Source organism: Rhyacophila brunnea, unplaced genomic scaffold, assembly GCF_057557595.1.
Source record: "Rhyacophila brunnea isolate RB1 unplaced genomic scaffold, BYU_Rbru_1.0 scaffold_23, whole genome shotgun sequence".
In the NCBI taxonomy this organism is placed as follows: domain Eukaryota; kingdom Metazoa; phylum Arthropoda; class Insecta; order Trichoptera; family Rhyacophilidae; genus Rhyacophila; species Rhyacophila brunnea.
The window spans coordinates 10,175,931-10,320,109 of record NW_028232893.1 but is presented as its reverse complement, the minus strand read 5'-3'; the positions used below and the strand labels follow the sequence as shown (position 1 = coordinate 10,320,109).

General features: G+C 34.2%; 5 protein-coding genes across 6 annotated transcripts; 2 read left to right on the top strand and 3 right to left on the bottom strand.

The window, feature by feature from the left end:
* Positions 1–84,992: 84,992 nt before the first annotated feature.
* LOC147069471 (uncharacterized) lies at positions 84,993–87,336 on the bottom strand. Its single transcript, XM_085950457.1, has 3 exons — positions 86,796–87,336; positions 85,816–85,910; positions 84,993–85,375 (listed from the first exon to the last, which is right to left on the bottom strand). Exons 1-3 carry the CDS (start codon positions 87,130–87,132, stop codon positions 85,028–85,030), a joined length of 780 nt encoding a protein of 259 aa, XP_085806583.1. The 5' UTR covers positions 87,133–87,336; the 3' UTR covers positions 84,993–85,027.
* Positions 87,337–93,561: 6,225 nt separating this feature from the next.
* LOC147069470 (uncharacterized) lies at positions 93,562–100,898 on the top strand. 2 transcript variants are annotated; one of them, XR_015071137.1, is made up of 6 exons: positions 93,562–93,714; positions 93,806–93,959; positions 95,403–95,600; positions 97,827–97,992; positions 98,490–99,501; positions 99,864–100,898. XR_015071137.1 is itself a non-coding variant. In XM_085950143.1 (5 exons), exons 1-5 carry the CDS (start codon positions 93,704–93,706, stop codon positions 99,158–99,160), a joined length of 1,200 nt encoding a protein of 399 aa, XP_085806269.1. In that variant the 5' UTR covers positions 93,562–93,703; the 3' UTR covers positions 99,161–100,791. The 2 variants fall into 2 exon arrangements, 1 of the variants encoding a protein (XP_085806269.1); XM_085950143.1 differs by having other exon boundaries at positions 98,490–100,791.
* LOC147069469 (cytosolic 10-formyltetrahydrofolate dehydrogenase-like) lies at positions 100,896–104,901 on the bottom strand. Its single transcript, XM_085950144.1, has 3 exons — positions 104,711–104,901; positions 103,442–103,641; positions 100,896–102,300 (listed from the first exon to the last, which is right to left on the bottom strand). The coding sequence occupies exons 1-3, from the start codon at positions 104,842–104,844 to the stop codon at positions 102,245–102,247; spliced, it is 390 nt and encodes a 129-aa protein (XP_085806270.1). The 5' UTR covers positions 104,845–104,901; the 3' UTR covers positions 100,896–102,244.
* Positions 104,902–105,570: 669 nt separating this feature from the next.
* LOC147069468 (uncharacterized) lies at positions 105,571–109,734 on the top strand. Its single transcript, XM_085950814.1, has 3 exons — positions 105,571–105,582; positions 106,669–106,834; positions 107,332–109,734. Exons 1-3 carry the CDS (start codon positions 105,571–105,573, stop codon positions 108,000–108,002), a joined length of 849 nt encoding a protein of 282 aa, XP_085806940.1. The 3' UTR covers positions 108,003–109,734.
* Positions 109,735–110,954: 1,220 nt separating this feature from the next.
* LOC147069467 (cytosolic 10-formyltetrahydrofolate dehydrogenase) lies at positions 110,955–142,183 on the bottom strand. Its single transcript, XM_085950891.1, has 15 exons — positions 142,014–142,183; positions 141,515–141,656; positions 136,578–136,675; positions 131,094–131,230; positions 127,252–127,403; positions 122,809–122,927; positions 120,378–120,656; positions 119,329–119,936; positions 118,461–118,788; positions 118,070–118,232; positions 116,442–116,560; positions 114,868–115,065; positions 113,553–113,725; positions 112,284–112,483; positions 110,955–111,142 (listed from the first exon to the last, which is right to left on the bottom strand). Exons 1-15 carry the CDS (start codon positions 142,038–142,040, stop codon positions 111,087–111,089), a joined length of 2,799 nt encoding a protein of 932 aa, XP_085807017.1. The 5' UTR covers positions 142,041–142,183; the 3' UTR covers positions 110,955–111,086.
* Positions 142,184–144,179: the final 1,996 nt, after the last annotated feature.

The window sequence follows — 144,179 nt, the reverse complement described above, 5'->3', positions numbered from 1 at the left end:
CTAAACATCGCGAACCCGACAAAAAATTACAGTCCTGTTAAATCATTGATGCATCCTACCAGTAAGCTGATTTCTTTAATGGAAAGATATTTTGGTTATTATTTAGGTAGCTATTTCTCTATATACCAAATGATTCTCCTTGATTTGCCGACCTTCAAGTAACTGCCGGCCCCAAGCGACGCTCAATCTGCCTACCCCCACGGGACGTCACTGCTTCAAATATACTAATATTGAAATAGCGTAAGTGCATAAAACGAGAGCAGTTCAGAACGAAGGATAAGTTTAGAATGACGTATTCTTGACACGTGTTTAAATTTATACCATATTCTTCCATACTCGAGATCAGTTGCTTGTTACTCCACACCTGTTAGGTATTTCAGTTCCTAATAATTCTTTGTTCGCTGTTTTTTGCTAACACTGTAGATACAAAGGAGTAGGTAAATCATTCAAAGACAATGACGAAGCATATTATAATTATTATTCGATTTAAATTTCACTGAATATAATATAACCAGCTAAAGTACCCGACTTTGCACAGGGTCGCTTCGTGGATACATTATTATCTTAGATATATACCAGTTTAAAAAATAATAATAAGTAAATTTTTTTTAAATATTAAAATATCTGTGTAATACAATATGGCAATATGGAAATAATTCTAATAGGAGTAAAGGTCAAACAAAAGAACACTAAATTAATAAAAGAAGTTAGATTGAAGAAGAAGAAGAATATGGTTTTTCTAATTCAGAAACCTTTGCGGGTGTGCACACAACGACTCACCAAAGTTCTATCGCAATCGGATGAATGGTATAGGAACCATACGAATAAAAGAAGATAGAATGAAGAAGAAGATGAAGAAGCGGGATAAATCTGAAATTCAAGACCCCCACCACGCACTCCGGCTTATCGGCCTCCATCTACTGTCCAAATTTAGTCGAAATCCGACTGCGTGTGTGGATTTAAAAACCGACACGACGGTACAAACAACATCAAAATATATTTTCGAAATTATAGTATAGATTTATAATATGAAAGCATAGGCATACTTTCCAATATAAAACCATAGAGAATAATGATTTAAAAAAAAACGATTACCCGGGCGATCTGCTTTTTGAAAATGTTCACAGATGTTACTACAGTCGCGAATAATATATTATGCGGCTACATATATATGTTGTTATAACATACAAAATGAAATGGGGAATCACCGCCAATTCGTTTTTGGACAAATGCCTTTGTAATCTGTTTGTAATGGAGAGGGTACACAAACTATACAAGTGCATATTATAACGTTCTTACTATGAAACATATGCAGTATAAAATGGACTTACATGTGTGTTTTTTTCATTTGTACCCTTGACCATTTTCGTGTCCGGAAACTTGTACGTATGCAGTTCTCCATATCACACTTCAAAGTGAAATGTTGTATCAGAAATATATGGTCGTATATTAAAGACCGTCCAACCTCTTTGTGTCGTATAGCACTGACATTAAATAAAACACGGTTCTTGTCGGTTTACGAGCAAACAAATTTTGAAAATAGCGGATATAATGGATTATTTTATCAGGTTAGGTTAAGTTAGTCTAGATTTTCATTCTTAAATTCATGAATTTTGCCAAAATCAGCTATGAAAATTGAATTAATGTTCATATTGAATCTAATAAAATTGGAGACCGTATAGTATAGCTGGTATAGTATAATATATATCTTTCCGATAAGAAAGCTCACGGCGAACTGTGCTACGGTGAAATGTTACAATGTACAATTCACATATAATAACCGTCCATTTTTGCTCAACGCATACGAAAAATACGACTTAAGTAGGTACATGTAAATTATAGATATTGCCTTTCGACGTATCATAGTTCACCGTGAGCCTTACCGGAAGGAGATGGCCGTATTAATAGCATTGAGTAAAAAATGACGCATTGTTAGTAACGCACTGCGGACTGTAATGTTCCAATTTTATTAAATTCAATAAGAACATTAATTTGATATTGATTAGTATCGAATATCGGATAATAATGCTGTTTTTATTATCAGATATTTGATACGTAGGTATGACTTACGGTATACTTACGAGCAACTACTTGCTAATATACTTTTGAAACATTCAGAATTTTAGATTTCAGATATGATTGTATTTTAAATTATTGACGTATCTACATATTATTTTCTTCAGTCTTCCTCATGTATTAAGGGCGGACGTGCTCAGCGTGGGTCAAAATGGAGCTTTTATTCTATGTTCAAAGCATGATCCTGGATATTCCTCAAACGTTGTAGATAATCTATTTATATAATTTTGAAGCATTATTATCCTTTATATTCATTTTAAACATTTGATGACTGCATAAAGTATTTTTATTACATAAAATAGTATTCTTTTAAACCTCTCGCTCTAATGTTTTAGAATATAGTCATATTTCAGTACATAAATGTGCAGTGATGTTAAGATTTTTTATATTTATTAATTTTTAAACGCATTTATAAAACCTTCAGTATAATTTATGTCGACATTAGAGCGAGAGGTTTAAAAGAATACTATTTTATGTAATAAAAATACTTTATGCAGTCATCAAATGTTTAAAATAAATATAAAGGATAATAAGGCTTCAAAATTATATAAATAGATTATCTACAACGTTTAAGGAATGTCCAAAATCATGCTTTGAAAGTAGAATAAAAGCTCCATTTTGACCTACGCTGAGCATGTCCCCCCTTAAGATGGTGTTTTTATTACGTGTTTGTTAAATGTTTTATTTAGAAATGAATTTGATCTCAATGCTATACAACTTGGGGGCGTGCCTATACGGTTATCGGTTTCCTGCACAGCATCTCACGGTGAACTATATATATATATTATCCGGACATGAAAATTATGACGCTTATCTTGCCATATTTGTACGATTGATTCTTCGTATGGATTATAACATTTTTAAACGATTTTTTTGTCAAGTTATGATACCTGTTAGAGTCATTTGCCAATCGTTTTCTTCTTCTTTCGATGACGCTACAACTGAAGTAAACCCTTGGAATTTTTCACCGCTTTTCTCCAGTCGGCAAGATACTCCCCATCACATCATCAACCATCGATGTTGTGAAGACATCCTGCGCTGTTTTTTACCCCCTTCTTATAACGCATCTGTAGCTACCCGACTGACACGTTCCCTGCTATCTGGCTCCCGGCGTACTGACTACTTACATACTATCAGGCATACCTACTTTGTACCTACATGGTTTGCCCGTTCAGTTTCAGGAATATAATGAAGGTGGAGAGACAAGTGGTCTTATAACTAGGAATTTCTTCTGATAATGGTAACCTGGTGACATACGATCCATTGAATTTATCAGTATATCTATATATATATATATATATGCAGTAGCGAAGGGTGGAGGTAAGCTCTTAAGATCCACCATAAACAGTGCACATTAAACTTTGTTAGTCATAAGTATTTGTTTTTATTGAACTAAGACTACAATTTACAAATGGTGTTGATTAGTTTTTAAAAATCAATTGAACCCTGCCAAACCAAACCATAATAGTTTTGGTATATTTTGGGCGATACGACAAAATTGTGCACACTTTTCATTCATACTTATTTATTTTCGTTGGATTAATAATACATAATATGTATTAGGTACAGATGCGTAAACCAAACCATAATCGATAAATAATATTCGTCTATCAATAAAATATCCAAAAGTATGTTTGGTTTAATGACATAATTTTAAATATTTAATAAATAAATAAATATTTTTTAACTATTATCTACTATGGTTTGGATTAGATAGGATTTCATTAAATTTAAAAAAAAAAAACTAAAAAACACTATCTATATAATATAAGTAGACTTAATTCAATGAAAACATACGTTTGACTGACAAAGTTTTGTGTGCACTATTTATGTCGGATCTTAACAGCCTACATCCACCCTTCGCCACTGTATATAGATATATAACCATCAACCCTTTCAAGATAATGAAAGGGAAATAAAGTTGTAACTCAGTGTGAGGCAAATATTCCATTTTGAAGAGGTCATTAGATTCACAGGGGTCCAATAATGTTTTCTATTATTATATTATATTTTCAATTTAAAAGTGTCCTCTTGAAAACGCACCATATTTTCACTGAGTATTTTATAATCAAGTGATACGATTTTTTCCTCTTATATTAACATTCAAGTAGGTACCTACAGCAAACGCATGGTGATTAAAATTTATATTTCAACTTATTTATTTCGTAAAATATCACAGCCTTACAGTTTTTGGCCAATACGCCATAATATATATCACCTATCTACTTCTTCATTTTCATGTCCATCACTGCTGAGGATCGTAAGTAGCTATTTAATTTACTATTTTTTTTCTGGTATCTCTTCAGAGGCATGCCAAGGGTGATTGCCACCCCCTATAGATAAAAATATATTGCCTTGAAGGAAATATGAAATATTGTATAATTGTTGTGTAATATTGTATAATTGATATCTTTGAGAGGGAAATATAGGGAGGAATTTTTGGGGCTCTTCAAGAAGATGGCATTTGGAGGTTATGGTATAATGAAGAACTGTACATACTTTATGAGGGCGAAAAGATTTCGTGGTGTATTAAAATGAAGAGACTGCGCTGGATAGGATACACGCATATAATGCTGGAAGAGATAACAGCAATTTTAGAATGCTCGACCAAAGGAACTTTAGAGTGTCAGAGCTGGATCGTCCAGGATAGATAAAGTTTTTAAAGGAGGCCATGACCCACCAAGGGGCTGTAGTGCCATAAATTATGATGATTATCATTTTTAGTATACTGTAGAACAGTGGTTCTCATGTGCGGCCACCAGCGCTTTACAGGATAATATTTCAAAAATGTATTTATAAAATTATGAAATTATGAATACACATGACTTGCCTTAAATTTCTTTTCACGCTCAAATGAGCCATAATGTGTTCTCGTGGTGAAGTTATGTGTGAAATAGTCCGTTTCTGGCTTTATTTTCTGCAAGTATACAATTTCACGCATTTGTTTAAATGTGGGACCAATTATGGCAAAAATTTCTTTATTAATATTGTCGATTTTTCCTACTACTGTTTACTGCGGAAGATCATTCAGTGTAATGCCGGGTCCACACTGGCAACATGTCACCGGCAACCTCGTTAAATTTTTCGATAAGTATGATAATTATCGTAAAATTTAACGAGGTTGCCGGCGACATGTTGCCAGTGTGGACCCGGCATAATGCACTTCATAAAAACAAATTTCGAAGCCAGTTGACAGATGTAAACTTAGAAACAGTCATGAGCTCGTATTGAAAAAAAGGAGTATTGAAGAATTTCCATTTGCATTATTTTTAAATAAATAGATCTGTACTAAAATGTTCAAATGTCTTTTTATAAATGGACTTGTCTATAAATAAATTTTTCAGTAATTAAATTTAGCTTTATTTTTTTCAATCACAACAAAAGTGAATTTTGGTGCGGCCACCAGACGTTTCCATAGAACTGTCAATGTTAATCGTGCGGCCACAGTTAAATATTACGTGAGAACCACTGTTGTAGAATATTCGATACCTACATAGTTCTGATATTGTCATTTTTTCAGACAAAGACTACCACATTATTTCAAGAAAAAAAATGATAGGTACAGACACTTAAAATGATCGTGATCGACAGGCCGCACATCCAAATTTCGCGAGTTATCTTACCCTGCTTTAAACTCAAATTACTTACAAGCCACTGTTGATTAATTTGCATCATTTAAAAAATTAAGCACACAATGACATCTGTTTGAATAATTATGAAATACTAAGCCACAAATCATCAGTATTATAGCGATTGTAGTAAGTAAAAGCTTTGCTCTACATTCAATGTGTGTTGTTAAAAACCTGCGGCATGTCATATACTGCCATAGTAATAATAATAGACATACAAAGGTTAGGTTAAAGCACAAAACAGATTATACATAGAATATCGATAGGCTATATTCAATCCGCCGCATCTTGATGCAGGGTTTTGAATGTGTGAGTGTCCTACGAAAATGAAGCATGCATTATTCACGTGCAATAGTGTGTGTAATACACCAACATTAAATGAGCGTAAATGCATAAACCGAGAGCAGTTTTCAGTATTATACGTAAAACCTATTCTTGACACGTGTGTAAGTTTAACCCGGATTCTTCCTTACTTGAGTCGGTTACCTGCTACAGCCTTACCCGTTATGTATTTCAGTTCCCATTATTTCTGAGTTCCCTGGGTTAAAGGGACGGACAATAATAATAATGGATCATTTAGAGATTTTGTATCGGCGTATCCTGGTATATTAGCAATAAGGAGGTATTATGACAATCCAATTAGCAACAATTAATTATTATTCTAAATTTGTATTTACTGGCAACATTTCAACCGGAAATAGGAAACGCGAAATGTCGTCCCGCCATAGGGCAAAAGGTAGATGAATAGGGATGTCCCTTGTAAATAATCGATGTTGAAACCGATGTCAGTCAATCACAATCAGCTGTTGTCAAACCGGCAGTGGCGAGTCGCGGAATGTCAATCAATGCATCTGTAATCGCTTCTGAATAAAAACACGAGCGTTTGCGGCTAACGCGAGGGGTTGGTATAATTGACGTGCTGAAAAAAAAATATTTTAATATTATTACAATAACTAGTAATAAATAAAGTATTTCTTTGATTCAACAAATAATTTACAAGATTTGAGAATGTAAGATTCTTCCTATTGAACGTAGATACATAATTTGAAAACACCTCAGGTACTCGAACCTACTACTCGTGACCCCCACGAGGGGGGGCGCTGACAGGGCTCTAGCCTGGGGGCCCGGGTTCATGAAGGGCCCGGCGTGGCGAGCCAATCACATAAGTGAGATAAACACATCACAAATTTGCTGTAATAGTAAAAAAAGTCATGATATTAATAATTAAAACTATTTGGTTGAACGATGCAATTTTTTACTGTGTGCCGATACTCGATAACTCCATCATTCAAATGGATGTACTCATACATATTAAATATATAAAAAATCGCTAAAAATACACCATTTGGATAACGCTACTGCAGCGCGTCACAATGACTTTACCCTTAGCGATAGGTAGGGGGGCCCGCTTTAGGATGTGGGGGCCATGCTACTACTAGAAAAATCTAGATGTTTTTTATATCATGTATATTCAGTTAGTCATTACTCATTACTAATTATAATATGACAACTTATTGAATTGCTGTCATCATCATCAGCCAGAGTTGATCCACTACTGGATGAAAACCTCCCCATAGCTCCCAGTACCGAAGGGTGGAGGTAGGCTGTTAAGGGGGAGAGGCACGCCAGCAGAGAACCTAGCGGAAAAATACGAAGCTTGCAATTTGAGTTCTTTTTTTGATAATTTACAATTTCAACTGTATTAATTAATAAATATGTATCTGAAAACATTAAAAAGATTTTTAATTTTTTTTTTAATTTAAAGATAATCTTACAATAATTGTAAAAAATGTAATTAAATTTGAATTCATTGCAGGGTCACATCTTATTATAACATTATATTTTATGGTCATATTTAGTTTATTAAGTTTTCAATTTTTCGTCGCTTAAATTTTTGACTAGATCATCGTTTTCCTGTCCTCATCAAGAACCGGGAACAAGAATAAAATCGCCACGTAGAAGCAGACATAACCAATATTCCAGACATAATTACAAGATGAAGGGGATGTGGGACTTGCCCGGGTGCCCTGATTCCATGGATTATCAAAAGTCAAGTTGTTAGTCATACGTATTTGTTTTTATTGAACTAAGAATACAATTTGCAGATGGTGCTGGTTAGGTTTTAAAATTTAAGCCCTACTCAACCAAACCATAATAGTTTTGGTATATTTTGGGCGATACATCAAGATTGTGGACAATTTTTTTATCCATACGTTTTCGTTGGATTAATAATACATATTACACATATTCATTTTTTCTTGGTTCATTTTTTTAGATTCATTAAGCCCTGCCTAAACCAAACTATAATAGATAAAAAAAATATTATTACAATTATAAAATATTCAAAGTTATATATGATTAAATTGCATAATTTTAGATATTTATAGGTATACGAGTATTTTTTACTATTATCTATTACTGCTTAGTTTTCACAGGGTTTAATTGAATTGAACCAACACTATCTGTATACTATAGTAGGTATTTTTAATGAAAACAAATGCGTATGACTGACAAAGTTTAGTGTGCACTATTTATGGCGGATCTTAACAGCTTACCTCCACCCTTCGCCAGTGCTTGATACTGAATATTGCATTCGTATAAAAGCTGGTGGCAGCCTCTACCTATGGAGATATAATTTTTTAACAATGATTCAATTCATAATATAGAACTATGGTGTAATCGAGACGTTGGATTTGCCTGCAATATAAAATTGTTCAAAATTATGTTTCACAGGTTAACGTGTCGCTACTGATAGCTCCTTCCACTCTTTTCGGCCCCTAATTCTTTGCTGCCACTTACATCCACCAAACTTTATGAGTGTGACGATCTTGTGGATTATAGGCATCCCCGTAGTCGTTCAGTGCCCATTGGGTAACACTGTATGACTACATTTTTCCAGCGGTTTTTCATCAGCTTGCTGACTTCTATCACATCGCGCATTCTTATGTGCCTCGCTATCTTTGAGCGTTATTCTCAACATGCATTATGTCCATATCATCTTGCGCTTCTCGTATTTTTACAACGTTTTTATTAGCTCGTATTCTTATTTGTCCGGTACAAATCTTGCAATCGATTTTTAACTAACTTTCCGACTAACTAGATATTTGAAACTTTAAGAATATATTAGAACACGATGCTAATGCATTCTTTTAATACTTTTAGCCATCTTTAAGCAGAATTCTGTTTTGTATGAAAAGTTATTTCGGAATAAATCTGCAATCCAATCCACTATTATTGGTTGCTAGAGTCCTAACAACTAAATTATTAATATATACGTGCGTTACTATGGAAATCAATGAGTGTTAAAATGACATTTCACTATTATTTCTATAAAATATTTTTTTTTTTGATCGTTTAAGCTAGTCAAGTCAAGTTTATATGATTCAACAGAAAATTTAAAAACGTTGTATATAAAAATTTCTTTTTATCTTGTAATTGTTTTATTTCTCTCTGATGGATCAGGGGTACATGTTTCACATCCATACGTGATCACTGGTAGCATATATTGGTTGAACACTATAAGCTTTAGTAAAGTTATAGTACATTAATTCATTTTATTAATCTCCCGTAAGACTGTACTTCGACTTATTAGACCCAGAGAATCGACCCAATATCAAGTGTGCTTCAAATTAATGAGTTATAAATTTTGTTTTGTACTGGAACATTCTAAAAAACTCTGGAATTAACTAACTCGAAGCTAACTCTAACCTAAACTAACTATACTGTGTCCACTATACACCAGTTCTTCGCAAATAAATAATTCTTTATAGACACTATTTGTGATAGTATTCTGCCACCCATTGAATATCGCAAATTCTCATATGGTGCAAACTCTTCATTAATGTACCTATATTTTCTATTACCATATTTATTTTTTACATTTAGATTATGAACGTTCCCCAGTGTAAAAACAATGCATGTGCTAACCCTCGCTTAAAGGTTAGCCCCACGGTATCTGTCAGCGCGGGACTTGCATGTTTTTAACATGACGATTAAAAGACAGCTTAGAAAGCTGAAACACCCCTTTACAAATTTCCACCCCTACTAGCTTAAGGGTTATTCTGTTATTACTTATGCATTGAATGATGATTTTTTCTGTTTGTCTGTCTTCTTCTTCGTATCGCGCCCTAACAGACTAGAGGTTGCCCACCATCAAGCCATCTTTACTCTATCATCTGCTCAGTGAGGCCCCGAGACAAAATGCCGCCTCTGGGCAGCGCCAAAATGCCGCCCCATTTTTTATAGAGTATTTTTTATCACCTGTGCACCTGTCGTTACTGGTCACTATGGACGTCGAAGGGCAACGGAAGTAAACTAGACATCGTGAACTCGAAAAAAAAATTACATTCCTGTTAAACTTTTTATGTTACTTAATACACAGTGAGCTGATTTTTTTAACGGAAAGATATTTTGTTTATTACTTAGTTTATATAGCTATTTCTATATTATCTTATCATCCTCTCATGAGTCCAATATGTAAGAAATGTGTTGTATGACATTACTAACAAAATATCAGACTAATTATTCCCAAATCTGCACGTGTCGTTTCTAGTCATCAAGGACGTCGAAGGGCAATGAAAGTAAACTAGATATCGCGAACCCGATAAAACCAGTGAGCTGATTTTTTCAATGGAAAAATATAAAGATATTTTCGTTCTTACTAAGTTTAAGTAACTTTTTCTATATATAAATATTGATTCTCCTCGATTTGCCGCCCTTCGAGTAACCGCCGCCCCCAAGCGACGCTCAATCTACCTACCTCCACGGGGCGTCATTGCCAGCAAGGGTGGCTGCCCTTCACTAAGGGAATAGTTCGGTGGAGCTGCCATAGTACAAACCGTTGAGGTTCTTAAGCCACAAAATGCGGCATCGTCCTCTGCTACGATGACAAATTAGAAAATACTGTACTTTTCCCTCTTATAATGTGGCCGAGGTACTGTAGTTTTTGTGTTTCAATTGTATATACGTATAACTTGTCGGTCCATTTCCGTTCAATTGAGAACATCTACATGTACGATCTACTATCCGGTTAGTCCAAGAAATTTTGAGGATGCGTGTACACAGCCACATCTCGAAAGCCTCAACTCCTCGTGACATCTCCTGGCATAGCATTCACACCTAGGTCGGCACCTTGCCCATGCGTGTTACTGCTTACTGTGTATCCGTGATTTTGTTATAATATCCTTCTGGCAGTGGCGAAGACTCCATTCTAGGCGATTATTTAAAGCCTACCATCTTAATAAAAATAGCTTATTGACGTATTTAAATATTGTATTGTGATATAAAAGAATGTATTATAAATATATACATATTACAGCACTATTTATCAAAGGATTAAGAAAAATATGCCACAGCGCGCCATCTCTCTTCAAATATTGTATGTATCGGATTATTCGACGAGGAATGCTGATGTTTTTTTTTTGTATGGACTTCATGTCACGTGACCTCAGCATTTCTATCGCAATGTATGCAATACGATAAGCTCGGATGGCTTAAAAAATGCGTATAATATTATTGTCTGCAGCTTTGTCTAAAATAATTAATAATTAGATTATGAAAAAAACTATGGCATTCAATCACATATAAATAAATACATGTAGGTAGGTAGATTGTTTTTAGAAATAAAAAAAAAATTATATATTTAATGATTTTTGGTGGGTATAAATATATAGTAAAATACATAATTTAAGCTCATCGCTCAACTTTATGTCGTCATTGAGCTATAGAAATTTCATCTAGTAATATCGTATTATCTTCTTATTTCCCGTAAAGATACCCGACCAGTGTGCTCTTTTTCTCTGATCTCCGCAGCCTACCTCTTTCTAAAATTCACCTTTCGACACTGCCTTCTGTACCTTAATATCAGCCAGGTAGGGGTTAAGGGGTAAGGAGTAAAGGGTTACGAATCATTAATCTAGATTGTAGAGTTTAGCCTCTTATATGGGAATACGGGTCGATTCGGTCATTACAAAACGAAAAATCAATAAAAACGAAGTCATTTATTTTCGCGAAGTTGGCAACATAGAAGTCACCAACTGAGTTTAGCAACCATAACGATAATAATATATGGTAGGTAGGTACAACACATTGTTAACTTCATTCTCTGATTATAGATACACGTCTTAAGGTAGGTACTACAAACTTGAATTGAAACGCTAAATTAGTTTATATATTAAGTTTATATCACACTCGCATTGACTTATTTATTGCCATATATAGGTATGTATATATAAAAAACCTACCCTTCACGATATCGAACCTGCAGCCCATCGATCAAAAGATTTAGCTATCGGATCACCAACAGGCATTGGGGATGCAGAAACAGCTGATCTCAGATAAAACAACCCTTCGCAGAACGTTACTTCTGTTGGGGTAGGTATTGTAGGTCAAGCCGTGAAGATTGAGATATGTCTAAGCGAAGTCAATGTTCAATAATAGAAAAAAAAGTTTAGTTTTCTTGAATATTTAATAGGTGTTAAAGAAAAGAAAAAATATATAGTAAAATGTTCTAGGCTTGAAGAACAGGCAAGCCAGGTTCAAGTTCTTCATGCCGACCAGATTCCGGCGACCTGGAAGGCCGCTAAATACAATCTACAGAGTGTATACGGCGGAGCTACGGGACGGAAGACTGGTGGCCGCGTGGTGTCCATATGCTCCAGTTAAGGGGCGGATATGGCCAAAGAAGAAGAAGAAGAAAATGTTCTATATTCATGCATATTCCTTTAATTTCCACGAACACTTAAAACAGCTAATCTTTTACATACATAGTTTTTTTTTTTTTTTGAATTATTAATAACCATATCCTTGCTTTTTCGTACAAGGTGGTTGTTAGTAATTTTTGAACAATCACAAACACCCAGGCTATGAGAAAAACACATAAATGTTTTTGTCATGACCGGGAATCGAACCCAGGAACTCTCGGGTGGAAGTCGAGCGCCTTACCCACTGCACCACGAGAGCCTAGTTACTTAGTTATATTAATTAACAACTGTTAATTCAATCTTCATGCGCGCACACAAAAAGTTTAAACTATTTAAGTGAGTGGAGTATTACGTCGTCCTCCTCTTCGTGTTGATCTCATGACTGAGGATCTTGACCCGGATGATTTGGCTGTGAAACAGCCCTCTCAACGGGTTGTCCCACTCATCTCGGCATTGTACGACACGCAAGGCCTGTGGCTACCGGAAAACCCTTGGCACTAATGAATTGGTGACACTATCTGAGAGCATCCAATGTTTGTTTTAATATTCTGATGCGGTATAATATTTAAAAGACAAAACGGCTTGAACGACATAAACGGACACTTATAATCCTAATAATTACCATAACCGTTCGGCCACACGCAATTGATAACTACTTGTGGGTGAGACAGGTTTTGACAGACGACCCTTGTAGTCCAATGCGTATTTCATCCGTAGGCTCCACGATCGATTCCCGGTGAGGTCACAATATATGTTATTTCTCAAAGAGTGGAATTTGTAATCGTTCCTCTTCTATCATTACACTACTTTTTCACTACACTACTATCATCGAGTCTGATGGACTGTTGTAGTGCTAAAAAGAAAAAGTGAAAAAGGCATTAATTTGTACGTGGGCACCCTTGGCTATACCTGCAAGCCAGGTGTAAATCGCTATAGATAAAGTGCGGGGTGTCTGGGTATGGTGAATGTATCCAAAAAGTGTCGGGGGGGGGGGGGGTAGCGACCAAAGCGGCTTTTAGTATCTGGAATAAATGTGGAGGTCAGTGGCAGCTGCTAGATTTTTTTAACCCCGCCGCCTTAAAGATCAATAATTAATTATTATTGATATTTTTTTACAAATGAATCCCCCCCATCAAACCATTCAGTTTTTCACTATTACCGTGTAGATATGATATAGCTCCGTGTCCTTAGTGACTAAATAAGGGGGTGTGAAAGGGACAATATAGCTTCAAACGTAGTCTGAATTTTGGCGCCAAAATGTGGTTAAGGTGTAATCCTTATTCATAAAACAAAATTAGAACAGAATTTCTTACATCGAGAAAGAAAATTTGCAAAACTACTGGTTTATAAAACTGTTCCAGTATCTTTGGTTAAACACAGTTAGCAACATCGCGATAATTAAATCACAAATAAGCGTTCATTGATGCCAGTTTTATAGGTCACGTCTTATGAACGACACTACAAATTATATTATTAAATGCAGTGTATGAGCACGCGATAACGCAGTTGTATGCACGTGCAATATTATTTTTATTCCATGCCAAGCGATGCAAATGCGTTTGCTATAATCGTTGCAGTCCTCTGATAAGAAATGTTACTGTTAACCTAAGTAAACTCCATATATCATCGCAAATTAGTTGTAATAATTACAAGATAAAAAGAACATTTTATATACAACGTTTTTAAATGTTCTGTTGAATCATATAAACTTGACTTGACTAGCTTAAACGATCAAAAAAAATTATTTGACAGAAATAATACCGAAATGTCATTTTGACACTCATATTGATTTCCATAGTAACGCACGTATATATTAATAATTTCCTAGCAACCAATAATAGTGGATTGGATTAGGGATTTCTTCCGAAATAAATTTTTATACAAAACAGAATTAACTGAAAATGAATTTAATTCTACTTAAAGATGGCTAGACGTATTTAAAAAAATGCATTGTCATCGTGTTCTGATGTATTCTAAAAGTTTCAAATATCTAGCTAGTCGTGAAGTTAATTAAAAATCGATTGCAATATTTGTACCAGACAAACAACCACCGGACAAATAAGAATACGACCTAATAAAAACGTTGTAAAAATGAGAGTAGATCACAAACAAGCCGAGATTTTCTTCTTCCTTGACCATATCCGCTGCTTCAAGAATAACTGTCACTTTCCAGTCTTCTTTAATCTTCCCAGGCCATCCCAGCATCCCGTATCTCCACCGTGTACTCTTTACAGGACGCCAGAATCCGGTTTGATCGAACCACAGACAAGCCAGGCTAAAATTCGATTGAGGTATATCATAGGTAAGGAGATAAATGTGATAAATGTAATATATTAAGTGATATGTTAGAATAGCGTCACTGATCTTATATAACGCGCTGCATGACAGGACTTGCGAGATGTGGCGATGGACTGAGGGTAATTGTGCGAGTGTGCTCGCTCTATGCTCCGATGTTGGAGCGTGATGGGATAATTTAAAAAGGTTCGATTTCTTGATTAATATTCAAAGAATAATATAAAATCAATTTATTATAATTAAACATATTTCATACGTATTATAAATTCTAAGTAGATAGGGGTGACAGTTTTTAAGCAAAAACATCGCGCCTTAAACAACCCCATTGTCCACAGAGAGTGGCCCGTTTAAAAATGTTTTGATTTTTGAGACCACTTGAAATTTATTTAAAACAATAGCCAGTGATCAACACTAGACCGCAAACAGAAGACGGACGCTACTGAAAGGGGAGCTATTTAAAATACTGATCAGTGGCGTACTGGAATGAGTTCATAAAAAAATATTTGACTACCTAATTAATGAAACATGCGTCAACGTTACAAGTAAGATAAAATACCGGAGTTGTATAATAATAGAGTAAAGGATGGTTTATTTATAAAATAGAAACACTTCAGGTTATAGTATTTATTCAGAGTTCTCAAAATTCACAGGAAATTAATCAACAATAACATAGAATACTTAAAACGGTACACGAAAATAGATTAACAAGATAACTCGCTCGACTAAATAACCAGATGAACTTACCAAATAATTAGCTCAGTTCAGGTAGGTATCACATTTGACAACTAGATTACCTCACTTAACACTAGAAACGAATCTCGATACTGTAAGGTGCCTAGTTTCAAAATAGAGGACCTGTATGATCGAAGGGATCAGAGCTAATCAGACTAAGCTGACTGGCTGTAAGATTCTGAGGAAAAATAAACATAACACATAGAAATCCTAATTCGTCTACATAGCACTTGCGACATTCAGTCAATGGGTAGCGCCATTTGTGGGTCTTTTTTAGAAGTCATTCCGCTACAAGTAATGTTAGTGCCCTGCACAGGGTGATTTTAATTCTGTTTTCTCTGTCTCAATGCTGACCAAACGCAAAATGGTGACAGAATAATAATTTACATAACAGCAACAAAAATATAATTAAATTCCGTTCTTTAGAAATATTTACGTTGTAATTGTTTATTCACTCTCGTCGGTGTTACCATTTTTAGTTGTATAATAAATAAAATCTCTTTTTTTAAGTTATTTTTACTATTTATTTTTTATTTTTGAAAGGTCACATTATATTAAAATATGGGAACTATTTTTACATCGGTTTTATTGTTTTACGTGTCGTTGTCAACTCTATCACGATACACTTAATATATATTTCGAACTGACATCTTATAAATAAATTTAATTAGTTTTACATCACTTGCAGATGGACTTCGTCTAATCGCACTGACTGTTCGGTGAAGTGTGTTTTTATTGTCAACCGAGACAGGTATTGGAACAGGTACCCAATGACATTAATATGGACGAAGCATCTAGAAAATAAAATGACACTCACTTTGTGTCGGGTCTGCCGGATGGCGAAATTCATATTTTAATATCGGTATCCTACGCTCAAATGAACATTCTGCTTGCAAGCGGTCTGGCGACACCGCTGGGTCTGCCCATACAAAATTTCTGACTGTCAGGTTTCGACTCCACCGTTATTATTGTGTTACAAAATGCCAATGTGCCTAGTTAAAAATTGTAAAAAAATCTACTTAACACTCCAAGAAAGATGGGATATCACTTTGCATGTGTTAGTATTACTTATTAGGTATTTATAAAATGCCATTTAAGATATTGATGAATGTTTATTCAATGCAATTGAATGACAGGAACCATTGGACAGCAGTCGCCTGTGATTCGCTGGGCTCACTTGCGTCTAATCTCCGAGAAGTCGTAAGTAACCGAGAATCTGTTTCTAACGCAATGAGTCATGACACTAATACGCCATTACAATAAAGGTTATATTACTATAAATTCTCGAAGCTTGTATCGCATAATGGAAACGGATACGTCAATGGTCACGTGACATCTACCTATACATCTGTGAATGACTTTCATGCACAATTTCTCGTGCGCGCCGGGTATGAAGTGAGTCGTCCATTTAATATGTCATCGATTGGACCTATTGCTACTGCACCGGTCAGCCTCTGCGAAATTTTCAGACGATGGTAAAGTCATATTTCAAAAAGGGCATCATGCAGATATCGAATTATCTTCTTATAGAGAGGCTGAACTATAATATACATATAATATGATATGAAATTTAAAGATTCAAAAAAAAAAGTCCAGCACTCGAAATGGACCGGAGCGCATTGTAACGCAGCATCGGCTCGTGAAATCCCTGAAATTATCGCTCCGTCTAGTGGAAAAATTAAACATTACGTCCCGGATCTTGAAATATTAAAAAGTACTAAATTAAATTGAATTATATGATAATACATACAATACAATATATTTAATTTTTTACGATAAGCGATTTTTACGATTAGCATAAAGAAACCACTTGTCTATCGCTTACATATTGTAATAGCCAGCGGCAATTTTAACTTTTGTTATTTACTACAATTTTTTACCTCTCCTATCTCCCATGGGTACTCTTAACCTAGTCAGGTAAATTGTATCAAACTATATTTGAGTGCATGGCGACCTCGGTCTTGGGTAACTGCTGCTGAGACATAAAAAAAGTTGCTCCACATCAAAATATCGTCACTGTTCTGGCAGAAAACACTAATTCGAAAAAATTACATATTGAGTTAGTACCAAAATGTTCCTTATTTCAAACTTTACCGTCTGGAAACCTTCTTAATAAATAAACAGTCTTTATTTTAAAGTCATTCTCATTACGATTCCTTAATAAACTCACATGATAGACCATTATTTCAAACATTTTAACAACTTCAAAGTCAAATTACTCAAAACTAGTATTCTCCAGTTAGTGTGTTCTGCCAGAACAGAGACGATATATAAAATTTATAATTATTAATATTTTATGAAAATTATCGAGTGCTCCGGATCGTATAATTTTCCATTTCAAGCACTGATTAAGTTTCATAATTTTCTTTATTCAATGAGCTTTTTCTACTGAGAATATTCTCTTTAAATACTATCGCTTACTCATAAGACACAAAAAATTTAAATAATAAGAGTTCATTTTATGTTAGATTTTAATAATAAAATAATTGTTAGTGGTTTGGAAAAACTTAACCGGCGTCACTGGTAAAAAAAATCAAAAATAGGGTGAAATGAGATGTTTTGATAAAGGTTGGACTTGGATGTCGAGTTGGTGTAAAAGTGGAGTACCTACCCACCATTGAAGACCTCACTTACAACATTTTTCATTCAAGGAAACGGTATGAGAACCGAACTGCCTGGTCTTTGTTTGGGCCAATTCAAATTGTATGTCATATATTATATAATGTAATATTTTATCAACCTGAGATGCATAAAATGTGGATTTACGTTAAATCAACATATTTTTTATTTTTCATACAATGGTATAGGTATACAATATAAATTCAATAATTATGTTTTATTAATAGTAAATACACATTTTAAATAATTTAATCACTGCTTTATCGTGGTTATCTGAATAAATTGATCTATTTTGAATAAAGTATACCTAGTATGGTATACTGTGTTCGTATATTTTTTTGACATGGCAAGAATTTAGTTTTGTGTGTTTACGAAAGTAAAATAGTATGTCAACGTTGTTAATAATACAATATGACGTATTTAATACTGCCATCTGTATAGTGGTTCATATTTGCGTATTTAATTTTCAAGTTCTCGGGGTGCTTGAAATGTGAAAGTGTTTATCCATTTTGTATACAGGTAGTACCTACCTATACTTTCATTTTCTAAGCACATATGCATGCAACACATTGATCCTCAGTAAAATAGAAAATAAGAAACTTAATATAGCATAGCGTGGTATGGAGATTTACATGTTGGGCATTACGTGTAAATAAAATAATGTATAAATTGACAAACAAGGGTACCCATGTATGCGATGTAATAGAGTTTAAAAAAACTCAAATGTAAATGGGCTGGACACATAGCATAAAAAAGAGACATTCGCTGGAGAAATCTAGTCTTCTAGTGATAGCCAAGAGGTAGAAAACGTTTGAAAGATTCGCAGTTTTAGAGGCCACTGGATCGACGTAATAATTAAGTAGGCACATGGTAGAGATTGTAGAAAAACGCACATGTTCGAGAGGAATGGGCTTACCTGAAAGAGGTATCTATCTATCCAGAGGTTTGCTCCACAGTAACGATGATAATAAACTATACTGTAGAAAACATTGCCGCGCAAATAATATATTTTATTCCGCTCAGCAAGTTAAAAAAAATAGTGGAACATAATCAAAATACCTTACGTACACTCTATGTCTCATTAGTGCGTAGCATTCTTGAATACAGATCTATTATTTGGAGTCCTTATGAAGTTTCCTAGAAGCTTATTTTAGAACGCGTCCAGAAGAAATTTCTTCCATTTTTTTATTTTAAAACATATAGGTAACTATTTACCTTTCGATAATTTGTCAAATGGTTATTTTACGACTGCCTTTCTGCAAGGCATGCTTACTTTCTACTCTCTTGAATCTCATCGGTCTCTTCTGCTCTTGAAACACTTTTGCCTGATATCGCGAGAGATGGTTTCCAGTCCTGGTGTCCTAATGAATTTCAATTAACATGCGCCTGTCGATTACCTACGTGGTCGCAGCCATGATTTATTTTGGATCGGAACCGTTTCCTCGTGTCACGCCTATCACGCACCATTAGCGAGGAGTGCAAGACTAGTCAATACGCTCCCCAAAGACGTAGACATTTTCAGTGACGAGCTAAATATTTTGTATTCGAAATTTTATTTTTAGTAGGTACCTACTTATAAAACTGTATGTTTTTCATTATTATTATTATATATTTTTTTTTCTCTTCTTCTCTCTTGTGAGTGTAATAGTCGTTATAATATAAATTACATGTTGTGAACGTCTTGAATTTAGATATGTTATGTCCACAATGTTTTGTTTTCTTAAATGAATAAACATTGATCGCAAAAATCACCAAAATATAAGACAAAATAGACCACATGCCTAAAAAGGTTGGACACCAATGGCGGAACAATATTAAACATCCCCAAACATAACTAATTTTCCATCAATTTCTAGCTGCATTTCCAATATAAAAGCAATTCCTTTGAAATCGCAGAAATCTAATTACTTGAAACAGATAATCCAATGGATGTGAAAACGTTTGAGGGCCATCCACTCAATGAACGAGCAGAATGGGGAGGGGGTCGAGGCTATCAAATATCCATTTATAAAGTCGACCAGTGTTTCGCAACATGTCGATTTTTTCATCACGCATAAATAGATAAATATCTGATGGGGTGATTGTAAGGGTTGCGAGGAGAAAGCTTTGGCTATACACAAACGGACTATTTACGTATCTAAACCTATCTAAGTATTTAGTATAACTGGCGAAGAATTCTTACTAAATTATCATTTAGCTTGAAATACAATTTCGGTACTGTTCGGTTATGAGGAATACAGCGGAAAACACATTTTGAAAATACCCGATATACTGGATTATTTGCTAGTTTGGGTTAGTTTAGGTTAGGTAAGGTTAGGTTAGGTTTGGTTAGGTTAACCTAACAAACAATCTAGTATATCGGGTATTTTAAAAATGTGTTTTCCGCTGTATTCATCATAACAGAACAGTACCACAATTTCTTATTGCTAGTTTCATTTAGTAGCGTGGTGTAATATAATATCCATGTCGATATCATATTAGTGTGCAGAACATTTAGGTTTTTTGTTATTTTCATAAAAACCGGAGCTTTTTTCAACATATTTTAATACAAGATATATAGAATGTATTAAAACTATCTAATTAATACGTATTCAAAAACTTTTCTTATATGTTCAAAAGAACATATGAATCGTATAGTATCGAATGTAGAACTGTCGCAAATATATCGAAATTTAACTACTTACCTATTTCAAATTATTCTTCTGACTATATCGAATATTCAAATCAAAATCATATCTGTGTGGTATAAAATTGTGATGGAAAATAGGGCTTGGTATCAGAATTAGAACTGTTCAATACTTTGGAAACAAAAATAGAACTGTTGAATTTGAATTGAATTTCTAATTTCTAAATGCAGAAACATATTTCATGCTATTATAACACTAAAAAACCCAACAAAACGTTTTTCGTCATTTTCTCGAAATGATGAATAACGCACAGATCTACTTTTGATACTATACGACTCATATTATACCTCTTTCTCTTTCTTTGACCATGTCCGATCCTAATATTCCTAATAGGATCATCTGGACCCCCACACAGTATCCGTAGGTCCATACTCTGACTCCAACCACAAATTGAAAAACTATATGTGTATTTGTCAGACCCAGGATTCAAACCTGGGACCCACAACGTTATAAGTCGACGCGTAAGCCGCTCGGCCATTGTAGGGTATTGATTTGATGTACTAGATACATTACAATTACAATTCAATTGCATGCTATGTCTGCTAGTCACAACAGTAAAGTAGATTTGATGTACTAGATACATTACAATTTTTGCTCTCAAGTGAACCATATTATATGGATATCTACAAAGCACCTATAGGTCAATATGAATATACTTTCAACCCTTGGCGCAAAGCATTGAATGAACGGGACTAAACACACATACCTGTGTGTCCCTGATAACTATCTTAAAAATAGAGACCATCAGTTGTTTATTCTCCCAAGGTGCAGAACCAACCTGCCACCGGTAATGCCAATTAGTAGGGCGATAACTATGTTCAACGAAATTGCTTCGGGTGTTGATAAATTCCACCTACGTGAGAATGAGTATAGGTGGACGTTGTTTTATAAATTCTTAAAATAGGGTCTGCTTAACTCATCCGGTGTACTTCCTTGTACCTATCTAATTTATATTTTTTGTTTTTACATATTTCTACTGTTTAATAACATACTATCTATCTCTTTTATACTGATCTATCTCTTTTTTATGTAATACTGTTTTATATTTCTTTGTTTCTAAATGTCATGTTGTGAACGTCTTAAACTTATAATTTTTAATGTCCACTATATGTTAAAAAATAAATAAATTGATATTGAAATTGAAAAACACAGATATTGTGCCAAATTATCATTAGAATTTTTCATAATATTATCATCCGATATTCCTTGCACGCAATTAACAATTCCTTGCTTGTATGGCGAACTGTGTAGGGGAAAGGTTACATTTCAGGACCCCGAGGACATATCCCGCGGGTGCCATAATAGAGGAAAGTAAATTTTTGGAACATGTGCGACCCTAGTTGCGATGGTAAATACATTTTTGAATCGATTTCGCGACGTGGGGAGAACTTTATCATAACGCACATCAGGCTTGTTATCGCACAAGTATCTGACTGATAGGGAATGAATTATGTCTATAAGATTTATTATTTTAATTTGTGATATCAGGTCAGATATACTGAGTTATGTTACTTAGTGACATTATAACAGGCAAGTAAATTCGTTTCGTATGCTTGGTCATACATTATTTAAATATAGGTAGGTAGTGAATTGACGAAGGGTAGACGTATGCTGTGGAGATCCAACATAAATAGTGCACACTAAAATTTTTCAGTCTTATTTATTTGTTTTCATTTGACTAATAATACAAATTGCACATGGTGTTGGTTAGTTTTTAAAATTCAATTAAACCCTGCATAACAATTTCAATGTAAAAATAACTATAAAGAACAGAATTTAATTATTTATTGATGTTATGTAAATTCACAGAACTGATTAATAAATCGAATTCCCATAGGCTATACCCCAATACACTACATTTTGACGCAGGGCTATGAAAATTAACCACACATTATAGACGTGCAATAGTGTGTGTTGCAACATTAAAATACATCAATATTGAATGAGCGTCAGTGCACAAACTAAGAGCAGTTGTCAGAATGAAGGACAAGTTTAGAATGACGTAGATATTTTTGAGAAATGTTTTAGTTTATCCCATATTCTTCCACAATTGAGATCGGTTGCCTGTTAATCCACACCCGTTACCATTATTTCTGAGTTCCCTGGTCATCATAAGGAAGTAAAAAATTCAACTCAGGCCATTTTTTATTTATGTTCTTTCTCATAATCTTTTCTATTTTCCTTATGTGATTTTTCAAAATAACGTACCTGGTTAAATAGTAATGTAAAGTATAAAAAATATATATTATATATATATATATATATGGGGAGGTTATCAGTGTGGGAGTCATGATATTGTGGAGGAAGAAGTCGTCAGATGGAGAGATGAGAAGTCGAGATTTGGTGGTTGCTCCGATGGATGGAGGAGCGAGTTTTATTCGAAGCGTAAACAGTTGGTACAAGAGTATGTTACAATGCTTATGATTATGATACTGCTCTGAGGTAAGAGTCTCGGTAGAATGAGATGTTGTGCGGAGCAATACAGAGACTGAGATACTAACAGACCGGGAACATATATTATGTTCGAGTGACATGTCCAATGAATAATTATCATCCGCTATTTATTGACGTACTCACAATCAAAATAATATCTTGAAAAGAATATCTACGAAATAATTATTATGATTGAGTCAGCTACTTATATGGAGTTTGCGTCATCGGATATAGCTGACTATGTGGAAAAATTGATATCGCGGAAACAATCATTGCATTCAGCTATCTACTGAGTTTGCCATAATTGGACACTATTTTATCACTATTTATATTATATTTTAAAATAAACCAAACAATTTATAAAACACAGAAAAGATTCAGTGTTTTATTTTAAAAAAATAAAAATGTATTCTTGCAGAAAGTTTCCCGTTTTTGCAACAATGTGACCTCCCTACCCAGTGGGTACCTATTCCAAATTATCCCGTAAATTTTGTGTACCTACCTCATTTGGGAAAACACCATTGTAAATATGCAATCTAAATTCAAGAGTCCTGCGCCCGGGAGACACGAGAGGTGCCATATTATTTCTGCACCCCTAGCGCCAATTCGGGAAAAGTTGCTTATATGGATTTTAAATTTTCACACTTTTTTCATTCTGTTCACATCAAATGGTTTGTGTGACTGAATCACGATTAATTTTAAATTAATATTGTACTGTTATACATTATCCCAAGTCACAGAGTAGGTTTTTTTTATAAGATATATAAATAACCATGCCCTTGCTTTTTCGTACGAGGTGGTTGGGAGGGTTAGTTGCATTTATGGATTACAATCCCAGGATCCCGAGCTATTTTTGATACCTATGAATCCCGGGATTGGTAAACATAATCCCGAAAATTTCGGGATTGATTTGTTTATCAATTTTTATGGAAAATAAAATAAAAACGAAAATATAACAGAAAAAATACTTTTAATAAATAACAAATAACTATATTAGAAATAAACTGAGTTTGAATAATATTTGATTTATACTCATATGTAAGTTGCCGATTCATTTTATTTTTTCACATAAATTAATAAAATGAGAAAGATTGCAAAAAAACAATGCTTCGCACTTTTAACAAAGTAATTCCACGATGATCTCATACGTTTTACGACAGTTTCATATTTGGCTGACTAATTAGATTTATGAAGCGGAAAGGCCATACACCACGATTTGCTTTACTATTTTAAATCTCGCTAACCCATTCATTAAGTCTTTACTATCAGAAACAGCAATCTCATATTAAATTCTAATTATTGTTTATATTACAATACTATTTACTCCATTAAACGTATGTATTTTCAAGATTGAACGTACACAATATTAACAATAAAAATGTATTATATAGTATAAATTATACTACATTTATTTTTGACCGATTTTATCAATGTTATTTGTAAATATAAAAAAAATATATTAACTATGGAAAAAATGCCAATCCCGGGATTGTCAAATTGTAATCCCGGGATCAGAATTTTGGCTCGGGATTGGATTCCCTAGTTGCATTGACGTGTGGCTAATTATGTTCCTCCATTTTAATTTTTATATTTTTTTATAGCCAGAATTAAATATTTTGTGTAGTGTTCTTGTGTTGTTCTATTGCTTAGTACTTCGTGAGGCTTTTGGAGGTCAATTTCATGATTATGCTGTCTACACAGAGTCCTGAGAGTCCATCGCTCCCTTTCTAGTATATGCCAGTCGTTGATGACATGCCACATAGTTTGTGATGTGTAGTCGTCACTTGGACAACAGTCATCGTCCCTCAATTTAAATCTTTTTAGATAGGCTCGCGCCGCTCCGTGGCCTGTTAGTATCTGTGTGAGCTCGTGTGATATTTTTATGTTCCTGGCAAGAGTGATTGCAGAGTTTATGTTTTGAATACATTTCTGCGTTATTGATCCTGTGGTTTCCATCCAGCTTCGAATAATAGGAACAAACCCTAGAATCTTCTGGATAAGAAGTCACACAGTCACCCGGGAACTAGGGAGCTGATAAATATGCTAAACAAGCCACAACCAACAAAAGACCTTCAACATACACACACGTCCCTCTTCTTTTCTTATTGTGCCATTTCCTAGCGGAGGTCGGCCACCATCAAGGCGATCTTATATTTGTCGTCTGCTACCCGGAACAGTTTAGTGGAGCTATACTCGTACCAATCACGGAGGTTCTTAAGCCACGAAATGCGGCGCCGTCCTCTGCTACGCTTCCCATTGATCTTTCCTTGAATGACAAGTTGGAGAATGCTGTATTTTTGTCCTTTCATAATGTGGCCGAGGTACTGTAGTTTCCTGGTTTTGATACTTCTCGGTCCTTCCCCATTCGATTGAGAACTTCAACATTTGTCACCCGGTCAGTCCAAGGAATTTTGAGGATGCGTCTATACAGCCACATCTCGAAAGCTTCAAGTCACCGTGACATCTCTTGGTTTAGCACTTCTCTCTAAGTTACGCAAAACAAAACCAAACTAAGACACAATAGAGCTATGGAAATACAGATACACAACATCTCAGAGTAGGTTATACCTACGAAATTTTGCAAGTTTATAAGGCTTAATAAAAAATATCAATGAAATAATATGTAGCAGTACCTACAGGACTTCATAAACACAAATGTAGGGAAGAGACGGTCATTGGACATTGGAGCTACGCTGGATATCACACACAAGACGTCAATAAACTAATTAAAATGATATCACGAAAAATGTATAAAAGAAACACGCACCTCGCGCCCTTTGTCTATTATTTTTAAATAATTGTAACGCGTATATCTTGTTCGCTGTATATGTACTCGTATTTCGGTTGAATAAACATTTTTTAACTTTCACGAAAGCTTATTTTTTCCCGATAATTTTCTCGCTACCTGACAATTACCTTTGAGACGATGGTTTTAAACGTAACAACTGTGAATACCACTCAGTAGTTGCACAGAAGTCCAGTCTTTGGTAAGGAGACGAAGAAAGGATAACACCATCAAACCACATCAGGTTCCTGTCAACCCAATCTACCTGTTTACTTTGCCTTCCTACCTGGTACGCCCAGTACGTCGACTAAATTCTACTGCATATGTAATTTCAGGAACGTAGCTATTAGCACAAATATTGGCACTAAAGGGGACACGAATCTATATTAAGATGATGAATAAAAATGATTCATGCCTTTCAGATACAGCGATGGCAATCATATTATATTCTAGGATAAGTACAGTGACGTAGCTAGGTAAAGTGCCACCCTTAAACAGAATTAGAATGCCATCCCCATTTATTACAACGTTTTTCTTAGGTCGTATTCTTATTTTTCCGGTGGTTGTATGTCCGGTACAAATCTTGCAATTGAATTTTAACTAACTTCCCGACTAGCTAGACATTTGAAACTTTTAAAATATATCACAACACGATGCCAATGCATTTTTTTAATACTTCTAGCCATCTTTAAGTAGATTTGAATTCATTTTTAGTTAATTCTGTTTTGTATGAAAAGTTATTTCGATACCATTATTGGTTGCAAGGGGGTCCTAGCAACTAAATTATTAAATAATATATACGTGTGTTACTATCGAAATCAATATGAAATGACATTTCATTATTCAGTATTTCTATCAAGTACAAAATTTTTTGATCGTTTAAGCTAGTCAAGTCAAGTTTATATGATTCAACAGAAAATTTAAAAACGTTGTATATAAAAAGTTCTTTTTGTCTTGTAATTATTTTTAGTTTCAAATTATCTACAAATTTTAAGGTTAGTTTAGGTTAGGTTGAATATTTACCAGTGACGAAGGGTGACTTTTGGAAAGAGCTGTAGAGAACTGAGAAAAAGAGTACACTTGTCATGTATACTAACGAGAAATAAGAAGGTAATACGATATTACTACTAATGAATATGTACCTACATACTAAACAATGACAACGATACACTAATTCATTGAAAGTTCAAAAAAATATTTAATTTGCACCTTGTCCAATCCTAAGAAGATTATGTAGCCATCCACAGAGGTATTGGTTTGTATTAACAGATTTTCGTTTTTACGAGAAACGGATGTTAGCCATTTCTTCAACATTAAGTATCTACTCTGACTCAAAATACACATTAAAAATTATATTTGCCAGACCTAGGATTCGAGCATGGGACCCACGGCATTATAAACCGACGCGTTAGCAGCTCGGCCATAATGGGAGTTTTACAATCTATAAAAACTATTCACAAACGTTTGTTTAAATGTTGTTAACAAAAAACCATGTTTTTATGACCATGTTTACGGATTTGTTAAATGTTTCATCGGAAGTAGCGATGAATGGTCTTTCCTCGATGGTCTCGAAGGGCACGTTGGCTGCAAAAATTTACACACCTTAATAATTATATAGTAGATAGTAGTACATACCTTATTTGTTGACAGAATCTGTCTCTGATATCTGTATATGTATATCTGATATAATAATTATTATTTTTTAGTATCTATCCATACGTTATGAAAAACTTGTAAGACATAAGCCTTAACGTTCAGTGGAGAGCTATCAGATACTATAATATTAATATATCGGTGTTTGTCTACGACTCTACGCCCTACGGATCGCAACCTGGACGTTAAAGAGTTGCCACTTGCAGGCTCTTACCATGCCCTCGGGGTAACTAGAACCAAAAAAAATATTAAGAAGTGGGAATATTCCGATGGTTATTCAAACTGTAAATGTGACGCTGAGGAAACTGCGGAACACGGCGTGATGGTCTGTTCGTACACTCCAAACCAGCAGCAGCATCGATGATAATATGTTTGAAGCCAATGACGCGCCCATCACTGTGGCCAAGGCATGGTTGAGAAGAGTCTAGACTCTAGAGTACTCTAGAGTGCATCTCTAGCAGTGCTACGACAAGAGAAGTAGGTATACCAAATATGTATTAGTTTCATCAAACTGAATAGGTACTCGACTTTCTGGAGCTCTAGACAGAGTGATCCGGCATAAAAACGTTGGTTATATGTAAATTGTACGTATTACATTTCACCGTAGCACAGTTCGCCGTGAGCTTTCTTATCGGAATGAGATGACTGTATACTATACGGTCATCCGGGTCATCTCTATTTTCATAGGTGACTTTGGAAAAATTCACGAATGCAAGAATGAAAACCTAACCTAACTTAATCTTACCTCACCTAAGAAATAATCCAGTAGGTATACCTATCGGCTATTTTCAAAATTTGTTGGCCGCTGGCTTCCTGTAAGCCGACAAGAACCGTGTTTTATTTAGACATGAATTTTACCTTTAGATACTATACGACCCAAAGAGCATCCAAGGTCTTTAATATACGGCCATATATTTCCGATACAACATTTCACGATGAAGTGTGATACGGCGAACTGCATACGTACAAATTTCTTGACACGAAAAACATATCCTACAAGGAAACTAGCGTGCTTTGCGAAAATTTATCCCCTACATATTTTTTGTGAGAAATGGTGACCGAGGGGCTTAAATCAATTTGTCGTCTGGAGTGTTGAAATAGTAGTTTTTTACACGAAAATTAATCTATCAAGAAAGTCTTGCCAACTATTTGTAGATTTCTTACCTACATTATGTTATAGGCCCTAATTTAGATTTTGAGTGTATTCACAATACGAACTCAATATTGTTAAAACAATATAGCCATAATTGCATTAATTGCATTACGGTTTTTTACATTGTATTTGATGCCTAAACTCGCCTCGTGTGCCACACAGCCATAAATCAAACCTCCCGAGAACGGCGATCCAGTGTTGCTTGTGAAGACCGCGCACATATACCTAACGACAGTCGCGCGTAGCCTTCGAAATGTATAGATATTCGAATGCGGTGATCGGCTAGCCGGTATAGTAATGACCAATTCGTAGGTGTTTGTATGTGACCTGACGTCTTCGACTCGGAGCCCGAGAAGCATGCAACTTGTCGGTTGCAACAGCAGATTTTTTTTTCAAACTAAACAGTCGCATTCGACCAATCTGCGGAACTCCATTTGGCAACGTGTGTTTTGTGAATAACGATGATGTCACATCAACGTATTCGACACGTTGTAAGCGGACGAGTTTTGATGTGAGAGCCGGCTAAGTGTTCTTTATGGAGGTAAGAGAGTCTTACTATTGTAACAGCAGCAAGGGAGGCGCTGTTAAAATGTAACGCTTATTGCAACAATTACAACCGACGTATTGCAATTGTTACAATAAGTGCTAATACTTTGATACAAACCTACCCTAAGTTTGATAATATCTATCACTTTATCACTTTAGCGGTCGATAAGTACAGAATAGACCCACTGGTAAGTCATGTTCAAAGTCAATAATAATTCCTTCTGTCACTAAGTACCTACTTATAATAATATTAATGCTGACTGAATGCCCACGGTGGCCGCACGGCCTAAGCGTTGGACTATTTATAGCGCCGTGGGTCCCAGGTTCGAATCCTGGGTCTGGCAAGTACACATATTGTTTTTCAATTTGTCTCTGTCAGGGTATGGACCTAATACGTTGAGCAATTGGCTGACATCCATTTCTCGTAAAAAAAAAACAAAATCTGTCAATACAAACCTCTACTCTGTGGAGGCCCATATGATCCTATTAGGATCGGACATAGTCGAAAGAAGAAGAAGAATGCTGACTGAAAAAATGCACCCGATATGGACGAGTGATACCTAGCATGTCCTCTTATTGAGTAGTGGGTTGCGAATTGGATTCTTGGGGTCTGGCGAATTTACGAGTGTATTTATTTTTTAACCCAAAGCGTGGACATAATAAATTGGTAGACCCAATGAAAAAAAAATGTATTTGAATACTACGACATCCGCTTTCAAGTTGTTCGTAATATCTGCATTATACCTACATAAGTATATGAGGTTATGTTATTATAAATGTAGATACCTACATATAATATAAGTATATAATATATATACCTGTATACATATATTTTGTGTTGGTATATATTATGTTTGTTGGTAGGTATACATGTAGGTATATGTATGTATAAACCTATTGAACGGGCAAAAGCTACTTATACCGATTCGCTGTAGAGCAAACGCTGAGAGATGGTACAGCAGAATACTTAAATGTATTTGAACATATATAATTTTGAAAAACACTTTTTGAGAGAATATATTATAACCAATAAAAAAAATCTTTTTTGAAAAAAAGTAAGCCAACCCGACGGGGAATCGAACTCCGTATCTCCCAGGTTTACACCCTGATCCGTGCATTACCACTATGCTACGAGGTGACATACTAATTGCGACAATTTTTAACTATTGGTCAATTTTAATAACTACTCATCAGTGCTCTTCCAAATCAAGCTACAAGCTGTTTTATCAAAATTATATATGTTCAATAATCAGAATGATATATTCTTAAATCTTGTGAATTATTCGTTGAATAAAAGGAATAGTTAATTTTAAATGTATTTCTTATGATCGCCTGCGGCTTTGTTCGAGTGACATGGCCCCCACATCCTGAAACGGGCCCTCAGGCTAAGATCTTTGGCGGCCCCCCCTACCTATCTCTAAGGATAAAGGGAGTGTGATGCTCTACACTAACGTTTTCTAAAGGGTGTATGCGGTAAAATTAATAATATATCTAGTGTTTTTTTTGTATATTTCAATATGCACCTACATCCATTTGAATTATGGAGTTGTCGGGTATTGATACACAGTTAAAAATTGCATCGTAATAATATAGTATAATTTAAAATAATAACATTATTGAAAGAGAATAGCGCCATTTTTTTGCTATTACAGCAAATTTGTGATGTGTGTTTATCACTTATTTGGTCGACTTGTCACGCCGGGCCCCTCTTGAGCTCGGTCCCGTAGGCTAGAGCCATGTCAGCCCCTTGTGGGGGCCATGCTGAGTGAAATACCGACATTCACGTTTTTTTAACTTTTCTTAAGAAAATTTTCAATAATTTGGATGAATCTTTTGATTTATGGTAGATATAAGCAGCGCTCGGAATGGAGCGGAACGCCCCGGAGCGCCGTTCCTGTTCGTGGGATTTCCAAGGATGGCGTTCCTGTTCGTTAAAACCTCGAAAATGGCGTACCGGTTCGTAAAATATCTGACGGACAGCGAGTCGTCTAGTAAAATCCTCAAGCGTCATACTTAATATTATTACGTTCCGGGTTAGATTTAAAATTTACGAAAATGAATTGATAGGTACAAAAACATAAATATTTTTTTTATTAAAAATTATTTTACTGGTTTAGAACCACTGAATTTTCTATGACCCGTACATAATGTACTTCAGTTTTTTTTGAAATAGTGATAGAGTAAATGTAAGACTACGTATTTGAGAACTAACCTTTTTCAAGACAATACTGTTTTCAACGAATTTGGCATTGAATGCACTAATAGACAGACCCTTTTGCGTCAATGGTGATAAAATAATAAAATTGTATACAAAAAAATGCACTGGGTAAGATTTATTGCATTGTCGCACGTTATGGGACAATAATGTATTTTGAAAAAAAAATGTTTTTATGATTGTAATGGTACGTTTACATCTGACACTTATACCGTTATACTTATTTTATGTGTCTGACATAAAATTTCACTTACTGTTTACACCTGCATGGATCTGACATAAAATTCTCGTATACTTCTCGGTGAAATAAAGTCTCTACACTTTATTCAATGGCAACATTTGGAATAAATATATGTGGTGTTTACGTATGGTATTGTAATTTATTCGGACACTTATTTCGTATACTTCTCAAAAACGTTATGTCAGTTGTCAATATGAGAATGTTAAAAAAGAAAGCAGCGAGTGTTATTATGTTAAGTCTTTTAGCAACAAAAAGGAGAAAAAAATGGTCTAGATGGGTGCGGGAATGGATTCAGCGACGAGAAGAACTAGGTGCCTTCCGTTTAATGTCAGAGTTTAAAATCGAAGATCCAACTCAATTTGTGAACTTTAGTTTGCAAGATTGGACCTTTTGCCAAAAAACAAGACACACAATTCAGAAATGCCATAAGTGTAGAAGAACGATTAACAGTAACATTGCGATATCTAGCACTTGGTCGTCATTGCATATTCAATATAATATTATCGTAATACGAGTGCAGGTGTGCGCCAAAATGAATTAGGTAATACCATTTGAAGGGCATTTTTTCTTCACAGAGTGCATCAGAATTAATCGTATGTGCAGAAAACAAGCGATATTTTATTTTCGAACAAAATCCATAGAACACGGCACATCCGATTTATTTCTCACTGTCTATGATTTTTGACAGATCGCTACAGTACATTTATTAACGTAAACGTTGGGCATACATTCATGGTGTATGATAATTGATTGTCCGTTGTTTTAGAAATATACCTATGCAATTCACTACCTGTCAAACTACGAATAATGTGTCAGGTACTTGACATAAAAGTAGACAGTGGTCCAACTTCGGTGATATATCGCTGCAAGTTCGGAATTGTCGAATACGCGGTGTTTACATTTGCGAATATAAGTAGATTGAATAAGTTACAGGTGAGTGTCGACACACGCAAAATAAGTGGCAGATACAAATATACTTACTGTTTACACTTAAGTAAATATGGTGTCATACATAAATATGACGATATTAGTGTCAAATGTAAACGTACCATAAGGAAAGGTTGGAAGCTATTTTACACTGGAATGTAGATTTACTGTAGTAATAATTTATAAAACGAGACATTTATTTTTTTGCAAGTTCATACATATTATTTTAATACAGTTAAGGTTAAGGTACATGCCTAAATATAGTGAGTTAATAACGTAATAGTTATAATGCACACTGGAACTTTAAAATTTTTAAATGAAACACATTAAATACATGTACGAGTATTATCTTTACTCTATAAATGACTTAATTAATTTGTTAAATATTGCACAAAAATAACATAGTAAAAATAGTGTGAATAAAACTACGTGCCCTACCTAAGTATCTACCGAGATAGGTATAATATATCTGTCATACCGAGGGTTGAAATTCTTGAGCACGTTTATGGTAGCCAATTGTTTTTTGTAATGAAACTTTAAATTTTGTATCGAGACAACCATAATTGACCGAATTGTCCATTTATCATATTATCATGTTAGCGAAATTTACATGGGTTTGACGCGTTCATAGTTTTTGTATTTCATAATGCAATCGGGGTCGTTCATTGGTCGTTTATCAATATTTAACCCAATGCTTACGGGCCCTTTTGATTATTTTGTAATTAACGTGTTAATTTGCATTTGAAAAGTAATTAGCAAAAACACAATTTTGTGCGGCTCGTAAACATTGGGTTAAGTTGTATGCAGCCAATGATAAGCGTTTTCATCAGAGGAAGCGACAAAATTAGACTCCTTATTTTTCCAAATTTAATCATTTTAAGTTGTGTTTTTTTGGTTTCCCATTACCTAACCCCCATGATTTGCTGCTCTACACTAATTTATTTTTTATATTTCTTACATTATTGATGAATTGATGAAGTTCAGCGGAAATACTTTTCAGTGAAAAACTAATAGGTACCGAGAGAGATGGAATAAAATAAGGGAGGCCTTCATCCAGCACTGGATCGACCAAGGTTGATGGGTTGGGTTCTAAATAATTATTATTGCATACATGAAAAAACCTAACTATTGCAGCTGCTTTGCTAAATTTTTAAATTTCCGAAAAACTTGTGCTCTGACATCGTTGACCAGAACATACGTATTTGCTGTTTTACCTACCTACTCAACGTTACGGAATCGCCAGATAATAATTATTTATCCTAATCTATTATAATATTTTACATTGAGTGACAAAAAAAAAAATATCATTTCCTCATATATTTTTATTGTTTTAATTTTATATGGATATTTTTCGGGTTGAATGAACTGTGTTTTTGATGGTTAAACTAACAAAATAATACATTTAATAACTTAAATCAAATAATTCCATAATTAATATAGATAAATATTCGTGAACATCGTATGCATGTTAAAATATCTTGTATTGTTTAAGGTACAATACGAAATAAAAATATTTAAATAAATCAATCAGAATCCAACGGGATAAATATATGAAAAATTTCCCTGTATATAACAATTTCTATAACATTGGAAACCTATTAGAATAAATTATCCTACATGTCCACATGATGTAAATATTTTTTTTTTCTAATAATATGTACCTACACTTCTGAGGTTGTTTAAAATGATTCATATTTAATAAAGAATGCTACATTTGTAAAACTTGCGTATAAGATATTTTTTTAATTAATTTATTAAAAACCATGCCCTTGCTTTTTCGTATACGATGGATTTTAATTTGATTAAAAAATAGTTTACCTTAATCAAAATATTTCTAATTTACGAAAAATCAGAGCTTTGAAAAAAGCGGCATGTATTTTGTTTAAGCCGAAGTATCTTTACTCATATTTCTATCCACTCTTAGTTGCATATTTTTATTCAAACTGCTAAAGAAACCAATGGGAAATTGTGATTAGTTTGTCTATTATTTCATGTATTTTAATAATGTTTCCCACTACAATTATATTCATATACGTTTAGTTATTTATATTTGTATAATTATTAATGTATTTTTTAGAAAACGATTTTGTAAACTAAAATGACTATATTTGTATGTTACCACTAATTGTTATAGCCGATAGCGTATTGGGAGAAGATGATGATGAAAAAAGTACATCATGTAAAACTAAAAGATATTTTTATGTTACAGATATTATTATATCTAATATCACACATTTTTGGAAAATTGTCGAGCGTTCCTGTTCGTGAAATTTTCCATTTCGAGCACTGGATATAAGCAAAGACCAGTATGTTTTCAATCAATACTGTGTTTTTGCTCATGAATCTCTTTATTCTGTCTTTTTTTTAGAATAACTACCGTTTTCTTGAAAAAAATGAAAAACAAAATATCGATTTTTATACTGAAATAAATTTTATACTGCTTTTGATTTTATGTCAAATGAGTCAGAATTTTACGTAGAACATTATCCGTACACTAACACAATTTGTGATATTTGTCAAAAAAACTGCCTTTTTCCTTATGGCAGTAATTAGATGTAGCATGTTAAAAGTTTGAATCTTAAACACTGTAATAATTATTTTACTACATAACTTTTACTTCAGTGCATATGCATAGTTACGTACCTAACTATAAATAGTATTCTCAATAACTACGGAATGAAGCATAATTTAGGTACGACAGTTTTTCCGTTGGATGTAGGATTGAATAGTGATAAAATTTATATAGTTAACTCAAAACCATGGCCCTCACAAATGGGAGGCTGGCAGGGCTCTAGCCTGGGGCCCGAGCTCAGGAAGGGCCCGGCGTGGCGAGTTGACCAGATAAGTAATATAAACACACATCAGTATACATCATAAATTCTCTCTAACAGTAAAAAAAAGTCGCCTGCTCTATTATTCTTCAATGTTCTTATTATATAAATTTATGTGGTTGTACGATTTAATTTTCAATTGTGTATCGATACTCGACAACTCCATAATTCAAATGGATGTATTAAAATATACAAAAAAACACTGCCTTTATCTTTAGCGATAGGTAGGGAGGCCCGCCAAATATCCTAGCCTGGGGGCCCGCTTCAGGATGTGGGAGCAATGCTCAAAACTATATACTGCTACAGTCCGGTTCCAGAATAGATACAGAATGTAGGTACAAAACCTCCAAATAAAGTAAATGAGTCGCCTATAGTCATAACACTCATAACTCACATTTTGCAATTTTGTCATTTTTGAGTTAAATATATGATTCTAAAGGCATTAATTTATTATATAAAGAAAAGGAGTTGGGTATCACAAATCACTTTAAACAATTTAAACCATGTGTAAATCGTTGATAAAGTTGAATATTGGTGTCATAACTCTGCTCTGTCACCAAGACCTTTCTAACCAATCAGTAAGCTCTATTTATCATGGTGTGCTGCTTTTCTGCAGCTTTATGAGTATTATATAATATATGGTTGTTTTTAAATATTGTAAATTGACTCACTCACTCATTAATATTCAAGGGAATTCAATCATGATCATCATCATCAGGGGCGCGACTACCCGGTGTGGGTCCTGGCCTCCTCCAACAGCTCCCTCTACCTGTCCCTATCCAGTGTGGCCGCTTTCCAATTCGGTACCCCCAGAATACGGCAGTCACCGGCAGCTCCATCCAACCAGCGAACCTTTGGCCTACCTCTTCTTCTACGCCCTATTGGATTGCTGGACATCACTCTCTTTGCCGGTTCATTGTCATTCATACGGTGCACATGACCTAGCCACCACAGTCTCCCAATTTCAATTGATTGAACTGCGCTGCAATCTTCGTACAGCCCGTAGAGCTCAATATTATATCTTCTCCTCCAATTGTTGCCGTCCCTTATCGGTCCATATATACGGCGGAGAATTTTTATTTCAAAGATGTTCAGGGCTCGTTTATTTCGCAGAGTTAATGTCCAGGTTTCCGATGCGTAGGTGAGCACTGGCTTTACAAGTGTCTTGTAAAGAGTGCTTTTAGTTCGGCGAGATAGTATGCGGGACAAGGGAACAAGGTAATTCAATACTTTTCTTCTAATTGCAAAAAACAGTGCTCTCTGGTGATTGTACGCAACTTTCTCAAAATTCGATTTTTTATGTGAGTTATGACTCTAGGCAACTCAAATACTTACTGACTTGTTAGGTTAGTAAATTATTAGGTTAGGTTAGATTATTATTATTATTATTTACTAAGACATAGGTACGTAATTTAGATGATAAAAATGTCGTATTATTTTCTATGAGCGCTTTTCTTATGAAAGACCATCTTTATTTGGGTAGTCCATAACGTATAACCGCACAAAAGCTCCTCGTTGTACACCCAACCAAGCTACTTTTCATACCGCTCAAAATTATACTATTGTATCGTAATGAAAAATATAGTATTTCCTACAAATTACGTATTTCTTGATATTTGATACAAACATTATCAACTGAGAAACATTATTATTTAAATTGAAATATTGTTTGTTCAATCATCTCATTAATATATTGTGCAGTCATTAAATATTACAATAAAAATATTGATGCATTCTTTATAATCTACTAAAAACTTTAATATAGAAATACCTTAACAAGTACCTTAACATGTCATAATTCGATTTCCATTATTTTAGCCCCACCTCTTCCTGTCAATGGTCACCCCCCTATCTATTTTTTGACCATATTTAATAAGATCATATTATGGACTCCCACAGGGTGGAGGTTTGTACCTATTAAAAGATTTTTGGTTTTAAGAGAAATGGATGTTAGCCACTTGCTCAACCTATTAGGTCCATACTCTGACTCACACACAAATTGAAAAACAATATATGTATTTGCCCCGCCCAGGATTTGAACTTGGGACCAACGACGCATATTTTCACGTCACATTTTTAATTCCCCCCAAGAATATATTCTTAAATCGTGTAAAGATAACTAAAAACGTTCCGCATGTACTTGAAAAAGAAACATGTCAATGAATATACTATTATTATTAGTAATATAACAATAAACATAACATTAAATGAACGCATGTTGGATTTTTATGACAAATTATATTTCGTTCGGCTCGCGTCATTTGCACAAGCCGCGCATCGCCTAGTCACGATCTTTTTAGACCATGTCTCAGCTGAGGTATAGCTTCAATAACAAGCACACAAAAAATTAAAAGCATACTTTTTTATTAACTTTTTGTTGCGAAATAACTTAGGCATATTAAACATTGTGTTTTGATGTTGTATATAGTTCTTGTTAGTTTAATATTTATAAAAACGAAGTGTTTATAATCTATTAAATACAATATTAATTATTTTTGTCTATACGATTGTATTGCATTGATATTGAGACATAGCGAAGACTCAAACCGTTTTCTATGATTTTCATTTTGAATTTTGCCGGTGTACGTGAAAATTCTATCTCCGTGGCCATCTAGTAGCGCCGTTCGGTACCAAGTATCGACACAGTGTTCACAAAACGATTATATTTAATATAATATTTAAAAACATATTTCATATCTAAATATATTATAACAAAATATATTCATCTTCACATTGTTGAAGTCGCTTTTATTGGTATGTTTTTTTAACCATGTAAATAGCAGTGGCGAAGGGTGGAGGTAGGCTGTTAAGATCCGCCATAAACAGTGCACATTAAACTTTTTCAGACATACATATTTGTTTTCATTGAAATAAGACTACAATTTACAGAAGGTGTTGGTTAGTTGTTAAAATTCAATTAAACCCTGAGAAACCAAGCCATAATAGATAATAGTCCAAAAATACATGTCTATCTATAAAATATCTAAAAATATGCAATTAAATCATACATAACTTTGAATATTTTATAAATAGAATAATATTTTTTATTTATTATAGTTTGATTAAGTCAGGGCTTGACGAATTAAAAAAAATAACCAACAATATGTGTAATATGTATTTTTAATCCAACGAAAACAAATAACCATGAATGAAAAAGTGTGCACAATTTTGTCGTATTGCCCAAATTAGACCAAAACTATTATGGGTTCGTTTAGGCATGGTTTAATTGATTTTTAAAATCTAACTAACACCATCTGTAAATTGTAGTCTTAGTTCAATAAAAACAAATACATATGACTAAAAAAGTTTAGTGTGCACTATTTATAGCGAATCTTAACAGCCTACCTCCACCCTTCGCCACTGGTAAATAGGTTTCCATTTATATTATATTCTAATTATTCACAATTACGGAAAAGTTGCATTCAATAAACTATATTATATCAGGGTAATCGATTATTTATAATATCAATGGAAATATACCATAGATACACTGACAGATAGGAGCCTACTTATGCTACTTGACTTCTCTAGATACCTAGCTTTCTTCACTTCGTATGTCTGTTCGTCGATTTCTCTATGATCTTTTATTACCTTTCGGGAACCTAATATTATCTGACTACATTATTTGTCCACCGATCATCGAATGACATAAGCAGCAGATTGTCATAACATCTTTATCGCCAGGAAGTAAATAATTGTAATATTCTTCTTCGTCAGGATCTCATTTATGAGGAAATATATCAATGGATACGATGACGTCTAATAGGAATACACCGATTAAGCGTTGCATAGGGGCGGCACGTTATAAAATATAAAGGTAGCGAATGATGGAACGAATTCAAATAGATATTACAACTTTCGAGAGAAATGGTGGTTTTCCACAAAGCAGACGATGCGGTCGCTTCATTAGAAAGTATTGAGTGTATAGTATTGTAAAGTGTGGTTTATTTCAAACTTTTCAGAAGGGTACCTCCAAACTTGTCAGCGCCACAGACCCCCACCTACCTAAAACCACCACTTTTTTTTAAAAATTTATTAAGGAAACAAACAGTTACATATTGATTACAAATATTTAAAATATAATAATGAAAAGTTATTGCAACCAGCAAAGTTTCCATGTATACATTATAATATAGTTAAGCCTAACAAGATAGAGAGTAAGAATAACATAAATATAAAGAAATTACATGAGAAAAATGAGGAAGGATAATGAATAAATTAAATTTTATACAAAAAAAATAACATAAACAAAATATATATATGTAAGTATATATATATATATATCTATTTATATAAAATTTTGGAGATAGCGCGTTTAAATGAAATAGGTGAATTATTAAAAGGATCAACGGTGGAGAAATACATATTATAATTTAAACAAGAACGCCGAATAAAAGAGTTTTGTGCATAAATTAGAATCGCTACGACTGACATGGTACAAAGTTTGGTTTCGCGTAAATCTTGATGGACAATGGAAACCCACCCTTTCGAGTAGGTTTGGCGAGTCAACAAAAAAAATGATAATTTTAAAAAGAAAATATTGATCAGATGTAGAACGTCGACTTTCCAAAGATGGTACCATAAAAGTTGCAGTGGTCGAAATAGAATTAGATAAATCATAACAGTAAGCTTTAAAATTGACGTACTTACGAAATCGCTTTTGTACCGCTTCGAGACGATTTATGTATGTTACGTACTGTGTATTCCACAGAGAGTAGGTTTCGTGGAAATGCTCTAATTATTACCTAAATAATGTTAATACTAACCTAACCTATACATTATGTACTCAGGTAAATATTATATTAATTGTTAACAAATTAATTATAAATAAAAATTCTCAAATACTTTTTAGTTTGCCTGCAGCAAAAATACATTTCCAACAGTTCGTTTGGTTTTATTGTGGACGCCTCACTACCGGTACTACATATATATAACTACCTATCTGTAGCTACATCTACAGGCTCGGAGCGAGCTGGTAGTCGCAAGTGCCACGACCTAGTACCTACCGCGACACTAGTGTTGGTACACCGTGTACTTGTATTAATAGGGTGCGCATTATTACGTTTTCAATATCTCGGGAAATATTATAATTTTTTTTATCCCATAATAGATTTGGTATACCTACTGTCACCCACATTAATACATCAGTAAGGGAGGGATAATAATGCAGTATTATGGTGAAAAATTAAGTTTTTTTTTTAATAACTGGTTGGGCCGATTATTTATTTATTTAAGAATACAAAACATTGTGGACATAACAAATCTAAATTCAAGACGTACACAACATGAGATTTACATTATAACAAATATTACAACATAGAATATAATAACAATAATAACAGAAAACAAATTAAATCAAAACATACTTAAGTACAATTAATACAGAAAAATAAAATTTTAAAAACAAAAAACATGCAATTTTACATAGAAAAATAAAGTTTCAAAAACAAAATGCAATGTACCTACATCACTGAAAATGTCTATGTCTTTAAGGAGCGCATTTACTAATCTTGCACCCCTCGCTAATGGTGCCTGATAGGCTTGACACGAGGAAACGGTTCCGATCCAGAATAAATCATGGCTGCGACCACGTAGGTAATTGGCAGGCGCATGTAAATTCAAATTTATTAGGACACCAGGATTGGAAACCATCCCTCGCGCTAACAAGCAAAAGTGTTTCAAGAGAAGGAGAGACCGACGAGATTCAAGAGAGTGAAAAGTAAGCATGCCTTGTAGAAAGAATTATGATCCCAATCCCATCCTTAAACCCGTAAAAATATGTCACATTTACCATCCTTGTTAATTATTGTTATCCAGGCACTTAACAATCACGGGTCATCAGTAGACCGTGATTTGATAACAGGCAGTTATTTGTAGATCATGACCGGGTCAACGGTCAGTCCAATCGAACTAATCTGATATATCTCTAATTCTGAACACTTGGCAAGCCGTGATACCGGCTCTTGTGATTCATTAACCTCCTTCATCACAAGTGCACCGTCAAGTGCAGCGCAACGGGTAACCTAATAAATAATACCGCTCGAGTGCAGTGCCACCATACCACGGAGCCCACCCCAACAACACCAAGGTTAGTGCCTGGATCAACTCTCGTGTAAACCGCCCCCCCACTTTTTAAACATCATAAAATTTATAAACGAAATATATATAAATATTTAACATACTTATATTATAATCACTGCATATTGGCCATTCGGCGTAAGAAGCTCAATTATTTATCTGGTTGATTTTGATGATCATGCACAACTCTACAGAATTATTAAACTCATTATTTCGTTACTAAGGTGCATGGTTGCTACATTAGTCCCGTGCAGCATCGCATCGGGACAAGGAAGTGTGGCACTGAAATCTTTTCATTCTCACAAGTTTATAGCGTCATGGAAGGCAGCCGTGCACAAACCACGGCTGCATATACATGGCGGGTGGAGATGGGGTAACTCAAATCATACCTAGTCACCCAAGCATTTTGAATAATATATTATATTGATTAACACCGAGTTGAGTACCTACCGTTTAATTGAGGTTTTCCAGCGATTAGAAATGCAGATATTATTGTATTATTTCATTTTTTACGGCGTTTTGAAAACCTGTGTTATTAAAAATCTATACAACATAATTATAGAGATGCGACAATTTCAATATTAAATGTCATATTTTTCCTGAAAGATCATAGTTATATTTATTGCTGTTCTATTTTGTCGCTGTTCTGTTTCTTAATGTTTTGTTTATTACCATTATCGTCATCAGGGGCGCGACAACCCGGTGTGAGTCTTGGCCTCCTCCAACAGTTTTCTCCACCTGTCCATATCCAGTGTGGCCGCTTTCCAATTCGGTAACCCCAGAATACGGCAGTCACTGGCAGCTCCATCCAACCAGCGAATCTTTTACCTGCCTCTTCTTCTACGCCCTATTCGATTGCTGGACATCACTCTCTTTACCGATCCATTGTCATTCATACGGTGCACATGACCTAGCCATCGCAGTCTCCCAACCTTAATTGATTGAACTGCGCTGCAATCTTCGTACAGCCCGTAGAGCTCAGCATTACATCTTCTCCTCCAATTGGTGCCGTCCCTGATCAGTCCATATATACGGCGGAGATTTTTTCTTTCAAAAATGTTCAGGGCTCGTTTATTTCGCAGAATTAATGTCCAGGTTTCCGATGCGTAAGTGAGCACTGGCTTTACAAGTGTCTTGTAAATAGTGCTTTTAGTTCGGTATGCGGGACTTAAAATGTCTTAATAGGCCAAAGTATCATTTATTCGCAGACATGATTCTCTTGTTGATTTCTTCTGTAATATCATTATGTCGAGTTACAAGAGAACCAAGGTATATTATGAAACTGTCGACCATATCAAACTTGTATGCATCCAATGACATTAATAAGTCATTGTATGCATCAATAACTTTGGTGCGCCTTCTCGTGGTGTGACATAGACAGGCATGTATTTAGTTTTTGCTTTGTTTATTCATTTTCTGTTTTATCGTGTTCTGTTTATTCATGTAACCATTTTTATCTATTAATTCAATGGTGCCGGAATATTTTTCAGACATTATGGTGCATTCACAATATAACACGGGGCGCCAGTGAGTGTGGAAGCCGAAACGCCGCTCGCGTACCATGTACGGCCGAGGAACAACAAAATCTCGATAAGACATCATCTTATAATAAATAATAAGTCATACAACTTTCGAAATAAATTAAAATAACCATCCGACTGGCAATGTGTTTTTTTGTATTGCTTTTGGCTTTGATAAAAAATATGCATTCTTCTAGAAAATTACGTCAGCGTCTAGGGTGATGTATCACAAATAGAATATTGCCTATAGAATTATTCGTGTGGATGGTGCCGTTGGAATACCGTTTTTTTAATACTGGGATTGTGGACCGGGACAGACTTTTGTCGATCACAAGAACAAAAAAACCGGATCACTGAGGCCCGTTTCAGACGGGACACCGGTGTCGCGCTCGATATAATATAGGAGACCTTTGTATTCGAATAAAGGTGCCTTTGTATTATGTTTATGAACGCCCAAGTGCTAATGAGTCAATGCATAACTTCGCGTTATAAATTATAACATAAAACTGGCTGCGGTAATAAAAACAAGTGTATCGGCGGCTTGAGAATATAGCGGCCAACGGAAAAGTGTATCGGACACGCATTGACTCATTAGCTCTGGGGCGTTCATAAACATAATACAAAGGCCCCTGTATTCGAATACAAAGGCCTCTTTATTATATACGAGCGCGACACCGGTGTCCCGTCTGAAACGGGCCTGAGTTTTAGCGCCAACTCTGCGCTCACTTGTTTACTAAATTTAATATTAACTATTATGGTAATTATAATCATCATAAACGTGAAGACCTCAGGTATTGACAGCTTTAGAGGCCCCCTCGTATTTATTGTCATATGTAATAAACCGCCATTATTAGGTACCTATCAGTAGCGAGGGGTGGATGTAGGCTGTTAAGATCCGCCATAAATAGTGCACACTAAACTTTGTCAGCCACACGTATTTGTTTTCATTGAAACAAGACTACAATTTATAGATGGTGTTGGTTAGTTTTTAAAATTAAATTAAACCCAGCGAAAACCAAGCAGTAATAACAGCGCTCGAAATGGAAAAGCTTACGAACCGGAGCGCTCGATAGTTTTCTCAATATATTTACACAGTTATCAAATTTTATGTGTATTTCATAAAAGTAAGTGTGTTAGATTTTCTATTATATGACCTATATAGCTCAGACGGTCAAATTATTTTTTCCACGAGACGGAGCGATAATTTTACCGATTTGACGAACAGGAACGGCGCTCCGGTGCGTTCCGGTCCATTTCGAGCCCTGAGTAATAATAGATCATAGTCAAAAAATACTCGCCTATCTATAAAATATCTAAAATTGTGCAATTTAATCATAGGTACATAATTATAGATATTTTATAGATAGAATAGTAATTTTTATCTTTTATAATTCGGTTTAGGCAGGGCTTAATGAATTAAATAAAAATGAACCAACAATATGTGTAATAATATGTAATTCTTAATCTAACGAAAACAAATAAGTACCGATGAATGAAAAAGTGTGCACAATTTTGTCGTATCGCCCAAAATATGCCAGAACTATTATGGCTCGGTTTAGGCAGTGTTTAATTGATTTTTAAAAACAAACAAATAACTTATTAGTAAACTATAGTCTTGGTTCAACAAAAACAGCTACGTATGACTAACAAAGTTTAATGTGCACTATTTATGGCGGATCTAAGCAGCCTACCTTCACGTTTCGCTACTTGGTACCTATAACAAATACGGCAAACGATGCCAGATGTTTTAACAGTTTAATAATTCTGGCATATCCAATATTGAAAGCTTATTGTGAGCTCAAACCATCAAATTCATGCGCTGGACATAACCACTAATATTGATTTGAATAACGTACGGATTCGAACATACGACTCCATGGAACAAAGCGTAAGTGTGTCAGTCACTCCTATACATGGGTACTTTATTATTAACAAAAAAATATAAATTTTTTCAAGGTTATCTATAGCTACAGAGAGAAAAATTTCCAGGTTAAGTAATTCGGTTTTTACCTAGGTACCTACTTACCTATATTTCATTGTCAGCACATTGATTTTAATGGGCCCACCAAACCACACACTGTCTTAATCGGACGTATCACGGGCCCATATATTTTGATGTGGAGCAACTTTTTTCATGTCTCAGCAGCAGTTCCCCAAGACCGAGGTCGCCATGCACTCAAATGTGCTTTGACGCAATTTACCTGACTTAGTTAAGAATACCCATGGGAGATAGGAGAGGTAAAAAATTGTAGTAAATAACAAAAGCTAAAATTGCCGCTGGCTATTACATTATGTAAGCAATGGACAAGTGGTTTCTTTATGCCTATAATCATACCATAAAGCCCATTCATTCTTCATGCTCCAACTGATACTGCAAGAAACGCAATCCTTATAAGTCATGACGCGCTGATGCAGATATCAAAATCACGCATGTCCGTCGCAGATTCGCCGACGTTTCGGTCGGCTGGCCTTGCACAGCTTCAAGGCAGCGGGGACACGTGTTCGGACGCCTGCCGACACGTGTATTACCCCCCTTCCCCACCCGAGCAGCTCGTACCGGAAAATTTTGGGAAATTATCCACCAACAAGCTAATGTCTTTTAATATAAGTATTATATTATTTTGTGCGGAACGTAATTTGTGGATTAATTCGATGGATATACCTAGATATTATAATTATAGAATATAAATGCGGTAGATATTAAAAGAAATTACAAGATAAAAAGAACTTTTTATATACAACGTTTTTAAATTTTTTGTTGAATCATATAAACTTGACTTGACTAGCTTAAACGATCAAAAAAATTAGTACTTGATAGAAATAGTACAGAAATGTCATTTCGACATGTCATATTGATTTCCATAGTAACGCACGTAAATATTAATAATTTAGTTGCTAGGACCCCAGAACCCTAGCAACCAATAATGGTGTCAAAATAAATTTTCATACGAAACAGAATTAACTGAAAATGAATTCAATTCTACTTAAAAATGGCTAAAAGTATTTAAAAAATGCATTGGCATCGTGTTCTGATATATTCTAAAAGTTTCAAATATCTAGCTAGTCGGGAAGTTGGTTAAAAATCGATTGCAAGATTTGTACCGGACAAAGAACCACCGGACAAATAAGAATACAAGCTAAGAAAAACGTTGTAATAAATAACACTGGGTTCGTCTGTTTTTGTAAATTTGTAATCGTTGACTTAGGTAGGTACCTACCTACTTATGGATGCAACATCTCAAGAATAAAAATGCATTCAGACCTTTCTCGTGTGGTTTTGGTTTCCTTGCACGACTCGCCACGTCTCCACACCCATTATGCAGGCGTATACCGTGGCATAACGAACGTTAGGCGCCCTTCAAAGTTGTTCTGAAAGTGTTCCAAGTACAACTAAATTACGGTCAATTCTAAATGAGGAAAGACCTTCTCGCTCGCCGTAAAATGCCTGAAAATGTTTGAAATCTGAGAAATTTTCCCTCGTATACCTATACCAAGTTGCAATGGCCGACCGATTCAACTGGGAGTCCTGACTGACTTGAGAAACTCTTCCCTTTCAACCGACGTATGGGGATACTTCCAGATGATGTGATCGGCATTCTGAAATTTGCCACATAGGCAAGTTATAGATTCTATTTAGCCAATCTGACAGAGCTTGGAAGCAAAACTACCGTGTCCGGTTAAGAACTGAGAAGTCTAATGGTCTGGAATCAATCTGGTTATCTCCAACCTTGAAAAAACAAATGCATTTGTCTGCCGTTGGAAGAGGATATCCATTGTCAATTGCTTTTCACGCAACGCGGCTTCATAAGCTGTGTGTACCCTTAATTTTCAAATATACACCGTTTTCCGTTACAAGTATTGATTATTTACAATGTTTCTTAACCCTTTTCACATCCGCGGACCACAAAAAATTAAAAAATGATTTTCATCGATGTATCAAGGCCTGAACAAAAACGATACGTCATAAGTGCGAGTAAGAAAGTATTCGGCACCCTTATAATCTCTGCGACACGCGCTAGAGTAAGATAAAAGGTTTACAGATGTGGGAGATGGTTTGCTACGATGTAGCCGGCAAATCTTAGCTTATTGCATCATAACTAAGCATCGATAACCGTGTTGCTAGAATTGCTATTTTTTGTGTTAAACATAAAGTCAGTGATAAATATTTTTAGTTAATTAAGTAGAAAAGATGGTTCTGTGTGTTGTATTAAAATGTGGTAGCCGTAATGATAAGCAAGATGATGGTATTACGTTTCATCGGTTGATACATTTTCGTGATAATTTATTTGTATATTTACCTAATAGTTGCATTTTCACCGCTTAAAAACACTATATAACATAAAAAAAAATAATATTTTAATTCTGAGCGTCTAGTGCGAGCACTTTGGGCGAGCACTAGCGAAATGGTCTATGGTCTCGAATAGGGAATCAAATCCCGAGCCAAAATTCTGATCCCGGGATTTCGGGATTACAATTTGACAATCCCGGGACTGGTCCCGGGATTGGCATTTTTTGTTCATTGTTAATATAAAATTTTTATATTTACAAATAACATTGATAAAATCGGTCAAAAAAAATATATACTATTATAGTATAATTTATACTATTTAAGACATTTATTGTTAATATTGTATACGTTCAATCTTGGAAATACACAAGTTTAATAGAGTAAATAATATTTCAATATAAATAATAATGTGAATTTAATATGAGATTGCTGTTTCTGATAGTAAAGACACAATGAATGGATTAGCGAGATTTAAAATATTAAAGCAAATAATCATGGCGTACTTATGGTCTTTCCGCTTCATAAATCTAATAAATAGTCAGCCAAATATGAAACTGCCGTAAAACGTATGATATCATGGTAGAATTACTTTGTGAAAAGTGCGAAGCATTGTTTTTTCCAATCTTTCTCATTTTAATAATTCATGTGAAAAAATAAAATGAATCGGCAACCTACACATGAGTATAAATCAAATTTCATTCAAAAAATTTTCATTCAAACATTCATTCATTCAGTTTATTTCTAATGTACCTACCTAGTTATTTTTTATTAAATGTATTTTTTCTGTTTTATTTTCGCTTTTATTTTATTTTCCATAAAAATTGATAAAAAAATCAATCCCGAAATCCCGGGATTATGTTTATCAATCCCGGGATTCATAGGTATCGAAAATAGCTCGGGATCCCTAGTCTCGAACATTTGAATACGAATGCGTTCGCTCGCCCACAAACCAAACGCACAGCACGCAGCTTCATTTAGCAATGCAATGGGTGGCGTCTAGATGTATCTATAGTCTAAGTTTTCATCAATAATCAACATTGAAACAAAATAATAAATATTTATATTTACACTATTTTTGAAACAGTTGTCGAAATATAATACAACCCCACTTTAAATGTTGGGTTTCTATATAAACCACGCACATGACTATATTATATTTATATACAATAGTGTCATTCATTCTGAAAAAGACTCTCTAATTCATTGTGAACACTTTTAGGTGCACAAGTTCTGAGAGATATTTAGGTACTATACGTTTATCCTGGAAACAGCGACAAACAAATTTGGAACTGGATTATTTGTTAGTTTGGGTTAGTTTAGGTTAGGTTAGGTTATCCTAACAAATTATCTAGTATATCGGCTATTTTCAAAATGTGTTTGCCGCTGTATCCAGGATAAACGTATAGCACCGATATTTATTACTTGAAATTTAATATAAGCCTTTAAAAATGGATACTAACTATTTTTGAACTGCAGAAAATTTTTGCGGCCCACCCAAAAATCTTCGCGGACCACCGGTTAAGAAACTATGGATTATTTGATATGCTCTGTATCACATCTGCATAATAAATAGACGCTGGCTCAGTACTCCGTCGCAAGTACATAAATATTATAATATAAACAAATAACCTAATCGGAAAATTATCAACTGAAGTGTCCAAAAAAATACAAGTCTCATATAATACAAAATTTCATTATTTTCGATATTTGCATTGTAACAGTATCCATTTTGACAGACGGCGTGATTACTGAGTGGTCTCTTTGCGTGGGGCGTCGCGACGCTCCCTGGAGACGCCGGCGCTGCAGCAGGCGTCTGTCTACAGGACGGATGCAAGTTCAGGGCCCCTTTCTCTTATGTTTTGTGTACCCAATGTCAACATCAAATTACACTGTCAGCTTGTAAATACTTAGGTAGGTAATACACAGACACTCTATATATATATATATACTGCTGTTATTATTAAAAATATATATTATGCAGGAATAGATTTCAGTTTGTACGAGTGTCTTTCGTTTATAATCTCATATCTGATTAATAAATTATTTGTTTATTTAAAGAATAATTCACAAGATTTAAGGATGTAACATTTTTGGCAATTTGTATATAGGTACCTACTTAATGTTCCTGTATTTTTTGTTTTATGTTAATAATTAACATTTTTTGTTTTTGATTCCTGTTAAGGATATACTTCAGCTGAGGCACGGTCTAAAACGATCGTGACAACGCGATGCGCAAATTGTGCAAACGACGCGTGACGAACAAAACATAATTTGTCATAAAAATTCAACATACGTCCATTTAATGTTATGTTTATTGTTATTTAAGTAATAATAATAATATATTCATTGACAAGTTTTGTTTTTCGAGTAAATACGTAACATTTTTAGTCATGTTTACACGATTTAAGAATTCATTCCTCCAACGCCATCACAAAACAAATTGACGTGCGAACAGGTTGACTATCGCTTTCCGACTGGCAACCGCAGTGTTGCCAAGTCAAAATTTAAAATTGCAGTAGATTTTGAAAAATAATTCAGTAGATTCCATAAATATCAGTAGATTTTGGAAAATTAGTATATTAGATATGATTTAAGACTAATAAGAATAACAATAATTAATAATATTCATTTTTATAAACATTAGTGGGTAAAATGGCGCTCTTGGGTGTAGTTACAATGTTTTTTTTGTCAATGTACAAGTGTCACATATCAAAAAAGGATGTGCGTAAAACATTTCACGTTTATTATTAAAATAATCATCAGTTTACTTACAATTATGGAAAAACACAAATATCAGTAGATTTCATGAATTTCGGAAAAAAAAATCAAAAATTCAGTATATTGGCAAAAAATTTCAGTAGACATGGCAACACATGCAATACATGCAAAATTACGTCCCACCTATTGCTGAAAATTATTTGCCTACTAACTGCTAATTACTGAAGTATGCTCTTAACGATTCATTATGAAATATTATTACTCGACATTGTTTAATAAGCTATTAAAATGTTTTTGTTTTTTTTATAAATTGTTTAGTATAAAATGTATATTTGTTGTAGGAATCTTTTAGTTGAAAATGTCCCTCTGAGGCAGACGAAACCGGTCCAATAATTTTTAATATAAGTGGAATCAGTACGATAAACTTTGCGTTTTATTTAAGTTAATACTATGATATATTTACACCGCGAATTGACAGTTAAATGGAATTCAACATTCTTTATTGAACATAGATAGGTACCTACTTTGTAACATAGAAACCATGTGTAGTTATAATTGATACAAGAATAAAAAATCGTTGGAATGGGCCACAAAATCAGTCAATGCGTTTAGCGTCTACCACTAGCCACTTGATAGACTGATGATGACTGTACCAAGAAGAAAAATCCGTCAAACAATATTCCAACGCTTTCATTGTTTTGCAGTAGGGAGTTTTTCCTGTATTCATTTAGTTTCCTCTGCGGACTTCGCCGCAAAGGGAGGGCTAAGTAAATCGCTTCTATTTATTTTCATCCCTAAACTCACCCCGGCCCACGTAGATCGTCCGGGATGAGCTTCTCGAAACTAATCAACAGCCCCTCGCGATTTTCGCTCTCTGAATGGATGGCCATCTAAATAAAATCAGATTTGTGGTAGCCGATTAGAGGGGCGCATCAAAAGTTTATGGTTTTTGAAAAAAGTAGAGTGGAGATTTTGTACCAAGTTTTTTTGGCTGTCATTTTATATTGTAATATAATAAATAAAATAAAAAAGCCTTTTTATTTCTTACAAACAAAAGTAAATGGCAGTTAATTGACTATATCTAATGAATATATATATAACCTATGAATATATCTATTATGTATATATATATATCTATCTATGATTGTATTATCTACTTATTTTCTAGTTTATATAATATTAATCATTATTATTTATTATATTTTTTATAATACATATATATATATAAATATTAAGATTTCTTATTTTGTATATAATACTATTAGATAATGTTTATAAATTAAACAATGATATGTAATTAGTTTGTTTGGTTTGTAATAACCCCTCTTCGGGTGAAGGCCTCCTCCAAAGAGTTCCACTGGACTCTGTGTTTGGCTATTTGTAACCAATTTGGGCAATGTATATAATATAATACTTACTTATAATACTAGTAGTATGGCGAAAGTTTAAAATTTATATAACCAATTTATCATGAATTACCCTTATTTCACACTATACGGTTTTAACCGTACGGAAAAAAATAAAACGGAAAAAATCCGAATCGGCAACAATTTCACGCTCTTTTCACACTATACGGTTTATGCACGGTTTATTAAATCACAAGCTCAATTTGTGATTGAGTGTTATTGATTTAAAACTGTCTAATGTGAAAGCGTGCATTAGGTCACGTACACCAATGAGTCTGCCGTGAATACAGTAGAAATGGACGGCTGCTATAAGGCACCGTTTTGGTTTTTAACCGTCGCCGTGTAATGTGAAAAGGGCCATGCCCTTCTTCACGCCACTAAAATAATGTCGCCGTTGGATATTTGGCGTACGGTCAAAACCGTTTAATGTGAAAGGAGCGTTACCGCTAAGTAAACGCCGATAAAAGAAAGGTTAAGAAAGTTGACGAATTCTTGAAAGTATCTAGGATCACAAATCACTTCTCAAAACGACATCAACTAGTAATTTAGTAAAATAATTCCTCTGGCAAATAAGTCCTACAACGGTTTACAGAAACACTTCAGATCAAGATTCCTCTCCAAGAAAACTTCAGTGAAAGTCTATAGTCAGACTACGGCACTTAATTGCGAGTTCCGATAGTAGTACTAACGATTGCATAAATTCGAATGGAATTCGGTAACCTGTTCACAGTAAATGAAGAATTTCGTTTGCATATTACCATTTTTTTTAAATTAAAACAATTATCATTTTCTACCAATATTTTATCACGCTGCATTCAAAGTATAAAATAATTACAAGATAAAAAGAACTTTTTATATACCACGTTTTTAAATTTTCTGTTGAATCATATAAACTTGACAATTCTATGTATTAATAATTTAGGACAAATAAAGCAATAATCGTCAACAAATCATTTTTTTGCTCTTTTGCCACAGTCACTTTTTTGTCGGGTCTGCCGAATAGCATAATCTGTTCAAACGCCATTACAATAAAGGTGATATTGCTATAAATTCCCGATGCGTGATATCGCTTAATGGAAATTGCGTGACGTCTACATATACATGTGAGAATGTCGCTATGCGCGAATTTACTTGCCAGCTACTGTATTGAGTGGGTTGTCCATTAATAATGTCATTGATTAAAATAGACAGATACGATTGCTTTTAGTGTCTTGAAATTATGTAGGGCTAATCTGATTATTGTTATAGTTGATATCACCGACTGTGCTTACATCTGGAACCTGTCTTCTTTTCTGCCAAATCTATGGAACCTTGCGCTATACTAAAGGTAACAGTTGGATCACGTCGACACTATGTCTAGTGCCTCCACAAGTTTGGATATGTTTGAGTGGTCCTTTTGACGTTATATGCAGGGATTTTGTATTGTATACCTACTCAATTTGAGAGAAATAATACGAATCCTTATAAAATGAATCTATTAGTTTTATGACCATTTTGATGCATAGCTCGAAGAAGGGACAATCGCTGGATAAATCTAATCATGGTACCCAAGACGTGCAAAAGGTTCGCAAGATAGACCAAGAGGTCGCTGGATCAATGAAATGGTTCAATTCTGCGGAAGTACGTCCGAGTATAATGCACAGAACCGAGAAAAGTCGAATCAGCTGGGAGAGGTCTTCATCCAGCAGTGGATAGGTTCAGGGTGATGATGATGCCGGCATTGAACTGGATCGAGGCCATCCTTAAATTCTTCCGTTGAATCGATTGCATTCTCTACGTCATAAAAAATCGCCGCTGATATTACTATGATGTAGGTATATCTATCGATTACATTTAAGTTGTACGTATGCAGTTCATCGTGGGACACTTATTCGTGCACCGCAAAATATGAGTTCGTATAACATTTTATCAAAATAACGAGTTCTTCGTTGAACATTTCACCGTGGAATACATTTGTACGTATCTTACAAAACGCGGCGATAGTTTGCAAATATTACTGTTCCAGTTAGATTAACCCTAACCTAACCTAAACTAACCTAGTAAAGACATCTCCACATGTTGTAGCATACGTACAAAATATATACTCCACGGTGAAATGTTCAACGAAGAACTCGTCATTTGATTAAATGTTACACGAACTCATGTTTCACGTACTGCGGCGCTTGGCGAATAAGTGTCCTGCGGTGAACTTTTTACGTACAAATTTCCGGATACGATATCTATCCACCTGCGATAAATCCCATACAATATTGTGTGACTGCATTTATGCTATCGCTTCATGTCGTTTGTATGCATAAATGTAATAATAATGCTATCAAAGCCACAACCATAGGACGATATTGAGTAATTCTTCACCATAAGTATGTTTGTAGAAACCCTCAAAGATTGTATAAAATCGTTTCCTTACTCCGAAGTAAAAATCACGCAAAACTTATTCGGTGGAGTGTAATTATTTGCACGAAGGCTCGGGTGGGACACGAACTCCGGGCTCCTGCGCCTGGCACGACCTTCCCTTAACTAGACGGTGGTTGGCGATTTTATTAGGAGATTTCGGTGAAGAAAATTTTTATATCTTAACACTTTATCGAAATCGAATGTGTTTTCTACGAATTCACTGGTAAATAAAATAAAAGTGGTAGATAATTTATTTTACCTCTACCTTGATTCGTAAAACACAAAATAAAAGACAGCGGCGAAGGGTGGAGAACAGTACTGCCCTTCTAAGGAAGAAGGCAGTAACTGACTCTCACACACTTTTGAGATAAATGACAAAATGTGTTTTTTTCAAACTTTAATAGGTATGTAGCTGCAGAATAATAGCGATCAGATATCTATTGTTTAATGTATCAAATTACTCTGCAGTAATATATTCCCAGCGAATCAATTTCCAGCAAACAACTCTTAGCTAGATCAGCAAGTTGATTGGCAATATTAGATATGGTATATTATTACATCATATCACAGCACATTATGTCATTACGGTGTATTAGCCGAATAATCATTTTTCAGGGTATCACATTTTCTTACGACTGTAATAATAAATAATATTTCATATCGCTACTCGATTTAAAAACGCTGACTCTATAATTAGTCCAATATGATTATGTACCAGAATTTAATGTTAATGTATTACTTTTTATTGTATAAATAACGAAGAATAATGTATCTAAATGTCACTCGAATCCAAGTACCTAGCTCGTAACTATCTCAGTAGATTATTTATGTATTATCATTGTATAATATACTATTGTACCGATACGCTGCTAATAAATCTCACCTGCTGCATCGTAGACTTCACTATCATCATCCTCAACCCACACATCGAACACCACAGTACTGACCCAATAGATATTAATACTGTGAATTAATAAAAAACGATGATAATTTTTATTAATAGGATGTTAAATTAATACAAAGTAATAATAAACAAGCAGTAACTGTAATGAATAGGTGCAATTACTGCTTTTTTGTTAAAAAAAATTGTATTATTTTAGAAGAGTTTTCTATTTTTTTACTAAGGATTTTAACGGTATTTCAGTGATAATACTGATTTTAAAGTGAACAGAATATATAGCTTTCAAAATTAACTAACGGATGGCATTCATAACTTAATTTCATAAATTTTGCGAGTTACTGCCTTCTTTCTTGGAAGGGCAGAGTAGTGAGGGATTGAGGTAGGCTGCTAAGATTCGACATTGACTTTGTCAGTCATACTAATTATTTGTTTTCATATAACTACGGATACAATTTGCAGATGGTGCTGGTTATTTTTTTAAATTCAATTAAACCCTCCCTAACCAAACCACAATAGTTTAGGTATGATATGGGCGATCTTACAAAAATAATGAACACGTGATTGTTAGTTTTTAAAATTTCATTAAGCTCTGCCTAAACGATAATATCTATACTTATGTAGGTATGGTTTAATGTAATGTTCAAACACGCGCGTTAATATAATTTTACTTCCTACTTCAATTATAGTTTGTCAATTTATGGCTACGGCCGTAAGTTGTAGCTTAACCACTGGGGAATGACAAAAGAAATGGCGTATTTCAAAAAAACACTACCTTATTCTTAGGTCAATAATTAATATAAAGCAATCATTATTCATAAGATGTTTATCACACTTGAATGGTCAAAGACATAGCTTATAATAAGTATCTTTAGAATCATCTTCAAATGTGTTAATAATCATGCCGATTTTTGAATAATAAAATGCCTAATTCTTGTCAAATTTGGGATCACAGAGATTATCAATATAATTTTTTATCGTAAATATTTTACTAAAATTATCTCGTCATAAATTATACTAATGGTTTTATAAATGCGATTAAAAATTAATAAAAGTAAAAAATCTTAACACCACTGCACATTCATGTACCGAAATATGACTATATTCTAAAACATAAGAGCGAGAGGTTTAAAATAATACTATTTTATGTAACAAAAATACTTTATGCAGTCATCAAATGTTTAAAATAAATATAAAGGATAATAAGGCTTCAAAATTATATAAATAGATTATCTACAACGTTTAAGGAGTGTCCAGGATCATGGTTTGAAAATACAATAAAAACTCAATTTTGACCTACGACGAGCACGTGGGCCGTTAATTGAATTTTAACACTATCTACCCATTGTAGTCTTAGTTCACTGAAAACAAAGACGTTTGACTGACAAAGTTTAGTGTGCATTATTTATGCACACTAAACTTTTTCTTATTATATTAACTGCCTACCTCCAACCTTTGCCACTAGTAGATAAAGCCAGTTACCATTCGCCAAGGGTTTGAAGTCAGATTTGATTGATTATTTAATGACGGTCTGGCCATAAAATTCAAGAAATACAAACCCCAATATTGAATGCGCGTTTCGGTTAGGCTCCTGATAAACTTGAATTCATGCACAGACGTGACTTTTGAAAATAACATACTTTTTAAACCATGATAAAGTTTATCCCATACTTCTCCACACTCGAGAATTATACCTTTTTACAACCTCACCCAGAAAATAACACACGTTCCTCATTCGTGTGTTGCCTGATTATAATTATTACTGATTTTTACCATTTAATTCGGATGACCCCCTCTCCCAGACGCTTTCTCCAATAATATTGATTGATTGAATCGTCTTTTACATAATATTATTTAGGTAGAGTATAATATGCTTTATAACTTTGCACTATTTTTGAATTTTTTACTGCACTGATACGCCACTTTGCCTGATTACCTCGCATAAAATTAGATCAAATTTTATTCACTTGCATTAATAAATGAATACATAGATAATATAGGTATCGACGTCAAAAAATATTTTTAAGTATATTTATTATGTACATAATTTTAATCCTCGAGCCGGAGTGCAAAGATATTAAGTGGTAACTCTATCTACTTACCTCAATGGCGAAGGGCGGAGGTAGTCTGTGGAGAGAAATAAATAGTGCACATTAAATTTTACACATAAAGAATACATAATTACAAGATAAAAAGAACTTTTTATATACAACGTTTTTAAATTCTGTTGAACCATATAAACTTGACTTGACTAGCTTAAACGATCAAAAAAAATTGTACTTGACATGTCATATTATTGATTTCCATAGTAACGCACGTATACATTAATAATTTATTTGCTATGACGCCAGACCCCTAGCAACCAATAATGGTGTCGAAATAACTTTTCATACAAAACAGAATTAGCTGAAAATGAATTCAATTCTACTTAAAGATGGCTAAAGTATTAAAAAAAGGCGTGCATTTTTGAAGCAAGTATTAATAGACAATTTTGAAAAGTTTTTAAATAACAACTGTCAGAATTTTAAATGAATGGTAAGTATTTATTTCAAAGTATCGGTATAAGCCCGCCAGTTTTAATGTTGAATGTAAAATATTCGTACAGCAAGAAATAATATTCAAAAATCAGTAGTAAAAATAAATAATCATTATTTAAATGACATGGGCCAATAGATAAAACCAACATCCATTATTATTTTGATAGTATGAAAAGTAAAAAACATTCAATGGGGCGTACGGCATTTTAGGGTTACCATTATCGCATATAAAGTATATTAGTCTATGCATTCATGAATATCGGTAAGAACAAACTATTTATGATTACATTATTATTAACATAAATAAAAACATACACAATAAATGTGAATAACCTCAAAGCTTAAATGAATCTCAGTTTGGGAACAACAATAATTGATAGTATGATATTAAATTTATCTCAATTAAAATTGTATGCTAAATTAATTAGTTAGGGTTCGTGGATTTTTTATAATTTCACATGTTTTGGACTCATCACTACAAAAAAGGTTTTTTTTGACGTCTTTTAAAATTACTAATTTTAAGTACCTAAGTTTATTAATTATTTATATATGTATATTATTATTTTTACTATTAGTGTAAATGCAGAATCAGATAATATTTTAATATTGTCAATTTATTATAGTATGTAATGTAAACAAGACCATGAAATTTATTGCCAGCGCTCCATTAGCGAGCCAAAAGTCCGAGGACAATAAATCGTCCGATTTGTCTATGCTCTGATACTGATCAACGAACGAATAAAAAAGTCGAGCTGTCAAAAGTCAAATGTTGCGATTATCGGAATGTCTTCCAATAATCCTAAAATTTTGTGTTATTTATATGTAGACTTGCATAAAATAATAAAACAGTAAAAACAACACAAATGTTTTCTTTTATGAATTTCATTTTCTAATGTGTGAATTAACAAATTAATCAATAAAAATGTTTAAAACAATAACAATTTTTTTTGTTCCGAATGATTGCGTATTAATGACAAATCGAATTTACGTAGTGATTGACGGACGAATTCTGGCAACTCGGAGAGTAAAATATCAAACATGTTTGAAATCCAACGAGAATTTTCAATAGCCTGGCGACACTGTTTGTTTGTTTACAAGCAAACCGTTCTTGTCCTACGCACTCCTTTCAATTTCAAATTCTTTCTTTCTTTTACCATCCTGCTAGCGACGTGTCGTGTTGTCAATTATTTTGATTGCTGAGTAAAATACTTAGATATACTATTATATATATTCACATTGATCGATAGTGGTCGTTTTTAGTAATATGTTGTATGTAATTGATACGTAATTGAAGGAAACGTCTTATTCTGTCATATGTTTGTTAGGTACCATTGATTATTATTGTGAATTTATGAACATAAGAAATGTATTTATTGTAAACAACTGAAGTCTGTCTTATTATTTAATTCTGGTATTAAAAATAATATGTAATAAACACTATACAAGTCTGAAGTATGTCTTGTTATTATTGCAAAGTTGAAAATATATATAATAGACACTACAACTATCTCACAAGGTAAGGTTACATATATCTTCTAAGTGCGATTTGATCAAGAACAGCTACCTACAACTGATGGTTCGGAATGTGCAGTTAAGTTACAGCTGATAGTTAAAATGAAATAGTATCTTAAAAGCACTAGAAGCTTGCTCAGGAGACTGACATTGCATCATTGAGCCATTTTATAGATACACAAATGCTGCTACACTGAATGGGCGTAAGGCATGAAATAATAGAGAAATACTATTCTAATAGTACAATCTGTTCTGGAGAGCCAGATAGAAAGAACAATACTATCCTGCTAAATTTATCATAATAAGGAAGCTACTAAATAAGTTATTTCAGTAAAAGAAAAAATCTGTCCAAAATAGATTTTATTCTGACAAATTGATATTAATACTTACCATTAATTATTTAAATAATTCCCGAAAATTATTTAAATAATTCCCTATAATAATTTAAATACTTCCATTGTTTTATTATAATACTTACCAATAATCATTTTTTACTTGCTGTTCATATTAAATAGTTCCCACTTTTTTAATAAAATACTTGTTTGTTTTTTTATTAAAATACTTGCTCTTAATGCATATATATACTTACCCAATAATTTGAAGCCTTAAAAAAATACATTGGAATCGTGTTCTGATATATTCTTAAAGTTTCAAATGCCTAGCTAGTCGGGAAGTTAGTTAAAAACCGATTTCAAGGTTTGTACCGGATATACAACCACCGGACAAATAAGAATACGAGCTAAGAAAAACGTTGTAAAAATGCAGATGGTCTTGGGTAGTTTTTAAAAATTCATTTAAATCCCTCCTAACCAAACCATAATTGATAAAAAATATTCTTCTATCTATATGCGTATGTGATTTTTGTTTTACTAAATATTTACCTACGTATATTTTTAAGATTTGGATACTTTTTGGCGAATGACCGCTTTATCTGTTATATGAAAAACCACCACTAGATTGACTATCTAATTATAATATCGCAGATAGTATGTTCCTATAATTTTGGGGACATACATCCTATGTCTCTTTATCAGGGGATGAAATCTCCGCAAACTCCCGCGGGACATCCAACCCTGTCCCCCGAGGAATCCAACGTGATTACATGCAACCTCTTCTTAAATTTCTAAACCCTAAATAATACAATACATTCTGTTCGTGTCACTTCGGATTTGTTGACTGATACAGTGAGAAAAATTGACAAACTAGAGTAGGACATGTCTGCTTCTGCTACCTATTTGATTTGCATATTACACCAAGCATTCTTAGTTATAGAATCTAAATGACACATATCGTCACCTTACTATTAAGACCTACTAAGTCCGATATTATGGAAAAATGAAGTTTGTTTCACAAAATTTCAACAAAAAAACATTTTAAATCATATCAAAACCCCGGTTCTCTAGCTCTAGACAAGTATGCAGTCCATCTACCGACAAATTTTAAAAACTCGTAAGTCTCGTGGTTTCAAACATGGAATTAAAACCTCGTATTTCACAACCAGTGTTAGCAGATTCATCGATTAGAGAGGTGTTTAAAATATTGTTTTCATTACGTTTTTTCCTTCCCCTCCACATTCTTCTCAAGCAGACTTACGAGGTTTTAACAGTAAGGTGAAGAATGTCAATATTCAACGGGAAGTATCGCTGATAGGTATTGGTCTAATATATCGGTATTGTAACATCAAAACCGAAAAGATGTGTGATGAAACTTAAAGTTTAGTGGACCTCAAGGAAAACGGTGTGCGCGGTGGTTACATGTAAATTGTACGTAACACATTTCACCGTTTCACAGTTTGCCGTGAGCTTTCTTATCGGAAAGATATGACCGTATACTCTCGTTTCCGTAAACGGTCTCCAAGTTTATTAGATATAATATGAACATTAATTCAATTTTCATGTCAGATTTTGGCATAACTCATGAATTCAAGAATGTAAACCTAACCTAACCTAACAAATGATCCAGTATATTAGCTATTTTCAATTTTTTTTTGCTGCAGGCTTCCTTTACAGTGTAAAACGACAATAACCGTGTTTTATTTAGACACATATTTCATGTCAGTACTATAATACGACCCAAAGAGGTTGTACGGTCTTTCCGTACACTACATTTTGAGCCATGGTTTTAAACATAGAGGTATTAAATAAAAAGAGGGGCAAGGAATCGGCTTTTTCATACAACTGAATGAAGCACGCCAACAATAGCCGACAAAAAAAATCAGGGCATCACGGAGGATTTACTTTGGTTATCATAACATACCCATATAATATAATGTTAACGTGGAATTTTTGCCTCAATTTGATTACTAGCCCGCCTCACCATACTTTTTCACCATACCAGCCTGCGTCACCATACTTTCATATAACCTGCCGCCCCAAGGTTTTAAATGTGTCAGTGTCCTACGAAAATGAAACACACATTATAGACGTGCAATAGAGTGTGTTGCAACCTTCAAATACACTAATATTAAATGAGCATCAGTGCATAAACCGAAACCAGTTATCAGAACGAAGGACAAGCTTAAAATGACGTATTCTTGACACGTGTTTAAGTTTATACCACATTCCTCCACACTTGAGATCGGTTACCTGTTACTCCACACCCGTTAGCTACCTATTTCAGTCCCCATTAATTCTGTGTTTCCTCATCTACACAGACTGCATGTGGTTATGCTTACCCACAGGTAAGGTCACGGTGAGTTACACCGGGTATGTGTCGTAATGGGCGCGTAGGATACACCGAGCGATCCGTTTAAATAGTTAAAAAAAAATGCAAAAGAAAATTTATGATTTATTTTACTTTTAGCAAGCAGATGACTGTGGAGGGGACATCCCAAGTACCCGAAGAGATGTTAAGAATATTACCTAAGTGAATGCTGAAATATTTACAGAAGGACACTGTGCTACAATGCTGTCAGAAGAACTTGCAAGTTCTGGGTGAGAAGACAATTTGTTTTGCTCTGGTGTCTTTTCCTTGATTTTAATTTAAATATTGTTACGCGACTACAATGTCCTCCCTTTTCTTCCAATCTATGTAAAAGGAACTGTGTAAATAGTGAACAATAGTTCTCATAAAAATACAACCGTTTATTATGTATTATTCATATATATATAGTAAAATTTCTTCGTCATCTTTATTTTAAAGTTTATAATTATTTTCCTTTTGACACCTTCTCAAACGAGTATTTTCCGACTAATTTTCTTCAAGGCATTCTCGCCTTTCATTCTCTTGAAGCTCGTAAGTCACTTCTGCTCTTAAAGCATTTCTCCCTGCTCTCGCGTTGTATAGTTTCCAATCCCGATATTCTAGAAAATTTGAATTTTTATGCATCCGTCAATTACATGCGTGGTCATGATCTATTTTGGGTGAAAGCTGTTTCATCATGTCAGGCTCACCAGGCACAAGTAGCGAGGGCTGTGCGGCTTGTCAATACACTCCCTAGAGATGTAGATATTTTTAGTAATACATTCTGTTTTTTAAATTCTTTTTATTGTTTAATTTGTATTTTTTTTAAAATATTCTTGTTTTTTTATTTGATATCTTTTGTATAAAACTATTTTTTGCTTTATTTTTTTTCTCTAACTGATTACTAGTACTTTTATTCTAAATGTCATGTTGTGAACGTTATGAATTAATAATTTGTTATGTACTCAACGTGTCTTTTTTAAATAAATAAATAAATAAATACAAAAATAATATGAAAACGTAATCGACTAACATCGCTGCATTTCGTTGAACTCTAAGGGCAGGCGTCAGACAAATGTGAAATTAATATTTTTATGTACTAATAAGCATTTAAAATCGTTGCTACCAAGAAATTTTCATAACGCATTTTATTAGCAACGCTAAATATTTCACGGAGCATGCAATAAAAACCGCTAAACACTATGACTGATCGGCCAGTGCCGTGCATTAGAAGTCAATCCGAGAGAGGTAAAAATATGCAATAAAATTGTTTAATAACAGTAACAGTGTAATTATATTACAATAAGTATTACTATTTTTTGAAGCGAATGATACGTATCAATCACTGCTAACCTTTTAACTTTTAAAAACCACATTTAAATAACACCTTAATTATATCTAATGGCCAACGACTCCAAACGCGCCAGTCGCGGTGTTAGCACTAAATGCATTAAATGTAGTCACTTTAGTAGTACCTAAGTGTTTTGTAGAACTTTGCTGTTGAAATTCAATAAATTCAACAAATCTAATTTTCAACATTTTCTTAGTTTTCGCTCATTTCATTGGCTACTTCATACCCACAATAACACAATAATATTAAGTAGTTAATTATAAATTTAATATCAATTCGATTTTAATTCAATTCCAGTTGAGTTTTTTTTCCAATTATAAGTACCTAATAATAAATTAATTAAAAGATTAAAATTATTATTAAACGATATTTTTATAAAATCAATTCAATTTCATGGCGATGTTAAATCATTTTGAAATTTATTTCAATTCAAGTTAAATTTATTTCAATTTAATTTCAATTCAATTTCAATTCAATTTCAATTCAACTTTAATTCATTTTCAATTCAATTTCATTTCAATTTTGTATTCAATTTCATGTAGTCAATAAATATAGTCGGTTTTAAGACGTTGAAACGGCCGGTTTATCTTATAATTAGTCCGAAATAGCCGTAGTCAATCAAAAATTTACCAGAATATCTATCCATATCAACTACAATTTACAATTGAATGCAGCACGCCAATGACCCCACAACTCCCAATCCCTCCCTCTCCATATCTAATCGTGTTTAATTTCAACCTTTTCCCTCCCCTAACGACTGAAGCAACCGAATAGCTCAGTGGCAAGTAGCTAAATCGGTGAACGCGATAAGTCCGGGTTCGCATCCGGCGGGAGCGTGAAGCGTCAGTAACTGACGTTGTGTCAGTTGCGTGCGGCCGAGCGACTAGGCGCGTGCAATCGCGAGATATGACATCATGACAGCGCGGGAGAGCCGTCATAAAAAATAGAGCGAAATAATCTCACCTTTCTCTATTTAACATTAGAATCGAAGCCATAGATTCATAATACTTAATGAAATATAATACTTTCTCTTACGCTATAAATGACAAATAGAAAAACAGATATCTAATAGCAGCATTTCTTGTACATCTACAACAAGAGGGGATGAATACTGGTACTGGAATAATTAAATCGACTTGAAACCTAAAATATGCTATCGTAAATAATTCAAGATTCTGTATATATAAGGTATTATTCTTAAATGACCTATTATTATCATGTATTCCCAGAAAAAAAATGATATCTCCATGTGTAATGTTTTTGGTGTTTGAAGAAGGATACTTCAGGCCAAATCATTCAACTTATATATAAAATGTAATGATTTATTATCATTACATTCATTAAATTACTAGGCAAATAATATTTTAATACACCATGCATTAGTAAAGGCTACACCTCAGTTGAGGCACGGTCTAAAAAGATCGTGGCTAGGCGATGCGCGGATTGCGGGTCGCGGGTGCAAATGACGCATGCCGACCAATGGCATTGATATGGACGAAGCATCTGGAAAAAAAAATGACACTCACTTTTTTGTCGGGTCTGCCGAATGGCATAATCTGTTCTAACGCCATTACAATAAAGATGATATTGCTATAAATTCCTGATGCTTTTTGTCGGGTCTGCCGAATGGTTCGGTTCGAACGGGTTCGCTCAAATTAACATTGACACTAGAAACACTGTTCTAACACCATTATAATAAAGGTGATATTGCTATAAATTCCCGATGCGTGATATCGCATAATGGAAATTGCGTGACGTCTGCCTATACATGTGCGAATGTCGCTATGCTCGAATTTATTTGCTAGCCACTGTACTGAGTGCGTTGTCCATTAATAATGTCATCGATGCCGACCGAAATATAATTTGTCATATAAATCCAACATGCGTCCATTTAATGTTCTGTTTATTGTTCTATTAGTAACAATAATAATATATTCATTAACATGTTTTCTTTTTCAAGTAAATGGGTAACGTTTTTAGTCATCTTTACACGGTTTAAGAATTAATATCCCCGTCGCCATCACGGAACAAATTGACGTGTTCCCAACTCGACGTTCTCTCTCCGAATGCCAGCGAGTCCAAAATTTCGTCGCGCCTATAGTTGATAATTATTTGCCGTTTCAATGATGTATCGTCTTAATATAATCAAATGATGAAATGAATTAACGTAGTTTTAACTTTACTTTAATGACCCTCTAATCGAATTTCAATTTTCGAAAATAATTTCATCCCCTTGAATTTATTTATCATTTATATTTTGTAAATATAATTTATACAAAAAGATATGATTTCGTAGCATTTAACTGTCTTTAACCACAGCACAGAAAAAAATCACGTTATATAATATTCGCAATAAAATTGATGCATTAATTTGCTGCCTCTTAGCAACGAATGATCTACCTACTCTCACGGTACGTCACCAATGTTAATGTTAATATTGTTCAACAATATCTGAGTGTGTCTGCGAAATATAAATCGATATTACTAAACAACATAACTTTATGAGGAACACATTTTTTTATTAATAGATTTTAGAATAATTTAATAATTTTAACTGGTTTTGAGGCACCCTATAAAATTTTCTACTGCGTTATTTGCGTCAAAGAAAGTCACCACAGTTTCTATGTTTATTAATGCTTTTATAATACGACATAAAATCACAAAAATGAGATCTAAAAATTATCTTTGTCCATATTTTTCATGCATGCTATTTAATGATTAGCAAAAATCATCCTCACGTAGATAATACGAATAAGTAGGTACTTTTCCACCATGAAATCCTAAATCAAAAATATCAGGATTGCTTAGTCAAAGGGGCTACAATATTAATTCATGATACCAATTTAAAATCTGAATTTAATTTACAAATTTACAAAAAAAATATTTGTAACTTAGTCACGGAATAACTCTTGCTGACGCACTTTTTACAACGTTTTTCTTAACTCGTATTCTTATTTGTCCGGTGGTTGTTTGTCCGGTACAAATCTTGCAATCGATTTTTAACAAACTTCCCGACTAGCTAGACATTTGAAACTTTTAGAATATATCAGAACACGATGCATTTTTTAATACTTTTAGCCATCTATTCATTTTCAGTTAATTCTGTTTTGTATGAAAAGTTATTTCGGAAGAAATCCGTAAAAAGTAAAACTATTGTTAGTTGCTAAGTGGGTCCTAGCAACTAAATTATTAATATTAATATATACGTGCGTTACTATGGAAATCAATATGACATTTCAGTATTATTTCTATCAAGTACAAAATTGTTTGATCGTTTAAGCTAGTCAAGTCAAGTTTATATGATTCAACAGAAAATTTAAAAACGTTGTTTATAAAAAGTTCTTTTTATCTTGTAATTATTAAATACTGAAGATGACATTCCAATTTAATACTTTGGGCGCTGAAGACGCACCTTGTGCGTAAAGACCAGGCGGCCGATCGATGTAATTAACGTGCATTTTACAGGTGGTAATTAAAAAATCATTGTCTAGTCAGCAGCGAATGAGGATCTAAATAATCTAACCCTATCTATAACACATTTCCCAAAAAAAATCGTTTGTACCATTTCGGATTCGCAACATATATAATATAATGCTATAATATAATGTCAAATTTAAGAATGTCTATTAAATCATTTTTGCGGGTTGGGTTACATTTATTATAGTTTGGGGATCACTGCTCTAATTCCGACCACCGATCACTGAAGCGGAAACGCGCCCTGATTAAAAGCGCTGTTATTTTTTATTATATCACCGACGCGGCCACACGTCCGGGATTAGGACCCGTTGCGTCGCGATTATGGACACGCGTGGCGTCGATCAGCGACGCCCGTAGCGACGGGCGTCGTCCCTTTCACCGATGGGCGACAACTTTAAGACCGATCCCTTATTACAAAACAACCTAATCTTGTTACAACAATAATAATAATTTCGTATAGGTAGGTATGTACCTATATGCCATATGGCAGGATTGGTGAACCTTTTTACGTACGCGTGCCAAAATATCTCAAATATTATTTTTCGACTGTCTCACGTGGCGAGCAGTTTTTCACGGAGAAAAATAGTTTTTAAAAATTCTATTTAAAAAATGATGATGTTCTAAATACCACTTACAGAACATAGCACACATACTATGTATAGCTTTATCGCTTTTATTCAATTACGCCATACATTTCGGTCCACCAATTATGAAACTGCCCGAATTACTACATTCACCAAGTTTTTGGTTCTTATTTGATGCAGTCATTTTTTGTGGATAGAAATGAATTTTTTTGTTAATTTATTAATTAATTTGGTTCTTTACACACAAATTGACATTAGAATAATTGCTCAGATCAGATGAGACATTCTCTCGCTACAGTGGTCTCAAGCATTGTAAATCGATCAAAATTAGAGGCTCGCGGCACGGCACCCTTCGCCGCCTGGTGAGGTTAGTTCGATAATATTATATGTGGCGCATAAAGCCTAAGGACCGACCTTTATATTAACTCAATGGTTATTCTTGAGGAGTATTTACCTGCTATTTTACCAAGTTTTTCTTAGCTCGTATTCTTGTTTGTCTGGTGGTTGTTTATCCAGTACAAATCTTGCAATTGATTTTTAACTAACTTTCCGACTAGATCAGAACAAGATGCCACTGCATTCTTTTAATACTTTTAGCCATCTTTAAGTAGAATTAAATTCATTTTCAGTTAATTCTGTTTTGTATGAAAATTTATTTCGACACCATTATTGGTTGCTAAGGGAGTGGTTCTAGCAACTAAATTATCAATATATACGTGCGTTACTATGGAAATTAAAATGACATTTCAGTATTATATATTTCTTTGTTTGTTCCAAAATAGCAAAAAAATGATTTGTTGACAATTGCCTTATTTGTCCTAAATTATTAATACATAGAATTGTCAAGTTTATATGATTCAACAGAAAATTTAAAAACGTGGTATATAAAAAGATCTTTTTATCTTGTAATTATTTTATATAATTCGATCCGTCATATATTATTATAATATATGTATTTTTTCACATCAAACGCGTGCCATGCCAAATCATGTCGCGTGCCATAGGTTCGCCACCACTGCCATATGGTGACACACTGCGGACGTATCTGGTTTGCTAAATCCAATGACGCTTGTTTTCCATCCGAGTAAATTAAATAATATCGATAGGTAATTAGGTAGGCTCCTATGTCATATCTTTAGCTCCACAGTCCGTTGCTACAACACGTTTCTCTTAAATTTCTTTTGGCCGAGCATGGAGCATGTTCAAATCGCTTGTGAAGCAGTCCAGCCATGTCCTCAGTTCACCTTTTACCCGCAAGAAATACATAGATAGTCCAATATACCTATTTGTAGAACCTATAGTAACTATTGTCACCAGGGTATGCCTTCATTCAGGAGTCATCGGGGAGGGATGATAACATTATGTAAATAGAAACAAAATAAATGTTGGAAATTGGATATAGGTACAACATCGAAGGGTTGGAAAATCGAAAGGGGGAGTAAAAACTCTTGACACTTTTACAGGGTGCTGTGGAAGTGCAATTTGCAGAAGGTGAACATTATTCATTTTAATTTTAATTATTTCTAATCTAAATAACTGCATATTATTGACTAATTGAATGTCAAAATTGAATTAGGTACCTACCTAAGTACCAGTGACGTGCGGTCAGGCTATTTATATGATAGTATAACCATTAAATACATTAATTATTGAATGACATACCTACCAACTAACAGCTTGGTACTTCTCTCTATGGGAGAAAATATGGTATGGTGTACGACTTTGATTGTATCTCCTGGTAAATTAGGAGCCAATGTCAGCGACACTAAATTAATTTTTTCTAAATTTGTCATCGAATATTCAGTATAAATATTGTAATATGAATATCCAAAAATATCTAACTATTATGATTATAATATTTGATTACGAAGAGCATGCCCGATCTCTAAAGACACCACAAGCATAAGGTCATCCCATTCCCCTCGGTACATCACCATGTCTCGCGCCTCCTGCTATGTGTATAGGTATTATAGCCAGTGTAGCCAAAGATCACTCACAAAAATATTCTAGACAGAGTAAAAAATTTTAGCCTACTTTGAAAAATGCTAGATTTTCTCAAAATAAAACAAAACGTTTAGAAACTAGGGGCCGTACGTATGAGATTACCAATTTTTTATAAGCTATTTAACCGATGTTCCACCATATAGCGTATAGCACTGTTTGTGACGTAAGCAATCTGACGTCACACGTCATTCAAAATGGCTGCTTCATCTGTCACGTTCAAATGTCATTTTAATAATGCATTCATTACAACAAACGTTTGCTTGAGGCCCTCGTTCATTTTGTAGACTCTGTAAAACATTTGCGAACTTTAAAAACAGTTCCTAGTCGTGCTGTTTACAAAATACGTATAATTTTGATCCTAGTCTATAATCTAGATAGTAGGTAACTGATACAATGCCTCGTATTTTGCTTACAAAATGCAGTATTATTACACTGGTAACATCAATAGTGTCATACGGTGATTGGTATAAATGATAATATTATACAGAGATCAATACATATTATTATCTAAATCCATTTGCATTTCTGTCATTTATTCTTATTCTGTTTTGACATCTCTTAATAGAAGTGATTGAAGTGAAGTTAGTTATAATATGTATGTATTGCCACCAAATGGAAATGTTTACTGACAATACTCCTTTCGTACAGTAGAATTATAAAATAAATGTGATAAAATAACTGATAAATTATTTAAAGTTCATAATAATTATTCATTAAATTTAGGCGTGTATTTTTGAAGGAAGTATTAATAGACAATTTTGAAAAGTTTTTAAATCCCAAGTGTCAGAATTTTTAATCATAGGTAAGTATTTATTTCGAAGTGTCAGAATAAGGACGCCAGTTTTAGTGTGGAGGGTAAAATAATGTTTGAGGAAGTAATAATATTAAAAAATCAGTTGTAAAACTAAATAATCATTATTTAAATTACGCGTGTCAGTAGATTAAACATATATCCATTATTATTATGATAATTTGACAAGTAAACAATTTTATATGGGACGCATAGCAATTTAGGGTTACCATCTCGCCCGTTAGGGATATTTGTCTATGTTCGCACGCCAAATTCATGAATATTCGGTACAAATAACCATTATTGTGATTATTAAAATAACACCAACTAAGAAGTAATCAAAGGTGCAACAAAAAGAGCTATAATTATATGAGCACATCACACAGATGACAGAAGATAACCTCAATTCCGATAACTTTAAACCCAAATTATAATAATTTTGTGATATTTGACGGTTTATAAATATTATGGAAATTAAAAATATACCTATTAAACTATTATTATCTAATTGAAATAACCTGTTTCATAAATTAATTCTATTGAAACAATTATGAATAATTTGTCTTCAATTGAAATTACGTGCAAAATAACTAATTAGCTTAAAGTTAAGTGACAGTTAATGGACTATTTCAACCTATATCTAATATACTTACATACTTAAATATTTTTAAAGAAAGTAATAATGAAAAAAAATACCTCATTTTAAGGTGAAATTTGATTAAAAATGATATATTGTAAAATATTATTCATTCAACCAAATTTTTCATACATTTTGATTGAGAACCTGAGAGAGACCTAATATGATTGATCAAACTAATAAATCGACAATCGAATGAGTTTATGTGATATTAGTATTAATTCAAATAAAATAGCTACTTACTCTCTGGTTTGCATGTCGATTATAAAACAATTTATATAAATCTTTTAGATAACGAACCTTTTAATGTCGAGACAATTGAGACATACCTATTTACTTATTCCAAATATATCAAAATTACGGATATTGATAAATTATACTAAATAATTTTATTTACAAAATAAAAGGAATGTTCATTGATCGACAATGGCTAGGCATTTTTTGCTGTGGGGAAAATATTGATATATTTTTATAAAATTTACAATAACCTGGTCACACCGTTCACCGTTGACATGACAAGCCAAGCGACCCTTCAAGTTGCCATGAATTTTTTTTTGTAAACAACTGAAGTCTGCCTTATTCTTTATTTTTATGTCAAAATTAAACCTTTAATAGACACATCTGGTGTACCTACCTGTCTTCTTGTTTTTTAAATGTTAAAAATATGTTATAATACACACTAAGCATACAACATAATTCTATAATGGAGCATGTATTTTCAATGGTCATTAGCCCAGTATAGATACCTACTGAAAACAGTTTTTAATAAACATTAATAATTGATTACAAACTAATTCTGTTGTACCCAGAGCATAGAACCAACAGTTACAGCTGATGGCTAGAACGGATTTCTTAAGAAACCTGCTCAGAAGATCCACATTGAATTGTGAAGCCATTTTTTTAGATACATTCATTATAATAGAAAGAAAAAGTACTATTCTAGATTTCTAGTGCTGAAGAAGTCAACTATCATCTGTCAAGGTACCTACAGCATAACCATATACGATTATGGTATTTGTCTATGATACAACTAACTCGAATATTAGTCTATGTTATAACCCTGGTTAGAATGACAGAAAAGAATACTATCCTAGAAAATTTAAAAAAGCGGCCAATTAAATTATTTCTGCCCAAATTTTAATCTTTTCTGACACACAAATATTTATACTTGACATTAAACATTTTAATAATTCCCTGTGCTTATTTAAATACTTTCTCATATATTATTTAAATACTTACCATTGAGCATTTTTTACTTCTTGCTAATTTTAAATTATTCCCAAAGATTAATAAAATACTTTTATTAAGATACTTCCTATTTTTGAATATTTATACTTACCGAATAATTAGAAGCCTTAAATTTATATGGTACCGTTCGCACACTTTCAGACACATTTACAATTTCAAAATTTTAAATTAATGGTCGAGGAATGAAATTTTATAAGTTTGCCATTATTTGGACGCTATGACACATTATGACGTAACGTTGCTAAACAACGAATTACATTTGCAGTCATGCATACAAATGAGCAGTATTATATAGCCTATAAAGTATTTGAGAATCTCATGCATACGACCCTAGCACTTCAAAAATGAGTCATTATTAAAACATTGTTTTTACGAGATCAAAGATGAAAATTGGTAATTACGTAAATTACATGTAACATTCATTAAAGTGTTGCTATGGTACAAGAAATGCCTAATATGTTCAGGCCGGGGCACGATGCTGCCAAGTTCAATCGTAGTAGCAGTTATTGCGTAAATGATCATTGTTGTAAAATGGTAATACATTAGTTAATTTGAATCAAATCTGTAATCTTCATTTACTCCGAAAAGGTTTTTTTTTTTTTTTTTTGTGATTTTACCGAGGCTTTGACTGCGACTCGCTGTCATATCGCCTCTTCTCTTCTAGAAGGGGATCCTTCGATCAGGTCCTCACTCCTATTCTGTTAAATGGCTTTATAATTATTTTGTCTAGCTCTTCCGTCTTCATTCTTTCTTCTTTAGACGCCAGTGTTTTATGCACCAGAATCGCTCTCCTCCGTATCCATCCCTTCTGTATTTTCGATACATCGTGTAATCATTGAATTTCAGATAGTCTAATTCAGACCTCAGCCAAGTCTCTGAGATTAATGCTATTGAAATTTTTTGTCTTATTAAGTAGAGTTCTATATCATCCTTTTTTTGCTTCATACTTCTGGCATTCCATTGTAAAATCCTAATTTGTTTTTTATTATTGCATTCTACAATAATTAAGACGCAGTGAAACGGCAAATAATTTTCAACTATAGGCACGACGAAATTTTGGACTCGCTGGCATTCGGAGAACGAACGTCGAGGTGTGAATACGTCAATTTGTTTCATGATGGCGACGGGGGTATTATTTCTTAAATCGTGTAAAGATGACTAAAAACGTTACCCATTTACTTGAAAAAGAAAACATGTCAATGAATATATTATTATTGTTACTAATATAACAATAAACATAACATTAAATGAACGCATGTTGGATATGGCAAATTATATTTCGGTCGGCATGCGTCATTTGCACCCGCGACCCGCAATCCGCGCAACTGAGGTATAGCCTTAATAAATAGCACTACCATTGCAATTAACTATTCAGTGCCCCAGCCCGACTATTTTTACAACGTTTTTCTTAGCTCGTATTCTTATTTGTCCGGTACAAATCTAGCAATCGATTTTTAACTAACTACCCAACTAGCTAGACATTTGAAACTATTAGAATATATCAGAACACGATGCCAATGCATTTTTTTAATACTTTTAGCCATCTTTAAGTAGAATTGAATTCATTTTCAGTTAATTCTGTTTTGCATGAAAAGTTATTTTGGAAGAAATCCGTAATCCAATCCACTATTATTGGTTGTTAGAGGGGTGGTCCTAAAGTCCTAAATTATTAATATAATTATATGTCCGTTACTATGGATTACGGAAATCAAAATGATATTTCAGTATTCTATATTTTTGTTTGTTTGTTACAAAATAGCAAAAAAATGATTTGTTGACAATTGCCTCATTTGTCCTTAATTATTAATACTTACATATTATAATTGTCAAGTTTATATGATTCAACAGAAAATTTTGCCATACTTACAATTTTTGATTATTGTCGATATTTGACATGTCCATAATTGTGCAATCAACATAAAAGTGGATGTATTAAAAATACAAAAATCGCTAAAAATACCTTTAATTTTACCTCGAACACCATTTGGAATATGCAACTGTAGATCATCACATTGCCTTTAACCTTAGCGATAAGTAGGGGGCTCGCCAAAGATCCTAGCCTGGTGGCCCGCTTCGGGATGTGGGGCCATGATCTAAGTACAGGCGAAGGACCATATTTTCTCACACCGTGCGCATGAAAAAGATGGGGTACGATTGGTACGAATATTGTTTTTAACTGACCGGCTGACAAGTCTTGTCAGTTTAACGAAAGTTGCCAAAATTGGCAGAATGGTAAGCTGCGCTAATAAATAAACCACGAAATAAACTAAGTGTTCCGTTAAAATTTCCGGGTTTGCGAAGTGTTCCATTGTAGAAAAAGTTTGGGAAACCCTGCATTAGTGTAATAAACACTATAATGAAACATGAGAGTCGGACGCTTAGACCTCGGGACTACGGGACGAGCTATAATTAAATAATTGAAACATTCCATAAACGACTGTTGTGACAGGATGATTATTGATTATAAATTATAATGTTATCATAACACTTAACTATAATGTAGTTTAAGCTTTAAAAAAAATAAGAATAATTGGTAGAGTTAAATATATTTTTAAACTAGATACAGACCATCAGTCACTTGTAACAAATAATGCGACATAGATATTCATATAATACTGAATGTTTGCGACAAATAAGTATGTAGGTATGTGCTTGAAATCCTGTTGATCCTATAATCCCAGCGTATGTCCTCATATCTAGAGACCATGATCTTCTCTGGCCCCTACCGTTTCTGGTTACCTTCTACATTGTAGGAACATTGTATGCACTAGATATGAAACTATTAAACAGGACCGCACCTAGTAGATGCCTGTGTAGTGTCCAAGTGGCGCACACACGGACAATAGTTTAAAGTGGATACATTTCTAAAAAAGTAATATAAGACCATGTCCGATCCTAATAGGATCATATGGGCCTCGACAGAGTAGAGGTTTGTATTAACATTTTTTTATTTTTACGAGAAATTGATGTTAGCCACTTGCTCAATCTATTTAGTCCATACTCTGACTCCAAAAACAAATTGAAAAACAATATGAGTGTTATGCCAGACCCAGGATTCGTACCTGGGACCCACGACATTATAAGTCGACGTTTATGCCGCTCGGCCATCGTGGGCGTAAATAATGACGTATTATTAAATTTGTCGCCACCTGCACAATCCACGTGCACAGACACTCCGGGTTTTTATTGTATACCTAAATAGGTATACCACATAAGCGTGAATTTCGATAGTTTTTTTTTTCAGAAAATATGACATAGTTAGAGCGACGCCGAGCGAGAGAAAACGGTGTAATACTTAGACTATATATACATCTAGACGCCACAGATTGCATTGCTAAATGAAGCTGCGTGCCGTGCGTTTGGTTTGTGGGCGAGCGAACGCATTCGTATACAAATGTTCGAGACCATAGACCATTTCGCTAGTGCTCAGATTTAAAATATATTTTTCTATTTTTTTACGTTATATCGTATTTTTAAGCGGTCAAAATGCAACCATTAAGTAAAAATATCCATAATTCAAGTTATTTTAAAGAAACACGGTCACTTGATATTAAAATATATAATAATATACAAATAAATTATCACGAACATGTATCAACTTACATATGAAACGTAATACCATCTTCTTGCTTATCAGTACGGCAACCACATTCTAATACAGCACACAGAACCATCTTTTCTACTTAATTAACTAAAAATATTTACCACTGACTTTATGTTTAACACAAAAAATATCAATTTTAGCAACACGCGCTCGCAGGTTATCGACGCTTAGTTAAGCAAAAAACTAAGATTTGGTGCCTACGCCGACACCAAAATCTTCTACACATCTTTAAACCTTTTATCTTACTCTAGCGCGTGTCGCAGAGATTATAAGGGTGCCGAATACTTTCTCACTCGCACTTATGCATCGTTTTTGTTCAGGCCTTGGTGTAATAGGCTTCAGTTAATTCAGTCAGCCGGAAATAATAACGGTAAAAGTAATTAATTTGAATCTAAGTAATTTATGTTCAGTAAATAAATTGCAATCTTCGTAATTTAAAGGTTAAGTTAACATCCATTTTTTGTAAAAAAACTAAAGTCTATTAATACAACCTACACTCGGTGGATGCCCATATTATGATCTTACTATCGGACATGGTTTAAAAAACATTTTTTACAACGGTACATATCTACGCCTTTTTCAAATCTGCAATACACTATATAATATACCTATACCTACACCCTAAATACAATTGTTTTAAACATACATAATTTTGATAACACTCATGAGAAAATAATATAGCCAATAGAAAAAATCTTATTAGCAAGTTTAAGTAAGTTACAACAGAAAATATTGGAGTGTTCCGTGACGTCGGTTAGTAATTAAAGTAGGTAATAAATACTTTAATTTAGAATACAAAAACCGATCGCCTACCGTAACTCAATTTGGAGAGCGCTTATGAGCAGGTATTGAAAAGGCCAATAGTTAAAATTTGTCGCAAGTAAGCATGGCAGTCGTAGTATAGTAGTAATGCACAGGGCGCGTTACCCAAGAGACGCAGGTTCGATTCCTGCTGGGTGTCTCACTTTTTTCAAAAAAGATTTTTTGGTAGTTCGGTTATGAGGAATACAGCGGAAAACACATTTTGACAATACCCGTTATACTGGATTATTTGTTAGTTTGGGTTAGTTTAGGTTTGGTTAGGTTTGGTTAGGTTAACCTAACAAATAATTCAGTATATCGGCTATTTTCAAATTGTGTTTTCCGCTGTATTCCTCATAACCGAACTGTACCGATTTTTTCTATTGGCTATACTTTATCATGAGTGTTTTCAAAATTATGTATATTCAATAATTAGAATGGTACATACTTACATTCTTAAAATCTTGTGAATTATTCGTTGAATAAAAGAAATAGTTATATACAATTGATTTAATTTTGTTCGTATTAAGTACACCCCTGTCACAAAGCAGTGCAGTGCACAATTGCATTGCGAGAGGGTGGCATCTTATCTCGCACGCGCTCGCATCCCGGCGGACGCACAAGTCCTGCGCATTGCCGATAAGAAAATATAATGCAGCCTACTGACGTAACTCACCCTGGCTGGGGGCTACAATGACTATGAGAGAGGCTTTAGATATTTTTTTTATGATCGGGGTGTTTACTTGACTTTATTTTATTGATTTTTGAGTGAATATGTAATATATTTGATATAATTATAGTATAGAATAAGCAAATACTCCAAATGAAACGATTATTTCGTCTCTGTTCTGCAGAACACACTAACTGGAGAATACTAGTTTTGAGTAATTTGACTTTGAAGCTTTTAAAATGTTTGAAATGGTCTATCATGTGAGTTTTTTAAGTAATCGTAAAAAGGATGACTTTAAAATAAAGACTGTTTATTTATTAAGAAGGTTTCCAGACGGTAAAGTTTGAAATAAGGAACATTTTGGTATAACTAACTCAATATGTCATTTTTTCGAATTAGTGTCTTCTGCTAGAACAGTGACGATTTAATGTTTATCCTGATTTATTATAATATACGTAGATAATTTATGCGGTGTGTTCAGCCAAAACTACATTAGTCAGAAATGTCATCTATACTGGCGAGCGCTAATAACAAATGCATTACTAAATAAATTCATACCTTCCTTGCAATTTGAGGGTTACATGTAAATTGTACGTAAAACATTTCACCGTAGTGCAGTTCGCCATGAACTTTCTTATCGGAAAGAGATGACCGTATAGGTATGTACTATACGGTCTCTTTATTATTTATTATCTATATTAATTCAATTTTCATAGCTGATTTTGGCAAAATTCATTAATTCAAGAATGAAAACCTAACCCTAACATAACCTATTCTAACAAATAATCCAATATATCGGCTATTTTCAAAATTTGTTTGCTGCTGGCTTCCTGTACCTATTGTGTAAACCCACAAGAACCGTGTTTTATTTAGACGTGAATTTTGTCTCAGTACTATACGACCCAAAGAGGTTGGACGGTCTTTAATATATTTCCGATACAACAATGGTGAAGTATTATACGGAGAACTGCATACGTACAAGTTTCCGGATACGGAATATGTAAAGAAAGATGTAGTATGGTGTCAGGTTCTTCTGGAAGTCCTGGCGACACATTTATGAGTTGGTATCGCTACTTTCAATTGACATTAACACCGTTGCAAAGTGATTTCGTCGTAGCCACAATTCCAGAAGAATCTATCCTTCCTCAACCTAACTATTGATAATAACATATTCTTTAACACGTGTTTAAGTTTATACTATATTCCTCCAAACTCTATTATTAAACCTTGTTACTGCCATACCCAGAAAAAAAATATCTGTTCCCTTGATCATAATGTACGTAGCTAGGTGTAGGTACCTATATATTGTACAGTATCTCTACATACACATTCACTACACACCACTGGATTTGAAAAAAATAAAATGTCGCGTCTTGAAAGTGATTCTAAACCCCATCACGCGCCTTCTAGGATATCTCAAATCTGCACACTTTTTTATTTTTTCTTTCACCTCAACAATACTCTTCGCTCCCTCCACCACTGCCCTATTATATTGAAAACACCAAGAGATAAAGCAAAAGGTACAAGTGACATATTATGTACTATGAATTATTTTTATTTGATTTTTTACTCAATGTTATAGCTATAGGTACAATACGATAATATGCACTAACTGTCTACTTGGTTGGCCAGTCAAAAATGAAAGGACAGGGTAGGTACATCGTGTAACTTCCTAATGGTATCTCCACATAACATATAAAATGTCCGGAACCAGCTTCTGGTTGTCGTATATCAATATACTCAGAAGTTTGCTGTAAATTTAACTAAATACCATTTTAATGTAAAAATGGAATTTTAGTTTTATTTTTGTAAAATAATTAATTAGAATAAGTTTTATTAAATTGTGTAAGATATTGTCATAGCATTATATGATTGCTCGAATTGAAACAGATTAACTTTAGGGCGTCAAAAGTTTTGTAGTCATGTGTTTACCTGAATGTTACCTGGTCCTAAATTCGGAGAAGTCTGGTATCAGAACAAGAATCCATGCTGTGATATTCCACACTGAGACCAGAAACGATGACAGATGCAGCTCACCCTTTGCCGAGGCGGATTAGGTAGGTAGTTGATTTTAATTTTCGATCATTTATTTACATTAATATTTTTTATATCTAATAATAATTAGATTCATATATCTTGTACCAGTAGTGAAGGGTGGAGGTAAGCTGATAAGATGCGCCATAAATAGTGCACATTAAACTTGATTAGTCATACGTATTTGTTTTTATTGAACTAAGACTACAATTTACAGATGGTGTTGGTTAGTTTTTAAAAATCAATTAAACTCTACCTAAAATAAATCATAATAGTTTTGGTATACTTTGGGCGATACAACAAAATTATGCACATTTTTTCATTCATACTTATTTGTTTTAATTGGATTAAGAATACATATTACACATATTGTTGGTTCATTTTTTTAAATTCATTAAACCCTGCCTCACCAAACTATAATAGATAAGAAATATTATTTTATCTATAAAATATTCAAAGCTATGTATGATTTAATTGCATAATTTAAGAAATTTTATAGATAGACGAGTATTTTTTGACTATTATTTCATCACTGTTCTGGCAAAAGACACTAATTCGAAAAAATGACATATTGAGTTAGTTATACCAAAATGTTCCTTATTTCAAACTTTACCGTCTGGAAACCTTCTTAATAAATAAGCAGTCTTTATTTTAAAGGCATCCTTTTTACGATTACTTAATAAACTCACATGATAGACCATCATTTCAAACATTTTAACAACTTCAAAGTCAAATTACTCAAAACTAGTATTCTCCAGTTAGTGTGTTCTGCCAGAACAGAGACGATTTATTATGGCTTGGTTTCGCAGGGTTTAATTGATTTTTATAAACTAACCAGCACCATCTGTAAATTGTAGTCTTATTTCAATGAAAACAAATACGTATGATTGACAAAGTTTAGTGTGCACTATTTATGGCTGATCTTAACAGCCTAACTTCACCCTTCACCCTTTGCCACTGTCTTGTACATATTGTGTGGTTGAGGTGGTTAGATTGGTTGGTTAGTTTTTTTTTTAATTTAAGTGACTGTTGTTTTTTTTACATAATTTACTTACCTTTATTATAAAAACGTAAAATATAGGTAGGTACCTAATATCTTTTGTTCTGTAAAATATTGAAGATGAACAAAATTCAAATTCAAATACCTACTGTAAATATGGCTGTTCTAGGATTTTGTTTTCAGTTAGGTATCTGCTACACCCCCACCTACCTTCAAAGGGCACCCTTCACCACTTGCGACCATAGTCATATCTAATAAATATAATGTATTACGTTGTATTTTATTATGGACTTAATTAATCACTGTTCTCTGATTAGGTAGCTACTCTTCGATTTTTTCTATAAGTATAGCATTCCTCCTGTCACATTCACCCAATCTACCCCTGCGCTGATGTCATGGCCACGTTCCCAAAAATTGTTTGATGTCATCTAATCAATCTAATCTAATCCTTGGCAGACGAACTCGATTCAGCTCATTGATCAACTCTACTCGAACCCCGGAACCGAACTTTCCATTTTCCCATTGAAACCGAACCTTTAAAAATTGTGTGGTTTCAACAGCTCTGAATATATCGTAGTAAGTTTTTGGGTTTCCACCGTGTGTCCTTCTTCCTTCTTTACTCGACGTTTCGGGCTCGTTGCAGATTACACGATGTCGGCAATTGCCGACCACTCGATGGATACAGGATACAAATTTGACTTTGAAACCAAGATAATTGGGTCGGAATAAAGGATATTTCGCACGATTAGTAAAGGAGGCCATTTAAATCCATAGAAACCCTGAAAATATTAATAGGGATGATGGATTACGGTTAAAAACGTCATAGCTTCCGGCACTATCAGCAAAATCTAATATTCGAGCCGGTATCCTTGGTCGTAACGATTGACAGATTATTCTAAACAAAGTTTACTCTTAGCTTAACGGATTCCTTTTGACATTCTTAGAGCAACGTTCACATTCAGATACCTACACTACATTTTCATCATAAAACATATTATCATCTCTTTATAATGGCCTCTGCAATGAGCCCGAAACGTCGAGTAAAGAAGGAAGAAGGACACACGGTGGAAACCCAAAAATCAACTACGGTAAAAAACAACCGTGAAAGCCTCAAACATTATATAGCTCTGAAGTGTCTTGTTCAAAAATTCCACGTAAGCTCTATTGAATTGCCGCACCAACTAATGCGGAAATCGAAAACATGGCAAGAATAAAAATTCAATATTTTTAAGAAACTGCTTTTGGGGTTGGAATAAATCCGATATTTTAAGTAGGTAACTTACCCACTTATAACTTTTTTATTTCATTTTGTGGATAGGGTTAAATTACCTAATCAAATCTGAATAAATCGACCGTAGGTAGGTAGGTACATACCTAATATAATTAATATATTTTTATAGATCCAAAAATATACCCACCTACTGCAAAACTACGATTCATTCGCAAGCACCAAAGAAAACTCTACCGAATAGTATTATACTATATATTGGTCAGTGGCGAAGGGTGGAAGTAGGCTGTTAATTTCCGACATAACTAGTGCACGCTTAACTTTTTCAGATATTACCTATACGTAAGTAGGTAGTGATACCAAATAATATTTATTATATTATCATAATGCCCAAATCCTCCAATCGACAGAGTTGGGAATATAATGATATTATTGTAATTGTAAATGAGTCAAGATGTCCTAGACCAGGATGCACAGCGAAACAAAGAAAAAGAAAGTTACCGTTATCTGTTTCTGGGCGGACGAAGGGTCGAGAGTAGGTATGGTACGGGCAGTCGGTAACCTACCCTTGAGCCTTGAACGTCGCCTCTAAATACGATTTGCTACCTTTTTCGCGCCAAAGCGTGCGTTTACAAATGTTGTTAGTTGTTAGTAATTAATTGTTACTTGTCAAGCGAAATATACTTAATGTCCCTGAATCAGTGTTTTTAATAAGTGGAAAAGTGTAAATCAACACCCTACGTAAACCCCTACCCCTCAGTAGGTACTTGTTTCCATTGAAGACTACAAATTTCAGATTTTTTTCGGAGAGTTTTAAAATTCAATTACTTTAGCCCTGCTTAAATCATTGTGGTAGGTACCTATCTGACTTAATGTATGGTATGCGGCTCTTCCGGTACAGTGCGTAATAGTGGCTAGGGGTTTAGGTAGGCTGTTAAGATTCGACATAAATACCTACCTACTGCACACTAAACTTTGTTAGTCATACTTATTTGTTTTCATTGAACTAAGAATACAATTTACAGATGGTGCTGGTTAGTTTTTAAAATTTAATTAAACCCTACCTAATCCAAGTCATAGTAGATAATAGTCAAAACATATTCGCGCGTATATTGTAGTCGCGCTTTAGTTTAATGCGCACTATTTATGTCAGACCTTAACAGCCTACCTCCACCCTTCGCCACGGGTGCGTAAGGCGCTGGTCTTTCATCCGGGAGCTCCGGGTTCAATACCCGGTGGTTTTCTCAAAGCTACTTATGTTATTTTCTCAAAGCCTGGGTGTTTGTGATTGTTTCACTTCTATTATTAAATACACTAGGTACTGTTAAACTACACTACTGTCATTGGGCCTTTAGATAGTGTTAAAAATACATGTACTTATATATATTATTATATTATTGTGTATTATATAATGACCACAGCGTAGTCTACTGTCAAAAGATCCCATGATTATTTTTGCATCGTCCTTAAACAGTGCATGACTTGCCTATCCCATGACACGTCACTGTTTCTAGATAGGTAGATAATATATGTACCTACATAGCAAAAAATCTATCATCTGCTTCTGATACCTACTGGCAACATTGGCGTGAATCTATCATTCCATTTTTAAATGAGTTAATTTAAACCAGCGGCAACCTGCGATGACTTCGCGTAATAATTTCATTCTTATGCATTGGCCATACTGCGCGAAACAAAACATCGTGGGGATAGGTGAGCCAATAAATAAAAAAGGGCAACACTGTGATGGGAACGCAAAAAGGGCGGCACAATGGGCAGACATCAACTGGCAACCCCGGGAGAAGGGCAATTTCAACGGAAAGAAGTTGATATCTAACCTCAAAATGATTAATTGTCTCTAGACAGATTCTGTGTTAACACGTCGCTAGCCGGCAGAATAGAATGAACGTATATATTTTATTATCCGAATACACATTTAATTATTTTCCATAATATATCTACCTATTGAACATTTAAATCATGAATTCAATACGTTCAAAACAGGGTACTCAGAAATAATGGGAACTGAAATACCTAACGCATAAAGAGTAGCAGGTAACCGATCTAGAGTAAAGAAGAATCCGGGATAAACTTAAACACGTGTCAAGAATACAATACGTTATACGTCGAATACTGGCAACAACTGCTCTTCAGATTCATTAATCATATAATCAGATAGAATTCAGATAGGAATTCTATTTATTATCTGTTCTGTGGTTCAAAACATGACATAAAAAATAAACATAGAAATAAATTAAAGATATACCTAGGTACCATCATAAATCGTCCGGTGTTCGAATTTAGAACTAAGCTCATCACAATATAAAAAAATATTGAATGATATGTCAAATTTGCGATGTGGCACCCTCACTCAGCGGACAACTTATACTGGTGGATCTATATAATATTTATGTACCTATTCATAGCAATATTCATACAAAAACAGAAGATTACCTACATACCTAGATAAAAAAATCATAAGCTTATCGACAAATTCGGTCATACAGTACTCATCAGCAACATCTTCTTGGCTACGTGTTAAAACTGTGAACTAACATGCTCCGCCCATTTTTAACCGCACTTCCATTATAAACTAACAAGCTCCTCCCATTTAGTAGACAACATCAACTAGAAGCGTAGCCAAGAATATGTTGCAGAAGAGTAGTGTACCCAAGGGGCACTAAACGCACCCAGGGACGCCCTAAAACCCGCTGGTTAGACGAATTCATAAAGTTCGGTCGATGGGCGTGGCAGCAAAGAACTAGGGACCGAAAAGAGTGGATGAATCTTGGGGAGACCTTTATACAGCAGTGCATCGTAGTTAAATGACATATTATTATCTTTTTAATACAATAATTATTAATGAATATTTATTTTCGGAGTTTTGCCGCCCTCTGAATCCTTCTTCGGTAACAGTGAACAGTGAACAGTAATGCCAGCGCTCCATTGGCGAGCCAAAAGTCCGACGACAATAAGTCTTCAGATTTTTCTACGTTCTGCTACTGGCCAACAGACGTTCAACGAAACGAGTATATAATTAATTTGACGAGTAAAACAGTCGACTTTGACAGCATAGATAATATACGTATATCTGACAGTTAAATCGTGATGGCGTTAAATGATACCGACGTTTTATGTTTTTTGGGTTATTGGGTGGCAGATAATGTAATAACGAAGCAAAGGGTACACAAATACTGGGTGAAACATTGGATAAGGAAACGAACGACATTATCCCACACAAATTTAATACGAGAATTGCGTTTGCAACCGAGCGATTTCCGCAATTATTTGCGAATGTCGGATGATGTATACACAGAACTGTATAATTTGGTCTCCCCATTTATTAAAAAAAAAAATACTATGATGAGGGAAGCTATTTCTCCTCATGATAGATTATGTGCAACCCTGCGATTTTTGGCTGCCGGCGGAACATTCACTGACTTGCATTATAGAACTGCGATTGGAAGACAAACTCTGGGCAAGATAATTCCCGAAACTTGCCAAGTCATCGTTGACGTTTTGAAAGGAGAATATTTCAAGGTGTGTATTATATTATACGTCATCTAATAAAGTTGGGCAAATTTACAAATATATCATTAACAAGTAGACATTGGTTGGTCTTATAAAGTGAACGTTTAGTGGATTGTTTTACCTATATAAATCATAGACGGCAACATCATAAGAATGGCAGACAAGATGCATTTGAGATAGGTATATATATAGTCACAAATAAGGCCATCGTTGACATGCTAAATATTCAATAGACCATTAGAATGCTGTACCTAGCCAGGACTCTCCATATAGGCTGTAAGCAAGCTGCTTAATTATTCCTGTTGAATGTATTGTAATACTAGTCATATTCTTCGAAAAGCAAGCATGGAATTTGATTTCTAAATGAGGCCACATAATAATATAGGTTTGCTAACATAGCTCAAATACTTACCATTTGTTGTATCGCTTAAGCTAAGGTTTATAGGCATAAAAACAAACAAAAAAACAAATATTTTTACAAGATATTTATTCATACAAAAAACATTAATTTATTATACCGGCTTTTGTACATTTTTGCTTAATATACGATAAACTGGTTGAGTATGAACAGTAGTTGCTGGCATTATTTTGTCACTTTGTCCCATAAAGGCAACTTCATGCATCAGCTTCTCGGCCAGCAATCTTTGTCCCTGTGACATCGATCGTAGTTTCATGGCCATCATTTTGCCAAAAACATCAAATTCATCTTCAGTCTTGCTTAGTTTGTCGGTGATTAATTCTAACACTTTGTTGGCGCTATCATTCGATTTTTTTCGTTTGAACGATGGGGGTTCTGGTGCTCTATTGAGATTCGACCTTGGAGTAGTCGACAACGTGGATGTTGAAGGCGAATATTCTATCTGTAAATAAAATGTTGATTATTTTTTGTTGCAGTTCCCTGATACGCACGAAGAAATGGAGACGATTGCAGAAGAATTTAATAGTAAATGGCAATTTCCAAATTGCCTGGGCGCAGTTGATGGGAAACACATTGCAATCGTGCCACCTGCAGGCGCCGGCTCCCACTTTTATAATTACAAACATTTCCACAGCATTGTTTTGATGGCGATTGCAAATGCTAATTATGAATTTATTTATGTTGATGTTGGAACAAATGGACGTATTTCTGATGGAGGCGTACTGAGAAAATCTGATTTTTTCAAACGTTTAGACGAAGGCAGATTAAAAATACCTGCACCAAAAAAATATTTTAATACTATCGGGGCTGTCACATGGCAAGAAAGTATGATAAGCAATAGATAAATTAAACCAATGTAACAATTTAGTTAAAATGTTTTACCTCAATACAATCTTCGTTGTTTAACGAGTTGGAGTAACTCTCATCAGGAGACATGTTTTCCAAATCGTCCACCATGCTGGATATTGAGCTCGATTCTGTAAAACAAAATGTAAATTGTTAAAATACAACATAATACTCAAACTTGTTTTTTATTATCTCTCCCCTAAGTACCCATTCCTTCATACGGTTAATATTGATATTGGTATAATTGGTGTAATCCAGTATATCGGGTATTTTCAAAATGTGTTTTCCGCTGTATTCCTCATAACCAAACTGTACCATTAATTTTGATTGATGATTGACGATTTATTGATTGTCTCTGAAGGAACCTAACTCGAGCGATTTTTGATTTTATGATCATTTCTTTTCTTCTTCTTTCGACCATGTCCGATCATAATATGGACCTCCACGGAGTGGAGGTTTGTATTGACAGATTTTGTTTTTACGAGAAATGGATGTCAGCCACTTGCTCAACATATTAGGTCCATACTCTGACTCATACACAAATTGAAATTCAATGTGTACTTGTCAGACCCAGGATTTGAACCTGGGACCCGACCACGACTCAATAAGCCGCGCTTCCACCGCCATGATCGTACCTATATATTATTATTTCTTACCTACCTCAGCAAAGAATAAATAATTTTATTGTGACTAGAAATGATTCATAGCTGTATGTTTTAATTGCTTAATAGTAGCTAATCTAATGCGATGTCACTTTCAGAGATACGACAATGTCATAGTCTGCACGTGTATAATAAATAGCTTTAAAGCATTCCCTCGTACCTATATATTATTATTATTTATTACCTACCTCGGCAAAGAATAAGAAATTTTATTGTGACTAGAAATGATTCATAGCTGTATGTTTTAATTGCTTAATAGTAGCTAATCTAATGCGATGTCACTTTCAGAGCTAGGTACGACAATTTCAAAATCTGCACGTGTATAATAAATAGCTTTAAAGCATTCCTACGTACCTTCCATTTGGTCGTTCAAGAACTCCAAATTTTTATAGTACCACAGTTTGGGTAGATAAACTGCGTCTGTGCCGGCTCCGCTTCGATATGATGTCCTTACTTTATTTCTCTCCTTTCTGTAACCCGACCTCAATGTCTGTATTTTCTTTTTAACATCGTCGACCCTTGCCTGCGGCTCCACCTTGATTAAAATCTCCAAAAGTTCCGCATACGCCAAGGACTTGGCATCACGATTCTTGTATAGTGGGCTGGTCGTCTTCCACAACGATGGGTTGTCTTTAAAACAACTAATAAAATCTTCCAAGAAACTTTTCGAATGCACTCGTAGATCTACCATTGTTGTTATCGATGTGAGATGTCCGAACACTTTGAATGACAGTTGATGGCGCTGTCGTCCGTCGGCATAGATATAAATAATGTGACGGTAAAGCGTGGTGAACGTACGAATTTCAGCGGCTCGGCGAGTAAAATATCAAACATGTTTGAAATCCAACGAGCCTGGTCTGCGGATTAAAAAGTCCGCAGACCTGGGGTGCTCCACGCGAAAAAAAAGTCCGAAGACTGTAAATCGTCTGACTTGCGTGCCAATGGAGCGCCGGCATAACGGTGAACAGTAGGTGCCTACCCATATACCTACCTTTATACCCCGTTTACACGAGCATGGATTTACTGTTGTCAGTAAGAAAATGTATAGATAAAGATGTATTATCCTGCAGTTGGAAATTTTGCATGCATGAATCAAACAAGTTTGGAAGCTTCTGAATTTTCATATGACAGTAAGAATTTTTTTCGATCTGCGCCTGCTCAGTAGAACGATAGTGGCGAACCTGCCGGCAAAAAAAACGAATTTTCAGGTTGACCGATTTTCACTTGCTGTCAAATAGTACTAAATAGTAGGTAACATCGCGTCTCGCTCACTCTTAAAGAATGAATTGGAGAGACAGTCAGCACTTTTACGTGTAAATTGTTATTGTCATGATAGTTTAAAATAAGCACTATTGCCGCCAGTAAATCCATACACGTGTACAGGCGCTAATATTGAAAACAAAGTTTCTCAACGTGGACGTGGTCGAGTAGGGACTGTGTGAGTGCATAGGTAAATAAGTAACTTGCGTGTTGCAATGTGTTAAGACAGGGTGAAGGGGCTCCACATTTGAGCCGTTTCTTTAAATGTGAGGAAGGTATAATTTATAAATTCATTATGCTGTTTATGATGTGCCGCAAATGACGAAGTTAATTTCATCAGTTTTATGGGTGTATCCTTAAAAAAATATACCCTTGTATCAGCTGGGCGCAATGGCGTAACCAAAATCGATCATAGGAGGGCGAAAATCTTACGAAATTTCTAAAGTGCATGCGCCGTTTATAAATTAATTAATATTGCTTGAATCAGTTCAAAAAACAAAATAGAATAAAATTCTGATATATTTTATACAATATCTATCTTCTAACCAAATATATTTTTTTCCTTTACATTTTTAACCTCTATTTTAACAATAAATTTTAACTTCATCTGAAAATCATTTTTTTTGTTTAGTGGCACGACTTTTAAATTTAATGTGCAACATGTTTAATCGGTATAATCTATACAAGTATACAACAATCCGTAACAAGACAATGTAGGTAGGTACCTACCAACCTACTAGTGGCGAAGGGTGGAGGTAGGCTGTTAAGATCCGCCATGAATAGTGCACACTAAACGTTGTCAGTCATACGTATTTGTTTTCATTGAAATAAGACCACAATTTACAGATGACGTTGGCTAGTATTTAAAATTCAATTAAACACTGCGAAAACCAAGCCATAATAGATAATAGTCAAAAATACTCGTCTATCTATAAAATATCTAAAATTATGCAATTAAATCATAAGTACATAACTTTGAATAATAATTTTTATTTATTATAGTTTGGTTTAAGCAGGAATTATTGGATTTAAAAAAATGAACCAACAATATATGTAATATGTATTCTCAATTCAACGAAAACAAATATGTAGGGTAAGGTTGCTATGATTGGACCACTTAACTTTGTGATGGTGTAACTCATCAAATATTATTGATAAAATAAAACAAATTGTTCATTTTAATGTATTATTTACTTTATTATGTATATACTTAACACCAGTCCAATAAAATTAACCATTTTTGAGATTTAACAGGAAAACCAATTTTTTGTTAGTTGCCGTCTTTGGACCACATGCTCCTTGATTGGACCACTAAGTTTCCATCATTGGACTTTGAAAAAATAATAATAATTTACATACGTGGTAATAATATTTTATAAAAATTAAACAAAAGTATTCTCCGATTCTTCATGGGCTATCACAAATTCATAGTCAGCAAATACATCTTTATGCAGAGGATAAATGCCTGTCTTCAGAAAGCCATTTGCAGCCGTACCGACAGAAGCAGCCCTGGAATAGGCTTTTCCAAAGAGCATAGATACTTGAAATGTTGTCACACATCTCCCAGGGTTTTGACGAAGCCATTTTTCGGTTTCATCTATGTAATAACTACTCAGCGGCTTAAAAAATGACACATCAGTTTGTGGAATGTATGTGCTGGAAGTGAAAGCATTACTACACCATGTCCCTTTGCATATCTATTGCATCCAAGTTTTTGGTGTGGCTTGTGTGACCGTCCAGTATAAGCAAAACTTTTTTTCTGGAGATGGTTTTACATTCTCCACAAAATGCAACATTTTGTGGAGAATGTAAAACCATAGAAAAAATATTGCTTTATTAATATAGCCACTGTCTGGGTTGAAAGCAAATATTGAACCAGGTGGTGCTCCATCTTTCAATTCATCTTTTGCTCTCTTCCGTTTAAATATGATAAGCGGGGGAACGAATAGGCCAGAAGCATTGGCACAACATACAGCTGTGGTCGTTGTGCCACGTTCTCCACTAGTGATTGCTCCAACTTGGTGCTTACCCTTCAAAGCCAAAATTGTTCTAGGTTTTCTCTGCAAGTTGGAGAGACCCGTTTCATCAATGTTGAATACACGCCGAGTATCGTTAATGTCATGCATATCCATAGATGTCTGAAGTTTATCAAAACAATCTTTAATTGTAGCTTGATTAAATCCGGTAGCTCTGTTGAATGAAGTAGCTCTCGGTTGTCGTAGGCTCAAGTTTGGACGCCGCTTCATAAACCCGTAATACCATATCTTTCCTGCAATTCGATTTTCTTTATTAAATCTATTATTTATATTATTTTGCTCAGCAAATTGAAATGCCAATCGCCTGACATCTACTGGAATGATACCATACAAACAATCTTCAAGCTCGAGAATGTGTTCGCAAAGCTCTGTCTCTAATAATTCTAATGGTATATCACCTTCGGAACCAACTATCTGAATTTCTTCTTTAGTTTTTGATTGCTTCCATCTAGTCTTCGTTTCAGTGTCGCTTTCGGAACTCCAAACATTCCACTTGCTTGGTTCAAACCTACTTCTTTTTTCTTTAATGCCTGTAATGCCAATGATATGCTGGGCTCATTCCAGGTATAGTATTACCACTCTTCGCCATTATGGAATGCAAAAAGAATATAATATGAAAAATGTTATAAAATCGTTTCCATGATTGGACCGGTCCAATGGTAGAGTTTATCCATGGTTCAATGATAGCAACTACGGGTGCTGTCACAAAAACAAGTTTCACAAAAAAACCAAAGTATTACGTAACAACTATTATCATAGTTGCAAATAGAAATAAATTACCTAACATAATTGATGTAAGTACAACCAAATATAGTTAATAGAATCATACTTACATTCGTTTTAGTTTTACTTGATTGTTATATTTTATGCACGATGAATACACCAACGAACGTGACTCATTTACCACATCCAAGACGAGACTGAAACAAGAGAGGCGCGGAAGAGGCATTGAAAGCTTGCTTTGTGAGGTCACTGATGGTTTCTAACGTCTTTTATTTCTGATATACCTACGTGGTCCAATGAAAGCACTGGTACAATGATCGCAACCTTCCCCTAAGTATGAATGAAAAAGTGTGCAAAATTTTGTCGTGTGACCCAAAGTAGGTATACCAAAACTATTATGGTTTGGTTTAAGCAGGGTTTAATTGATTCTTAACAACAAACCAACACCATCTGTAAACTACTCTAGTCTTCTATCAGTTCAATAAAAACAAATAAGTAAAAAAAGTTTAATGTTCACTATTTATGACGGATCTTAACAGCCTACCTCCACCCTTCGCTACTGGCACCTACTTATTTCTATATAGGTAGATATATACCTAATAGTGGTGATGTTAATTAGTGATGTCCCTAGACAAAATGCTGCCCCTAGGCAGTGCCAAAATGCCGCCTTAATTTTTTTTTAAATAAAATTAAAAATTAAAAGTTATCATGGAGTTCAGTATTCCAAAAATACGTGTAAAATTCGGTATATTTGAATCTGTTGGCAACAATGAATGACGCAAGCTTTATTATCAAAATTACGATAAAAATGTACGTAAATCTATTAACTAGGACAAAGAACTTCTCGTCCTCGACATTTTTTTTTGTTTTCACGTAAGCAGAAAAATACATTTAGGTACCTACCTATACCTATACCTACTTCAATTTAATTACATGATATGAAACACAAAAAATAGTCTCTTTATGATGTACCTATATCTCCCTCCTTGGCTTTTAGGTACGCCACTGCTGCCGACCTAATGAATTCGAAGAATATAATATTTTACCTTTTATGGGATGTTTTAATGTTTTACAACCTTTTTATAAACACAACAAATATATTGGTAGGTAACCACCTAATTTATTTATTGCCGACTTGAAAAAAATCACTACCGTTTATTTTAAACGTGGTTCATTTTAGGAACATGGTTTGTAAAATTATTGGTATGGTTTTATGAATAAATAATTAATTATCCACAAGAAAATTTGCTTGGAGTAGGTACAAATAAAATAAGACCACATAAATCTATTTTTAAATAGATATTTTAAAAACATCCTGACGTCTTCCTGGGCCTTGACTGATACCGGTTTTAGGAAACTGCCGAGCTGATGGAAAGTATTGGATACAGGGGTCGCTCACTTCGAGAACTTGGCAGACAAGTCACTCACAAGGACTTCAAGACGGTCCCATGAAAATCTCATATTGACATCATCCTTCTATAGGTACAGCTAATTAAAATCTCTTTTACTTTTAATAATATCATTTTACAAAATATTGAAAGGCTTTATTTTATATTATACTTATAATCAGTCAGCCATATACCTACCTTAAAGCCTTAAACCGTCACTGATGCCTAGAATCTCGCAATACCCAAGAATGGTTAGTTTACCGCTGGGTGCTGGGGCCTACAATGTCTTAAACTGACACTGGTAGATGGGCACTGACTGTTTTTGAGCCCTCCTAAATTCGTGTGACTGGTTTGAACTGTTATGAGGCCCCCTTTTAAATCTTCTGACAGATCGATTGCGTCATCTACGTCAAACGAAACCGTCGCTCCATTAAAAAGTATAAAATACTAATAAATAAATAAATAAAGAAATTGTATTGCTTCTGCCCGAAAGCCGTAAAACGATAAAATTAGACGAATATTAAAACTATTTATAAAAATATGTATTGCAGTGGTTCCCAAAGTTGACTGGGCTCCGACCCATCTAACAAAAATTTCCAATCTTGGGACCCACCTCTTAACTGTCTTAGAGAAAAGAGGGCATAAATATTGGTAATGCTCAGATTCCCTAGTGGCGAGTCGTGGAACTACTTAATGCTGTCTTATTTGTTCTAATTGAAATAAAAAAAAATATTTTTTATAAGTGTTACCAATATGAATGAAAAACTGTTGAAATAAGAAACACAACTTAAATAAAAAAAAATATTACTTAAATACCTACACCTGCAAGGTTTTTTTACAAAGTTATTTCAATGGGAAGGATGTATTTGTTTCTTATTTTTCTTCATTACAGTTTTAGCATCAACTTCAACTTTAGTTACTTTTAATCGCAGTGAGTTTGATATATCCAATTTATTTCGGTATTTAGTTTTAATGTTAACCATAGCCGAAAATCCGACCACACATAGATATGAGGTAGTAAAGAGGAGGAGGACTTTCATAGCTTTATCGAACAGGCAAGGATAATTATCAGCAACTGAGAGCCAGAATTTCGTTAACTGTTTACGATTGAAACTATTTTTCAGTGACGTATCTTCTGATAAATCAATGAGTTCTTCACTTGCTTTTGTTGACATACTAGTTGGCGATATTCCGGCAATTCAAATTATTATTATTTTATCACAATATTTTCCGTAACTTAAGTTTATTTCAATTTTTAGGAATTATAAATAGTTGAATGAAATATCAAATTTATCACTTCCTATTTTTTTAAATTCATGTATACAGTGGCGAGGGCCCACTCAATATTCGCTCGCGACCCACTGGTGGGTCGCGACCCATAGTTTGGGAAACCATGATGTATTGCATATATTTTTAACGACACCTCTACAAAAAATATAACACTCTTTAAATACTGACAGAGACTTCTAAGAAATATTATTGAAAGCTATAAATATTTTTTTAGTGTTGCTATTAGAAAATAGATGGCGTTCTTTATTTCAATGATTCCAATAATTGGCATAAAATACTATAATAAAATTATTTTAAAATCTCTATAATTTGTATGAAATATTTTAAATAATTATTTGACACGTTCAAATATTGTAATCATTATTGTTTGAGTATCCCCTTTCTTTATAATATAGATGTATTAGATTCGAGTATAATAGCAACACAGCCTAGCTGTCATTGTAAAATGTCAAACACGTACTAACCTTAAAATAAAAATATATTCCTTGTCCTTCTCAAGTGTATTGGCCAATCTTTTGAAGAATAGTAATAACAGAAAGAATTAGCTGTAATTCTATTTAAAACTATGGAAAAACAGTAAGTAGATGTTTTATACGAATTGTTTTTAATGTAGAATTTGTTGTAATAATAATATGCCTTTAATTAATATGTTTGTTTATTATTTTAGGTATGGTTTGATTGTTCCGGATAAATCCGGTAACAAGAAAAAAGCACCAACCTTTACTAGTACCAAAAATGTTTTTGGAGACGACAATGATTCTGACGAAGAGGTTGGCGTCCCCAAAGCCCCCTTAAGGGCAGGAGAGAAAATGAAAAGACAGGTAAATATTTCAGTGTATGGCGTGAATATGTTGATAAGTCTAATAACATAAATTCTCATGGCAGCTATTTGTATGCTTGACTTTCTGTGGTGTGTTGATATTTTCGGAAAAATATTGAGCGATACGGTTCGTAACATGTTCCATTTCGAGCGCTGCCTATAACATATCATACTAAATCACAATGCAGAAGTGACAATGAATATATGGCGATATTACATATTACAAATTGAATTAATAGGCATTTCCATGTAGGTATCAAGTTATAGCTAACCTTGTAGATCAATGACCGTGACAATAATCTTTGTATATCTGTTCTCAGTTAGTTAATAGCCTAATTATTACATAATTATAAGTTGATGAAATAATAATCAGTACGTCATGATTGATAAAAAGAGAATTATTCGATTGTAAGTTTTCGACCGAAGCACATCGCTCCGTGCTGTGATTCACATTATTGTAACAATTGTACAAATGTACTTACGCAATTTAAATAAACTCACACCCTTCATAATCACGACAACGACTTCTCATCTCTCCTCGTCACAACACCATTGGCCCTCACATCGACGACCCCTACAAATATATAAATCGTGACGCTTACACAATCACTGCTGACATTTTTATTACTTTTTAATTACCACATTTAAATGACACGTTAATTATATCTAATGGCCAACTGCTCCAAACGCGCCAGTCGCGGTGTTAGCACTAAATGAGTTAATGGTCAAAGACGAAGGCTCCTAATTTAAGAAGTATTGTTCGGCCAAACATCAAAGCGTTTTTGTGTATCAAATGTTTCTGAGAGAATGCCATCTGCAAGTATAAATTATAATACCAGATGTTTGAAGATACTCTCCGACAACAAGATCTCGTCGATAATAGGAAGTCGCATATAGAAGACTTCTCAGTGAGGTACCTGTCATGGCGGCAACGTGTATTTAAATAATGTATCGGCTCTTTTTTAGATGCGACTCCTTTTCTTCTTCGCAATAAACCAAAAATTCACTAATAATAATTCTAACATTACTCCTGATCGATCGTTTTAGATATATTTTTGTTATAAAAAACATCAAATTACGTAAATTGATAGATCCGTACAATACAGAAGCGTAAAATAAAATGATAAATTTGGAGGCGTTCCTCATTTGAAAATGGAAGTCCGATTAACTGCTCAGGAGGAGCTTGTTAGTTCATAGTTTTAACATGTGGACAAGAAGTTCTTGTTCGACAATAACATGTAATATTATGTAGGTACCTACCCACCCCGCTGGATCTTTATCACATTTATCATTTTTTTCATTTTTGAGTTACAATACCCAAAAATCATACATTTGAAAACAATTAAAGTACAAATAATTAGCTATGAACATGAATTTAATGGGTTGGATTTATTTTATATTTTGTAATAGAAGCTAATGAAAATTTTAAATTTTTCTTTTCTAGGCCCGTCTAATTCAAAAAAAGGCACTAGAAGACGATCCAACTGTATATCAATATGATGAACTGTATGACGACATTGAAGTCAAGAAGAAAGAGGCCAAGAATGTTCAAAAGGAGGTCAAGAAACCGAGATACATCGAGAAACTACTGCATACTGCAACATTGAGAAAGAAAGAAAATGAACGCAGGGTTGAGAGACAAGTTAGTATTGTCTTTTATCATCATTGAAATAATCCTCTGTTCTTTTTCAATATGTATTCTTCCGAGGTAGACCTTTGCCGCTTCCAGCAGACTACTCTACTCTGCTCGTATACCACTCTTCTTCTCCAGCTGGTCACTGCCAACACTCTCTTATATTCCTGGATACCATCAAATTACGGTCTTCCTGCACTCCTCTTTCCTTTCTGCAGCTTTATTCCATGTACTCACCTCGGGTTGAACGCATCGCACTGTGCTTCTCGAGTAATTATCACTAATTCGACACAACTCGAATCCATACCGCGGGAAGATCCACCAATTGCGCAAGTAGTGGAAGTGTGCTATCAAAATCTGACATAAACAGTGCACACCAAACTTTGTCAGTCATACTTATTTGGGTAAATGTGCCGCAGAGGTGGACATGAGATTTTACAACTTTCTTTTTAGACCAAACCAAACCTAACCTAACCTAATCTAACCTACCCCAACCTAATATTACCTCATATAATCTTAGTTTGTGATAATGGTGTATCAAAATGTATGAATATTTCAAATTAACGATTATTGGATCGAAAAGTCTATGCGCCGACAAAAAAGGTATTTATTATAATTGTCTACATGGAATAAACTGTTTTCGTAAAAAAAAAATTATAAAAGCTCGTGTCCACCTCTGCAGCACAATTACCCTTATTTGTTTTCATTGAACTAACAATACAATTTGCAGAAAGTGCTGGTTAGTTTTTAAAATTCATTTAAACCCTGCCTAAACCAAACCATAATCGTTTAGGTATTTATGGGAGATCTGACAATAATAGTGCACACTTATTTCGTCGCCGTAGATGTCAAGGGAGCCAAGCCACAAATTTGGCGAAAATGAGTAAAGTATACAAAAGCATTTTAAAATCATCAAAGATGCAGTGGTCAATGGATTTAAGCCACAAAACTCTTTTGACTACATTTTTTGTACATTTCAATATTCAGTGATTTAAGAGATATAACACACATAACTTCTAAGATACTATTTTTTTTAGTTATTTGTACAAAATAATAAAAAGATAACACCACAAAGCATTTCATATTCTATGTTGAAAGTTTCACCGTTATATCTTGAAAAACAAAAAAGTTCTATAAAAAAATGTTACTTTTCTTTGTCACACAAAATCTTTGAATGCCTGTTTCTCAGCAATATGATTTTGTGGACTGGCTCCCTTGAAATCTACGGCGACGATTTGTTTTCATTGAAGAATATGTAGGTACATATAACTATATAGCATTGGTTAGTTTTTTTTAAATTCATTAGGACCTGCCTAACCAAACCATAATAGATAAAAAATATTATTCTATTCATAAAAGCTCCAAAATGACGTATGAATTAATGACATAATGGCCAGTGTTTAATTGAATTTTAATAACTTAGTTCAATTAAAACCAATACATTTCACTGACAAACTATTTATGTCGAATCTTAACGCCTACTTCCACTCTTCTCCACTGGCCTATCATAACATGAATACGTGTATTAATTAAGGCGCTAAGTACCAAAAACAAAAAAACTGACATTTTTATAGAAAAGTGTTCTACATACTAACGCCAATAACTTCAACTATGGTCTAAGTGCCTCAAGCAAGTCAAAAAAATACAGCAAAATATTTAAACCTGTCGACGTTGTAAGTCCGTTGGCCTGTTTTATTTATAATGGTGTAAATAGCACTACAGTGGTCAACCTCATTCAATATAAAATGGCTGACGATGGTGTGTTGACATTTGCGAGTTCTTAATACCTAAAATTATAGAAGCTGCCGTGATTGCTTCACACTGTAAAACCACATTTTTCAAAAGGTCTGCTTCATGAAATTTTACTGCAATGACTCGGTATTTTGTAACTACAGGCAATACTACTTTTTGGTACTTAGAGCCTTAATTAATACACGTATTCACATGTTTTAGTGCTTACGATACTATTTTTAAACAAATCCCCCATATTGTTATTTGTATTAACCTGTAATCCAAGATAAACAAACTCATCAACTGCATTAACAAAACAGGCAATATCGAAAATAGTTGAATTTAAGAGGTCAATGTGAGGACGTCGGGTCAACTATCCAGGACTTTTTTTCCAGGACGGATTATTACATACGAGTATTTATGGGCATCCTCCGCATCCACAGCATCTATGAACCGCACGCCATTACCACTGTTAAACTCATATGTGGTGTATGATTTTTTTAGGTTCAAAAGGAAAGAGAGGAAGAAGGTGACAAGTATGCTGACAAGGAGTCATTCGTGACGACTGCCTACAAAAATAAATTGGAAGAAATCAAATTAGAAGAGGAAAAAGAACGCAGAGAGAAATACTTAGAAGAAGTCGGTGACGTTACTAAGCAAGCAGATTTAGGTGAGAAAATTTTCAAAACTTTTGGACAAATGCAGTCATACTGTGGTACCCGAGGGGTCAATTGAATGATTCCATGAAGAGTGAAGGAGGTATGGAAAGCAGCGGAATGATGATGATAATGACTTTTAAAGTCATCTGTAGCAAACATCACACTTATACTCTGTGATATATTTATTTGACAATAAAAACGCCCTTTGGATTTACTATTATTTGTGACTTGACGTGATTGTTCATTCTAAATAGTAATATTTCATTGTACATATAAAATAACTTCTTTTCGGTCTGTAACGTTAATGCAAAGCATTTTTATTTCGATGCGGCTTTTTACATAAATCTCAGAACATAAGTGTTAAGTTTGCTGCAAATGGATTTGCATTGTGAAATTACTTGGAGCTAATTTTATCTTAGTAACTTAAAAGTTCTATATGCAAAGAAGGTTTTTCTATTAAAATCATCGAGTACAACTCTATGATTACAGATTGGTTAATATTTTCTAGGTGGATTTTACCGCCATCTCTACGAGCAACAGTTGCAGCCTGAAAAGAGTACAGCTCACCTCAAACATCCTAAGGAAGTAAAGAAAGAACCGGATCCAAGCCCCAAAGAAAAGGCCACTGCAGATCCTGCGAAAAAGTCCAAGAGAACTTACCGCAAACGGGAACAGTCTGGAGAAATTAAAACCTCAAAGAATCCTGACGAAGATGACCGATCGGGAAGCGATGATGAACAGGTTAATAGACAGAATATTAAAGACGCTAAAGAAAATAAAAAACAACGGACTCATTTGGAGTCTAATATTGACGCAGACTCCGATTTTTCAATTGATGACGAATCGAGCTCAAGTGGAGATGAAGATGGTTCGAAAACAGAAGAACCGAAGAGTAAAAAAGTAAAAAAAGATAAGTCAAAAGAATCTGATCCGATTGCAGCCGTCAAAGTTGAAGATTCGGATAAATTCAAAAAGCCAAATGAAATTAAAAGTGTCGATGCTAAAAGTACTCCGGATAAAAAGGCAGACGTTAAAAATGTGGAGAATAAAAAGACTGACGCTGTCGTGGTGAAGGAAGTTAAGCCGAAAGTGGATATCTGGAAGAAGAGAACTGTTGGAGACGTTTTCGATCAGGCTTTGCAGAGATATTATGAGAGGAAGTCAGCTAGAGGTTGCTAACGGTGGATCGACTAGACAAAAACTTTATCGTCGCTAAGCTGTTAAAACATCTTATGTGTCAATATTTAAATTATACAGGAGGTACAAAAAACAGATAAGCACAACAATGAAGGTAGATTAATTTATGTAAATAACATGAATGAACATAACACATTATTGTGAGATTCAATAGTAGATTCTATAAGACATAGTCGAGGGGCGCCGTGTGAAAGAAAATAATACAATAGGGTTGATGTAAATACTTTCGACAATAGCAAACGTACTAATAACCACATTTGTCCTGCCTAAATCATGAACACATTTAAATTGCATCTGCACATTCATGGTTAAATGGTTCCACTATAAATAGTCATCGGCTCGTCATAATGCCGAGGGGTGGAGGTAGGCTGTTAAGATCCGTTTTAAATAGTGCACACATAGTGTTGATTTGTATTTAAAATTCAATTAAACACTGCCTAACCAAACCATAATAGATAAAAAATATTCTTCTATCTATAAAATATCTAAAATTGTGTATGATTCAATGGCAAATTTTTAGATATTTTATAGATAGATGAATATTTTTTGACTATTATCTATTATGGCTTGGTTACGAACCAACCCCATTTGCAATTTGTAGTCTTAGTTCAATGAAAATAAATACGAATGACTGACAAAGTTTAGTGTGCACTATTTATGTCAGATCTTAACACCCTACCTCCACCCTTCTCCACTGGATCGTCATCATTGAGTGATTGCTGCATAAATTGGAGGTTGTGGTCGTAAGGTGCGATTCTAGAGCGTGAACAAATATGTGACAAACTTAAACATGTCTTAAAGAATAATATGTTACTTTCAATATGTACATCCTAGGGGCGGCAGGGTATATGAAAGTATGGTGGAGGCAGACTGGTAATCAATTTGCGGAAAAATTTCCACGTTAACATTATATTATATGGGTACGTTATAATGACCAAAGTAAATCCTCTGTGATGCCCTGGATTTTTTTTATCGTGTCGCTATTTCTCGTAAGTTGTCGGCTATTGATGGCCTGCTTCATTCAGTTGTATGAGAAAGCCGATTCCTTGCCCCTTTTTTTATTTGATACCTCCGTGTACGCATTAATGTTTGTCACTTAAACACAACGCACATTTAATATTGGAATCATTTGAGGACATTCTTTGTTTATCTTGCGTTTAATAACTTACCCATTATTAATTCATAAACAAATACTGCCGTCAAAGTCTTCATCTATAGCGACTGTTTTTGCATTTCTATCTTATTAATCTGTGTTTTGTAGTCAAGACCCTACTGCATAGTCCGCACAAGGGGGGACTGACAGAGCTCTAGCCTGGGGGCCCGGCGTGGTGGGTCAACCAGATAATTGAGATAAACACACAGCTAATCACATGCGGTGCTAATTTACTTCAAATGCTGATGTCGATTATGGTTTTAAAACATGTAGTTAAGCGATGCAGTTTTTGATGTGTATCGATACTCGACAATTCAATAATTCAAGTGGATGTATTAAAAAATACTAAAAATCGCTAGAAAATATACTAAATAGTCTTAATTTTACCTCGAATACCATTTGGAAAACGTTACTGTAGAGCGCCATACTGCCTTTAATCTTAGTGATAGGTAGGGGGGCCTACCAAAGATCCTGGCCTGGGGGCCCGCTTCAGGGTGTGGGGTCCATGCTTTACTTTAATAATCACTGTCCACATTTTAAATCAATTTAATAAAGAAAAACAAATTCAATTGTTGATTTTTTATTTTCTTATCTGTGTATACATGTTTCATAAGTTTATAAAAGTTATTCCTATACTAATCGATGACAATAACATTGGATTACATCCACGATATGATATGTCTATTTTCAAATACAGACAAGTCCACAATTCAATATCTATGGTGAAACTATGTTGCTGTATATCAAGTGGAAACGGTTGGTTTTAACGTAAATTGTTCTTTCAAATTGGAATAATATGCCTGATTTTATTGACCGATAAACCGTTTATTTTTAACAGAAGCACATTTACAGACAAAAATGGAATGGTGACACATTTTTTCCGATGAAACTTACATAACTCAGAAAGAGAATAAATAATATCGACACCTCCTACGTAAAAGACCGTAACTGCGGTTTTGGCTATTTTGACTTGATTGCCTTTTATTAAATAATTTTATAGATAATACAACACAATGATAATTGAAAAATAACATAAATATCAATCAACTAAAAAATTATGATTTCAGCATTAAAAATTAACGCGTGGTTTATTAAAATTTATTAAAATCGTACTACTGAAAAGTACCATTCTGCAGTTCCGGCCTTATACGTAGGAGGTGTCAATATGTATACCTAATCAACCAACACAAAAATTCAATTGCAATTATTTTTATTAATCTAATTAACAAATATAATATAAACCTGCATTGGGTTGCACAGGGTTGGGAACAGGGAACTCAGAAATAATGGGAACTGAAATACCTAACGGGTGTAGAGAAGCAGGCAACCGATCTCGAGCGTTGAAGAATACAGGATAAACTTATCTATACCAGGAATACTGACAACTGCTCTCGGTTTATGCAATGACGCTCATTTAATATTGGTGTATTGAAGGTTGCAACACACGCTATTGCACGTCTGTTGCGTGGGTCATTTTTGTAGGACACTCACACAAAATGTAGTGTATTGAAATATAGCCTATCGGAATTCTATTTATTAATTTGTTCTGTGGTTGGGAATTCCTGATTTATAGCATTAAATATATTAAGCAAAATAAAATTGGACATATCGGCATTTAATTAATCAGTTTTATGAGGACTTATCGGTTTTTTAAAAATAGACACTTAATAGTTATTAAGGTAACACAAAGCATTCATTAAAAATAATTGACAAACATTATTACAAACAACACAACAATGGTTAAATTCGTTACAAAATATTTTTATTTTATATTAATATATAATTAAGTTATCAAAAATATATTACGATAATATCTTTCAGTACAATTCTGTATTAAATACATACGTTATTAATATGTAAATGGTTTGGTTCACTGGTAAAAATGTTTCTACAAACTAAATTCTAATATCAAATTAGTATTCCATGGTAACACACTTTGTCTTCAAATATTCATTGAGGGCATCTTGACCTGTGAATAGAAAAAAAAAATATGTTAATACTAAAACCATTGATTTATACACCATATTATAGCAGTGGCAATAACTCTATACTAGGCTATTATTTAAAAGCCTACCTTCTTCATATTATAAATAATTTTTAATTGCCTCTTGATGTATTTAAATGATAACTTCATTATTTTAATCTTAACAGCCTACCTCCACCCCTCGCCACGGCTGTATGTTTTATAAATTGATTGTTCGCTTGTGTAACCAAACCGACACGAACATGACACAAATATTTAACGAGCACTAATCAAAAAAGTCTGCAAGTAATTTCATGCATTCGAATATATAGACATGTATTGTAATAAACACACACACAATGTCAAAACCAGTGTAATTTACTATCAGATGCTGTAGGTATTTTAGCCTAACGTGGTTAGTGATAATTTTTTTGTAAATATTATCATTAATTTTGGGCGCACTGAACTTGGGGTTAAATAGTCTCGCGGTTAATAAATTCTATAATCTAGAATATTCTAGCTCGAGTTCGAATTGCGGTTGTACGTTATTTTTTTTACTATAAAATATAATAATTTTTGTACAGTAAAATACTAAAGATGAACAAAATTCAAATTCAAGTCCTGTAAATATGGGCGTCCTACGACTTCTTTTCAGTTACCTACCACAGCATACTTACATGCCATATAAGATAAGCTTTTAACTAATTTTACATAGTTTTTGACATATATTAAGACCGTTATTAGATGGCCTATTCAATTGGCCCTATTGATATTACATACATGGTATACAGCCTCTGTTTGTATGGAGTGATTTGCAGTCGATGAAGTTTTATATCACTGAGGTGTCGGTGAGTCAAAACTGAAAGTGGGCTCTGTATGGGGTATCTCCATCAGCCACTTACAGATAAACACGTGGCGTAACTAAGAAGATGTTGAGATAAATATATTTTTGTCCACTTGGTGGATACGGTCCATTCCTACTGCCGTGACTGTATGTATGCCATTGTGTATATGTGATTAGCCACCAACGAGCACACCGGCACAACACATCGTTAGAAATAATTTTATAGTCCTCGGTGTGAGGACAAACTGAAGTAGTGTTCGAGTTTTCACGATATTCGATCAGTAAAAACAACAGATTAATTACCCAAGTCCTTGCCGAATCCGGACTGCTTAAATCCGCCGAAAGGTGCAGCCACGTCAGTCTTGTTGTAAGTGTTTATGAAGACGGTTCCCGCGTCGATCTTCTCTGCAAAGTTCATCGCCTTCGAGAGGTCCCGTGTGAATACACCACTGGCCAGACCAAATTCGGTATTGTTCGCTCTTTTTATGACTCCGTCGAAATCACTGGAAGAAATATTCTCACATTAAAAGTATGTATTGATATACACAGCAAAGGCTCAAAGGTTACTTAATTTTGATCTTGAAAAACATTTTTTTATTCATTCATCATAATAGACTCAATAAATTGTACATAATCTGGAGCACTTCAGAAGAGATACATATCACTACACCTTTTTATACTCCAGCATAGCAGATCACCACGTTTCACACCATGTGACACTTGCAGTGCGTAGATTGCTTTTGTAGCATTTCTGCAAGGTGGGATTGTGTCCAGAAATTTGTACGTATGCAGTTCGCCGTATCACACTTCACCGTGAAATGTTGTATTGGAAATATATGGTTGTATATTATTAAAGACAGTCCAACCTCTTTTGGGTCGTATAAGTACTGAGATAAAATTCATGTCTAAATAATACACGGTTCTTGTAAGTTTACAGGTAGCCGGCTGCAAACAAATTTTTAAAATAGCCAATACACTGGACAAATAGGTTAGGTTAGGTTTTCATTCTTGAATTCAAAAATTTTGCCAAAACGGCGCGGTTCCCGCCACAATATGTACGTAATAAAAACTACCGAAATACAAGGCAAAGACGGTAGAAAATAGGTAGGTATGTAATTAAATTAGAAATACAGAACAACACGTATTTTTTTTATCTCGGTCATCTCTTTCCGGTAAGAAACCTCACTGTGAACTGCGCTACGGTGAAATGTAATATGTACAATTTACATGTAATCAGGTAAGATAGGGTCGACCTTTCTGGTGGCATCAGGAACACATCAGCTGTTTCTTCTCTGTCGCTCCGTGATTACCTCATATTTTTTTCTGGTGTTCCAAAGTATGTATGTTCAATAATGAATGCTACATTCTTAAATCTTGTACACTATTAACGTCAACCCCAACAACAATGAAGTGGAGAAGGTGCGATATTAATCGATTATTTAACAGTTACAGTGACTAGTGAGAAAGAGAAATATCGAGAGAAGTAAAAGAAGAAACTGGATGAAATATTGCAAAAAGATCATAAAATAATCCGGAAAAGGTTTGTAATAACATAAAACATAATATTCATACCTCTCTTCAAATTTGGATATAATCATGATGGGACCAAACGATTCCTCCTTGGCAATATACATGTGGTCTTCGACTCCCGAAAAGATGGTAGGTTCGAAAAAGAAACCCTTCCTCTCAACTCGCTTGCCACCCATTTCCAAAACGGCACCTTCGCTGACTCCGATCGAGCAATACTGAAATGAGATATTGATAATTTTTTTTATATTTCATCGTCATGAATTTTTAATATGAAGTACCGGGTGTTTAATAAAGAGCTTGTACCATACCTATAAGAAACCTTATAAAAACATTGGAAATTATTTAGCAAACGCATGAAACATAGTTAAGTTGGTAAACTTTACAAATATTAACATCACTCAGTTGGCATTCCTATTTTTTAACACACACAATGGCTGCCATTTTTTATGTTCATTGTGATTACCAGGGAACACAGAATTAATGGGAACTGAAATACCTAACGAGTGTGGAGTAACAGGCAACCGATCTCGAGTGGCAAGAAGAATATGGGATAAACTTAAACACGTGTCAAGGATACGTCATTGTAAGCTTGTCCTTTGTCTGACAACTGCTCTCGGTTCATGCAATGACTCTCATTCAATATTGGTGTATTTGAAGGTTGCAACACACTTGCATGTCTATAATATATGTTTCATTTTCGTAGGACACTCACACATTCAAACCCATGTTTCAAAATGTAGTGTATTGGGGTATAGCCTATCTGAATTCTATTTATTAATCTGTTCTGTGGTGATTACTTACTCGACTGGAGTTATGTACGGTTTCACACAAATGACAGATTATTTTTATACACCTCATAGCAGTAGTGTAAAGTTCTCTGCAAATGAACCTGCATTTCTGGAATGTTAGCAGTGGTAAGGAACCTGCGGCTTTGGAAGCCGTGAAGTGTGGCCTTTTGTTTTTATTTATAGATTACTTGGTAGTTTCATAGTATCTAGTTAGATTTACAAAGAATAATATACATTGTAGCCTTATTAGGTTACAGCTAACTTAATGTGACCTTCCAACCTGGACCTGCCTAACCAAACCATAATAGATAAAAAATATTATTCTATTCATAAAAGCTCCAAAATGACGTATGAATTAATGACATAATGGCCAGTGTTTAATTGAATTTTAATAACTTAGTTCAATTAAAACCAATACATTTCACTGACAAACTATTTATGTCGAATCTTAACGCCTACTTCCACTCTTCTCCACTGGCCTATCATAACATGAATACGTGTATTAATTAAGGCGCTAAGTACCAAAAACAAAAAAACTGACATTTTTATAGAAAAGTGTTCTACATACTAACGCCAATAACTTCAACTATGGTCTAAGTGCCTCAAGCAAGTCAAAAAAATACAGCAAAATATTTAAACCTGTCGACGTTGTAAGTCCGTTGGCCTGTTTTATTTATAATGGTGTAAATAGCACTACAGTGGTCAACCTCATTCAATATAAAATGGCTGACGATGGTGTGTTGACATTTGCGAGTTCTTAATACCTAAAATTATAGAAGCTGCCGTGATTGCTTCACACTGTAAAACCACATTTTTCAAAAGGTCTGCTTCATGAAATTTTACTGCAATGACTCGGTATTTTGTAACTACAGGCAATACTACTTTTTGGTACTTAGAGCCTTAATTAATACACGTATTCACATGTTTTAGTGCTTACGATACTATTTTTAAACAAATCCCCCATATTGTTATTTGTATTAACCTGTAATCCAAGATAAACAAACTCATCAACTGCATTAACAAAACAGGCAATATCGAAAATAGTTGAATTTAAGAGGTCAATGTGAGGACGTCGGGTCAACTATCCAGGACTTTTTTTCCAGGACGGATTATTACATACGAGTATTTATGGGCATCCTCCGCATCCACAGCATCTATGAACCGCACGCCATTACCACTGTTAAACTCATATGTGGTGTATGATTTTTTTAGGTTCAAAAGGAAAGAGAGGAAGAAGGTGACAAGTATGCTGACAAGGAGTCATTCGTGACGACTGCCTACAAAAATAAATTGGAAGAAATCAAATTAGAAGAGGAAAAAGAACGCAGAGAGAAATACTTAGAAGAAGTCGGTGACGTTACTAAGCAAGCAGATTTAGGTGAGAAAATTTTCAAAACTTTTGGACAAATGCAGTCATACTGTGGTACCCGAGGGGTCAATTGAATGATTCCATGAAGAGTGAAGGAGGTATGGAAAGCAGCGGAATGATGATGATAATGACTTTTAAAGTCATCTGTAGCAAACATCACACTTATACTCTGTGATATATTTATTTGACAATAAAAACGCCCTTTGGATTTACTATTATTTGTGACTTGACGTGATTGTTCATTCTAAATAGTAATATTTCATTGTACATATAAAATAACTTCTTTTCGGTCTGTAACGTTAATGCAAAGCATTTTTATTTCGATGCGGCTTTTTACATAAATCTCAGAACATAAGTGTTAAGTTTGCTGCAAATGGATTTGCATTGTGAAATTACTTGGAGCTAATTTTATCTTAGTAACTTAAAAGTTCTATATGCAAAGAAGGTTTTTCTATTAAAATCATCGAGTACAACTCTATGATTACAGATTGGTTAATATTTTCTAGGTGGATTTTACCGCCATCTCTACGAGCAACAGTTGCAGCCTGAAAAGAGTACAGCTCACCTCAAACATCCTAAGGAAGTAAAGAAAGAACCGGATCCAAGCCCCAAAGAAAAGGCCACTGCAGATCCTGCGAAAAAGTCCAAGAGAACTTACCGCAAACGGGAACAGTCTGGAGAAATTAAAACCTCAAAGAATCCTGACGAAGATGACCGATCGGGAAGCGATGATGAACAGGTTAATAGACAGAATATTAAAGACGCTAAAGAAAATAAAAAACAACGGACTCATTTGGAGTCTAATATTGACGCAGACTCCGATTTTTCAATTGATGACGAATCGAGCTCAAGTGGAGATGAAGATGGTTCGAAAACAGAAGAACCGAAGAGTAAAAAAGTAAAAAAAGATAAGTCAAAAGAATCTGATCCGATTGCAGCCGTCAAAGTTGAAGATTCGGATAAATTCAAAAAGCCAAATGAAATTAAAAGTGTCGATGCTAAAAGTACTCCGGATAAAAAGGCAGACGTTAAAAATGTGGAGAATAAAAAGACTGACGCTGTCGTGGTGAAGGAAGTTAAGCCGAAAGTGGATATCTGGAAGAAGAGAACTGTTGGAGACGTTTTCGATCAGGCTTTGCAGAGATATTATGAGAGGAAGTCAGCTAGAGGTTGCTAACGGTGGATCGACTAGACAAAAACTTTATCGTCGCTAAGCTGTTAAAACATCTTATGTGTCAATATTTAAATTATACAGGAGGTACAAAAAACAGATAAGCACAACAATGAAGGTAGATTAATTTATGTAAATAACATGAATGAACATAACACATTATTGTGAGATTCAATAGTAGATTCTATAAGACATAGTCGAGGGGCGCCGTGTGAAAGAAAATAATACAATAGGGTTGATGTAAATACTTTCGACAATAGCAAACGTACTAATAACCACATTTGTCCTGCCTAAATCATGAACACATTTAAATTGCATCTGCACATTCATGGTTAAATGGTTCCACTATAAATAGTCATCGGCTCGTCATAATGCCGAGGGGTGGAGGTAGGCTGTTAAGATCCGTTTTAAATAGTGCACACATAGTGTTGATTTGTATTTAAAATTCAATTAAACACTGCCTAACCAAACCATAATAGATAAAAAATATTCTTCTATCTATAAAATATCTAAAATTGTGTATGATTCAATGGCAAATTTTTAGATATTTTATAGATAGATGAATATTTTTTGACTATTATCTATTATGGCTTGGTTACGAACCAACCCCATTTGCAATTTGTAGTCTTAGTTCAATGAAAATAAATACGAATGACTGACAAAGTTTAGTGTGCACTATTTATGTCAGATCTTAACACCCTACCTCCACCCTTCTCCACTGGATCGTCATCATTGAGTGATTGCTGCATAAATTGGAGGTTGTGGTCGTAAGGTGCGATTCTAGAGCGTGAACAAATATGTGACAAACTTAAACATGTCTTAAAGAATAATATGTTACTTTCAATATGTACATCCTAGGGGCGGCAGGGTATATGAAAGTATGGTGGAGGCAGACTGGTAATCAATTTGCGGAAAAATTTCCACGTTAACATTATATTATATGGGTACGTTATAATGACCAAAGTAAATCCTCTGTGATGCCCTGGATTTTTTTTATCGTGTCGCTATTTCTCGTAAGTTGTCGGCTATTGATGGCCTGCTTCATTCAGTTGTATGAGAAAGCCGATTCCTTGCCCCTTTTTTTATTTGATACCTCCGTGTACGCATTAATGTTTGTCACTTAAACACAACGCACATTTAATATTGGAATCATTTGAGGACATTCTTTGTTTATCTTGCGTTTAATAACTTACCCATTATTAATTCATAAACAAATACTGCCGTCAAAGTCTTCATCTATAGCGACTGTTTTTGCATTTCTATCTTATTAATCTGTGTTTTGTAGTCAAGACCCTACTGCATAGTCCGCACAAGGGGGGACTGACAGAGCTCTAGCCTGGGGGCCCGGCGTGGTGGGTCAACCAGATAATTGAGATAAACACACAGCTAATCACATGCGGTGCTAATTTACTTCAAATGCTGATGTCGATTATGGTTTTAAAACATGTAGTTAAGCGATGCAGTTTTTGATGTGTATCGATACTCGACAATTCAATAATTCAAGTGGATGTATTAAAAAATACTAAAAATCGCTAGAAAATATACTAAATAGTCTTAATTTTACCTCGAATACCATTTGGAAAACGTTACTGTAGAGCGCCATACTGCCTTTAATCTTAGTGATAGGTAGGGGGGCCTACCAAAGATCCTGGCCTGGGGGCCCGCTTCAGGGTGTGGGGTCCATGCTTTACTTTAATAATCACTGTCCACATTTTAAATCAATTTAATAAAGAAAAACAAATTCAATTGTTGATTTTTTATTTTCTTATCTGTGTATACATGTTTCATAAGTTTATAAAAGTTATTCCTATACTAATCGATGACAATAACATTGGATTACATCCACGATATGATATGTCTATTTTCAAATACAGACAAGTCCACAATTCAATATCTATGGTGAAACTATGTTGCTGTATATCAAGTGGAAACGGTTGGTTTTAACGTAAATTGTTCTTTCAAATTGGAATAATATGCCTGATTTTATTGACCGATAAACCGTTTATTTTTAACAGAAGCACATTTACAGACAAAAATGGAATGGTGACACATTTTTTCCGATGAAACTTACATAACTCAGAAAGAGAATAAATAATATCGACACCTCCTACGTAAAAGACCGTAACTGCGGTTTTGGCTATTTTGACTTGATTGCCTTTTATTAAATAATTTTATAGATAATACAACACAATGATAATTGAAAAATAACATAAATATCAATCAACTAAAAAATTATGATTTCAGCATTAAAAATTAACGCGTGGTTTATTAAAATTTATTAAAATCGTACTACTGAAAAGTACCATTCTGCAGTTCCGGCCTTATACGTAGGAGGTGTCAATATGTATACCTAATCAACCAACACAAAAATTCAATTGCAATTATTTTTATTAATCTAATTAACAAATATAATATAAACCTGCATTGGGTTGCACAGGGTTGGGAACAGGGAACTCAGAAATAATGGGAACTGAAATACCTAACGGGTGTAGAGAAGCAGGCAACCGATCTCGAGCGTTGAAGAATACAGGATAAACTTATCTATACCAGGAATACTGACAACTGCTCTCGGTTTATGCAATGACGCTCATTTAATATTGGTGTATTGAAGGTTGCAACACACGCTATTGCACGTCTGTTGCGTGGGTCATTTTTGTAGGACACTCACACAAAATGTAGTGTATTGAAATATAGCCTATCGGAATTCTATTTATTAATTTGTTCTGTGGTTGGGAATTCCTGATTTATAGCATTAAATATATTAAGCAAAATAAAATTGGACATATCGGCATTTAATTAATCAGTTTTATGAGGACTTATCGGTTTTTTAAAAATAGACACTTAATAGTTATTAAGGTAACACAAAGCATTCATTAAAAATAATTGACAAACATTATTACAAACAACACAACAATGGTTAAATTCGTTACAAAATATTTTTATTTTATATTAATATATAATTAAGTTATCAAAAATATATTACGATAATATCTTTCAGTACAATTCTGTATTAAATACATACGTTATTAATATGTAAATGGTTTGGTTCACTGGTAAAAATGTTTCTACAAACTAAATTCTAATATCAAATTAGTATTCCATGGTAACACACTTTGTCTTCAAATATTCATTGAGGGCATCTTGACCTGTGAATAGAAAAAAAAAATATGTTAATACTAAAACCATTGATTTATACACCATATTATAGCAGTGGCAATAACTCTATACTAGGCTATTATTTAAAAGCCTACCTTCTTCATATTATAAATAATTTTTAATTGCCTCTTGATGTATTTAAATGATAACTTCATTATTTTAATCTTAACAGCCTACCTCCACCCCTCGCCACGGCTGTATGTTTTATAAATTGATTGTTCGCTTGTGTAACCAAACCGACACGAACATGACACAAATATTTAACGAGCACTAATCAAAAAAGTCTGCAAGTAATTTCATGCATTCGAATATATAGACATGTATTGTAATAAACACACACACAATGTCAAAACCAGTGTAATTTACTATCAGATGCTGTAGGTATTTTAGCCTAACGTGGTTAGTGATAATTTTTTTGTAAATATTATCATTAATTTTGGGCGCACTGAACTTGGGGTTAAATAGTCTCGCGGTTAATAAATTCTATAATCTAGAATATTCTAGCTCGAGTTCGAATTGCGGTTGTACGTTATTTTTTTTACTATAAAATATAATAATTTTTGTACAGTAAAATACTAAAGATGAACAAAATTCAAATTCAAGTCCTGTAAATATGGGCGTCCTACGACTTCTTTTCAGTTACCTACCACAGCATACTTACATGCCATATAAGATAAGCTTTTAACTAATTTTACATAGTTTTTGACATATATTAAGACCGTTATTAGATGGCCTATTCAATTGGCCCTATTGATATTACATACATGGTATACAGCCTCTGTTTGTATGGAGTGATTTGCAGTCGATGAAGTTTTATATCACTGAGGTGTCGGTGAGTCAAAACTGAAAGTGGGCTCTGTATGGGGTATCTCCATCAGCCACTTACAGATAAACACGTGGCGTAACTAAGAAGATGTTGAGATAAATATATTTTTGTCCACTTGGTGGATACGGTCCATTCCTACTGCCGTGACTGTATGTATGCCATTGTGTATATGTGATTAGCCACCAACGAGCACACCGGCACAACACATCGTTAGAAATAATTTTATAGTCCTCGGTGTGAGGACAAACTGAAGTAGTGTTCGAGTTTTCACGATATTCGATCAGTAAAAACAACAGATTAATTACCCAAGTCCTTGCCGAATCCGGACTGCTTAAATCCGCCGAAAGGTGCAGCCACGTCAGTCTTGTTGTAAGTGTTTATGAAGACGGTTCCCGCGTCGATCTTCTCTGCAAAGTTCATCGCCTTCGAGAGGTCCCGTGTGAATACACCACTGGCCAGACCAAATTCGGTATTGTTCGCTCTTTTTATGACTCCGTCGAAATCACTGGAAGAAATATTCTCACATTAAAAGTATGTATTGATATACACAGCAAAGGCTCAAAGGTTACTTAATTTTGATCTTGAAAAACATTTTTTTATTCATTCATCATAATAGACTCAATAAATTGTACATAATCTGGAGCACTTCAGAAGAGATACATATCACTACACCTTTTTATACTCCAGCATAGCAGATCACCACGTTTCACACCATGTGACACTTGCAGTGCGTAGATTGCTTTTGTAGCATTTCTGCAAGGTGGGATTGTGTCCAGAAATTTGTACGTATGCAGTTCGCCGTATCACACTTCACCGTGAAATGTTGTATTGGAAATATATGGTTGTATATTATTAAAGACAGTCCAACCTCTTTTGGGTCGTATAAGTACTGAGATAAAATTCATGTCTAAATAATACACGGTTCTTGTAAGTTTACAGGTAGCCGGCTGCAAACAAATTTTTAAAATAGCCAATACACTGGACAAATAGGTTAGGTTAGGTTTTCATTCTTGAATTCAAAAATTTTGCCAAAACGGCGCGGTTCCCGCCACAATATGTACGTAATAAAAACTACCGAAATACAAGGCAAAGACGGTAGAAAATAGGTAGGTATGTAATTAAATTAGAAATACAGAACAACACGTATTTTTTTTATCTCGGTCATCTCTTTCCGGTAAGAAACCTCACTGTGAACTGCGCTACGGTGAAATGTAATATGTACAATTTACATGTAATCAGGTAAGATAGGGTCGACCTTTCTGGTGGCATCAGGAACACATCAGCTGTTTCTTCTCTGTCGCTCCGTGATTACCTCATATTTTTTTCTGGTGTTCCAAAGTATGTATGTTCAATAATGAATGCTACATTCTTAAATCTTGTACACTATTAACGTCAACCCCAACAACAATGAAGTGGAGAAGGTGCGATATTAATCGATTATTTAACAGTTACAGTGACTAGTGAGAAAGAGAAATATCGAGAGAAGTAAAAGAAGAAACTGGATGAAATATTGCAAAAAGATCATAAAATAATCCGGAAAAGGTTTGTAATAACATAAAACATAATATTCATACCTCTCTTCAAATTTGGATATAATCATGATGGGACCAAACGATTCCTCCTTGGCAATATACATGTGGTCTTCGACTCCCGAAAAGATGGTAGGTTCGAAAAAGAAACCCTTCCTCTCAACTCGCTTGCCACCCATTTCCAAAACGGCACCTTCGCTGACTCCGATCGAGCAATACTGAAATGAGATATTGATAATTTTTTTTATATTTCATCGTCATGAATTTTTAATATGAAGTACCGGGTGTTTAATAAAGAGCTTGTACCATACCTATAAGAAACCTTATAAAAACATTGGAAATTATTTAGCAAACGCATGAAACATAGTTAAGTTGGTAAACTTTACAAATATTAACATCACTCAGTTGGCATTCCTATTTTTTAACACACACAATGGCTGCCATTTTTTATGTTCATTGTGATTACCAGGGAACACAGAATTAATGGGAACTGAAATACCTAACGAGTGTGGAGTAACAGGCAACCGATCTCGAGTGGCAAGAAGAATATGGGATAAACTTAAACACGTGTCAAGGATACGTCATTGTAAGCTTGTCCTTTGTCTGACAACTGCTCTCGGTTCATGCAATGACTCTCATTCAATATTGGTGTATTTGAAGGTTGCAACACACTTGCATGTCTATAATATATGTTTCATTTTCGTAGGACACTCACACATTCAAACCCATGTTTCAAAATGTAGTGTATTGGGGTATAGCCTATCTGAATTCTATTTATTAATCTGTTCTGTGGTGATTACTTACTCGACTGGAGTTATGTACGGTTTCACACAAATGACAGATTATTTTTATACACCTCATAGCAGTAGTGTAAAGTTCTCTGCAAATGAACCTGCATTTCTGGAATGTTAGCAGTGGTAAGGAACCTGCGGCTTTGGAAGCCGTGAAGTGTGGCCTTTTGTTTTTATTTATAGATTACTTGGTAGTTTCATAGTATCTAGTTAGATTTACAAAGAATAATATACATTGTAGCCTTATTAGGTTACAGCTAACTTAATGTGACCTTCCAACATCAAAAAGTTCCCCTTTCCTGGTTTAGACCAATACACTGCTGAATGAAGGCATCTCCAAGCTGATTCCATTCTGCTCAATCCTGAGCGTTACATTGCCACATACTTGCACAGAACTATTTTGTCGATCTAGCAATATACCTTTAGGATGTTTTCTACCACTGAATGACTTGTCTTCTACCACTGATTTGTCTAGTGATTGTCTCTTTTGCGAGCCATGCGTTCTGCCCAAAATGCATCCTTCCATACCATGGTGTGTTCTCATATAAATACTAATAAATTCCACTCACTTCCAACAATTTCAGCATATGTGCTTTGTGATTTTGTGGTCCGTGCGCTGTGCTTCTGTTTAAAGGATCCCCGATTACGATCTTGGCAGTCTCTTCTTTCACGCGTCGGATGAACTCATCGTGGATTGACGAAGACACAAACAGTCTGCCGGCAGCGATGCAGTTCTCGCCTTTGTTGAAGAACACGGATGCCATGCCCTAGAAACAATACCACAGAAAGAATCCCTCAATCATCAGTCTTTAAGCCCAATTTTACAACGTTTTTCTTAGCTCGTATTCTTATTTGTCCGGTACAAATCTTGCAATCGATTTTTAACTAACTTCCCAACTAGCTAGACATTTGAAACTTTTAGAATATATCAGAACACGATGCCAATGCATTTTTTTAATATTTTTAGCCATCTTTAAGTAGAATTGAATTCATTTTCAGTTAATTCTGTTTTGTATGAAAAGTTATTTCGACACCATTATCGGTTGATAGGGGTCTGGGGTCCTAGCAACTAAATTATTAATATATACGTGCGTTACTATGGAAATCAATATGACATATCAAGTACAAATTTTTTTGATCATTTAAGTATAGATCTACCATCATAAATTGGCATTTCAGCGAGGGCGCAAGTATGACATTGAGAATATTACCATAACTAACAAAAAAATGGTAATTTATAATTTTTTATTGGTAGTAGATTATTGTACAAATATTATGCAATCCATAATTCGAGAAACATGTTGTAAAATTAAATGGCATTTGTAACAAATTTATCCTCGATAGACAATTTTAGTTTCAAATTCGACCGGCTGCCAACTTACGATGGTAGATCTTTAGTCAAGTCAAGTTTATATGGTTCAACAGAAGTTAAACGTTGTATATAAAAAGTTCTTTTTATCTTGTAATTATTATCTAATATGAGCAAATGTTTGTAAGACTGTCCACCCGCGGCAAAGGGTGGAGGTAGGCTGTTAAGATCCACCATAAATATTACACATTAAACTTTGTCAGTCATACGTATCTGTTTTCATTTAAGTAAGACTACAATTTATAGATGGTGTTTATTAGTTTTTAAAATTCAATTGAACACTGTGAAAACCATGCCATAATAGACAATAGTCAAAAAATACTCGTCTATCTATAAAATATCTATAACTATGCAATTAAATCATTCATAACTTATAATAACATAAGAAAGAATAATATTTTTTTATTAATTATGTAGTTTAGTTTAGGCACGGTTTAATGAATTTAAAAAAATAAACCAACAATATAAATAAATGTTGTTTTTAAACGATCGACACATTAACAGTTTTGCTCAGTATACCCGAGAAGTAGCTAGTTGTAAAAATGAATAAATTTATGGAGAAAATCATGGATAAAATGTCAACGAATGTTTCCTCAGTACATTTGAGATCTCGCTATTTCCGTGATCGTAATAGCCAAGTTTGACTGTATTTCAACAGAATGATATTTTTTTTATATCAGGATAACACATCTGCTACATAAAAAGTGCTCTCAAATTACTACGATTTGCAGCTTACTTTTAGTGTAATGAGAGTATTGATATTATTAAACTCACAATTCTGACGGCCTTCTCCAAATCGCAGTCCTCGAATATGACCAATGGTGATTTGCCGCCAAGTTCCAGAGACACTTTCTTCATATTGGATAATGCGCAAGACTTCATAATGACTTGACCTGTGAAGAAGAGGACACGATCAATTTGAATAATTGTGCATGTTACATCGCTTATCATCAGGATCTTGACAATCTAGGATGGATCTTGACTTTCTCTGTCTGTTGCTCTCCAATTCAGTACCCAAACCATAAGGCAATCATTGATACTTCTATCTAAATGACGAATTTTTGACCTGCCTCTTCTGCACCCTGCTAGATAGCTAGAGTTCATTGTTGCATTCATTACGATGCTGCCCTCGTAGTCCAATGTGGTACATAGCTTCTCATACGATATAGACTGTGTGTTTTATTCCTGGTTAGGTCACAATACAGTTACATATTGACTGTGGAAAGGAAAAGGGGTGTAATCCACACTAATCAAATTTTACAGGAGGCACAAAAACGTGTTTGATACGGTTTTCGGTCAAAGTTAAAATACGAAATAGACACAACATTAAAGTGGATGATAATTAACAAGGCCTGAACAAAAACGATGCATGAGTGCGAGTGAGAAAGTATTCGGCACCCTTATAATCTCTGCGACACGCGCTAGAGTAAGATAAAAGGTCTACATATGTGTGAGTTAGTTTCCAAAATTATCGCCGGCAAATCGTGGTGAATCGCTTCACGTAGCGTCAATAACCTGCGAGCTCGTGTTGCTAAAATTGCTATTTTTTGTTAAACATAAAGTCAGTGGTAAATATTTTTAGTTAATTAAGTAGGAAAGATGGTACTGTGTGTTGTATTAAAATATGGTAGCCGTACTGATAAGCAAGAAGATGGTATTACGTTTCATAGGTAAGTTGATACATGTTCGTGATAATTTATTTGTATATTATTAAATATTTTAATATCAGTGACCTAGTGTTTCTTTAAAATAACTTAAATTATGAATATCTTTACCTAATGGTTGCATTTTGACCGCTTAAAAATACTATATAACGTAAAAAAATAGAAAATTATATTTTAATTCTGAGCGTCTAGTGCGAGCACTTTGGGCGAGCACTAGCGAAATGGTCTATGGTCTCGAACATTTGTAGACGAATGCGTTCACTCGCCCACAAACCAACGGACGGCACGCAGCTTCATTTAGCAATGCAACGGATGGCGTCTAGATGTATCTATAGTCTATGATAATTAATTATTTGGTTTTTATATCCCTAATCTGGTATTAATTATTGAATTAATTAAAAAAAAACCTACAAAAATGATGATTGAGTCGTTTTTCCCACCTCACTTCCTTCTTTTTTTAAAAATTGCTAAATTTAGATAATAAATCAGCATTTGCAGCTAACATCCTTTAGACACTACGTTTATTTAGTCGTGTACAACGTTATTATGCAATAAAACCTATTTTGAAAAAACTGAGGGTTACACCCTTTTTACTTTCTACAGTCAATATGTGATTTTATCAAAGTCTTTGAGTTTCTACGATAACTACAGTAATATCATTAATCCTCATGGCCTGTCGTAATAAAAAAAAATGTATATATGTTGACTGCATTTACAAAACAATTTCGAGTTACTTACCGATTTCAGTGCTGCCAGTAAATCCGAGTTTTCTAACCAAAGGATGATCAGCCATTGCCTGACCACACACCGACCCACTTCCCGGAAGGATGTTTATAACTCCTGGAGGGAAACCAGCCTTCACTGTCAGTTCAGCAAACTTCAGAGCTGTTAAAGGGGATACCTAGACAAAAATTAATCATATAATTATTAGCGGTAGCGTTAGGTCACAAATCAATATCAGTTTGAAAAAATAACCTATTTTATGTGCGGCAGTACATTAAGTTGAATGCTAACAAAATCACATCGACAAATTCAACGTTTTGTAGTCGAGACGAGTTCTGGCTAAAATGTCTATTTGCACACACCAGCATAATTCAAAAAATATAATAATTAAAAACTATTCTCTCACCTGTGCTGGTTTCATGACTACTGTATTACCAGCCGCTAAACAGGCCGCCATCTTCCACGACAGCATCATGAGTGGATAATTCCATGGAGTAATAAGCGCGCACACTCCGATTGGCTCTTTTTTCGTGAATGACAGATTCCTGTTTGGTCTGGCGTTGCTTATCGGGATGGTAGTACCGTGGATTTTGTCAGCCCAGCCGGCGAAGTAGCGCCACGTGTCGATAGACATGCCCACGTGGGTTTTGAGTGCTAGCGTGTATACCGCACCGGAGTCTATTGCTTCAATCGTGGCAAGTTCTTCTTTGTGTTGCTCCATCAGGTCAGCGAGCCTGGAATATTGTTATTAACACACAATACATGAACATGCTTTTTAATAGTATTTTATCTATTATCTATTCAATTTAATCTGATGGAACTATTTTGTTCTCTTGCATCTTTTAAAATCAGTTGATCTGAAATCGAAGTTAATTTTACTATTTTTTTAATTCATTTTGACATGGCACTTCGAATTTACTAAAAATTGGAGATCAGCGGACGACATGTCATGTAAAGCCTCACAACTAGTTTTTGTCATAATGGGGAAGACAACCCTCGATAATATTACAGTGTTGCTAGCACTATACAATTTTACTTATTTTGGTTACATGTTTATAGTTTGACTTCTGGAATGTAAGTAACAAAATATATGTTACAAATAAAGTTGGTAGTGGTTTAGTAGATCCCTTTATTATATGCATGGCGACACCATATTCAATTACAAAACATAAAATCCATCATTGGCTTTAAAACTGTGTTAAAATCTGGCTTCCACAATATTATCCATGCATGTCAGACTAAAAATAATCTCACGGTTACGGTTAAATGAATACCTGAACAGCAGTTGCCCCCGTTCTCTGGCGCTGATCTTTGACCACTCGCCTTCCTCAAAAGCCTTCTTTGCCGCCTTGACAGCCTTATCGACGTCATTCACTGAAGCGCTCTGGACCTTGCAGATCTCCGACTCATCACTTGGATCAACAATAGTCAGAGTTTTGCCACTGTCGGAGTCCACAAAAACACCGTCGATCAACAACTGTTTTGGGAATTTGATGTTCATCTTATTGGCAAACATTTCGCATGCGTCATAATTTACTATCTTCTCCCCAGAATCGCCGCAGCGTAATTTTAGGACGGCGCAGTTAGCGAATTCGATAAACGATGTATTCATAAATACATCTTCATTTTGAAGCTCGAGGCTTATCAGATCTTTTATCTCTTCGATGAGGCGCACGACGTCCATGGAGCCAGCTCCGCAGGCGAAGAAATCTGTCCCCTCTTCGATTTCTATCCGTAAGATGGCGTTCCAGATGTTTCGGATGTTCTCCATCAGGTGTAACTCTTGGGGTGTCAGTTCTAAGTTTGCGGTGCTGGTTTGTCCTTTGAAATAGTTGGACGCTGGCAGCATTCGGCCGTCAATTTTGAGCCTTTGAATATTAACCTGTGAAAATAAAATACGTTGGAACCTAATATGTTGAAGAAAATCATTTAATATATAGACGTAACTTAAATATGTACATATATGAAAGTAATTTCGAATTTAAAACTTATTTGTACACTGTATCGTCAAATACAGCAAGGATTTCGATTACATGTAAATTGTACGTATGCAGTTTGCCGTATTACAGTTCACCGTAAGCTGTTGTACCGGAAACAGATGGCCGTATAACATTGAGATCAAAAAAATTGTGAAGCATTTCACGAGCACCTAACCTAACCTACTTTTGAATCTTTCAGAATTCAATATAAATACATATGATATGATTGTATTTCTAATTCACTTACTTATCAAAGATGTTGAAAACCTTCTTCTATAGAGACGGAGCTTTAATTTATTTCTGCAGAAAATAGCACAATATGAAGAGAGGGTAAAAACACTCACCGAAACTCCATCATTGGCTGTAACCAATAATCCACCATCATGTACTATAGCCGGTTTCTTCAGGCCAACAAATTGCAAGCTGTCTCCGTCAGGTAGTGATTCCTCGGTCCACAGAGACGAGCCGAACAGACGCACCTCAATCAGCTTGGCTTCTTCAGATTCAGATGTGCTGCTATCTGAGGATATGACTTCTGGGCGGATTTGGGTGCAGGCTCCAGGTGCTGAGTCCATACCACGGATGAAGTTGTGAATGTCTCGTCCGCATTTTGACCAATCAATCTGAAATGGATTAAATACTACATTACTATAGGAAGTCAACATATAACACAGAAAAAAAAAATTTTTTTACTCTGATATCAATTATCTTGGAAAGTAAATGAACAGCACGTATGTTTTTCTGCATTTCCATTGACACTAGGAATTGATTTGTGATGGATTCAAATTGATAAAGTCACTGAAGGAAGGTTTTTTTTTTGGAGGAATATTTTCTCATGTTTGTACCACGTGATATGATGCAGTCTTCATAATGCATCTTTGTGTCCAGGACAATGTTATCAGCAGTGGCGAAGGATGGAGGTAGGTTGTTAAGATTCGACGATAAATAGTGCACACTAAACTTTGTCAGTCAAACTTACTTATTTTCATTAAACTACAAATACAATTTACAGATGGTGCTGGTTAGTTTTTTAAATTCAATTAAACCCTGCCTAACCTAAACCATAATAGTTTAGCAGTGGCGAAGGGTGGAGGTAGGCTGTTAAGATCTGCCATAAACAGTGCACATTAAACTTTTTCAGACATACATATTTGTTTTCATTGAAATAAGACTACAATTTAAAGATAGTGTTGGTTAATTTTTTAAAATTCAATTAAACCCTGAGAAACCAAGCCATAATAGATAATAGTCAAAAAATACATGTCTATCTATAAAATATCTAAAATTACGCAATTAAATCATACATAACTTTGAATATTTTATAAATAGAATAATATTTTTTATTTATTATAGTTTGGTTTAGGCAGGGCTTAATGAATTAAAAAAATTAACCAAAAATATGTGTAATATATATTTTTAATCCAACAAAAACAAATAACTACGAATGAAAAAGTGTGTACAATTTTGTCGTATTGCCCAAATTAGACCAAAACTATTATGGTTTCGTTTAGGCATGGTTTAATTGATTTTTAAAAACCAACTAACACCATCTGTAAATTGTAGTCTTAGTTCAATAAAAACAAATACATATGACTAAAAAAGTTTAGTATGCACTATTTATAGCGAATCTTAACAGCCTACCTCCACCCTTCGCCACTGTAGTTTAGGTATGCTATGGGCCGTCCGACAAAAATAGTGCACACTTTTTCAGTCATACTTATTTGTTTTCGTACCTTCGTGAATACCTGATAGTGTTGGTTAGTTTTTTTTAAAATCCATTACACCCTAAACCAAACCATAATAGATAAAAAATATTCTTCTATCTATAAATATCTAAAATTATGCTATTAAACCATACATAATTTTTGATATTTTTTAGATAAACAAATATTTTTTGATTATTATCTACTGTGGCTAGGATTAGGCAGTGTTCAATTAAATTTTAAAAACTAACAGACACTATCTACACATTATAGTCTGTGTTCATTGAAGTTTATGACATTGATTTAGTACATATGCACTATTTATGTCGGATCTTAACACCCTCCCTCCACTCTTCGGTACTGATCGACAGCTAGCGGCATGAAGAGAGTAATGGAGACTGGTCCTGAAGGCTTCCACATGGGACAGTAAAGTTGTGATCAAATTGAGATGTATGTCACGTCACTGTCACGCTGTTTTGCGACAAATTTGGTCTATGATTTCATCATTTTTTCTAAATTCAATTATAGAGAGTGCCAAATCTAATGTATTAGTATTTTGAATTATTATTAATTATTCATGCTAATTTCAATTAATCTTAGTTTCTACATTTGCGTACGTTAAAATTACTTGCCATATTATATCCATAGATAATATTTTGAACAGAACCCAACCTGCAGATCACAGATAATAGACAATATTCTTATAGAAAATACATAGTGCCAACCACTAAAAACAAAAAATGCGATTTTGACATGATTCGAAAATGTGTAGACATGTGAAATATAACAAAAACGTCATGCAGATGTCGATGCAGTGCGGTTCAACGTGAGGTGACCTCATTGTCGTCTTGGTGATTTCGGCAGATTCTCCCAACTGACAATGTTCGTTTAATGGTTCAAAATGTACTACGGGATGGGAGCATCAGTCTGATAAAATTTTAAACAAAGAAAAACAACATTACACACTGTTTTCACGTAGCGCTAGCTTACTGTGACTTCACCTGATAGTCCGCGACATGCACCATAATATATTTCGCACTTAATAATAGACAATGATTTAGTAAAATATTACCATGTGCGTTTCCGGTTTGAATAAGGCTGGATCGTAAGTGGCACCAACTTCTGACTGTGGAATCTTGGGAGCTGTTCCATTGGCCACCATGTTTACTGACTGCGAAAGTGCTTTAATACCTGAAAATAATAACAAAAAAAAGGAATTAAAGGGAGAATCTACCAACACAATGAAATAACATGGAGAATAATAAGTTAAACTTTTATTCTAATAGAATAACTCATTGGTTTATAAAGGGATAGCGGGGGATACATTTTGGAAACTGTGTCCATGAACACTATACATAAAATAAAAGTATGGTAGACCCACGATATAACGGACGAATGCGAGTGAGGGGGTGTCCGTTTATCCCGAAAGTCCGTTATATAAAAACACAAATGAAATTCTGTTTATTCGTCTTAGGATGATAAATCCAGACACACCCATTGTCGAGTAGCGTTAATGTTAGATGTCGACGCTTTTGCTTTTGGTAATCCTGCTTTGAAAAAAGAATTAAGTTTTGTATGCACTTTTGAAGTCTACTGCTTTTTACAACGTTTTTCTTAGCTCCTATTCTTATTTGTCCGGTGGTTCTTTGTCCGGTACAATTCTTGCAATCGATTTTTAACTAACTTCCTGACTAGCTAGACATTTGAAACTTTTAGAATAGATCAGAACACGATACCAATACATTTTTTTAATACTTTTAGCCATCTTTAAGTAGAATTGAATTCATTTTCAGTTAATTCTGTTTTGTATGGAAAGTTATTTCAGAAAAATCCGTAAAAAGTAAAAGACTATTATTGGTTGCTAAGGGGGTGGTCCTAGCAACTAAATTATTAATATATACGTGCGTTACTATGGAAATCAAAATGAAATGTCAAAATGACATTTCAGTTCATTTGTTTGTTTGTTTGTTTTTTATTTACTTCATTATCAATAATTCAACAGAAAATTTAAAAACCTTGTATAAAAAAAGTTGTTTTTATTTTGTAATTATTTTTTCATCATAATAGTAAAGTTTAATTTCGTTATCTGACAGATAGTCAATAAATATTATTTGATCGTCGAGATGCGATCTTGTCACTGATAACTTTGTTTTTGGGCGTGTTGTTTTTTCTTCTTCGCTATCCTCATTTTCCAAGATCATTACTTCATCTGCTCTTTTACATTCAGTCATGATGTGATACCCAGGTTCACCTTCGTCTACTTCTAACCATTGTAAACTTATTGAATGGAGTAATAAACGCATCTATTCACTTCGAGTAAACAAATTAAACTGCTGTGCAGCTGTGTGAATTAGCAGCCAGCGTTACAAATATCAATACTACGTTCAGTCTACAAGCATGACGGCATTGTGACTCGAATTCGAGTGCGAGAGGTATGAAGTGATTATCAGGTGCAGAGCATTGTTAACAAGCGGTGACTCTCGGATTTATACATACCACCCGCCCTTCATTTGTGATGTAAATATTAGACATTTATATCTATATAATATTTATTCTTTAAATCAATTTTTATATACATTCACGTCAAACTATATGACGCATATTAACACAACTGTATAAACATACAATAAATACGCACATACAAACATTTTGTTGAATATTTATTATATTTATTATTGCTAAGTGAAATTCTATAGAATTTGAATCTAGAATTGTACATGATATATCATGACACTTGATTAATTATTTCAAACATTTCTATTATATTGTAATAATAATTAAATTTTAAATCAATATTGTTATCTAAGGCCAGCAATATATCATGAAATGTGTTTTTGTCATATTTTATTGTGCGTATAGTCAGCCATTTTGCTAGTGACCCACAATTAAAAGTCAATAAACAACGTATACATATTAGCGGGTCTATTCTTTAGCATGTTTCCATTATTTTCATTGGTCCAAATTAACACGGAAGACATTTCATACACAAAGCAGTTATCGGCGGCTATCTCCAATTCATAATAAGGCGAAAACTTAGGTTGGTAGACATGTCAAATTCAGGTATATTCGTGCTGCCAGTTACGGCGGAACCCTAGCGGATAAAGCCGAATATAAGAATTTTGGGTACTGTTCGGTTATACCGGAGGCAGCGGAAAACGCATTTTGAAAATAGTCGATAAACTGGATTATTTGTTAGTTTGGATTAGTTTAGGTTCGGTTAGGTTGGGTTAGGTTAGGTTAGGTTAGGTTAGGTTTGGTTAGGTTAACCTAACAAATAATCCAGTTTATCGGCTATTTTCAAAATGCGTTTTCCGCTGCCTCCGGTATAACCGAACAGTACCGAATTTTGAATTGACATGTCAGACATATCAATATAACCTACAATTATTAGTCATGCCATTGCGATTGCAGCACAAAATGTAATTGCATTAAAACAAATATTATGTTACTACTAACTGCTACTAGCCACTCGATATTTGACAGGTCGGGGGGAACTATAAATTAAGACGGCGGCCATGACATAATCATATTTCAAAACAGTCGGATCATGCATCTCAAACTCAATATGTAAAATTGACATACTCTGTCTTGTTCTAAAGTTAACATGGCCAAGAGAGGGGCTGTAAAAAGCTAGCACTTTTTGACAGTTTAAATGGTTAACTTATTTACATAATTAACCGCCAGAATATGTAAAGTGATAAATGTGATATATTTAACACAATTAGCTCTTTTTGGATGTTAAATGATATGTTATAATAAGCCTGCTGATATACATAAAGATATTGGAAACCTTTTTCTATAGAGATGGAGCCTAAATGTATGAAATTGAAGCAAAACCGGTCCAGTGCATATTTTTAAATACGTGATACTTGATTCTAATTGGATACATTTGGAATCAAGTAAGAGCTACGTCGACGAACTCGAACTGCATTGTCATGTCTCTTAGTCCACTGTATTACCAATTATTACTTGTATACGGAATTACCCCAAGTGATATGTATTTATTATATCCGTGTTACGAGGGTGGGTCAATAAGTCCTTAGAAAAGCTGACAGGTGGCGCGACTAGTACTGTAAGCGGTTTGTTTTCATGCAGCGGCACTACCGATTCAGTATGCTGCGAAGTTTCAATTAGATTGGTTGGGTTGTTGTGTGTTTCTCGTACATTTAAAAAAAAAATTTGCTTGTTTACAAAAATGGAGAAAATTGAGTTTAGAGCTGTTATTAAACATTTTAATATAAAAGGGTTAACAGCAAAGGAAATAAAAAATGAGTTGGATTTAGTTCACGGCATATCTGCTCCTTCACTTGCAACTATTTATAACTGGTTAAATGAATTTAAACGTGGTCGTACATCAACAAAGGATGAACCACGCTCAGGACGTCCTGTAGAGGTGACTACACCAGAAATGATCAATAAAATCCACGATATGGTGTTAAGTGACCGAAGATTAAAGTTGAGTGAGATAATTGAGGTTACAGGGATCTCAAAAGGTAGCGTCATTTCTATTTTACATGACAAATTGGGCATGAAAAAAATTTCTGCAAGATGGGTGCCGCGTTTGCTCACAGTCGACAATAAACGCAATAGGGTGGTGGCCTCTAAAGCCCTGTTGTCGCTCATGCAACGCAATCCGGATGAATTTTTTCGTCGCTTTGTGACTGTAGATGAAACATGGATACACCACTATACTCCCGAGACGAAAGAACAGTCAAAGCAGTGGATTGCGAAAGGCGAACCATGTCCAAAGAAGGCGAAAACTGTAAAATCAGCTGGTAAGGTTATGGCCACTGTATTTTGGGATGCACGTGGAATTATTTTCGTTGACTATTTGGAAAAAGGAAAAACAATAACAGGGGATTATTATGCATCTTTATTGGACCAGCTAAAAAACAAAATTGAAGAAAAACGGCCTCATTTAAACAGGAAAAAAATCCTCTTTCATCAGGACAATGCCCGTGTTCACACATGTTTACGATCAATGGCTAAAATTGAAGAATTGAAGTTCGAATTGGTCGACCACCCACCGTATTCGCCAGATTTAGCCCCCAGTGACTTTTTCCTTTTCCCAAACTTAAGAAAATGGCTAAGTGGACAACGTTTTTTTTCAAATGAAGAAGTCATCGATCGGACAAATGCTTATTTTGAGGACCTTCCGAAAACTTATTTTTCTGACGGTTTAAAAAAAATTGAGAAACGTCTAACCAAGTGTATTGAGCTCCAAGGAGATTATGTTGAGAAATAAAAAAAAATACAAAAATAAAAACTGTTTTAATGCTTTTTTCTAAGGAATTATTGACCCACCCTCGTATTTTGGATCAAGAAAAATAATGGAAACGTGTCACCGTGTTAACTGGTCCCTGCTGGCGTCACGCTGCACTATGAAACCTTTATTCTGCACAGTTTCCTTTCAAAGCCTTCAAACATCAACCGATTGTATGACGATTCTGAACCACAAAACAACACTGCCATTGAACATATTGAATATTGTCAAAACTTTAGAAATACAACATACCTTCAGGATAGAGAAACTTGTTGTACAGGGTGTCTACAGTGTCATCAGGAAGTACGGGGCAGGATTTTTGAAGAAGTATCGGACCAGTATCCAGTCCATCGTCAGCCCAGAAGATAGTCAAACCGCCAACTGTATCACCTTCAATAAGGGTCCTGTAATGACATAAGAAAATAATAATTTTATTACTGTAGATCCACCAGTATAAGTTGTCCGCAGAGTGAGGGCGCCACAAGGGCGAACATTTGACATATCATTTAATACTTTTTATGCTGTGATAAGATTAGTTCTAAATTCGAACACCGGACGATTTGTGATGGTATATCTAAGACATCAAGAATACACACATACATTGAATTTCCCAGTACTGGGATTCGAAACCCAGACTCATGACTTCTTAAACAAACATATTACCACTCATCCATCCGTGTCTGGAAACTTGCGCGTATGCAGTTCGCCGTTTCATACTTCACCGTGAAATGTTGTATCGGAAATACATGGCCGTATATTACAGACTGTTCAACCTTTTTGGGTACTTATTTAATAACTCTATGGTACTAACATACAATTATTCATGTCTAAATAAAACACGTTCTTGTCGGTTTACACTTCACAGGAAGCCAGCAGCTAACAAATTTAAAAAATAGTCTATATACTGGATTAAATCTAAATCTAAATTAAAAGATGAAAATTAAATATAATAAAATTGGAGACCGTATAGTATACGGTCATCTCTTCCCGATAAGAAAGCTCACGGTGAACTGTGTCACGGGGAAATGTTTTATGTACAATTTGCATGTAACCTCATCCATTGCGGGTGTTAGTTTTTGTTTACTAATAATATAATTAGTTAATTTTTATTGATTCCGCTCTCGTAGTCAAATGCGTAATGCACTCGCTTACGGGCAGGCTTAGGGCCACCGGGTTCAATTCCTTGTGATGTCACAATAAATTTATGTGATTTTCTCAAAACCTGGATGTTTCTGTAATTGGTTCACTGCTATAAACATACCACAATATTGTAAGGTTCGATAGTTTTTGCAAAAATTAAGACATAGTCGAAGGGGCGCCGAGTGAGAAGAAGCAATGCAATATTGTCGATGTAAGTACAGTCGACGATGGCATATGTAAATAATCACATTAGCCTTGCTTAATTCCTGCGCACTAAAGGAAATCACATCTGCGCATGTTCATGGTTATATTGTTCTACTGTACTACTATACTAGGAACTCTTTCCCAACAACTACAAGACACATGGCTTCTGCAGTCTTTGCAGTGTGCAACCTTTGATAGTACTAAAAAGAAAAAAATATTGAATAAAGTATATTTATTTACTATTTTAAATAATTATAGCAGAGTTTCAAAACAAACGTTTACAGCAGAAAAATAAAACCACCATCGGCAAACTTTCATACCGTCTCTGTTCTGGCAGAACACACTAACTGGAGAATACTAGTTTTGAGTAATTTGACTTTGAAGTTGTTAAAATGTTTGAAATGGTCTATCATGTGAGTTTATTAAGTAATCGTATAAAGGATGACTTTAAAATAAAGACTGTTTATTTATTAAAGAAGGTTTCCAGACGGTAAAGTTTGAAATACGGAACATTTTGGTATATTATACTCAATATGTAATTTTTTCGAATTAGTGTCTTCTGTCAGAACAGTGACGATATTATGTACAAATTCATTCTTTAAAAATATGCAGTTAGTCTATTTGGTTATGTAGCGAGCTGTTAGCTGTACGCCTAATCTATGCAAGGAATTGCAGGGCTTTATTGTGTAATATGAACCGTGTTGTTTGGTCGCACAAAGCCGTAAAATGTTTTAATAGCATCGAATCATATTTGTATGTATAAATATGAATCATACACACAAGGAGTAGGGGTGGTTTTGGCTTCCGGACACCCCCCCAGAAACGAAAAAAATACACATTATTTAAGTGAATGGAATATTACTTCTTCTTCGTCAGGACCTCATGACTGATGATCGTGAATCGGTTAATTTGGCTATCGGATGGCTTTCTCAACGTATTGACTCCTCTCCTCTTGGCATTCTACAACACACGAGGCCTGTGTCAGTGGAACTCATAAATTGGTGAAACTATCTGAGGCATCCAATGTTTGCTTTAAGGCTATACTCAGCTGGGGCACGGTCTAAAAAGATCGTAACTAGGCGATGTGCAAGTTGTGTAAATGACGCGTGCCGAACGAAATATAATTTGTCATAAAAATTAAACATCCTTCTATTAGTTACAATAATAATATACTCATTGACATGTTTTCTTTTTCAAGTAAATGGGTAACATTTTTAGTCATCTTTACACGATTTAAGAATTAATACCCCCGTCGCCATCACGAAACAAATTGACGTGTTCACAGCTCGACTTTCGCTCTCCGATTGCCAGCGAGTCTAAAATTTCGTCGCACCTATAATTGAAAATTATTTGCCGTTTCACTGAAGTATGCTCTTAATATTCTAACGTGGCATGTTTAAAAGACAACACAAACGGATACTAATGACTCAATATTATGAAAGGTTGAGGATGTGACAGCTCGCAATAACTAATAGGTGAACACACTTAGTTATACCTGCAGTTCAGGTGTTTATTGCTAGACTCAAAGTGTGGAGTGTCTGGGTATGGGAATATACCCGGAAAAGTTCGGGAGAGGGTTCTGAGGTTAAAGTGAGGAGAAGCTATAAGTAGATTTTATTAACCCAACCCGACCCACGGCCTTAAACGGACCCCCCAAAAATATTTGTCTGTGCACGCGCCTGATAAATATGACAATCAACAGTCACCAAAGCATTACCTTAATAATATTAACCAGTTTGCTTGATAAGCGGAATTTTTTCCCACACAGAGTGCTATAAAGCCAAAAACAATGATAATAAAAAGAATAAATTGCCCAAGTTTAAGATAAATCATGGAAAAATTTGTACAGATTGCGTGTTTATCTAATTACCCGCTTACATGTTTCTCGCAGAAGTATTTTTGAATTCAAGTAAACAGGTTTTATCTTTATTGTTTGACGTGAAAAAAATAATGTTTGAGCTATCTGAGTTCAAAAATACATTAATTCTAAAAATAGGCAGTAAGTTTTATACTATCTTTGGCTAAAATAAAGAAACACATCATGGGCATCAGTGGCGAAGGGTGGATGTAGAACTCTGAACTTGAACTCACAAGAATAAAAATTTTGGAATTTATGAATTATTTTTAATACGTTATTCATCGGAAATCTTAGCCACTGAGCTTATTATAGTGACCTGCAGGATCTTTGACATACCGAACTTTCATCGAGGACCTTCTTGCCGCCCACCAAGTTGATGAAAGTGCCATGGAATCGATTGATGTAAATTTCAAATAAACTACATTGATAAATCTGATGGATTGTGGTTGTGATGAGTCGTGTCCAGAAACTTGTACGGATGCAGTTCGCCGTATCACACTTCATCGTGAAATGTATCGGAAATATATGGCCGTATATTAAAGACCGTCGAACTTCTTTAGGTTGTACAGTACTGACATAAAATTTATGTCTAAATAAAACATGGTTCTTGTCGGTTTACACTTTGCAGGAACCCAGCAGCAAACAAATTTCGAAAATAGCCGATATACTGGATTATTTGTTAGGTTAGGTTAGGTTTTGATTCTTGAATTCATGAATTTTTACCAAAATCAACTATGAAAATTGAATTAATGTTCATATTGAATCTAATAAAATTAGAAACCGTATAATATACGGTCATCTCTTTCTGATAAGAAAGCTCACGGTGAAATGTTTTACGCACAATTTATATGTAACCGTGATGAGTTTGTATGTTTCATAAAAGAATACCAACCATGATATCGAAGAGGCACCCCTATGTCTGGGAAGTATAGACGGGTGATAGCAAATGCTCTGGTACACTGGATAGTTGATCACCTCCATCGGAATAAACTGCGTGCAGAATGGCAGGACATTTAGTTCCGCCTTTACCTAGAAGATAAGTTAAATGTCAGAATCATAATAATAAAGTCAATGTCTTGGAGGCATGAAGACTCAGATGGGCTGGACATGTTGTTAGATGCAATGGATTTAGAGCTTTCAATAAAGTTTATGAAGGAACCCTTCTAGGCACTTTTATATTAAATTTACAACACAATATCACCTAGTTCAGCGGTCCCCAACCTTTTAGACCTCGCGGATGACTAAAATCAAAATCTTGAATCCCGCGGACCACTACCACGTATTTTTTCCACACTTGTTAAAAATTCAATATGTCAATATAATGATAAATGAATTATAATAAATAAACTTATTTACACACATAAGTATTCTTTACCAAAAATGCAAAAAAAAACATTTAAAATTTCATTTTATTAAAAAAGAATTAATACAATTATTAAATTAATATGAATTCTACGTCGACATAGAGGTGCATAAAAGATTAATTACATGTAACAGAAAGATGATCAGTGTGACCTTTGTTGCTGCTTGTTTGAAACAAATATTATAAGAATATACTGAAACTTTTTAATAAACACGAAAATTGAAAATATATTCAAATTACTCTGCGGACCACCAAAATTCTCTCACGGACCACCGGTTGGGGACCGCTGACCTAGTTCCATTGTTTACAAGTAATGACAATTTAATGCACTCACTAAATGTATTAACTCATTGGACGCTAACGATTAGGTGGCCATTAGATACAATTAGCATGCTATTTAAAAGTGGTAATTAATTGGTAATTATCTAGTCAGCAGTCAACGTGTAGTGAGTATTCAATGTATTTACGAGTGCTACGGGTTTTTACAAATTCTTAAGAGCATACTTCAGTGAAATGGCAAATAATTTTCAACTATAGGTGCGATGAAATTTCGGACTCGCTGCCAATCGGAGAGGGAAAGTCGAGCTGTCAACACGTCAATTTGTTTTGTGATGGCGACGGGGGAATTAATTCTTAAATCGTGTAAAGATGACTAAAAAACGTTACCCATTTACTTGAAAAAGAAAACATGTCAATGAATATATTATTATTATTACTAATAGAACAATAAACATAACATTAAATGGACGCGTGTTGAATTTTTATGACAAATTGTGTTTTGTTCTGCACGCGTCGCATAGTCACGATCGTTTCTTCAGACCGTGCCCCAGCTGAAGTATAGCCTTAAAACCTTCAAAATTTTGAAAACACTTCTGAGAAAATATATTATCACGGCATGCGGCATGTCAATTATGGCCTCATAGAGCGAGAAAACTCGCTGAGGGGATAGAACCGGTTAATCATTACAACAGAGATCCTTTTTTGCTTCAATTTTATACATTTAGGTTCCATCTCTATAAAAAGGGGTCTTTCTATACAAATATTTGTTGTGTTGGTTACGATTTTATTGTTGAAATTGATTACGGATTCGATATAGTCTTTTTTATGACTGTATTCCCATTTTTTAAATGAATTAATGTGTCAACATAATATTCTAAATATTATTCCCACAGAATCCGCTGCGATAGCAGAATAAGTGAACATTGTTAATATATGAAGTGTTATTCCTAATGAACAATGAAATTTGTTTTTTAAGAAATGCATTCTTATCTTAATGTTATATTATAAATCCTGCCCTCTGACACGACCTATCGTACACTGATAAAATACACAAATCACATGAAATATTACTTTGTTTAATCAACTTCAGCATTATTAAAATGAATTAAGTTATTGGTCACCTCTAAAATTATTGTCAGTTACCAAGCGCTAATTACAGCAACAAGGGGTGGTGGTTGACTGTTAAGATTCAACATAAATAGTACACACTAAACTTTGTCAGTCAAACTTATTTGCGTTCATTAAGCTACGAATACAATTCGCAGACGATGCTGGTTAGTTTTTAAAAACCAATTAAATCCTGCATAACCAAGCCATAATAATTTAGATATGCTAAGAGCTATCAGACAAAAATAGTCATACTTGTATGTTTTCATTGATTTAAGAATACGTATTATATATCGTCGGTCCCTATTAAAAAAGTCGGATCTGCAAAATGCTATTTTTCAGTATGAGCAATCAAAGATGTTTCATCAAATATCCTTTGTGACCTATTGCTTGCCATAATGAATAAAAATACGGGTTACAGAAACTTTTCTAAACGTTTATAAAAACATCCGTCTGTCCGGTGAACATAGCAGCAACTGTCAGATCCGACGCATCTTGCTCACCCACGCCCAGCCAACAATGTCGGTTGGTAAGAACCGACATTGTTATTCGGACACTCTCGGTAGATCCATCATTTTTAACCTGAGTATCTCTAAATTTTTCAAACAAACAAAAAAAACTGTGATTGTGGTATAAATGTTTAAAGTGTTTAAATAACTTTTACGTAATAATCCGAAAATAAACAAAATTTCAGATCCGACTTTTTTAATAGGGACCGACGATATGGTGCTGGGTAGTTTTTTTAAATTCATTAAGTCCTGCCATGCAAAACAGTAATTAAGAAAAAATGTTCTATCTATAAAATATCTTAAATTATGTAATGGTTAATGGCATAATTTTAGATATTCTATAAATTTCAAATTATGTATGTTCACTATATAGAATGTTACATTCTCAAATCTTGTGTCTTATTTATTGAATAAATAAAAAAAAATAGTTTATTAAATTATTAGCAAGTCTAGACTTCGATTTCTATAAGCTAGCGTACACGTCAACGGGTCGCATTAACAATGGAGTTGACGGGAGGCGGACGTAATGTAGTGTTAAGATGCTGAAGTGGGGGGTATTTAGGAATTTAGTTCCACTAGTTCATAAAAGAACCGTGATGACGTCTAAGCCAGCTTACAGAAATCGAACTCTAAGTACGTTATAAAAACTAAATAATGGAGTGATCCGCGACGTCGGTTAATGATTAAGGAATTAATTGATACCTATCTTAATTTAATATACTAAAACCGATAGCCAACATTATAATTGTAACAACTACTAGATAGTTAAAATTGTCATAGTTCAATAGCCTGTAGCTTAATTGGAAAAGCATACTGACGCGAATCCAGCAGATACAGGTTCAAGTCTCGTGTGTTCAAGGGTGTCTTCAAATTGATGTTTCATACAAATGTTTTCAAATTATGTATATAATATTTTAATTATATATAATATAGATAATTCTAAAAATAATCGAAATATGAAGATAACAAAGTGCATATTAACTGAAATAGGCTGGGTAACCAACGTGAGTGTTTCTGTGAGTGATTCTTGATATTAAACAAAATTGTAATATTTTTAAATCATTCCAACAACCTTATAAAAAAATTCAGGGTCATTAACAATAATCATGAAATATATTTTATTATTCTTATATTATATTTCAACAATATTGACAGTTAAAGATGTTTTTATAATTTTATTAACACTATCGCTATGCTAAAAATAAATAATTAAGTATCTAATATTATTATGACTGAGTGAACTTTCAAAACACTTGATTTTTTTTTGTATTTATTGTTAATATGTGATAAATCACTATGTTAAAAAAACAAATTCCGCTTCTGACCAGATATTCTTTTTCTTTCATAAACATTCTGATATCCTAATGTTTGGAAGGTATGTGATAGGAAGGCTTTAGATAACAAGTAGAAGGAAAATGTATTTAAATTAAATTAAAAACATCATAAATGAATAAAAATAACAACTGTGTCGAAATAGTCCCCAGAACTTAATGTATTAGTATGAATTTGTGTAAGGTATTCTTTCAATCAGTGGCGAAGGTGGAGGTAGGCTGTTAAGATCCGCCATAAGTAGTGCAAACTAAACTATGTCAGTCGTATTTGTTTTCATTGAACTAAGACTACAATTTACATCTGCTGTTGGTTAGTTTTTAAAAATTAATTAAGTCTATACCTCAGTTGAGGCATGGTCTAAAAAGATCGTGGCTAGGCGATGCGCGGATTGCGGGTCGCCGGTGCGAATGACGCATGCCGACCGAAATATAATTTGTCATATAAATCCAACATGCGTCCATTTAATGTTCTGTTTATTGTTCTATTAGTAACAATAATAATATATTCATTGACATGTTTTCTTTTTAAAGTAAATGGGTAACGTTTTTAGTCATCTTTACACGATTTAAGAATTAATACCTCGACGTTCGCTCTCAAACTCCAAAATTTCGTCGCTCCTATAAATGAAAATTATTTGCCGTTTCACTGAAGTATTGCTTTAAACGCTGCGAAAACCAAGCCATAATAGAAAATAGTTAAAAAACACTCATCTTTCTACAAAATATTTAAAATTATGCCGTTAAATCATACATAATTTTGAATATTTTGGATATAGAATAATATTTTTTATCTACTTTGAATTTGACTATTGAAAACCTAACCAACAATACATGTCAGATGTATTCTTAATTCAATGAAAAAGTATACACTATTTTGTCGAATCGCCCATAACATAACAAAACTATTATAGTTTGGTGTAGGCAACGTTTAATTGATTTTTTAAAACTAACCAACACCATCTGTAAATAATTATTGTATTCTTAGTTCAATAAAAACAAATACGAAAGACTGACAAAGTTAAGTGTGCACTATTTATGTCAGGCCTTAACAGCCTACCTCCACCCTTCGCCACTGGTTTCAAAATAAAATTGACCCCAAATCTCTAATTACTCCAGCAGACTTCCAGATCCAACGATCATCATTCAGCTACCAACTCAATTCGTATTAAGAGCGCCTGTACACGTTTATGGATTTATTTGCACCGATAGTGTGTATTTTAATCTATCGTGATAATACTGTTCACACATAAAAGTGCTGACTGTCTCGCCAATTTCAATTTTCAAGAGTAAGCTAAACGTGATGTTGTCATTGTGAGATGTGGTACTATTTGGTAGGTTGTGAAAATCGGTTAACCTCAAAATGAGTCTTCGCAGTGTAGTTCGTTTTTTTAATGGCAGGTTCGCCACTATCGTTCTACTACGCAGGTACAGATATCGAACAAATCCCAACTGGGGTGTAAATTCCCTCACCTCACTGGCTCTTTGCACATGTAGTTTAGTTTGACGACGAGTGCCCAACAAAAGACCAAACCATCATTTACACGACGAATGGGAAATTGAGTATATCTTTGTAACGGTGGAAGAAATTTTGACATTTTGCTTTACGGCCAATTTTTTCTGGAACACATCTCAACAAAAAAGCGAGGTATTATATTGTATTGTAACACATGAATTTAAGGAATGAAGGAGCAAAGAAGACCAGGCCAGTTGAAGAAAAATGATAGCGGAAGTCATGACTCTATTTATGCTACACCACCACCGAAGAATATGAATATTGTAATACTAACCGATTTGTACTGCTCGATGACACTCGGAATAGCTTGCCCTTTGATCCGCCATGCTTTCACTTTGAAAACGGGAGTCCCGTTAGCCGCCGCAATTGTCGCTACGATAACAAGAAAAAAAAACAGATTAATACATTGGACGCTAAATACGCGCGCAGCGCGTTACGATTAAGGTGGCCATTCGATATAATTAGCATGCTATTTATATTATTAATTTTACAATATATATTTCAGAGAAATGCATAAACATAACATATTATAATATATTTAAAAGAGATTCGTAATGTCAACATAATATCGAGTGCTTAAAGTCAGACAACGTTATCTACAAAAAAGTGTTTTTTTTTTTTGACATAACGTTATTTTACATTTACGGCTACATGATAGTCAAACAACGTTATGTCAATCTTTTCTAATTTCTTATTAAATCGTCAGTAAAGTTTAACGCTAACTACATAAGTTACCCTTGTTTTCATATTTTTTAAAAACTATCCCTATAAATTTTAACATCATCATAAGCAAGATAAATGTACAATACACAATAAATTATAAAATATTAACATTAGGTTTTAAATAAACATTTCCCTTGTTGAGTTACAAGAATCTAAAATAACGATTTTTGGCTCTCCTGTAAAGTTGCACTTTTGTAGATAGTGTTGTTTGACACTAAGCCCTCGATATATAATCAATTTTATTTGCACCCATGATGGCATCAAGACAGTATGTCATTCACACATACTAAACTAACTAAACCAATCTCTGAAAAGTTCCGGTGTCACGATTCTGGATAACTATGAATCAACATATTGATCGGGTGGAACTGTTTTGTTGTCTTGTCTCTTCAAAAATAAGTTTCACGACCCGTCAAGTGCGGATTCATTACATCATGATCGATTTTTGACAATATTTTTTTGTCATGCACTTATTTTGACATGTGCCACATGCCAGCAATCATCATAATGAGTAGAATCACACCCATATGATCAGATAATTTGACAGTTATCGACAAATTTTTATATAATTAATACAGACAGGCCAAGTTCCTCTTTGTAACGCGGAACAAAATGAATGTTTTTTTTTCAGTTAATTACAAACCTACATTATAAGACATTTATATAGTTTAGTTTATTAATAAAGTGTTTTGATATTTTAAATTGTTTTGTTTATCAAATGTGTTGATGGATATCAAAGGCCGTAAAGTCCACATATTGAAAAAAATGACTTTTGATATACGTTTAATAGAGTATGCAAATCTGCACATTATGGTATACTGCAAACCCCCAAAAGTCCACTGTTTACGTATGAAATCACGTTTCGAAAGATCAATATTATTTCAAACCACCTTAAGTCCACAAGCTAAAGGTGAACGATGGCACCTATCATTTTCCTTAATTTCTAAACAATTATAACATAAAATGGATGTAGAAGTGGATTTTGTGGATCCAGACAAAGCCAGAAAGAGGTTGAGCACCGAAGCTAAGAAGAAAAATCCTTGAAGCCATCGTGGGTATTAGATTCAATTATCTTACAATATCTCACATGCTACAACCATTTGTATTACAAGATATGATAAAACTGCATTTTTCTCAGTTTGACATTCAGTGGACTTTACGACGTTTGATATGTGTCAACACAAATCTCCTTTTGATTTTGAAATTTCCCCTGCGTTCGATGGGGTACATACATTTACATCTATTATATTTTTAAATCTTTTAAAATCATTAAGTATGGGCATTTAAATGATTATACATCGCATGTATATGTTTTTACAGCATTAAATTTTATGTGTGAGATAAATAACTTTCGAAAATTTTAATGACCACATATTGCATCATTACGGTTTTCACCAGTATGTGTCATTTAAATATGGAAAAATTCAATTTTTCTTCACGGTAACTTCAGACGTAATAGATTCTTGGGTTTCTTTCCTCGACGTTTTAGGCTCAATGCAGAGGCCATTATCAAGAGATATGTGTTATGATGAAGTGTAGTATAGGTGTATGAATGCATACACTGCTCTGAGAATGCCAAAAGGAATCCGATTAGGTAACAGCAAATGTTGTACAGAGTAATGTGGTGTGTCAGTGTCGTGATAACCAGAGATACCGGAACGAATATTGGATACTGCTGACAGTGCCGGAAACCCAAGAATCTATTAGGATAAAAAAGAACCGTGAAAGTCTCATGTGTTATAGTAAGTTTCAGATTTAAAACATAATATCACGTTCGTTTTTTTTTTTTGTTTTTTTTCTGACCATGTCCGATCCTAATAAGATCATATGGGCCTCCACAGAGTGGAGGTTTGTATTGACCATAGACTATAGATACATATAGACGCCACCCGTTGCATTGCTAAATGAAGCTACGTGTCGTGCGTTTGGTTTGTGGGCGAGCGAACGCATTCGCCTATAAATGTTCGAGACCATAGACCATTTCGCTAGTGCTCGCCCAAAGTGCTCGCACTAGACGCTCAGAATTAAAATATAATTTTCTGTTTTTTTACGTTATATAGTATTTTTAAGCGGTTAAAATGCAACCAATTAGGTAAATATATCCATAATTTAAGTTATTTTAAAGAAACACTAGGTCACTGATATTAAAATAAATAATAATATACAAATAAATTGTCACGAACATGTATCAACTTACCTATGAAACGTAATACCATCTTCTTGCTTATCAGTACGGTTACCATATTTTAATACAACATGCAGAACCACCTTTCCTACTTAATTAACTAAAAATATTTACCACTGACTTTATGTTTAACACAAAAAATATCAAATTTAGCAACACGAACAACACGCTACGTGAAGCGATTCAGCACAATTTGCCGGCGATATTTTTGGAAACCAACTTAAAAATATCTAGACCTTTTATCTTACTCTAGCGCGTGTCGCAGAGATTATAAGGGTGCCGAATACTTTCTCACTCGCACTCATGCATCGTTTTTGTTCAGGCCTTGGTATTGACAGATTTTTTTTAACATAAATGGATGTCAGCCACTTGCTCAACCTATTAGGTCCATACCCTGACTCATACACAAATTGAATAACAATATGTGTACTTGCCAGACCCAGGATTCGAATCTGGGACCCACGACGCTATAGGTCGACGCTTATGCCGCGCGGACATCGGCCACTGTAGATACTGAATAATATAAGAGAGCGGTTCTGGCGTCTTATCCGGTGCCTCCGGGTCCAATACCCGATGAGGTTACTATACATGAATTTGATTTTCTTAAAGCATAGTATTTCTGTGATTGTTTAATAGCTATTAATACACTACTATTGAATCTCATGACCGGTTGTAGTAATATTTATTAAATTTGAAATCTTGCATAAGAACGATTTTTAAATTAAGAATTACGATCAACCAAAAGCTGCTTTGTAATTGACATAATATGACGTGTTCTATAACATAATATCATAAAAATATTATAAACACAGATGTAATTTTTATTTGCATTAACTTAAAGTAGGCTTAAATCCCAGATTGTGTTGATAATAATGTTTGCACTGCATGAAAAAAAATATTTAATGAGTATTATAAAGCTTATTAGCAACATGTGATGTTGTTTAATGATACGATTCAGAAATGATAATCATTATCCAGGCATTTTTAAGGGTTTACAATTATTGTGGTTTTCAATTTTTTTCATTTCACAACACTCTTAGTCAACTCGCACATCAAAACTCGTCTACTCTGCAACGTGTCGCATACGTCATCGTTATTCATAAAACATACGTTGCCAAATGGAGCTCGGCAGATTGGTCGAATGCGACTTTTTAGATTGAAAAAAACATCTAGTGCTGCTATCAGCAAATCGCATGTGTCTGGAGCTGCGAGTCGAAGACGTCAGAATGCATATGCACACCTACGAATTGGTCATTCCTATACAGTCGTCGCATCCAAATATATATACATTTCGAGAGAAATACCGACGTAAATGAAGTAGGTATGTAAGGATTTCGAAATTTTAAAAAAATTGGATTATTGATAATTATTATACTTAAGAACATAGTGCTACAATAAAAGACTGCCATCTTAAATAAAGAACAAATCATCACCACAGCAATAAGGGAAGAGCAGTTTACATTTTGTTATCGTCTGAAGAAAATAACCAACAAAGTATATGAATCTATCATTATTGTGATCATACATTAGCAATTCTTTTAAATTATTAATTTCTTTCAGTGTCCTAGGGTGCCGTAACACACATTTTAAAACTTTTTTTAAAACCATATATTTCCAACAATATAATGCCAACCAACCAAGCCCGCCTCATATTACACCCAGTCACGGGTGTATCCCGAGACACAGAATGTGATGCGAAGCATTTACAGTCGGCTAGCACTGGGAATGTCTCAGGGGCAACTACCTGTGAGTGTAAGCAACAATGCTCGTTTGTTCACGCACAAAAGTATATAGGCATTTATCCGTCAGCGTTGCCAAGCACTCAAAAGTTCTTAATAAATTTATTTAAAAAGTGTATAAGATATTATAATAACTAAATAACAGACAATTTAAAACGTAACATAATATTTGTGTGAAAAGAGTAGGTGTACAAAATTCGAGATGGTTTTGGCATGCTGCATCCGTATATCAATGTTTTGATACGGTGTTTGACTCTCAGGTCAAACAGAAACTTATATATTTTTATTATGTATTAAAATATAAATAACATTTAATTATGCATGTATATTATTTAATTATACATAATTTACAAGTAAAATAACGCAATAACATTTTTAAATAATGTCTTAATAAGCATACTGCTTTCTAAATTTATAAAAAAATTATTCTGGCGGGTTATTACTTTTCTTTGTATGGAGGTTTTATAGTGGTTGGAATATTAATAATTGTATGCTACAATATAGTAAAATATAAATAAATATTATAAAAACACGTTTATTTAATCATATTATCCATAAACTTACCCAAAGGATCCTCTCGATTTCCTTTATCGGGAACGGTAAAAACTCCAACGATTACGTGACCATCTTTATTCAACAGCTTAAAAACTTCGGCTGCAAAGGTGCTTTGGCCAATCAGAGCAATTCGCAAAGAACGGTTTGGCGCCTAAAATTACAAGATGACAGCTGTCAGTTATGTCAAAATAACCAATTTATAATTCGACAGATTGTTAAAATCATTTAAAACGCGACTAGCACTCGACTTCCACTGTATAAAATATAAAACCTTGTAATAATATTGTAATTTTGTTTAATTTCAGTGGTACTAATACAAAATTAAATGAATTGCGAGCCAAAATAAAAAATAATGTAAACATTGAACATTGTTGTTGATTTAATACATTTCTACACTTATTATTGTAAAGTGATACTATATAACGGTTAATATTTAAAGAATACATACTGCGGTTTATATTTAACGTGGTAAATGCATTAAAACACTAAAATAATAGTAAAAAATAACCTGTTCAGAAATTGATACTGGCGGCATTGTGGAAAGGGAAAATTATAAACACATGTAAACTTGTATGCACCGAAATGTGTGGAGGGATCGGTTAATATTATTTCGCTCTAGTGACTTGTTAATAAATAATATTAACCGAACCGTGTAAGACCAGCTGTCGCAGTCGCACTAAACTTTTGAAAATTTCTACAAAAGTTACGGCGACTATCGCACACACACACTACACAACACACACAGTCGCACACTAGCTCGTTCACGCCATTATTCACGGATAGAACACACATTTACCTTATGGTGTCGCCAGCCTAAAAGAAACTTTTCCCATTTATTTCTCTTTTATCCAAAATAAAAACTACAGTAGGTAGACTTTTTAGTATTATGTGTATATTTTAATTATTGCAAATGTACACAACATTTTTACAAAAGTCAATTTATTTGGCAGTAGCAATGCAATAACAGTAATATTTCTAAGATTCAATGAAGCCAACTATGTATTAAGTAGGTACCTATCTACATACCTACAAGATTATAAATACATAGTTCATTACACCATAGAAATGTGTAGCACAATCCCACAAACTTATCTATAGAACGAAAAAAATGGAAATACTATCACGCCATATTATTGAAAACGACACTTTACTGTCAGATTCTGTTCAGTTGCGAGTCTTGATTGGATAGTTTTCAACTGTGGCTCCCCCATCAATTCTACAGATAAATTTGAGGAAGACAGAGTATGATTTGGCACGAATTGGAAAACACTGAGTAGTCAAAATAACCTTATTTTTATTAGGCAGTTTGTTTTCTAATACTCCACATTTTGATTATTTTTTTCTTATCAAGATATCATATGAAATATAATCAAACGCATATTTCACGCGTAATTAACATGAACATTACAAGGTACCAACATTTCAACTTCACTTTTTGACGGGGGTCTATTTTAGAAAAATATAAATAATAATGTACCTATTATCGAATGATTTTCACATTTACCCCGTACACTAGGTATTTACATCGTCTCGTCACTCGAACCGAGAACACCAGCACGTTTCAGGTATATTCCCAGCGCTCGAAATGGAAAAGTTTACGAACCGGAGCGCTTGACAATTTTCTGAAAATATTAAGTCATCAAATTTTATGAAAATATGTGTGTTAACTTTTTTTGTTATATGGCCTATCTAGCTCAGACGGTCAAATTATTTTTTCTACGAGACGAAGCGATAACTTTACCGATTGCACGAACCGGAACGGCGCTCCGGTGCGTTCCAGTCAATTTCGAGCACTGTAATATTTCCCATATCCAGACACTCAACACTTGGTTATCGAATGTGTATGGCTTAACGGTCATAATAATTATTAGGATCATTGGTGTACGTGTATGTCATTCGTGCTGTTTTGTCGTTTTGACATGCTAAGGACCCACTGCTGATGATCAACTATTCTGAGAACTAAGAATCGTGGATGAGGAACATAATGAGACAAAACTCGATGTAAGCTAAAGCTCAATTGAAGGAGAACAAGAAATCTTTTAACGACACAACAAAAAAATAAAAATTTATACAATACTGAACTATTTTCGTTTGACCATAAAAAGAATAAAATCATTTTTTACTGAATACATACTGTATGTAATAATGTTTCCTCTGTGTGGGGAAAATTTTTACACCGGAGAACACTGAGAACTGTTATTGAATTTGTTTTTTTATACGAAAATTACTATGTAACCAAATTTAAAAAGTAAAGGGGGAATTGGTTAAACAAGACACTCTCTTGTTTTTATATATTCAATATATAATTTTTATTTTATAATAAAGAAACTTCGTTTAGTTGAGAAACATTATTATCAAAGCGACGTTATATCCTAAAATCAGTTGGTACTTACAAGTTTTTGGAACTATCAAACAGAGTTAAATAATTATTTGCCAGCATGATCGTAAATAATTACGATGAGTCGATAGTCTGATAGGTAGGTACCACACGGGTTGGACATTATCATTCAGTCAACATTCATATTGGGCAGTTTCGTGACACGGTTTTCACCTTTCGGAATCTTCGGGGTATCGATATAGGTAAACAGTATGTGGGTATATTATAACCGATATCACGCTGTGTACATTCCCTACCAGTGATGCCAACCGTACTATAATTATAGTACAATACTAT

What these genes read in the sequence shown, in the direction of transcription:
- LOC147069471 (XM_085950457.1), bottom strand. Translation starts at nt 87,132, where the DNA reads ATGGTAGATCTACGAGTGCATTCGAAAAGTTTCTTGGAAGATTTTATT. An exon ending in CTTGAACGACCAAATGGAAG is followed by an intron (nt 85,911 to 86,795) that starts GTACGTAGGAAT and finishes TTTGTTTTACAG; the next exon opens with AATCGAGCTCAATATCCAGC. An exon ending in ACAACGAAGATTGTATTGAG is followed by an intron (nt 85,376 to 85,815) that starts GTAAAACATTTT and finishes TTTTATTTACAG; the next exon opens with ATAGAATATTCGCCTTCAAC.
- LOC147069470 (XM_085950143.1), top strand. An exon ending in GAGAGAAAATGAAAAGACAG is followed by an intron (nt 93,960 to 95,402) that starts GTAAATATTTCA and finishes TTTCTTTTCTAG; the next exon opens with GCCCGTCTAATTCAAAAAAA. An exon ending in TACTAAGCAAGCAGATTTAG is followed by an intron (nt 97,993 to 98,489) that starts GTGAGAAAATTT and finishes AATATTTTCTAG; the next exon opens with GTGGATTTTACCGCCATCTC.
- LOC147069469 (XM_085950144.1), bottom strand. Translation starts at nt 104,844, where the DNA reads ATGGGTGGCAAGCGAGTTGAGAGGAAGGGTTTCTTTTTCGAACCTACC. An exon ending in ATATCCAAATTTGAAGAGAG is followed by an intron (nt 103,642 to 104,710) that starts GTATGAATATTA and finishes TATTTCTTCCAG; the next exon opens with TGATTTCGACGGAGTCATAA. An exon ending in CGGATTCGGCAAGGACTTGG is followed by an intron (nt 102,301 to 103,441) that starts GTAATTAATCTG and finishes TTCTATTCACAG; the next exon opens with GTCAAGATGCCCTCAATGAA.
- LOC147069468 (XM_085950814.1), top strand. An exon ending in TACTAAGCAAGCAGATTTAG is followed by an intron (nt 106,835 to 107,331) that starts GTGAGAAAATTT and finishes AATATTTTCTAG; the next exon opens with GTGGATTTTACCGCCATCTC.
- LOC147069467 (XM_085950891.1), bottom strand. Translation starts at nt 142,040, where the DNA reads ATGCCGCCAGTATCAATTTCTGAACAG. An exon ending in GGTGCCTCTTCGATATCATG is followed by an intron (nt 127,404 to 131,093) that starts GTTGGTATTCTT and finishes ATGTCATTACAG; the next exon opens with GACCCTTATTGAAGGTGATA. An exon ending in TACTGGCAGCACTGAAATCG is followed by an intron (nt 116,561 to 118,069) that starts GTAAGTAACTCG and finishes TCTTCTTCACAG; the next exon opens with GTCAAGTCATTATGAAGTCT.